This window comes from Prionailurus viverrinus, chromosome B1 (assembly GCF_022837055.1).
Source record: "Prionailurus viverrinus isolate Anna chromosome B1, UM_Priviv_1.0, whole genome shotgun sequence".
Lineage (NCBI taxonomy): Eukaryota > Metazoa > Chordata > Mammalia > Carnivora > Felidae > Prionailurus > Prionailurus viverrinus.
In genome coordinates, this window is record NC_062564.1 from 162,162,268 (window position 1) to 162,306,446 (window position 144,179).

General features: G+C 42.5%; 2 pseudogenes; one reads left to right on the top strand and one right to left on the bottom strand.

Moving 5' to 3' along the window:
• The first annotated feature begins 3,903 nt into the window (after positions 1-3,903).
• Positions 3,904-4,004, top strand: LOC125165047 (uncharacterized; annotated as a pseudogene).
• A 5,457-nt stretch (positions 4,005-9,461) lies between these two features.
• Positions 9,462-84,574, bottom strand: LOC125164892 (mitochondrial-processing peptidase subunit beta-like; annotated as a pseudogene).
• Positions 84,575-144,179: the final 59,605 nt, after the last annotated feature.

A 144,179-nucleotide genomic window follows, 5' to 3' on the forward strand; every position in this document is an offset into this window, starting at 1 on the left:
TCATTCAAGAAATATTTCTTTTTTTTTTTTAATTTTTTTAAGTGTTAATTCATTTTTGAGAGAGAGAGAGACACAGAGTGTGAGTAGGGGAGGGTCAGAGAAAGAGGGAGACACAGAATCTGAAGCAGGCTCCAGGCTCTGAGCTGTCAGCACAGAGCCCAACACACGAGCCCACAAATGGTGAGATCAGACCTGAGCCAAAGTCGGATGCCCAACCAACCCAGCCATCCAGGCGCCCCCAAGAAAAATTTCTTAAGCATCTATTGTGTGTCAAACTTTTGGGATCTAGACAACCTGGAACAAAGGACCGTAGAGTCCAAAGGTTGGAGACCATCTGATCATTTTTAGTTTGGAAGTGACATTGGAGTTGTTCTGGTAGAGTGAGCAGGAGTTTACCGGTGAAGGTTAGGGAAGATGTTCAGATTGAAGGAAAATGTCCTGAAAGAGTGTGGTGTTTGGGAGAACCGAGGAGAAGTTTATTGTGGCAGGAGGTGAGTAGGAGGCAGAGAAGACAGGGATGGATGTGAAGACCTTTATCTGCCAGGCTAAGGAGTTTGGGTTTTATTCTGTAGGTAATTTGCCAAGAGAACCTTATGAACCTAGGGATATGGCCATAAGGAATATGATTGTCATATATAGGGTGAGTTGAGCAGGAAGAAGGTTGGAGCTCACAGCTGGACAAGCAGATGCCTACATCAGGCTTTTGTGTGCGGTGCCCAAACTGCACAACAGTCTAATGGCCTGTGACATCATGGTTTCGCTGTGGTGCCTGTGGCCCAAGCGGTGTCACTGCCAGGGAAAAAATGAAGAATTCTTTCAGTTCTCCTGAAACTTTGAAACTCTTCAAAGTTTGATCTGTGAAGGAACTCATAATTTTCCTGCTGAGTGCTCCTTATGTTAGAGGAGGTTGGCTATCTATTTATGACCTGATAGGATCAAGAAACATCCAAGAGAATCTCTTTCCCCAGACCCCTTACACTGTCATTGTTGCCAGAAAGGCTAAAATTGCAGAGTCCTTCCTTATGACTCACCAGGCTCTCGTCCAGCCCTGGGCAAGGGGGCAGGGGAAATCAGAGGGGAGGGAGGGCAAAGAAGAGGGATGATGTGCTCTCTGTGGCACAGTGGGGATATGGAGGCAGTGGGGGGTGGGGGGGGTGCTGAAAGAAGGAAATTAGAGCTTGAGGAGGTAATATACATTTTTCTTCCTTCCAGTGGGCAAGTTCTGTCTGCTTGAATTCATATGAATCACACTTGAGACCAAGTATATTGGTTATTTTATTACAGACTAAGTGATTCCTGCCTTTGTTCGCATTTTTTCCTGATGGTAACAACAACAGCAACAACAAGTATTGTTTGAGCAGCACTACAGGCTCAGCAATGTGCTAAGAGCTTTGACTATATTTACCTCATTCAATTCTCCCCCAAACCAATGCTGGAGGTGTTCTTAGTACTCACTTATCATGGAAGAGGAAATTAAAGCTTAGGGATGTTACTGAACTTGCTCAGAAACACAGCTGGGGTGTGGCCTACCCGGGTCAACCCGCCTCACTCCACAGTCAGTACTTAAACTACTGTGCTACGTGGCTTTTCCAGCCATGGCTATCTGCTCCTTCTTCCGCCCGTTTCAAATGCTTTTTGTCTTTCAAGGCCCAACTCGAGTTTCTTTCATTTACTTAACTGACATTATTGGGCACCTGCTGTGTGTATTGTGTCCTTGTCCTCCATAGAGCTTCCCCACATGGATTTCTACATTCTTTAAACACCTTTGAGTTTTTAATGTAGAAAGCGAATCCTATTATGAATAGATATGTACTGTTCACTAAATGTTCTCCGTGACTTTGTTTTGTTTTCTTTCACCAAAGATTGTAAACAATCGCCAGGTCAGGATCAAGTCTTCAAGGTCCCTGTTTTTCTCAGCAGCACCCAATCCCGTGCTGGGTGGATGTGGTAGGAAGCCCTGGCTCTTAACCAATCCAGTGGCTGCATTTTAAGGAAAAAGAAATGCATTTGTGTGGATCTGATAAGATCTGAATGTTATCTGGAGAAGAAGATGCCCCTTAAGTGACAATCAGCTATGTTTACCATTGAAATCCATAGCAGCAAGCCAAGATAACTGGCACAGAGTCTGTGGACAGAAGTTCATGAAGATCACTGCTTGACAGGTCAGGGTAAAGGTCCCTTTCTTTCAAAATATGTGAAGGGGCAGGAAACGTGTGCACCAGGTGTTTCGCGTTCATGGCTGCCTGGGAAAGATAATTCTGTCTGCTCGATAAGAACATTGTGCTCTTACACACCAGGTTGTTTTTCTAGCAGCTATTTTCTGCCTATAAAAAAGAGCATCGCTGGCTCTCAACTTCTTTCCGCAAATCCCTTGGGCTATAAACAATAACAAAAGGTATCTTATATTTATACAAAGCTGTCCTCAGAAAAGCTCAAGGACCCAAACGAAGCTTGTTTTCATATATGAGTTCTTATTTAATCCCCAAGGGGGAAAGAAGAAGAGGGTGACAACTGAATCAGGAATGCTGTCATTCCCAGCTAACAAAAGGGAAAAGTGAGTTCTGCACCACGCGCTCACGGTCATGATAAGGACAGGAAGTCCTTCTTCCCCACTTCCTGTCCAGGGTTCTGCAAACTGGGCCACTGCCTTGTCCAAAATCTGAAAGACACTGGAGGGGAAATATTGGGAGAGAAAGCCCAGACACACAAGAAGCGTTGCTGCAGTCTCACTGCCTTTAGTGACTCTGTCTTCCCTGGTCAGGATTTTGCAGCTGCAACAGAGAGTGTCCCTCTTGTCCTTGGTAGAACTCATCCTGGGGAGAAATTTCATCACCCTCATTAGGAGTTATAGCTGTATCACAGTAGAATTAGGAGGTCTGGGTGGTTTGGGGAAGAAGAGCCATCTGAGCAAAGGGCATTCTGTAAATATTTATTGCATGCTTGGATACAGAGATGAGTAAGGCATAAGCCCTGCACTCAGTAAATGCATCGTCTAGGAGGGGAGATAAACACAGGATAAAAAGCTCTAGGAGTGCTGGATGAATACAATAATGGGAAGGCAGTTATTTTGGACTCTGAATTTGAGTCAGGATGCTGTCGGGCAAGGAGGGAGGCATTTTGGTTGGAGCTTGAAGGGGAAGCAGGAATAATTTTAAGGGATATCTTCTATCCTGCATTGAGGTGGTCACTCTGCATTCAAATCAGCTGAGGAGCTTTTAGAACATACCCTACCCTTAACTAATTGGATGAAATGGATCTGAGTGTGGGCTGGACATAAGTCCAGAGCTCCTAGGTGATTTCACTGAGCAATCAGGATAGACAACCAGAGAAAGAGCACCAGCTTTGGACTTAGCTCCGTCGTAGCACCTGGTGATCTTGGGCAAGGGCCCCTGGGGAGCAGAGCAGCGTGGGTCTTTCACAACTTCACTGTTTATTTCCCCCTACTTCTACCCACACCTGTGAAGAAACTCTGCCATGGGAGAGTCCCTCTTTGACAAACTTTCCTTGACAGAAAAACTCTGGATTGGGAATCAGGAAATCTGGGCTCCATCCCAGCTCTGCCACTGAGGTGCTGCGTGGGTGTGCTGAGTCACGTAAGGAAATACAACAAAGACACTTAGAATTACTATTTGCAAGACACTGTGCTAGGTACCCCAGGCATCTCTAGGTCTCAACTTCCCCATCTGTTGAGGTTTCTAGATCAGTATCTCTAGGTCATAAAGTCTACTTAACAGGCCATAACCAGAATTATTTTAAAAGAAAGATATAAAACACAGTAGAAAAACATAGAGTATGGCAAGTATTGGGAAGTAAAATTTCATTTCAGTTATTTATGCATGTGTTTACTGGGTCACGATGTAACATACGTCTCATGTTGTGGGTTGGAAGTTAAAAAGTTTGAGAGTGCTTGCTTCAGCAGCATATATACTAAAGCTGAAATGAGAAGATTAGCATGGCCTCTCCACCAGGATGCCATGCAAATTCACGAAACATTTCCATCTTTCTTTATGTTATGTGATTTTTTTTTCACCACAATTTTTAAAAAATGTTTGAGAGGGGCGCCTGGGTGGCTCAGTCGGTTAAGCATCTGACTTCGGCTCAGGCCATGATCTCGCGGTCCATGAGTGCGAACCTCGCGTCGGGCTCTGTGCTAACAGCTCAGAGCCTGGAGCCTGTGTCGGATTCTGTGCCTCTCTCTCTCTCTCTCTCTCTGACCCTCCCCCATTCATGCTCTGTCTCTCTCTCTACCTCAAAAATAAATAAACATTAAAAAAAAAAGATTTAAAAAAGTGTTTGAGAAATCTGGGGTTAGATGTTCTCTATGGACACCTCCCTTCTACTCGATAGCCCGTGACTACTCTAGCCTACGGAGAACTCTCCTTTCTGTGAGACACCTCCTTTTACTTAGTGTCATGTAGTTCTGGCCTATCATTTCTTTTTTTAAGAGGGAGACAGTGTGGTGTAGTGGTGAAAAGCACCCTGTTGAGTTAGCTAAGTCTATGTTTGAATTGAATCGCTTCACTTATTAGTTGAACGACCTAGAAAATGTACCCAACCTTTCTCTGCCTCGGGTTTCTCGTATGGATGATAACACCGAGGACAGATGATGCTAATAAGATTAAATAAGATGGTGTAGGTGAAACTCTTAGTGCAAATGACCTCGTTCCCAGAAAGTGCTCCAGTGTATGGCAGCGACGATCTGACTTCCTGTCCCACTCAGATTTTAAGGCACGGTCTATAATTTAGCGCCTGACATGTACAAAAGTGTAAATACCGTATGCTTATCTGATTGGAAAAACAAGGATTTCGGCCTCATGGCCATCTCCCTGATGGTGGAGAACAGCAGTTCTCTGTTGGCTGCATTACCATACAGGTCTTGGGAGGAGGGGCAGGGCATTCTGCGTGTTCTCTGCCTATGCCTCCCTTCAGCCTTTTTCTCTGATATGGTCAGCTGGTCCTGGGAAGATAAGCAAAAGCAGGCACATCCTGGCTGTGATTTCTTTCAAGGATCCCAATGGCCATGACATCGCAGTGCCATCAAAATGAACAGATAGATGGAAATTAAGGATCTACTGTACCACAGACGGGGGCATCTCTATGAGAAGGCTTCAGAAAGAAGTACAGGAAAAAGAAATGAGGAAGAGCTGGTGGTCAAAACCCTGAGAAACGAGGTACAAGATTCAGATATTATACCAGAATCAATGGCCCTAATCAAACAGTCAACAAATAAGCAACTCATTAGGTCCTAATTGCCTCAGAAATAGGCTGGGAACCAAGGCTTTGTCTTGTAAATGATTCATTTCAGAAAATGCCCACTAATCAATTACTAGGACTTCTGTGTAATAGTTTCCCCAGATTTATAGGTGGTGAGCCTGTGAATTGGATCATTGATTCTAGGATGAGATAAGCAGTAACACTGGTAACCTAATCTACTTACTCGAAGTAGCTACCAAGAAATTAGGTGCCCTTAGTAGAAGCCAGCTCATTACCGAAGAGTGAAAAGAAACCCATTCATCATGGCAGAACCTCACACCAGCCCAGTCTCCCTGGAGCATTCAGCTATGCTGAGAAGATGTTGATGGAGAAGAGAGGATAATGACCCATAAATAGATATATGGGAACGGAGCAGGGGGTGATGAGGGGGATTGAGGGAAGCCTTATGAGATCACGCAGGAAAAAAATGGGCCTTAAAATCACAAGTATGTTAAAGTACAGTATTACAAGGACTATATAAATAGTATTGCAAAGAATAGGACTGTTGAAAGTAGCCCTCGATGCTAGTGTGGTTTTTATCTGGAAGAAAACTTCGATTGGAAACTAGCGAAAAAGAAAAGAAAATGTATGTGAATAATGTAGCCCCACCTAAAAATATGTTACAAACACAATGGTTTTTCAGGAAAGAAAAGGCAAGGATGCCTGGAAATAGCTGCATCTAATCAGCCCCCATCCCAAGCAATCAACTGAAGTCCAGGAAATTCCATATGTAACCAGAAGAATAGACATCCTGGAGCATTTTGCCACAGTTAAGATTAGCGGAAACAGACCCCCATCAGCACTAGTAACAAAAAAGAACTAAAGGTGAAGAAACTGCTGCAGATCCCTGTGCCTCCCTTCTGGGAAGGCAGTGGCCTCGAGGTGGCAGGGATGGGACAGAGGCCAGTCCTCGGGGCTGCACCAACAGCCCTTTGCTCTGAGACCACCCCTTCAACAGCAGTGCACATGGCTGTGGTTCTCCAGGGAAAATAAGAAAAAGTGGCGAGGGCTCAGCTTATCTTCCTGATTTATTCTAACAGTCCTTAAAAATGTTTGTTAACACAGCAATGACTTATGATAAGCACTTTCGGGGTCTTGTTTAAGAAATCATTCTCTCCCCAAAGGTCACAAAGGCCATTCTGCCATTTTTTCTTCTAAACGATTTCAAGTTTTCCCTTTCACAACGAATTCTTCCTTCTCTATGGGGATGAAAGACAAAAAGCACAAACTAAAAAGGAAAAGATGAATAAGTTTCACTTCATTAAAATTAATAACTTTTGCTTACTGGAAACATCATAAAGACAGTAAAAAGATCAACCACAAACTCTGAGAAAATCTTGACACCACATCTGACAAAGAAATAGGATCCAGAATATATAATGCATGCCTGCAACCTATTAAAAAAAAAGTCCAGAAAACATGATGTAATTCACAAAAATAAATATAGATGACAATTCAAGATACTAAAAGATTCTCTACATTGTTAGTAATCGGGGAAATACAAACTAAGATCATAGTGAGATATCATTTTAAATCCACTAGATGGACAAAAAATTATGAAGTCTGATAATACCAAATGTTGGCGTGGATGTGGAAAACCAGAATCTTGTATACTACTAGTGGGACGGTAAAATAGCACAGTTTCATTGGAAAATAACTTAGCATGTGTAGCACAGGTAATGATGACATTTCTGTGGCCCAGCAGTCCCACTCCTGGGTGTGTACCCTCAAGAAACTCTTGCAAGTGTGCATCGGAGACATGTATAAGACGGTTCATAAAAGCACTGTCCATATTTTCAAAAATAAGCAGAACTGAGCAAATATTGTTTGGGGAAAACTACATTGCAGTCAACTGTTTTTAAAAAACAAGGGTATGATAGGGGCTCCTGGGGGGCTCAGTTTGTTAAACGTCTGATTCTGGATTTTGGCTCAGGTCATGATCTCACAGTTCATAGGATCGAGCCTTGTGCTGTCTCTGGGCTAACAGTGCAGAGCCTCCTTGAGATTCTCTCCCTCTCCCTCTCTGTCCCTCTCCATTTACACTCTCTTGCGTGCTCTCTCAAAATAAACATTTAAAAAAGAAATAAAAACAGGGTATGATAAAGACAAAATTCAGGAAAGTGGTTATGTTTGAGGAGAAGGCAGGAGAATGGATATTGGGGAGGAGGGCACAACTAATTTCAATTATATTGTCAATGTTGGGATCTTATGTTTGCCGGTGGGCTTATGTATATTGCACATATTCCATTGCAGGCACAGAATATTACATAATAAATTGCTTTTAATTTGTAAAAAACAAACAAACAAACATGGGTAAACAAAGAACAAAAGTTTCTACTGGCTCAGGGCCAGGAAAAATGAGATCTTGGTAACATCAGTCTCACTAAAATACGGGAGGAAGGTCATTTGGGAAGTGATGGATTGCTCTGTGTCAGGGAGGGTCTGCCTAATGTGTGTGCCCCTGGAGGTCCTCCCAGAACATGGGCAGCTGGCCTTGTGACTAGGGCCTGTGCCCAGGCTTACACCCTATTATTCAGGTTGGCAAGTGGCCTGGGTGGACAAGTGGTGATCAGTTATGGAAAAGACTTGCCACTTAGCAGATGAGTGTTGTATGTGGTGAGATCTATTTTAGATAATTTTTCATGCAGAAAACTGAGGGCTGTTCTGGGTGGAGCAAGCCCTTTTGATCCACTAGTGGGTATACTCTGCTTTTCACCTTGACTGCATAAATTTGACATTGAACTAAGGCTGTGTTTTTCAATAGTTATCATTTTGAATTGTTATTCTAAAGACTCAATACTTGGGGCTTGGTGCTCTTGGACTTCGCAACCCCAGAACTACTCATATAGCTGCAACCCTTTTTTGTTGCTATTTGTATCTTTAACATATTTGAGTCTTACCCACTCCCTTAAAAGGATTATAAAGTGGCAGGATTTTCTAAATCCGTATTTTGTTCTTCCTTGATGTCAAAACTTGGCAAAACAAGTGCTTAATAGGTTTTTTATTTTGAAAAAAATTAAAAATGCACAGGAAGTTGCAAAAATAGTACACAGAAATCTCAGATACCCTTTACTCAGTGATTATACCTTACATAACTATGGAACAATGTCAAAACTAGGAAACTGACATTGCTGCAATGTGTGTATACAGTCGAATGTCATTTTATCATGAGTGTAGATTCATGTAACCACCATCAGAGTCAAGACACAGAACTGTGGCGTCATCGTAAAGATCTCCCTTTATAGTCATACCCAGTCCCTCCCCACCATCCCTAACCCCCGGCAGCAGCTAATCTGCTTTGTATTTTCATAATTTTGGCATTTTTAGGTTATATAAATGGAATCGTTTGGTATATCACCTTTTGAGATTGGCTTTTTTTCACTCAGCAAAGTGACCTTGACCATAGAGTTAAGTCATGCTTTTTAATTGACTCTGCCAGCCTCTGTCTTTTATTTGGTGTATTCAGACCACTTATATTTAATGTTATTATTGATATGTTAGGGTTTAAGTTATGTTTTTATTTTAAATTTTATGTTTTTATTCTATTTTCTTTCTGTTGTTCAGATTGTAATTGTTCTATCTCTAAGCACTAATTCTTTCGTCTGTCCTCTCTATTCTGTCGTTGACCCCATCCAATGAGTTTTATTTTATTTTATTTTATTTTATTTTATTTTATTTTATTTTATTTTGAGAGAGAGCTAGCAAGAGCATGAGTCGGGGAAGGGTACAGAGAGAGAGAAGCTCAAGCAAGCTCCATGCTCAGCATGGAGCCTGACACAGGGCTCGACCCCATGACCCTGAGACCATGACCTGAGCCGAGATCAAGAGTTGGACACTCAACTAACTGAGCCACCCAGGCTCCCCATCCAATGAGTTTTTTAATATAGATTATTATTTTCTTTAGTTCTAAATTTCTATTTGATTCTTCTTTATATTTTTTATTTCTTTACTGCAACTTCATATTTTTCATTTTTTCAGGTACGTTTGTAATTGCTTTTTGAAGCATTTTTGTGATAACTGCTCTAAAATCTTTGTCAGATAATGTCAACATTTATGTAATTTCTGTGTTGGCATCTGCTGTTTGTATTTTCTCTTCAAGTTGTGATTTCCCTGCTTTTTTCCCTCCCTGGTTTTTAGTATACTAAGTAGTTATTTTTTAAATTTTATCTTGGATATTTTGAATATTATGTTATCAGATGCAATATTATTTAAATCTTCTCTTTTAGCAGGCTGCCTCTGATATAGCGCTGGTAGAGGAAAGTGGACACTGTCCCACTGCTATCTGGTGGGAAGAAGACCAGGTTTTCCTCTTGACCTCTGTGGACACCGAGAAGCATGGTCTCTCATTACTGCTGGGTAAAGGTAGGAGATCAGACTCCTTACCAGGCCTCCAAGTTGGCTGGGAGCCGAAGGGGCACCTTGATATTGTTCCACTTGGCCTTTGATAATGGTGGTGGGACCACAGTTTTTTCCAAGGTGTTTCCCTAGAGTACAGTAGTTATCGTCTAAACATTTACTATCTTGTTAGGTTGTCCCTTTCCTGCTCCTTTGTAGAGAGAATAGACTTTGGGAGGACATTTTTTGTCGGTGCCCACTAGCACTTCCTGGTTGTCAGCTTCTCCACCATCCACCATAAACAGGAAAAAGAAAACCCTGGAAATTTACCCCTGTGTCATTCCTTGGGTCATGAGGTCCTTAGACAGTCTGCCTTTTCTCTAAAGTTCAAGTCTTCTTATATTTCTTTTATATATAATGTTCAGTGGTTTTAACTCTATTTAGTGGGAACAATAGGGAGAAGTGTGTCTACTCCATTTTGTCCTGGAACTAGAAACAGTGAATAGGTTTTAGTTGAATGGATTGGTGAATCTCTGCCTTCTTTGCTATTTCCCAATGTTCGTAGAATGAGAAAAAGCATACTAGAATACATACTAGCTTGGAAGAAGCAGAGGGTCATGTTTATAGACATGGTAAGGAAGTTGATAGAAAGTCCCTTTTTTCATCCAGAGATAAGAAGGTCACATGCTATTTTTTTGTTTGTTTCTCTCTTTAAACCATCACGCTGCAAAAGCAAAACAACAACAACAAAAAAAGGATCACAGCAGCTGGATCTATGTTGAGAAGTCCTATATCATTATAGTTCCTGATTCCCTGTATGTAATTGGCATAGTACACAAACAGCACAGGCACTTGTGCTAGTCACTAGGGATACAGCAGTAAGCATAACTTGGTATTTGACATGTGGTGTGGTCTTCATTTATCATAATGGATACTCAATGGGCTTTTTCAATCTGGAAACTTCTTTCTTTAGTTCTAGAAACTTTCTTATTTTATTTATTTCATAATTGATTTCCCTCTATTTTCTCTGTTTTCTTTTTTGGAACTTCTATTTGTGGGATATTGAACGTACTCTTTTGATTTTCTATTTCTTACCCTTTTAATTCTCTTTGGTTTTCAAATCTTTTCTTATCGTCTCTCTCATATTTTATAACTTTGTGTCTTTTGAAATATTTTTCTCAATTTTATTTTCAGATGTTTCATTAATTTTTCATTTCTGCTCTCTTACTTTTAATTTCTAAGATTTATTTCCTTATACTATCTTATACAAAGATAGTGTTACACTATCTTTGTCTGGTTTGGGTATCAGATTATAATAGTTTCATGAAATGATGTGAGTAGTTTTTCTTTCTTTCTTGTTCTCTGAGTCTGTGCAAGATGGCCATTATCTGTTCTTTGAATGTTTGTAGAATGCTCAAGTAAAATGTTCAAGGACTAATTTTTACTTTGTGAAGAGATTTAAAATTATTGATTTTATTTCTTTAATAAATGTAGGATTACTTAAGTTATCTATATCTTCTGGAGTTATTTTCTTTTTTTCCTTTAAATTTGTTCTTGTTATCTATGTTTTCAAATTTACTTGTTATTGATATTCACTGTTAACCTGCCAATCTATTTTGCATTAGCAATTACATTCACTTAGTTATTTTAAACATCGTTAATTAAGTCTTTTTTTTTCTCTTCTCAGTTTAGTCAGAGGTTTGTTGATTCGTTAGTGTTTTGAAAGAGTCAACTTTTGCTTTGATAATATTCTCTTTTTTATTTAATTAACTTAAGCTTGTACAGTTACTACGTCTTGCTTTCCACTTTACATATTTTATGTTTTTCTATTACCATGTTCCTAGGTTATGTGCTTAGCTAGTTAACTTTTCAGTCTTTCTATTTTAGAAAAGCATTTAAGTTTCTAAATTTCCCTTTAAGTTTTGCTGTGACTATCTCACACAAGTTTCATTATCTTGTCATTATAAGTATTTAACATTTTTCCTTATAATGTTTTTGACTAAAGTTATTTAGGAGAATGTTTTTAAATTTCAAAACCAAAAGAGGTTTGTGTTCTTAGTTTGTGACATAATTATATTTTATTCAGATAACTGTTTTATATAAATTCTGATTCCTTGAAATTTGTTGAGATTTATTTTATGGTCTTCCACATGGCCAATTTTCATATGTATTCTGTGTATATTTGAAAACAATGTAAATTTTCCAAAATTTATATGTATTGTTCTATAGATGTCCATTAGATCAAGATTGTTAATGATATTGCTCAAGTTCATATTTTTACTGGTTCTTTTGTCTATCTGGTCTCCCACTTACAGAGAAAGATATATTAAAATTTCTCATTGGGCTGATAGGTTTGTTAATTTAATAGTTACTACACCTTGCTAATAAATTTAATTTTTAAAAAAAATTATGTAGTAACTCTTTGTCTTTAATATTGTTTTGTGCCTCAACGTTGATTTTATCTGATGTTGACTTAGCTTTTATTTAATATTTTCATGATAATGTTCTTCCATTCTTTTACTTTGAACCTTTTTGTGTCCCTAATTTTTATTTTTTAAAAACGTTTATTTATTTATTTTGAGAGAGAAAGTGCATGCAAGTAGGGGAGAGACAGAGAGAGAAGATCCCAAGCAGGCTCTGATGCAGAGCTTGATCTCACAAACCATGAGATCATGACCTGAGCCAAAGTCAAGAGTCGGATGCTTAACTGACTGAGCCACCCAGGTGCTCCTGAGTCCCTAACTTTTAGTTGGGTGTCTTGTAAATAGCATATAGGTGGATTTGTTTCTTTATCCAGTCTGACAGTCTTTGACTTTTAATTAAAGAATTTATGCATTTACCTTTATTGTGATTACTGGTATATTTGAATTTATTTTGCCACTTATATTGGGTTTTCTCTTTACCTGTTTATATGTCCTTTCTTTTTTATCATGTTATTTTGGATTTAGTTTTTTTTTCCTCATTTAATTTTCCCTTAAATAATTGGAAATTATATCTCTATTTTTATTTTTAAATGATTCCCTAGAAATTATAGAATGGATTTTAATTTAGCAAGTCTAAATTTCATTCATTCATCTATTCCTTTCTCACATGATATAAACAACCTAAAATGCTTTAATTTGGATTAACCTTTCCCAACTTAAGAGTATTTACTATAATTATCCAATACTTTACTTCTTCTAGTCATTAACCTCTCAAATTTCAATGTTGTTTTAGATTTACCCACTTATTTAACATTTTCTTGTCTCAGCATTTCTTCTTGCATCTCAGACTTCCCTGGGGCTCATTATTCTTTCTTGTGTACATCTCCTAGAAATTCCTTTTGAAAAGGTCTTTCAATTTTTATTTTCTGAAAATGTCTTGATTTTATTCTTGTTATTGATGGACAATTTCTATGGTAATATCATTCTTGATGGTTATTTCCTTTCTGCTTAAAAAATTCCATTATGTTCAGATTTTTCACTGTACCTGTTTGGAAATCAGATGTCAATCTAACTTGTTCCTTTGCCAGCTGCTTTTAAGATTTTCTTTCTTTTTCTTTCTTTTTCAGTTTCTTTTATTCTTTTTCCTTCCTTTTCCTCCATCTCTCTCTCTTCTCTTTCCTTTCCTTTCTTTCCTTTCCCTTCCCTTCCTTCCTTCCTTCCTTCCTTCCTTCTTTGATGCTCTGTAGTATAATTACAATGTAAATATAAGTTTATTTTTATATAAGAAATATAAGAAACTTTTATTTCTTTTTATTCATTTTGCATGGGATTCATTGATTCACCTGAGGTTTTCTGTCTTTTGTAAATTCATAAAAATTCTTAGTCAACATCTCTTTGAGTACTGCCTTCTTCTACATTTTCTCTATTATTTATTTCTTGTACTTTGATTCAATAATGTTAGATATCTTAATTATAGTCTCCATGTCTTCTTTATTGAATATACATGTCCATTTTAATTTTTTTCTTTAAAGTTTAATAGCCTAAAAATTTCAGATTTATGTTAGTCTTATAAGTAAATGTATTCAAATATTTTTGATTAAGAGCATTTTAATCACAAACCAGCATATGTTACTGCAAATCCAGTTAAAATCTTGCACAATGGAACCAACGGCAGCAATAGTTGGGCTCTTACCCTAAATGTATTTGGTGCACACTTCTTGAACTTTCTCAGCATCTGCAGCATTGAGTCCAGATTTTCTTTTGGTATACCTTTGCATTGGGTCCAACTTCAAGCTCAGGGATGGGAATTCTTCCATTATAGCATAACATTTACCTACCAATATCTTTACAAATTGGACTTGAACATTAGATTTGCAACAACATGTTTGTTTTTAGAATAATTTTGGCTTGTGCAATTTTACTTTCAGCGATATGTATACACAGTCACATCTAATTCTTTTTGAACAATACGTAACATGTCTGTAACAATGGCTGATTCACAACTCACATAGATGCCCCACAATCCTATATCTGTGTAGGAAGTATGGAAAGACTGGAAGCTATGGCAGAATTTGCCATGACAGATGAACTTGGCTGGCTGGCCAGAGAAATTTATTCCTTCTCTGCAATGGCAATTCTTAGTTGCCAATCAGCGTATTTACAACTATGAAAGAGATTGTATCTGGATGTGCCCAACCAACAGCTTCAGAAACAGCTCTTGCAAGATGTGCCAAAGCCAATCTTATTGTTCCTCATTCAATTCTTACTTCCTATGAATTTGCAAGTAGGCAGACTTTGTATTTCTCCTTTGTGTGTAGACAAAAAGTCACCAAAATGAGACTTTGCTAACTCAAGCTGTTCATCATAGGAAAATCCTCCAGTTACAGCAAGGACTATTCTTGGCCCTTTATAATATGTGGTTACATAGTTCACTAAGTCTTTATGATTTTTAGGTTTGATATTTTCCATTGGTCCCCAAATTGCCCATCCAAGTGCAGTATTTTGATAAGTTGTGACATGTAGATAATAAAAAAACCAAGTTCTTATAAATTTGCTTTCACGTCCTTCCATACTTACATTCAATCTCTGTTTCTCTGAATGTACTTTTTTTTTTATTATATCAACAAGAATGTCTAAGGCTCTTGGCAAATCTTTTTTTTTTTTTTAATTTTTTTTTCCAACATTTATTTATTTTTGGGACAGAGAGAGACAGAGCATGAACAGGCGAGGGGCAGAGAGAGAGGGAGACACAGAATCGGAAACAGGCTCCAGGCTCTGAGCCATCAGCTCAGAGCCTGACGCGGGGCTCGAACTCACGGATGGCGAGATCGTGACCTGGCTGAAGTCGGACGCTTAACCGACTGCGCCACCCAGGCGCCCCTCTTGGCAAATCTTTAAATAATTTTTTGGCAAAGATGTGGTCTACTTTCTGGAGGTATAGGTATTGAAATGAACACCCATGTTTTCATTTGAAGTTCCAGATCTAATTTAGGTCTCTTTTGGGTGCCCTTTAAATCCGTATGTTCTAGAGAATAATATATTCCATTATTCATCTTATTTTCATTTAAGTTTCCAAGATCAATCAGTCAGAACCCAGCTGTAGATGTCAAGAACCTAGAGCCTTCAGAGGGAAGTGAGTCCATTTCCAAACATGTTATTCATGTGTTGGAAACATCTAAAACAACTTGTGTAGTGGCCTGTGTATTTCACAATCTGTTCTTTTCAAATTATAATGACTGCCCAATGGCACCTCTGATCAGGAGCTTCTCAGTGAAACACCAGAGCCATGGGCAACAGCAGTGTTCAGATGTCCACTGTTACCCTCCCCTCTCCATGGTTTAACTTCCAGTTAATTTTTTTTTTCAATTTTGCTTTCCCTCTTCTGCTCATTGAGTAACTCTCCAATTCTTTCTTCCAGTTCATTAATTCTCTCTTCCATTGTATCTAATGCTATATTTGTCTACTGAGTTTTTCATTTCATTTATTATGTGTTTTTTTTTTTCATGTGGAAGTTCTATTTGGTTCTTTTATCAAAGCTATCTGATCATATTTCATAGTTTTCATACCTTGTTATACTTCAAATATTATTTTTAAAAAATAAGTGTATCAAACTTATTTATTTTCTATTTCTTAATTGATAATTCCAGCATCAGTCATTTTTTGTAGCTATATCCTGTCGTTCGTTATTTCTACTTATTCTCATTTAAATGACTTGTTTCCTCTTGTATTTTATATTTTTATATTTCAACGCATTTATAATTACCTGGGGAAAATACTTGAGGCTTCAGTTTAAGGTGTGTGTATATACCTGGGAAAGCATTAGTAATCTTGAATTACTTTAAATTAAATTTTAAGTTAGGTATTTGGGGACCACATATGTAGTGTGAATTCTAGATTCTCATTCTAAACCCTCATGAGAACCATTTGTGAATAGGAATTTTAGACTCTACACAGAATCAAGATTGAGACGAAAATACTTCTTTACTATTTTCCTTTGTGGGAAAGACTTTCTTCTTTTGGTTTACCCTTGCATTAAAAATGTCACCTTCTGGGTCCTGGCCTATTTAGGGATTTTTTTTCCTCTCTTCACCCTGTTGAGAGCCTAGGGATTGCATCTTTACTCCTGCTTGGTTTATATTAAAATAAAGACTCTAGGCCACCAGGAATAAGTAAATGTCTTCAGGGTCCCATTGCTTCCAGTGGTTACCTCTGAAAACTTGTGCTTTCTTGTATTTTTAGCTTCGATGATTTCCATTATTTTTCCTGACAGCTCATTTAAGCATTTTACATTTTTTATCCAGCATTTTTAGGCATTGTAAACCAGGGGGATTCTTCATGATATTTATTCCCTAATACTGTGGGAAGTGGAAGTTTGGACAGTATTCTTAAATACTCTAATTCACAAAGTTTCTATTACAAAGTAAGCTGAATTGAGGAATTGATAAAGTTCTTCTCCTGCCTCAATAAAAAATCTTCTGAACACATCAGACACAAATACCTTAGCTTTTGGGGCCAAGTTATCATTGTACCTTATTATAGCAAGGTTGCTACTGTCCCAGTGCAACCCTGGACAACTTGTGCCATAGAAGACAGACTAAATATAGAGAGAATGATAGGGAACAGTGTCTGGTTCGTGGATAAGCACCCAGCCTAAGTTACTTATTTGGAGCTTCAAAAACCTAATGAAGTGGGTAGCACTGCTTTCATTTATAAATAGGAAAACTAAATCTCAATGATGTTAAGTAACTCATCAGAAGGACACAGAAGGAGCTTGGAACGTTCTGAAAGATCATCCAGGAATATCTTCTTAGAGCAGGCCTTCAGGGGATCCTGTAAGTCAAGAATTTACTCATTGATCAATACATCCATCCACCCATTTGTGAATTCGTTCAGTAAGCCTTTCCTGAGAATTTTCCTTGGGCACGACACTGTGCTAGGTACTGACATACAAAAATGAATAAGACGAAAAGCTTACGTTCTCATATGGGAAGACATATAAATAATTATAATATATTGCGGTGAGTTAATTGATAGGGATTACGAGAACATTGGGAGGGGCATCACCACTGAGAGCAGCTCATGTAGAGCTTTGGGGTAGGAAAAGGGAAAGTGGTTGCTGGTTGAAATGGGTGGTAAGATAGAGGTAGGAACATCAATAACAAGTAAAGGTGGAACAGTCTTTTAGGAGCTGGCTGCTAATTTTTCTCTAAAAAAGGGAGGGAAATAATAACTTAAAACTACTGCCTTTGAAAAAGATTTATTCTTTTTTGAAAAAAAATTTTTAATGTTTATTTATTTTTGACAGAGAGAGAGAGAGACAGAGCATGAGTGGGGGAGGGGCAGAGGGAGAGGGAGACACAGAATCCAAAGCAGGCTCCAGGCTCTGAGGTGTCAGCACAGAGCCCGACGCGGGGCTCGAACCCATAGACCGTGAGATCATGACCTGAAGTCGAACGCTCAACCAACTGAGCCACCCAGGCACCCCGAAAAAGATTTATTCTTTACAGTTACCAGTACAAAAGCTGTTGCAGTTCAAGTTTAGCCACTTACTAGATGGAACAAATCAGTAATGGTTTGGTTATCCACTTGTGATCTTTTCTGGAATTGAAACATCACACCGAGGAAAGACTTGTCTGGTACAACTGCTTATAATTGCACTTTCCTCTTGATTGTTCAAGCCCTTCTATCAGGAGTTCTAATCCAATTTTCTCATACCCCATCTCCCTACTGGCCAACAAAGTTTCCATGCTGGGTCTTGCAAAATTAAGCTATAAGCTTTTCTTCCACCAAAGGTTCAAATCTGAGCACGGATGTCAGAGTTAATCCAGTTACCCTGGCATTCTTAAACCCTTAGAAAAGTAGATTTGTCTTGCTGTCTTTTTAATGGTGTGGAGTTTTCCTCTACTCAGCAATTTTCTTCACTTTCTTCATTATACCTAATTGGGTTTATCTTTGTCTGAACCAACATGATGGACAGACCTTTTGGCAAGTGGACTGTGTTTATTTCTAGGGCTTAAAGTGTGGGTCATAGACATTGCTAGAGACTAAATATCCACTGGGAATCCTTATCCCACTCTAGTTGTTTGTTCTGAAAACAAAACTGTCATCAATGACCCTGGAAAACAGAACCTGGAGTTTTAAGGATGTTGTAGAAGTTACATGATATTACAGCTAAACCGAGTATGCCCAGTGGTGTTAATTGGGGTCAACTTCCAACACGCTTTTGAGGTCTGATTGCTACCACTACAGCCTAAGTCTCTTAAAGGCTGCATACTTATCAGTAGTCTAACCCAATCCCTGGTCTTTTAGATAAGTCACTTACCATTATAGTTGAACATAGAATTTGATATTGTGGTCTTCCCTCCCTAAACTTTTGCTGAATGATCGCTAATGAGAGCTTTATATCCATAATGCTTGGCAATACAGTTTGGACAGGACAGAAAGACATGTATCAAATCCTCACTCTAACACTTTTTAAAGATATGGCCTTGGGCAAATGACTCAACCTTCAATAACTTCTTCATGGGCAAAACTGGACAATAGTGTTCACCTCAAAGGTTTCTTGTGAGGACTAAGTGAAACGTATATAAAGCACCTAGCATGGGGCATGGCTTAGAGTAAGTGCTCAATAAGTAAAGTAAGGCATGTCATTCTGATTTCCTTACTAACAAGGGCATCATGTCTGAGGTTTTACCAAGAATAGGTTGTTAACTGATTGCCAAGAAGAGAGAGACTACATATTTAGGTTTAAGTTTTTATGGAGAGTAAGAATGACAAGTCCACCTGGAAGCTGGTAGACTGATTCCCTCCACTCACCTCTGCCCAGTCTTTGGCAAACACTATGCAATATCGCAAAAAATATCAAATAAAGGGGAAGACCTTCAGAAGGTGAGAGAAGTTGAAATTATGCCATTGTTTTGCAGCCCTGGTCCTGTCTGTTGCTGCAGCCCAGGTCCATCATCCCCCATTGTGAACAGGTCTCTGTCGCCTGTAGTGCCTCTTCGCTTCTCACTCCAGCATTCTTGAGATCGCTTTGTCTCGTGTGCCTGAAGTTGGGTCCTACACTCAAGGAGCTCTGCTGGGGGTGGTGCCGAAGAGTGACGATAAGAAGAGCCCAGCCACATTTGTGTGCCGATGCCTAGGAACAATGTGAGCCTAGGAACGACGGCCACGAGACAGCACCTCTGTCCTCAAATTGCTCACCACGGTTCACTACATGAGACAGACCAGCACACGGGCAGTGCCACACAGCTTTTATGTAAGATTCTAGGAGCCACAGCCTACCCTCTGGGGAGGCCAGAGATAGGAACGTCCATGCTCAGAGATAAAGGTGTGAATAAGGAGTCGACCAAAGGGGCTGACACGTGTGCCCATGTGTGCACGTGCCCCTGTGTGTTCAGTGGGATATAAAGCGGGGGTGGGAAGGTGAGGAAGAGACGAGAGAAGGAGCATTTGGAAAATGCTTCTGGTGTGGAGATACATGTTATGCAGTGGTACTCGGAGGTGAGAAGAGCAAGGGATGTTTGAGGAACTCTTTGCCCAAGTGCTTGGTGCCTCACCTCTCTGGTGGCTTGTGAGGGGGTTCTGTTGCCTATTGGAGATTCCCTGGTGACCTGCCCGGCAGCAGTGTGGAGGATCCCTCTTCTCTGAAGACCCACTGTGAGAGCTAAGTCCTTTTTTCACTTCATCTCCTTGGTATTTGTTTCTTCTCTTCTCTCCTCCATCCCCCTTTACTTCCCGAAATGTTTCTACTGCAGTTCTGTGCTATGTCGAGGAGTTTGCTGCCACGTGGGGCTCTAAGGAAACCGCAGATCAGGTCTGATCTCACCATTTGTGGGCTCGTGTGTTGGGCTCTGTGCCAACAGCTCAGAGCCTGGAGCCTGTTTCAGAAACTGTGTCTCCCTCTCTCTCTGCCCCTCCCCTGCTCGTGCTCGGTCTCTCTCTGTCTCAAAAATAAATAAACATTAAAAAAATAATGATATAAAAGAAGGGTTTTTTTAGGGTGCCTGGGGGGCTGACTGTTTAAGCGTCTGACTCTTTATTTCGGCTCAGGTCATGATCTCACAGTTTGCCAGTTCGAGCCCTGCCAAGCCTGCTTGGCATTCTTTCTCTCCCTCTCTCTCTGCCCTCTGCTACTTGTGGGTGCGCACGCTCTCTCTTCCCTCTCAAAATAAATAAATAAACATTTCTTTAAAGAAGGTTTTTCTTTAAGCTTCTGTGTTCAGAAAAGAAACCAGTGTTTTTTTTCCCCATATCCCAGTTCTGTCTCTCAACTTCTGACTAAAACTGTTTTACAGTGACCTGAATCCTGGCTAAGAAAAGCATCCATAATCCACCATTCACAGAAATATCTCTGCAACAATGTCAATCTCCCTCCTTATTTCATTTTCTCTTTCTCTTTCTCTTCCCAACCTCTCTCCCCTCTGTCTCCTTCTCTCTAGCTCTCCGTCTCTCTCCCCTTCTCTTCTCCCTCCCAACACATGCATAAGTTCGCTTTAACTGTCTCTCTCCTCAACTTTCAAAGCTTTTACAATGACCATTGTATGTCTTTCTAAAAGTGTAACCAATATGTATTGAGATTCTAATATGCTATGTACTATATATACATATGTATTCATATATATAAACTCATTTAATCCTTGAAAAAATCATAAGAAGTAAATGTGATTATGTCTACTTTTTTAATGAGAAAATTAAAGATCAGGGGTATAAAATAATTTGGCTAAGATCACCAGCTAGTATCTAGCTGAGAATTCATTCAAGTCTGATTCAAAAGCCCAAATCAAGTCTGACTCAACAAGAACACAATATTCTATTGTATTTTATAAATTATTTTTTTCTGATTATGAAATGTTTATGTAGAAAAACTCAAAGATACAGAAAAACAAAGATATACTACATCCTAACTTAGTATTAACATTTTATGGTTTGTGTTTGACTTTATCTTACACAGTCTTAAATATATATATTTACAAAATTAGACATATAAGTGTGTGTATATATTTTCCCAGCTTGAGATATATATAATAATACACACACGTATAATCTTGTGTAAGATTAGGATATATAATGTGATAACTTGATACACATATATATTGCAAAGTGATTACCAAAACAACGTAAGTTAGCACATCTATCACCTCACATAATTATCGTTTTTTGTACAAAAGTTTTGGTGAAAATATTTAAGTTCTACCTTCTTATTAAGTATACAAAGTCTGTTGTTAATATACTAGTCGTTAGACCCCCAGAACTTATTCATCTTATAACTGGAAGTTTGTACCCTATGACCAACGTCTTTCCATTTACCCCAATCCTCAGCTCCTGGCAGCTACCATTCTATTTTCTATTTCTTTTTTTTTTTTAAGTTTATCTATTCATTTTTTTTTTTTTTTTTTTTATTTTTGGGACAGAGAGAGACAGAGCATGAACGGGGGAGGGGCAGAGAGAGAGGGAGACAGAGAATCGGAAACAGGCTCCAGGCTCCGAGCCATCAGCCCAGAGCCCGACGCGGGGCTCGAACTCACGGACCGCGGACCGCGAGATCGTGACCTGGCTGAAGTCGGACGCTTAACCGACTGCGCCACCCAGGCGCCCCTTATCTATTCATTTTGAGAGAAGAGAGAAAGAGGGTGCACACATGAGCAGGGGAGGGGCAGAGAGAGAGGGAGAGAGAGAGAATCCCAAGCAGGCCCCAAGCTGCCAGCATGGAGCCGGACAGCGGGCTCAATCTCATGAAATTGTGAGTTTATGACCTGAACTGAAATCAAGAATTGGACCCTTAAGCGACTGGTGCCCCTCTACTTTCTGTTTGAGTTTGGCTTTTTAATTCCACATGTAAATGATATCATAAAATATTGTCTTTCTCTAACTTATTTTACTGAGCAGAATATGTATGTATAGATTATACACATATATACATAATTTCCTACAGATTAATTTCAAGCTAAATTTCACCTATTCACACTCTTATCTGAAGTATATAAAATCATCCCATTGAACCTCTTCTAACAATAACCTCTTAAGAAATGTTTGTCAGTTGTTTGTTGATAAACGATTACATCACTGTTTAGATTCGTAATTCTTGGATTCCTAGTAAACTGAATATTTTTCAAATGTTTATCGATCATTTATATTTCTTAATTTCCTTTTCTTTTAGAGCAGGGGTTGGCAAACTACAGTCCATGGGCCAAATCTTGTCCTCGGTCTGTTTTCGTAAGCAGAATTTTATTGGGACACAGCCACACCCCTTTCACATATGTATTGTCTGTGGCTGCTTTTGTGCCTTTTTGCAGAGTTGAGTAATTGTCACAGAAACAGTATGGTCTGAAAAACCTAAAGAAAAATTTCCATCTGGACCTTTACAAAAAAGTTTGTTCACCCCTGCTCTAGATAATAGACTCCTGTACTGTTAATCTCCTGTTCCCTTGATCTTGGATTTTCAATACTTTTCTCCTATGTCTTGAGTTGATTTTTTTCATGCTGCTCATCCTCAGTAAGACAAATGTCTCCAGACTATGTGTTTGCCTATTAGCAGGATGCAGGGATTTCCTTTGATTGTCCTTGCTGAACACCAGCCTTCTGGTTGAGTCCTTTCGCAGGTCTACAAAAAAGTGATTGTACATTTTAGGCCTAATTCCCAGTGTCCAGATGGTGCTCATATAACCTGGCTCTGGGATTCTAAGAGAAGATTTCCTATCTCCATCCACAGTTTGTTTCACTTATGTAAACCATTTATGAAATTTCTATTACTTCTGAAAGGCATTAGAATATAGTTTTTAGAATCACGGATTCTGGAATCATATTGTCTGGTGAAAGTATTAGGTCTACCACTTACTAACCGTGAATTTGGATAAATTGCTTTTACTTGTCAGTGTCCCATCATCTGTAAAAATCATGGGGATTGTGCTATTACCTTTCATATAAGGCTTGTAAGTAAAAGAGTGCTCAGTGGGATATCCATGGGCTCTTCAACATTTCCCAGCCTCCCTTGCTATTATTGGGGTCATGTGACTAGTTATGGCTAATGGCCTGGGAGTGGAAAGGTCACGTGTTATTTCAAGACTGCAGCAGGCGAGAGCTAGTTTGCCTTCTGCGTCCTTCTCCTTCTCTACCACAGTGCCCTTGAGTGGTATCTCTAGATGGAGGGATCCTGAATCCTTGAGTTCCCAGATGAAGGAGAGTCTCTGCTTACCCAAATCAAACTTTGAGGGAGCAAGAAATAAAGTTTGCTGTGCCAAAGATGGAGATTTTGGAGTTATTTATTTTATTTTTGCCACAACACAGCTTATGCTATTCTGACTAATGAAGGGTTGTTCTAAACACTAATTACTATATAAAAAGCACTTGAATGAATGTCTAGCATATTAAGTGCTATAAAATGTTTTCCTTCTTACCCCTCTTCTTTTTATTAAAAAGACCATAATTCTTATCATGGACTCTTTTGCTTTCCACTAACATCTTTATTCCTCTACTTACTGCTCTACTTATAAAGAACCACCTGCACAAGGATGCATTTAACATACACACACACACACACACACACACACACATTGAGTTGTCTTAGAGGTTAGTAGTCTACAAGTCCGTCTAGAATATGACTTAAAGTAAGTTTTAAGTAAGTCTTTTTTTCTTTTTTAATTTTTTTTTTAACATTCATTTATTTTTGAGACAGGGAGAGACAGCATGAACGGGGGAGGGTCAGAGAGAGAGGGAGACACAGAATCGGAAACAGGCTCCAGGCTCTGAGCTGTCATCACAGAGCCCGACGCGGGACTCGAACTCACGGACCGCGAGAACATGACCTGAGCCGAAGTCGGACGCTTAACCGACTGAGCCACCCAGGCGCCCCAAGTAAGTCTTAAATATGACTCTGTGTCTGTGTGTAAGAGAAAGGAATGTGAGTGTCTTGCTACCTTCTCTCAGGTTGCTAGGATTTCTCTGTTTCATGTGGGAATGCACAGGCAGACTACCATTTTGTTTTCCCAATACACTTCCATTCATCTTACGGTTAGTAGAAATTTCTCTCAGATGCTGCAGTAGGCTGTTTTTATCTCTCAGTGTTAATTATTTTCATCTTTTTCTGAGTCTTCATTGAGTCTTTATCAAACCATCAATCATGTTTCTGACCTCCACTGGTATTCTTTCACTCATGCCTCTTACACAGATTACATTCAGTCCATACATTCTTCATAAAGTTATTTTCATTCCAAAGCTGTTTGCTTTGATTACTCTTTCATTAGTTGGAACATGGAACACAGGAGAACAGATACGATTAAGAAAGTTGTTGAAGTTCAGTATTTTCTATCCCCTATATTGTTGCTCATTTCAAATAGCAAGCCATCCTTTGTTTCTTCTTGGACATATCAGGTATGCACAATCTAACTTTCTTGTTCTTGGAAAATGTGACCCTATTATTCACTGTCTACATCTGAACTCCAGCGTGTATCATCTCTCCATGCTGTTCTGGAGTCAGTAGATTTAAGGAAGTAGAAATGGGCCAACGATTTAATTCTGGGTGGAAAAATGAGCAGAGGGAAAATCATGAAAGTCTTTAAATGCCAAAGTAAGGACTTTGCATGAAGTAAGAAATCTAGAAACCTAGACGACAGTAAAGAGGAGGAAAATGAGGAGGCCCAGAACAAGGTGAGTAGAAATGTAGGTGTCGCCTCACCCATGAGCACTTGGTTTACCCATTCACCCCTCAGGGAATAGAGAGGAATGACAGGACAGTTGTGAGGAAGGTAGAACTGATAATACTTGGTATCTGGTTGGAAAAACCACTGGGCAATTCTAGGTTTCTGGCTTGAGTCACTCTGAGTGCTGCTGTTATTGATCCATCAAAATTCAGCCCACGAGAGGCAAAGAAGATCTTTGGGGAAGACAGTTTCTCTTTCCGATGTGTTGTGTTTGAGATGTCTCTAGGACATCCTGTTGGGATGTCTGAAAGGTGTTTGGAGCTCAGAGAAGGTAGTCAGAGGAGGGAGGAGTGGAGAAGTAGCTCAGAAACCTGCAGTGTAGGCAAGACAGCTGAGAGACAGCAGTGCTGCTGATGGAGCCCTGAGGCTGCTGGGACCTGAGGAATAGCAGTGGTATTACTAAAGGATAGCGTTAGTCTGCGGTGCCCATGACACCCTGGGGATTCCTGGAGATTCTAAAGGGGGAGAGAATCTTAATGGAGAAGAAGTAGATGTTCAGCTGAGGTTGATATGCCCTGATGTTCAGCTGATGGGGCTCTGGAGCCAGCAAAAGCTGACATATCAAAGTGATCTCATTAGTACCTACATGCGGAATGGCTTACCCCCGGAACATTCGTTCCCCCAGGGATCATCTTCCTATTCAGTAACAGAAAAGGCCTCATGTTCTCTTCAAAGCACTATGCTGGTCTTCTTCCTCTTTCATCCACACAGGCTATTGCCCCATATGGAGGCAGCATGTTATGAAAAAAACAGGGACTCTAGAAACGTTCAATTTAGATCTAAATTGTGGGGAGAAACTTACTAACTAGGTAAAACTGGTAAAACTGCTTCGCTTCTCTGAGCCTCCATTTCCTCAATAACCTCACATATTGTTGAGAAGATTAGAAGATAATATAAAAACATTTGACACAGCTGGCTTTCTTTCTTTATTTTAATTGACTGGTACTGTTATGATTTTGATGTCAGGTTGTCATCCAGGGACCTTTTTCCCCCCCACAAAAGAGCACCAATGTACCACCTTCTGGCAAAGTTTCCAGTGCTTTTCACTGGGGTCCAAGAACCTTACCTTCATTTTAATGAGTGTTGGTTTTAGCTTCTTTTCAGGTGTATATCTGACAGGCTCTGACTAATTAAACAGGATCCTCTTTCACTTTGATGAAGTTCCAGGAAAACATTTAACAAAACAGATGGATTCCTTCCCCCTTTTATGTGGACCTTGGAAACTGCATTCAAATCCTCTGATAGTTCAGTTTTGTCTGATGCAACTTCGTTTTTCTGAGCACCACGGACAGTGATCACTGCTGCCTCTGTTTCTCTTTCGGATCATGAAGGTCTTGTCTATCTCATTCATCTCTTTGAGACTTGCGATTTCAAATTCCTCTTTTATTTATCCCTGTGCTGATTGATTGAACTTTACATCCTCTCAATAGTTCTTGGTTTGGGGACTTCTGTGGATTCCTCTAATCTTTTGTAAATGGTATAGCCATTTTGTTGATAAAAGGTAGGGCTCTGTCCACCAAAACACTTGTGGTCATGGTTTGGTTGGCCTCGTTGAGAAAACCAGTCTTCTAAACGTTCTCAGATGAATTTCAGTGGTTCTCATATTCTCTATTCAGGTTCTTCAAGCTGGATTCTTAAATTATGTGGCTCCTTCCCTTTGTCATTGTTAGTCTAGGACCAAGGGCATTGAGTACACTTGGGAAGGCTGACTCACAATCCCTGACCTCGGACCTCAGAGATACGATAAAGGTGAAACTTAAGTATTGGAGGATTTCCAAAGCAATAGGGAAGAACCGTTATCTTTGGCCAGTCTTGTCGATTTTCCAGGAAAATGAGCCATTACCACAACCTGTCTCATTCATGCCACTGTTTGATAGCTCTCTGTCCCTTTCAAGAGTGAAATACTTAGTATTTTATATCCTAAAGTGACCTGTGTCAGACTATAGGGTACTTTGTTTTATCTTAACTACCTTTAGAAAAATGACTGAAGGTACTATCCTCCTGGGCATCTTTCCTTCCAAGTCCTACTGCTCTAAATTACTTTAAAATTAATAATCGGTGGAAAATTATTTTACAATTTCTGCAAACAGCACGATAGCCTACTGAAAGGCTTTTAACACAATCATGGCCTCCTTTTTTTTTTTTTTTTTTATCTCTGGAGTTGCCCCTCTGTTTTCTGAAGTTACTTTAAGGATCATTTTTCAGAAGGAAAACAACATGGCCTATAAACCACGTCCAAGCCTGTTTATCCAGAGCTGAGAGCGAGGACACTATTCAGTGTGAAAAAAGGAATTAATTTCATGGGTATTAAGCAGTAAGTTCCAGGATTCACCTTCTGGGACCAAGTATCTCAGGCCACTGTTGTACAAGAGGCTATTGACACAGTGCCGCCGGAGAAGACAAGAGGTTGGATTGAATACTGCTGGATTTGTTTCTTGAATAAATATTTAGAAAGATGCACCCTTCACTTTTCATCTTTTCACCTGTACACCTGATTAAACATCTATAAACGTGACTGCAGAGTTGAATGATCACCACAATGAGGACCAGATGCATTGTACCTCCTGGTGGAGAGAAGAGGGGTGGGAGAATAGCATGGGGGATGACAAGGAAAAGAAGACAAATGGGGCAGCTAGAGATGTGCCTCAGGAGAAGCCTGGGGAGATTATTCTGGAACCTCCTCAGTCTCTGAACTAGACCAGGCAGGTTCGGGGTAAGCCAAGAACTCATAAACACCACTGGTGAGTTAATCATTTATTTGAATACGGAAACTATGCACAGGCGGCAGGGTTAAAGGTTAACGGGCAGGGTTTCAAAAACAATTTCATTAAGTAGACAGTAGTGGACTACAACTAATATCTTGTGTTCCCACGTTAAAGCAAGAAATGGATTCAAACAAATGAATGCATCCTGGATTCAAAATTATAAAAAAGCTATCACTGAGAAATCGAGGAAAGCTGAAATCTTAAAATAGAAATAAAAGCACCATATAGTATGAAATCAGTTCAACTCAATGTCATACTTGCATCGTGACTGTACATGGTGTATGCATGGAAAAAAAAATCAATGAAATTGTTTATAGTACCAAGAATTCCCTACAATGCAATTAATTCACCTGTACCTTCAAACTGGAAAGAGCAGGAAAAAAATGACAGCTTCATTACTTACTGAAATTAAGGTATATGTTTTAAGGAACTGGAAGTAAATCCAGCTGTTACGTTTCACCCCAACCCCCAAAAATCAAGTGGACTGAAAATGGATTGCTAACCACCACAACCACCACAACAATAGCAAACACTCAGTAGAGACCCTATTCCAAGGTTTGTTTTTTTTTTTTTTTTACATATTTGTGCATTTAATCTTCAAGCTAATCTTCAAGCTTCAAGCTTCTCACATAACACTCCGTAAGATAGGTAATTATTATGCTCATTTTACAAAGAAAGAACGGAGGCACAGAGAGGTTCTTTTACTTGCCCAGGGTCATACAACCAGTTAGTGGCACGATCTGAATTTGAATCAAAGCACTTACGCTCTAGACTGCTGTGGACCCTTACTTCACTCCCTCACCACGGTACTGTGAAACGAGCTGAAGTGAGCTTAGGAAAAAAAAATACCGTAAAATTACTAGATAAGGAGCATTTCCTTCCATCTGGAGTATTCAAGGAAGACTATAAAGCAGGCACCATGTGAGTTGAATAAATGAGTTGGATGTCAGCAGGTAGAGAAGGAATGAGGTCATGAAGGATGGGGTGGGACTGCATGGATGGATGGAAAAGAAGGAGGGTGTTTCAGATGAGAGAAAAGGAGGAGAAACAATAGAGGAAGACAATTTGGGGAAATGGTGAATATACCAGTTTGGCTGCGAAGACAAATGTAGTGCTGACACAGGAGATAACCTTGGAAAAGCACAGCCGGTAGAGGGATGAATTTGATCCCTAAGGCAGTGGGGAAGCTATCGAGAACTTTTGAACTGGTAAATGACAGGAATAAAAAACCTTCCTGGCTTCCTCTAGATCAAGAATGGGCCTGGAGACTTGGAAACCAATCCTGCCCCCGAACGGAATTTAATTAAAAGTCAAGCCCAAATATACAGCACGGTTTCAAGGGTCTCAAATCTTCATGGTACAGTGATGTTATTTTATTTACTTTCCTTTTTCATGTAAAAGCATTGTGGTAGGTCCTAAGAAGATATTAATGATAAAAACAAACAAAAGTAGCTCTGTCCTCAGGGTACTAACAATCTAGTGGGAGAAGACATAATGCACAAGACAAAATAAGTAAAAATAATGTATGAATGTTAGATAGTGATAGATAGATAGATAGTGAGAGAAAGGGAGAAAAAAAAAAAAACCAAGAAGGGAAGGGGGACAAGAACAGTGAAGGTGTTGAATTTTGGACAGGGTTTCCAGAGCAGACCTCTCTAAGAAGATGACTTTTGTTTTTGGTTTTTAAATTTTTTTATGGTTTATTTTTTGAGAAGCAGAGAGACAGAGGGGGAGCAGGGGAGGGGCAGAGAGACAGGGTGACACAGAATCTGAAGCAGGCTCAGAGCCTGACGTGGGACTCAAACTCACGAATTGTGAGATCATGACCTGAACCCAAGTCAGATGCTTAACTTCCTGAGCCACCCAGATGCCCCAAAAGATGACTTTTGAGTAAAGACTTAAAGAGATTAAGGAGAAAGCTGTGTGGAAGAAGAGCTTTGTAGGAAGAGGGAAGTACAAGTGCAAAGGTGGTTGAGTGGCTTGAGTACAGGGTATAACAAGGGTGAGATTAACAACGATATAGTAAGCAAGATAACTTAGAGGCAGATAACGTAGGTAGACCTACACGTAATAAGAACTTAGGTTTTCCTCTGAGGACACTTTGTTTTTTAAGCAGAGGATTGACATTATCTGAAAAGGTTTCAAGGAGAAGAAAGTTATCAACTTGGTCCTGTTGCTACCGCAAGTCAGATAACTGAGAAACAAGCACTGGAGGTAGGAACACGGAGGCCATTGTGACCTTGAAGAGCAGCAAAGGTCAGAAGGAGAGAATGTAGCTGAGTGCGTTTGAGAGGCTGGACCAGTCCATTTTAGTAATTCCATTTTCTTGGCTTGACATCTTCTTAGGTGGGTACCTGGTGGAGAAAAGGTTCTTAAAAAAATAAATAAATAAAATGCTTTCATGGAGTTCTGCCTTTGCATGACTTTTATCATGTGTTCATTTGTGGATTCAAGGGTTTTCTTGCCAGTAAACTCATAAACTCATATCGATGGAGCCTGCCTTTGGGCAAAAGCATGGGAATGCAGAGAAATGGGAGATCTGACTCCAGGGGTCACTACAGTGACCTCTCCCCTCATGCTGGAATCATGCGTCACCGTGGCGTGCATATGGCTTAGGTTGCCTCACCTCCAACCAATAGTGGGCAGGTGACTTAGGCTTGGTCAATCAGAATGCTACATTTCCTCTGTCACCGTGATTGGTTCAAGGGCCAGCAGCCGCCATCATGCCAAAAGCTCCACCTTCTAGCTACTGAATCCAATAGTATGCTTGGCTTGGGGTGGACGGGGCATGGGGCGCAGAGGAGGGAGGGGCTAGAAAGGAGAGAAATCTTTAGCTCCCCCTAGCGGTCCCAAACTGTCAATGTGCATAAGACAGGAGGCTGTGTGCCTTCCGAGGGCAAATGGCAGGTTCCATCAGCAAGCGGGCAGTTGTGACTGTGGGGAGATCCCTGGCAGAAGGGCAAGTCACACAGGGAACCTCCCTTTCCGACTTGGCCCCCAACAGCTGACTCAGTACTTTATGGGAGCGACCTCAAGAGCTGCTTGGCTGTTTTGCATTATCAGCATCCATTACAAAGCCACATGATAAATGATGGCCTGTTTCCTCACTTCTGTTTTTGAGGGCACCACAAAAGTACATCACACTCAACGGTCATGCTGGCCCAGAGTTCCCCCTGCCCCTACCTTCCCACCCCCACAACGAGTAAGATTCCCTCCAGTGCATGATTGATCACAGGAATGGCAGGACTCCAGCTGAAGCTGGAGAGGGAGGAAGGATGGGCAGTGGGATTAAAGTAGATGGAAAAGTTAAAAGAGTGAAAATTTTTATTTTTGCAATGTGCCCCTCTGCTAACCATTATTTCAAAGCTTCCTGAATGGAAACGAATCAGGAAACAGCAGTGGGACTAATAAAACCTTACAGGGAACAGCTGGGGATAGCATCGGTGATCATTAATAATACCACTATTGTGTGGGGCCTTTGGTCATACATAAGCTTGACTAATATCCTTTTTTCCCCCAAAATGGCCTCAAGTTTATTTTTTTGCACAATAAAAGTGTAATTCAAAAAGTTAAGTGACTTACCCAAGATCACCACCACAGTGGATCAAGACAGAGCAAAAAGTTGAAATTATGTTCTTGTAATTTAGTTTCTTTACCCCTGCAAACTGGATGTGTTTAACTTTCCTGGTTGTGCCCTTGTGTTACCCCCCTCAGCCCCAGGGGGGATCCAGCTCATTTTCAGTGTCAGCTAACATGGCTAACAATGTTACTTTTGACAGAAAGCCAGAAAATGAATGTCCTAGAACAAATCCCCATTGCTTTCTCTGGTGATTGACCTCATTGACCTAGCCTGAATATTGCCTTACGCAAAAGCACTTCAGACCTAAAGACTTCTTTCTCTTTGATTTTCCATTCTTTCTCTTTGTCCTCCTGGTCCTCAATTTTTTAAAAAATTCACATTGATCTTAGCTTCTCTTTCTGATCATTTTCTCATTCATTCATCCATCAAATGAAGTCATAGGTAGCAATCCTTATTGAGCACTTACTATGGGCCAGGTGTTGTGTTAAATTCTGGAAGGACGGGGGCCCATTCTAGTTTAGGGACGAGGAAATCTTTCCCCAAGGAAGGGCTGACTCAGCTGGCACTTGAGTCATGAGTAGGCTTTAGCCAGGTGAAGACGGGGCTCAAAGAGTCTTCTGGGGTAGAAGGTACACATACCTGGAGACAGTAGAAAGCAGGGCCCCTCAGGGAAGTGTCAAGATATTCAGTTAGAAGAGGAGGACTCTGAAAGAGAAACTATAGAGTCATAAAGACTGTTAAGGATTGTGAACTTTCTTCCAAGAATGATGGATAGCTGGGAGAGTTTTAAATACACATAGTTCTAGTTCCATCTCTCTCTCCCTCTCTCTCTCATCCTTGAACTGGAATGGCTATGGGAGAAAATCAAATGCTTTTTGATAAATACCTGAGTTCCCAGGCCCTGGCCACTCTCATGCCTCTTTAACCATGGGTATGAATTCCCCCCCCCCCCCACCCCCAGGACCTCAGGTTACAGTAAATTAATCTGCCTTCATAGAAAGAGGAGGGGGCAGTCTTAAGAGCTACTGATCATCCGATGGCTAGATCTAGTTTCAAGAGTGGCCCTGAGCAGAAAATGATTAAGAGAACTCCAGGGACCAAGGCAATGCAGAGAAACGGATTAGGGAATAAGCACAGCCAGGAAGAAACAACTCAGTCCTCAAATTCTGTGATCCAAGGCCAAATTCCACGAGTGCTTCAGAAGACACCAAGCAGGACTTGTAACTGCATGAGGAATCAAAACCCTGAGACTGGGGCTCCTTGTCTCCTGCTTATTTGTTTTGGGTGTGCCCTTTAGATTCTAGTTCTTACTCTCCACTCAGGGAGTGGAATCTTGGAACAGGCTCATTTTTTTTTTTTAAACTTCTTACTCCTCCTTTTCACCCATGCACACCCCAGTTCCAAAGAACTGCCCCTGTTAAAACCATCTTCATTATTGTTCCTACTGCTTCAAAATCATCCTTTCTGCTGCCCATGGAGAATAACTGTCTTGTCTGAGGCCTCCCTGACAATAGAAGAGAGGGAATTCAAGTTTCAGGGTGACTAATCACAATGGTTCGGCCTCAGGACCTTTGCTTGGGCTGTTGTGTCAGCCTGGACCCTTCTTGAGAGATCTACCTAGCCACTTGCCTTTGTTTGTATATTACCTTCTTACCAAGGCCCACTTTACCTAATTTAAAAGCACCCGCCTGCCAATCCTTCTTGCCCTACCTCCCTTGTCCTTTTTTTGCTATACATCTGTCTTATAATATGCTATGTCATTTACTGATTTCCTATACTTATTGTTTATTGTCTGTTTTATCTAACTACAGCATAAGCTCACTGAGGGCACAGATATGCCCCAAGTGTGTAGAGCAGTGCCTGGCATGTAGGAGGTACTCATTAAATACTCACTGAGTGGAGGAATGCTATCTCGACCCGATGATTTTTTCCATTGCTTCTTTCACACCATGTTGGCCGTGGATGCAGATTTCAAGGGGAATGGTGTTATGCCCAGGTACCATCTGTACTCCAGGCTCCTCTGAATGATTCTCAACATTCAGTGAATTCTCTGTAGACACAGCAGTGAAACAAAGGATAAGGACTTGATCTCTGATAGGCATTGAGAACCAAGGAGAAAAAGTTTGATGCCAATAGCCAAATTTATAAACAAATGCTTTTAAAATGGGGAAGGGGGATTTCTGAACCCTGGAGAACTGTCCCTTGGTATGAATCCTCATGAAGTCAGGGGGTGGCAGGCCAGCAAACATTGACCACACTCCAATCAACAAGGTCAGTGAAGAATTTACAAGCAGGAAGTCATCTATTTTTAATATTGCAATTGCTTTCCTGTTTTCCTTTATTCGGTATGTTACCGCAGGAGCCCAGTTCCAAGAGTTTTGTTTGAATGCTTTCCTCTCCAATTTTTCTTTTTTAAATTTGGATGCAGCCTGATATTTCCCGAGAGCAAATGCTCTCCCATTATTTAAAGAAAACCAGGAGGCTGGGTCATCTGTCAGGCTGAACAATGCTAGACTGATGCAAAGGGTGAGGGTCACAAAGGTGGTGATCCTAAGTGGTCAGGCCGAAAGTGAGCTCTTCTGGGGAACAGTGTGAAAGGTTGCACACGAAGCAGGGAAGGGTGGGATGTGGACAGGGTGAGCCAGCCCAGAGAAGCAGGAGACTCCTTGCTGAGCTGGCAGGACTTGAAGTGAGTCCCCAGTTGTCCAGCTCCCGCCCAGCCTACCTCACCACACCCCGTGGTGCTGAAGGGAGACATTCCTTACACACCCAAAGCAGTCCAAGCCCCTCCTGGATGTATGTTTCTGGCCAATTATCTGTTATTCAGCTGACATTTTGTAGACTTTGTATTTTTCAAGCCCCCAAATTGCAACGTTTCACAATTGTTTGATTGTAACTCAGCAATCGACCTTTGTTTGCTTTATCCTTTGGTTAGCCCTTCGCAGAGCCATGATTGGGGAACAGAAGCAAAAGCAGTCAAGAGATTTCCTGAACACAGATTCTTCACTATAATTCATTTAATGGTGAGCTACATCTTGGCCCTGATAATGCAATTCCCTGGGTCCCCAAATCCTGAGGCTTGTCCTCCCCTCTGTGTGGATGAAGGGCTTGGGGTCGGATTGATGGACTCTTGGTCCTTCCTGGCATCTACTCCCTGGTCTTCAGCAGGCCTCCCGGGCCCTGGGCTAGGCAGCATCTCAGCGCTGCCACATCGATCCCAAGAAAGGCACTTCCGTCTCTGAGAAGCAGCCCTGGACTTCCTGCTCTGACCTTGCAGATGTTTCCGTAACTTCTCCTAGAAATCTTGATGGTCCGGTGTCCCTGTGAGTCCTAGATTCTTGCCCCAACCTCTTTCTATGTCCCTTGTTTGGTGTCTCTGAGTCATATTCAGATGTCCAGATTGGGTTCCTTTTTGCCGATAGCTGGCTCTACCTAATTTTTCTGCTGGTGACTTCAGCAGACTTAAAAAAGAAATGGTTTCATAGAACTGAAGGACTTTAAACTCACTCATCTGTCACAAAGAGAAGGATCAACATTGCAACTCAAATAGGAATGACCCAGAATTTTTCACATTCAGAATGATTGCAGACATTAACCCACTGATCCCAATGGAGCTGAGCAATGAGCAATGCTAACCCCATATTAGAAAAGCGAACCTGTCAAGGTTGAATCACTTCTTGTTGCTCGGGTCAGTGCAGAAGCCCAGCAAAGACCCATTAGTACCACCTTCAGAACAGGAGTCCCATTCTGTGAAAACAAAGCATTCCACCTGATAAGAGTCAAGTGTCAATAGACACTCAGTGCTATTACCGCAAGCATCTACATACTTTGAAAAACTTGTGTTATTTGAGCTAGAATTGGCTTATTAATAACCCGTACCTTGTCCAAGAAACAGTATAGGAAAGATACACAATAAAATACAAGTTTAAAATTGAATAGCAGGGCCAGAGAAATGTAAATTAGAACAAGTTCAAAACGAAGATGAGAGAACTAAAAAGATCTTACAGAGTTACGACAATTGAGCAATACATTTGCTTCGGTGTCCTGATGGCCAAAGCAAAGAAGGAAAGATGGTCATTTGCAAAGATATTATTATCCACTAGGAAAAAATGCTCTTTCCTCAAGAAGCAAAGCATTTTGCTTTTAGTTCTGAAGATGTTTCATGGGAGGCTTCAGAAAATGAAGTACAACTTTCATAAAGTTATCGATTTAGGATGTATCCATGAAATGAAACCTTGGGTAGCTGTAGAATCTCTCAGACTAGTTTACCGTGGTGTTGATCTATTTTAGGGGATCCATTGCCCGTGTTCAGGCAGAGCTGAGGTTTACACATTTTGTTAAATGTATCTAAAGGTGTCATGTGTGCAACATGCTCTGGGAATATAAGATTTAAAAGAGAGAGCGAGAGGGGCGCCTGGGTGGCTCAGTCGGTTGGGTGGCCAACTTCGGCTCAGGTCATGATCTCGCGGTCCATGAGTTCGAGCCCCGCGTCAGGCTCTGTGCTGACAGCTCAGAGCCTGGAGCCTGTTTCAGATTCTGTGTCTCCCTCTCTCTGACCCTCCCCCGTTCATGCTTTGTCTCTCTCTGTCCCAAAAATAAATAAACGTTAAAAAAATTAAAAAAAAAATAAAAAAAAAATAAAAGAGAGAGAGAGAGAGATGTGGTCTTTGACCCCTGCATCCATAGCCCAGTGAGGGGGGGCACATAAACACATGAATAATTCTCATACAAAGGAGCTTGTTGTCTTAGTGGGTTTGGGTTGTTAAACAGAATGCCATAGGCTGGGTGGCTTATACAACAGACATTTATGTCTCACAGTCCTGAAGGTTGGTAAGTCCATGAACAGGATAGTGACAGATCCAGTGTCTGGTGAGGACCTTCTTTCTGGTTTGCAGAGGGCCATCTTCTCGTTGTATCCTCACATGGCGGAGAGCAGAGAGAGGGAGCAAACTCTCCTGTCTCTTCTTATATAAGGGCACTAATCTCGCTCATGAGGACTCCAACCTCCCAGTCACCTCCCAAAGCTCAACTCTCCCCAATACCATCACATTCAGGGTTAGGATTTCAACATCTGACTTCTGGTGCACACAAGCATTCAGTCCATAACATAGGTCTTTAGTGTTTAGTGTTACGTTTAGTGTTGTCATAAAGTGTGAACAATAGAGCTTTGGGGTAAATTCATTTTCATAAGAAATTTTTGATACACTTATGATATAACTATGTTATGAGGCTGGACTCAGACATTTCTGAAACCACTCTAGAATAATAGCAGCTACAGACTCCAGAGTTTCCTCTCACTGACTTGGTGAGAAAGGTGCCAATCCCTAAACTAACCTCGCCAGCCAACGGTGCAGTCCTCTTGGATCTCTGGAAGCAACTTGGGCCACATGCCCACCCTGGTAGCCTGGGCTGACACCAGGGAGGTGCAGTTGTCCAAGGAAAGGTGTGGTTCGGTTGCCAAAGTAAAGGCTGCTGGGAAGCTCAGAGCCTCAAATGTCCACTACCTGCTGTTCCCTTCTTCAAACATGTCGCATGTTTACTAGCCAGGACAATTTAGTTTCTTCTGAGATACCTATGACCCAGATTCAGTGGTTTATTTAAACCTGAATTTGGGGGAGACACAATGGACATATGTCATTTACTTTTCTTCTTACTCAGAGAGAAACAGCTAACTATAAGGAAGCAACCGTTCTGCTTCCTTTTCTGGGTAAAGCAGCTTAATTTATAAAATGTTGGGCTTACCACCCTATCACCTCGCTGCGTTACCAGGGGAGCTCAGTGGAAACCCTCCGGCTTTTGTGCAATTCCTTAAATCCTGTTCCCCTATTAGCCACCAGACCCCACTTGGGTCACTTAACCCCAGAAGAGCAAGACTGAAAAACAAATACACACAGAAAGAACCCGCTGTGAAAAATTAATCAGCTCTTGATGTGAATTATGGTGTAAGACCAAGGAAGACTCTCAAGTATGTCCTGGTAGGGTGGGGGGGCGGGGCGACCCTCTCCACCCAGGGGGACTTGGGAGCTGAATCTTTGATATACATTCTTATTCTTCTCCCTGACGTGGCTTGGATGCTCGCTCTCATTCCATTTCTTACTGCAGGTATAGGACAGGTGGCTGGACAAAACTTGTCCAAGGAGATTCAGCTCTCCATTCAGACCACACAGTGGTCCAGAATATTAGTACCAGTAGGGAATGTATGAGCAGGGGCATGGGTAATGTGAAATAAAAGATACTGGTCAGGGGCGCCTGGGTGGCGCAGTCGGTTAAGCGTCCGGCTTCAGCCAGGTCACGATCTCGCGGTCCATGAGTTCGAGCCCCGCGTCAGGCTCTGGGCTGATGGCTCGGAGCCTGGAGCCTGCTTCCGATTCTGTGTCTCCCTCTCTCTCTGCCCCTCCCCCGTTCATGCTCTGTCTCTCTCTGTCCCAAAAATAAATAAAAACATTGAAAAAAAATTAAAAAAAAAAAAAAAGATACTGGTCAAACATCATTTCTTTCCAAAGCCAGTTTTTTATGCTGCGTATGTAATAAGTGATCATGGCAGTGCCTACTTGAGATGCGTTAGCCATCACACATTTATACAGAACAGACTTAACTTGCCTAATTCCGCAGAACTAGAAATCATTTTTCCCGCATCTCCCAAACGTTGTTGGAAGATTTCCCCTGAGGCATCCCTTTTGAACCTCAAATTCAGTATGCTGCTAAGACTTCTGTATGGCCCAAACCTCAGAAGTATCTTTATTATCTTCATTTCCTTTTCTCTATCAAATTACGCATCAGTCTGTTTGTTTATCTTCCTCTCAGTAAATATCCACTGAGCTCCTTCTCTTCAGCTGGCACGGGGCAGGGCTCCGGGTGTGTGAGGAGGGGAAATGGCAGACATATCCCTGCCTCCTGGAGGCCACTGTCTGATAGAGGAGACAGACGTCACTTAAATCATCACAGGCACAAATAAGGGGTCCTAACCAATACAGGTGCTGGGAGAAGTAAGCTCAGTTGTTGTTTCTTACAGAATGACCCCGGAATCTAGTCCTTATTTCCCTTCCCCATGGCCACGTTTATCCTCCCGCAGCTAAGCTCTCTGCCTCAGCCCCCCTTCTCTCTCCCTCTCAGCAAAATCTGAAGACTCATCCTTGCCAACACCCCTGGGTTTTTTTTTTTTTTTTTTTTTTGCTTGGCTGCCTCGGTCTCTGAATGGCCTTTCCTATCTGACCCAACCCCCCATTGTGATCTATCCCAATTCTAGCACCCAATAGAAGTGTGACAATTCTTCTAGTCTGTCCCATTGTCTCCAGCCAGAACTGATGTCCTACCGCTCCCCACGAGTGGCACTCCTTGTCCACGTCATTTTGGTGGCATATCTTACATACAGTGGTCATTTGTATGCATCTTTTCTCCCGTCGGTTTGTAAGTGCCCAGAGGTCAAGGACACGATGTGGTGGTCACACGCTATTGTTTTAGATATACCAGGATCTGAAGTCCCTTCCTCTATTTTGAGAATTCAGTCTTTGTTGAAGACCTATCCCACCTTCTACTGTAGAAGTTCGCAGACACTCACGTCCCCAGCTTTCCTTGTAGTTAGGATGTGTACATGTGACATATTATTCCAAACAGATGCCCCAAATGAGGCGTTGAATGGACAGCTAATGATAGGAGAGATTCTCTTTGCCAGAGGTGGCAGTCCAGCAGGACTGAGTCCCCAGGGTAGCAGTGGTCATGCTGTTGGTGGCATCTTCCACTGCCCGTGATGGTGAAGTCCGTGTGACAATTTCCTCACTGGATTCGGTCTGTGATGTGACTTTAGGCTTTGTCCCTGTTGGCATAACCACATCTCCCCAAGATTCTGTGAGCTACTTAATAATCTTATGAATCCCTTTCTCTTTTCAAGCCAGAGTCTGTTTTAGCCTCCAAAGATACTAACACAGAGACTCAATCATTGCAGGAAATTTGTAAGTATGTGCTGCATAAATAAATGAATGAATCAGTTATTGCTAGCTCTAGTAACCTGAGAATGTGTTTCTTCATCCATAAACAGGCCACTAATTCCTACTCCAAATGGATGTTGTAAGGATCGAATGAGATAATGTATGCAGAGCAGCCGGTACTTAGTACATAAGCAGTAAAGAGTAGTTATTATCGGTAGATATATGAATCTGATGATGGTGATAATAATAAATCAGTGAATAGCTCCTTGCTTGCTCAGGAGGAGAGAGTTTGAGTAGATTCTCCCTGTGGGATGCACGGCCTATACTTCTAACCTTGCTTCGTTTGTGGCATATTTAGACGCTGGTAGCTTTTGTGTTCCATGAAATGTGCAAGTTGTATGTATGGACTTGTCACCTGGCTGGACCGGTGAGTATAACTCTCTGTGAACAACTCACCTGAGAGTGAGAGTACATTAAAGCAGGCGATTCTTCTGACAACATTTCACCACCTTGAGAGCCTCAGAAAAAGCCAGCTGTTTGGTGCAGGAGTCTAACATCGGGAAAACCAAGTTTAAAGAATGAACCCTTGGCACCAAATCTTGAGCGAAAACAAAAGGCTTTTCAAAGAACCAGAGCGCCCCTTGCAGGACAGCAGAGAAACTTGAGGGAGGAAAGAATGGCCAGAAAGGCGACCGTGTAAACCACAAGGAAGAGAGAGCCGGCTCAAGCACACGGCAAGTTCAGAACAGCTTCCAGCTGACCAGGCAGGGAGGAAGCACAAGCAGATGGCAACCTGGCTCTAAAACCAGTTGCTGAAAACAAAAAAAAAATCTTAAAATGGTGTGACGGTGCAAAGACCATTGGTCCAACGTCCTTGATGGCTCTACCAAATACAGGATTATAACACATTCTCATACCCAGGGCGAGCAGTTTTGAGATTTTGTTCACACGGATTTTTTTTTTAAGTTTACTTATTTATTTTTAGAGAGATAGAGAAAGTACGAGCAGGGGAGGGGCAGAAAGAGAAGGAGAGAGAGAATCCCAGGCAGGTTCCATGCTGTCAGTATGGAGCCGGTCGCAGGGCTTGAACTCATAAACCATGAGATCATAACGTGAGTGGAGACCAAGAGCCGCGTCTTTCAGGTGCCCCATGTTCACACGGAGTTTCTTTTACATCAGGTTTGGCTTTTAAAACATATTGCATTAAGGGGCTCCTGGGTGGCTCAGTCTGTTGAGCATCCAACTTCAGCTCAGGTCATGATCTCACAGCTCATGGGTTCGAGCCCCGAGACGAGCTTTGTACTGATAGCTCAGAGCCTGGAGCCTGTTTTGGATGCTGTGTCTCCCTCTCTCTCTCTCTGCCCCTACCCTGCTCACACTCTGTCTCTCTCTGTCTCTCAAAAATAAAAAAAATATTGCATTAAAATATCATGTATCTTGATTGCTGAAGTGCGGGGGAGGGGGGGAGGACTTCAATTTTGTTCCTCGCTCCCCTCACTTTGGTCCCGGTCTTGCTCACACCAACTGAAGGGCAAACATTCACACGTGTGACCACATTCACTCCTCACACAGCCGGAGACGTAGGGATCACTCACTTCATTTTACAGACTGAGCCGCAGAAAGATGAAGCATCTTGCCAAACCCTTAAATTGAAAAATTAAACCTGTTCAAGTCGACTTTGAACACACGCGGCATTCTTTCCACCAACACATAGCTGCAGTCCAGGACAATAATGTGAAAGACAGCAGAAGGAATCCAGTTATAATGGATTGCAATACAGGAATAAAATTCACTCTAAGGAGTAGGCTAATTGAAATTGAGATTTCAGGATGCTCAAAGCAGTATGCCCCGGGGGGGTGAGGGTGGGGGTACAAGCCATTGTTTTCCAAGGGGGACTTGACCCACACCTCTCTAAAGTTCTGCCGAATCACAGCTTCCTTGATATTCTTCACTCTGAGCCACCACCTTTCTTAACACGTTCTTAAAGCCGTCAGCTGGATGCGGCATGGCATGCGAGTCAGTTCAGGGTCTTGAAACCCTGCTTGTGCTCTCCTAGCCCATCATAGCAACCTGCTTTAAGTATTCATTTCTTCCTTAGTTAAAACCAGGAATTGGTTTCCCTTGGATACACACCACCAAAGCCATTTTTAATTAAATTTCGGAGACACTTGGCAGGACGAAGGAGAAAACATTTGACTAGGTTGGCAGTCTTCATGGGAATGATATCCGCAAATTCGGCAGAAAAATTGTTTTCATTATTTCATAATTACAGTTAACCCTCGAACAACACGGGTTTGAACTGCGCGAGTCCACTTATTTGCAGATTCTTTTCGATAAATACAGTACTGTAAATGTATTTTCCCTTCCTTATTTTTTTTCATAACATTTTCTTTTCTCTAGCTTGCTTTGCTGTAGGAATACAGTGTATAACATATATAACATACAAAACATGTTGATTGACTGTTATCAGTGAGTCGTCCAGTCTATATGTAGATTTAAAAAAATTTTTTTTACATTTTATTTATTTTTGATAGGCAGAGAGAGACAGAGCACAAGTGGGGGAGGGGCAGAGAGAGACGGAGACACAGAATCTGAAGCAGGCTCCAGGCTCTGAGCTGTCAGCACAGAGCCCGACGCGGGGCTCGAACTCACAAACCAGGAGATCGTGACCTGGGCCAAAGTCACACGCTTAACCGACTGAGCCACCCAGGAGCCCCTATATGTAGATTTTTGACTGCAATGGAGGGGGTCAGCACCCCAAACCCTTTTATGGTTCAAGTGTCAACTGTATAGTTTATTCTCGTTTGCATATTCATCTACAGAGAGCTCTCTGAAGCATAGGCAACAACCTGCAAAAACCCTAGTCAGTTGGATTTGACTAGACGTGGAAACATCCCTAAGGAGCCCATGCAGCTTAGACTTCAGCACTAAAGGTATCCAGGAAAGACAAAGTTCCCTTTCTAGGGCTTTCTTTGCAGTTTAAAAAGTGCAGCATTTTATTAAGGAGAGTAGTGGATAAATATGCCATGGAAGGCCCCAGAAAAAGGACTTACCAACTCCTTCATGTGTGTGCTCTCAGTCTGGGTTTCAGTGATACTAAGAGATTTCAGAATTATATGTGGATTCTACGTGTATAGTCCAATTTTTAGTGCCGACAGCACTGCCATTTCAATTAAGTGAATGAGTAAGATAATATTTTTTTCAAGAGAAATGGTGGTGATAGTGATATTCTCTTCAGGTAGCTCTGGGGAAGACACTGTTATTAAATGCTCTTCAAAAATATAGTTAAATGTTCCCAAAAGAAAGGTTTGTATACATTAGATGACCCCAGTGAACTGTTCATTATTTATTTATGAAACAAATACTGATTGAGATTCAGGCAGTGTTCCGAGAGCTGGGGACAGAGCAGTGATGAAGGCAGGCAAAATCCTTGCCTTCTGGAAGCTTGCATTCTTAGGGCGAGACAAACTATAAGAGAACATACAATATAGTAATGTAAGTTCAAGTACTAATAAAAAACAATAAATCAGGGCCAGGGGATAGAGACTGATGCGGTGGTAGGGGCTGGCTATTGCAGATACGATAACCAGGCAAGATGTTTCCAAGAAGGTGACATTTGAACAAATACCTGAATGATGTGAGTGAGTGAGCCATGTGAGAATCTTCAGGGAGAGTCTCCTAGACAGAAGGACCATCTAGAATGTGAATCCCATTAAAGTAGAAACTTTGTTTTGTTCACTATATCCCCAGATAGAGTGCCTGATACATATCAGGCATTTCATACATCCTTGTTGAATTTTTGCTAGTGCAACGGCCTCAATGTGGGAACCATTAAAAAAGAGCAACACAGCCAGTGTGGTTGGAACTGAGGGAACAAGGAAGGCTTAAGTGGTGATGTCACTTTTCCTGATGTCATTACTTGCAGAGCCATCTGTTAGTCTCAAAGGTGCCTGGCTTGGATAGATAAATTACATGGTCAAGTTCCCACCACGCTCGTTATGGAGTTTGGACATAATTGTGATGGGAAGGCAGTGGAAGAGTTTGAAGAGGGGAGCAGTGTTATTTCCTTTGTTAAAAAAGATATTTTTACCACACACCTATTAGAATGGCCAAAATCCAGAACACTGACAACACCAAATGTCGGTGAGGATATGCAGAGCAACAGGAACTCTCATGCGTTGCTGGTAGAATACAAAATGGTTCAGCCTCCTTGGAAAGATCGTTTGGCGCTTTCGTAGAAATTAAATATACTCTTACCATACAGTTCAGCAATTGCACTTCTTTGTATTTCCCTAAAGGAAGTGAAAATTAATATCCACACAGAAACCTGCACACAAATGTTTACAGGAACTTTATTCATAATTGCCAAAACTTGGAAGCAAGCAAAATGTCTTTCAGAAGGTGAATGGATAAACTGTGGTATATCCAGACAATGGACTATTATTTAACACTAAAAAGAAATGTGTTTTCAAGCCATGAAATGTATATTGCTCAGTGTAAATGTATATTGAAATCTGAGAAGGCTACATACTGTATTGTTCTAACTCTATGACATTCTGGAAGAGGCAAAGCTATAGAGACAGTAAAAGGATCAGTGGTTTTCAGAGGTTGTTGTGGAGTGGGGGAAATAGGGGATCGCAGGGGATTTTTGGATCAGTGAAAATACCCTGTGTGAGGGGTGCCTGGGTGGCTCAGTCAGTTAAGCACTTGATTCTTGATTTCAGCTCAGGTCGTGGTCTTAAGGTTCATGAGATTGAACCCTGAGTTGGGCTCTGTGCTGACAGCCAGGGGCCTGTTTGGGATTCTCTCTCTCTCTCTCTCTCTCTCTCTCTGCCCCTCCCCAGAGACACTCTCTGTCTCTCTCTCTCAAAATAAATAAATAAACTTAAATTAAAAAAAAAGAAAATACCTTGTGTGATACTATAATGATGGATACGTGTCATTATACATTTGTTCAAACCCACAGAATATACAATGCCAAGAATGACTTATAATGTAAACTGTGGACTTTGGGTGATTATGATGGGTGTGTGTAGGTTCATCAGTTGCAACAAATGTATTACTCTGGTTGGGGAACACTGAGGATGAGGGAAGCTGTGCATATGTGGAGAGAGGAGATACATGGGAATTCTGTACTTTTTGCTCAGTTTTCCTGTGAAGCTAAAGCTGCTCCAAATTTTTTTTTTTTTTGAAGAATATCGGTGAGGCCAATCTAACTATATTATTATTATTAATAATAGTACTAATAATCATAATAATTTACATTATGACAATGATAATATACCATTAAGAAACTCTTACCTCCAAAAAAGCAAGGATGATTCAATATCAGAAAATCAATTAATGTAACTCACCACACCAATAGACTAAAGGAGAAAAGCTATATGATTATGGTAATAGAATCAGGAAAAGTACTGACAAAATTCAGTAACTATCTATGATTAAAAATTAAAACTCTTGGGGCACCTGGGTGGCTCAGCCGATTGAGCGTCCAACTTCGGCTCAGGGGCGATCTCACGGTTCGTGGGTTCAAGCCCCGCGCTGGGCTCTCTGCTATCAGCGCGGAGTTTGTTTCTGATCCTCTCTCCCTCTCTCTCTGCACCTCCCCCACTCATGCTCTCTCTCTCTCTCAAGAATAAATAAACATGTAAAATTAAATTAAGAAATATTCTTAGAAAATCAGATGTGGAAGGAAACATCCTTATTTTGTAAAGGTCATCTGCCAAATACCTACAGCAAACATTATATGTTTGCTGGAGAAATTCTAGAATTCCATCTAAGACTGGGAACAAGATAGAATACTCACCATCACTGCCACTGCTTATGTTCCTTTTGGAGCTCCTGGGCAAGTGCACTGCAAGAAAGTAAACGAAATAAGAGACAAAGGATTTGAAGGACAGAGAAATAATTGTGATTTTCCACGGGTAAAATAATCTGTTTAGTAAAGGAAAAGAATTATCAACCAACTATTAGAACAAGTAAGTTCAGCCAGGTGGCCAGATACTTCTTAAAACAAGCAGTAGCATTGCTCTATCAGTGACAACTATCTACTAAATATGTTTTTAAAAAATAGGGGCGCCTGGGTGGCGCAGTCGGTTAAGCGTCCGACTTCAGCCAGGTCACGATCTCGCGGTCCGTGAGTTCGAGCCCCGCGTCAGGCTCTGGGCTGATGGCTCAGAGCCTGGAGCCTGTTTCCGATTCTGTGTCTCCCTCTCTCTCTGCCCTTCCCCCGTTCATGCTCTGTCTCTCTCTGTCCCAAAAATAAATAAACGTTGAAAAAAAAATTTTTTTTTAAAATAGGTTACTCTTCACAATGAAAACAAAAGCTATAAAGTTCCTGGGGACTAATTTATCAAAGAACATGCAATGATCTCTCTGGTATATGATGATGTAGTGTTCAGTTTATGAATATTCATCAAGATGTAAAAGTAAAATTTAGTGCACTCTTCTATATGGAGGTTATGTATAAATGAATAAGTATAAAAAATAATAGCTAGGAACATTCTGAAGAGAAAACAAATAAGATAACAAGAGGGAACTAGACGTAGCAGAAAGTTAGAAGTATTTTAAAACAACAGTTACTGAAACAATTCGATTAAGAAATGACTACTTAAGATCTCAGAGAAGAAAATATGCAACTCTATTAAGAGATATAGATTAGATATGAATACATGAAAAATTATTCCATGCTCTTGGATGGGATGACTTCATATAATAAAGATGACAGTTGGAGCGCCTGGGTGGCTCAGTCGGTTAAGCATCTGACTTCGGCTCAGGTCATGATCTCACGGTCCGTGGGTTCGAGCCCCGCGTCAGGCTCTGTGCTGATGGCTCAGAGCCTGGAGCCTGTTTCAGATCCTGTGTCTCCCTCTCTCTCTGACCCTCCCCCATTCATGCTCTGTCTCTCTCTGTCTCAAAAATAAATAAACCTTAAAAAAAATTAAAAAAAAATAAAGATGACAGTTCTTTCAGTGGAATCTATAAATTCAGTGCTATCCCAATTGAAATTCCAGCTAGATTTTCTTTTTAGAAACTCAACACGTGTATGTAAGGCTGCTTCTTTAGGAACGAAGTCAACTTAGAAAAAGAAGACCAAAGGGTAGGGGAACAGGGACTCGCTCTATCACAGAGTAACAGTAATAAACATAGTACAGTTCTGATCAAAGAAAAATAGTTCAATGAAACACAACCGGGAACTCAAAGTGAAAACTATTCCTGCCTACCACCACGTACGTAAGTGGTCTCTAGCTGGATTAAGACCTACTATATGAAGAGTAAAGGCATAAAGTTAATAGAGGGTAGGTAGGAGAATATTCTTGTGACTCAGAGATGGGGATGAAGTTCTAAAACAAGATCCTCAAAGGGCAAACCCTGAGGCTAAAATGGATTTGATTATATCACAAATAAGCTTTTCTGTTCGGTGAAAATAATCCCGAGAGAACAGATGGGGAATTATTATCAAGTAGAAATATAACCACAGGAAAAGAACAACTTGACTCATAAAAAGAGAAAACTTACCATGGTGCCAAGCCAGTGATGGGCTGCCCAGACTCACTGAGGTTTACAAGGAATGCAAAGTAAAACAAAAATTATGACTTTACACGTATGAGATTAGCACAAATTACAAAGCTGGAGCTCAGGCCACGTGTCGTGGAGAGGTCGGGGTGTAAAGATCGTCATGCCCTCCTGATGGGCCTGGGGACTGCGAAATATGGTGCCCCGTGCTGGAAAGCCAATGTCCTATTTGGTCAGATTATGAGTATGCCGATATTATGACCAGCCATCCTGCTGTGGAGTCGAGGGGTTTGCTGTTGGGAAGGGTATCTGGGTGCCTGTCCCAGAGAAAGTCTGACGTAAATCTCTAAGGGGACCTATGTGAAGATGTTCATTGTTTTTCAGGGAGGCGGAGGCAATGTGGGGTCCCCCACTGAGAGAATAGAGAGGTACTTCTACTATCGGGGAATTTATAAAGCAGTTGTACAAGACTTGACGGATGTGTAGCGACACGAAGACGACTTGAAGCCAGAACGCTGGGTGGAAAAGTGAGAAACAGAATGAGGCGTATGGCTAGCCTCTAGGCAGTTGTTTGTCGAAGAAATAACTGAAAGAGGGGCATTAGAGGCCGATCTATCCATAGAAGAGTCCAGCAGAAGGCGAGTGTAGAGACGTAGTGGGGCAACGTTTGGAAATCCTATTTAAGTAGGTGCCAGAAGCAGAGCAGCTCCTGCGTGATCTGAGATAGAGACGTGTGCAAAGTTGATCCGTGGGATCTGGGAAAAGTGTCAAGAGATACGGGAAAGACACCTCAGGGCCAACTCCGCGGATGCTGTGCAGCAGAGAAAGCACTTCTTCATCATGGCGGCTGCGGAGGGGCCCAAACTGGCCAGATACACTGAGGCTGAAAGGTATATTATAGAAACAATAACTCCAAGTGAATTTAAAATGTAAAGTTGGGTGCACAGGGGCACAGTTGAGCGAAGTAATTAGGTGTAAAAAGAATTAATAAGGTTGTATATGTACTGAAACACTTCCCTAAAGGACCTGAAAGTCTTGTAAAGGCTCCAGATAATGCATCAAAACAATTCTCTGATATACAAATCCTTAGAGTCAATCACTGTATATTTTGATTATGCTATAAACAAAACCACGCCTGGATATTCCTTTCGAGCCTCCTTTTAGAGTCGTATATCTATCACTTTTGTACCAGAAGCAGAGGCTTTAACATTTCTTCTTAACTCAGATCCCTTTATCTAGGCCAGGCAGCCCTGAAATAATTTATTTTAATTATTCATGTAGTTGGTCTTAAGGACCAGTAAGTACTCCGCATATCACCATGGAAACCAGTGCAAGTGCTGTCAGATTTTATCAATCTTTTCTATCTAAAATCCTCCTGCTGATTTGACCGTTAAAGACTGGAGACCAGGCAGTGGCCGGAATGAGCTCCAAATATAACCCAGTGATCTTGAGACCCTCGAAATGCCACCCGGGAAAGCAATGCGATCAAGGTGAACCGTTTCTCCTTCAAGGATGCCTAGACACATCGGAAATGGATCCTGTAAACACACTTTTCCTCTTTCCGTGATGGGGGGAGAATTTCTGGTCCACACCTAAACTTTCCTAGTCTATCTGGAGCTCTGTCTTCAGAGCGATTTCATTTTATGGCACACTACACATAGGGAGCCGATCAGTGCCTTGGACAGAGACCCTGGCAATGCTCAGGGTGGGGAGGGCTACGTGTTTTTAAAGTAATTCAATAGTAAAAGACATTCACTTATGCAACTTGTATTTTTTACTTATTTATTTTTATTTTAGAGAAAGAGAGAGCAAGCAGGGGAGAGGAGCAGCGAGAGAGAATCTTAAGCAGGTTCCGCGCTCAGCGCAAAGCCAGATTCGGAACTGAATCCTACCACCCAGGGATCGTGAGCTGGGCTGAAATCAAGAGTCGGATGCTCAACTCACTGAGCCACCCAGGCGGTCTCACCTACTCGACCTTTTGGAAGAAAAAAACCACACCATTCATCCCAAGCTGGCTTAAAAAAATAATAAAGTGCTGAATTTTACAGAAGATGATAAAAATTAACCCACATGCAACCACAAGGATTGTGGACCCCATCATCCTTAGTATGGTCCTTCCCTTTGGCAGGGGACTTCCAGCCTTCTCCCCGCCTCGTCCTTTCTTGCTGGATGACACCCACTCACAGGAGGGACTCAGCAAGTATTTGTTGAATACATGAACGAAGAACACCTAGCTATTCCTCTCTTAAACAGGTTGTTGCCACAGTAGTTCTCAGACTTGTAGATTTCTCAGACCAGTAACAATTCCAAAAATATGTTTCAGGGCCCCCACGGTCCCAACTTAGAGTGAGGATGAACTACAAACCAATAAAATAACATAAACAGCTCTGTGATGACCACGTCATAGAAGTAAGACTTTATTTTTTTATATAGAAAGACAGGAAAGATCTAAGAATAAAAGCACATTATTTAAATTCAGTGTATTTAGCTTTTTTGTTTTGTCTTTTAAGAGAGAGAGAGCACAAGTAGGGGAGGGGCAGAGGGAAAGAGAGAAAGAGAATCCCAAGCAGGCCCCGTGCTCACTGCAAAGCCCCAGGGGGGGCTCCGTTCCACGACCCTGGGATCACAACCTGAGCCAGAATCAAGAGTTGGACATTCAACTGACTGAGCAACCAGGAGCCCTATAAAGTATTTAGTCTTTAAAAAAACTTTTTGCAATGTCCTCCTTGATCCCTTTTCATCACAGTCAAGTGAAAACCTTGTCACAGATCAGGACTGGTTCTGACACCAATGTCTGGAAACCATATAGAATTGACCTGCTTGCCGAAAATATCATCAGGAATAAAACATGTTCTCCTTTTTTATTTTCTGCCTGGTGTCTTGCATTTATTCTCTGCCCGGTTGGCTTCTTGTTTGCAGCATTAAACAAATGTCCCATCCCTTTTACATGCAACGAGATCTACACTCCTCTCCCCTATAATTTACCTGTTTGCCTAAAATACTTGCAGCTGTAATTATCTCCTTCTTTGTTCTTCTTTTCCTTGTGCTATCAGATTCTTGCTGCTTTATGAGAATGGCTTTAAGAGGTTAGGTCTCCCCCTTATCTTTGTCATCTTTGAGACTTACTGCTAACATCTGGTGTTCTCATAATTTGTTTAATTCAAGGAGCTTAACGTGCTTTGCATAGTATCCCCTAATCCTCTCATATAGCATTTTTCTCCTTAGCAGAGTGGGAGGAAGGCATTCTGTATCACCCAGCCTCGGTGATTTGAGTGTCGAAGTTTTTCTAACCACTTTTCCCAAGTTGCAAGCTTCTCCCCAGAGACTATGAAGTTGAGTGATTGGTCAGAGTTGCCTGAAGGACCTTTAAATATGAACTCTTGGGCTTTATTATACAGAGACATTGCTACCTTTACAGAACAGCTGGGCTGAAAGGGCCTGGGAGAATTTTTCCCCGCTAGGGGTCCACCTCGGTACGCAAGGAAAATGTGACCACAGGAAAACATTTACTGTTAGTATAAAGTACATTTATTGTTCATTGTAGGGAAAGGATACCAGAAAGCTATTATTTCTTCCTATAAAATCAGTTTCATAATGGCTGTACTCAGAGTGTGTTTTGTTTTGTTTTGTTTTTCCTGGAAAGAGTGAACCTTCCGTGGCTGGCTCTTTCCCTGAGATGTGACAGCAAACTATGCTAAGAACGCCACCTAGCGTTTAACTTTGAAGTTAACCGCTATGTGGGAAGAGACCACTAATTTTTTGTTTTGCCCGTCGGCTGAGAGTTTGTTTTGTGTGCTCAGCTGCGTTGATTTTTCCTTTTGATCCTCGCCTTGAAACTGAATTTGCTCATGACCTGGGATTTTGCTTACCCATATTGTGTATGCTTTTATTGTCCAGGTGGGTGCATGAACACATGATTTGCTTTCATTGGTTTCAATTGAGGATTTATTTATTTATTTATTTTTTAATTTTTTTTTCCAACGTTTATTTATTTTTGGGACAGAGAGAGACAGAGCATGAACGGGGGAGGGGCAGAGAGAGAGGGAGACACAGAATCGGAAACAGGCTCCAGCCTCTGAGCCATCAGCCCAGAGCCTGACGCGGGGCTCGAACTCCCGGACCGCGAGATCGTGACCTGGCTGAAGTCGGACGCTTAACCGACTGCGCCACCCAGGCGCCCCGAGGATTGATTGATTTTAAAGTGTGGGTAAAATGCTTCTGATGGCTGATCCTTCAGGACTCATTTACTTCGCCACTTCCAAGAAGCCTTCCACGATCTTTCCTCCAATTCTATTCTCTGCTGGGTGGTCGCACCGTCTTTGCCTTTTTAGGATGGTGCGGGTATATCACAGCTCTTGTCATTCAGGATTACAATGGGCTACTCACCTGTTTCTCATCCAGTAGATGCAAGTTCCTCTAGGACAAAAACTGGGTCTCATAGTACGTTGTATACCCTGAACCTAGCACATGGGGACGTTCGATCAATATTTGCCCAATGAAATGAATAAATGAGTTAAAACAGTTTTCTAAATAAAATGAAAGGGCAAGCCTAATCTTTTTCCTTGAAACTCTCAGCTTTCTTCTGTGCTCAGTAAAATATCCTGTCTTGAAATGGCTGTGTTTAGCAAAACTAACCACCCTATGTAAGATCTGACAGCATAATAAAAATCCTGATTTGAAGGCAAAACCTTGAATTGAAGGCGAATGCAATTCTGATGACAATTAGGATACGTTTGCCTTCCAAAGTGAGATTCCTGGCTTGCTCTAGTAACATTTAAAGGTGGGACATGACTTTCCCCCTTATACCAAGGTCCTGATCAGCCCTGACTTGTTTAAAAATGTGCATTTGTTCGTTTGAAGCAGGGATCAGAGCCTGAATGAGAAGAGAGTAGAAGAAATGGGGGAGGCTGGCACAGGAGGAGATCTCTAAGCAATGTCCAGGTCTCCTTCGTGGAGACCCGCTGCTGATCCGGTATGAGTTCCTACATCATTCTCCCAAATTAAAAAATTCAATCCTCCTGTTTCTTAGGAGAGATGCTCCTGTGCTAAGCTTAAGGGAGTTAATCCCATGTGTGATACTGGGTAAAATGTCCTGATCCTGAGGAGCAAGGGTCCTGGGGCCTCCAATCTACGATTTGGGGTACACAGTTGAGTAAAACCACATACTCGGATTCATTAATGGAAGACTATATCTCCCCATCCTTCTTGCAAGGGAGAGGTAGTTTAGAATATGAGATTTTGAGTCATATTCCCTGGGGCTCAAAACCTGGATCTCTTGTATATTTGCTCTATGATTTGATAAATCGTTTAAATTGCGAAGCCTGTTCCTTCATCTGTCAGATGGGGTGTATACACACAGTACCAACTCATAGGGTAGCTGTAAGGATTAGGTGAGGTTTACTGCCTATCACATGCTTAGCAGAATGTCTGGCCTATGAGTAAGTGCTTAATACAAATGTGAATCCCGACAAGGACCTGCCATGGGCAGTTCTGTTCCCAAATCCTCCACCGTGTACCCAGCCCTCCTGTGGCCTGGACACAAGACAGCCAGTTGATCCCTCAGGATCTGTTGACATGTGGCTACTAGGAAAATGGCTCCCAAAGGACTACTCTCCTGGCTCTTGCTCTGCCAGACGGCACCACCACTGCGCATGTCATGGGCTCTCAAGCCTCTGCCTAGCTGTTCTGTTTGCCTCAGGCAAAGCCTCTCTTCATCTCCACCCCTGGTTTCTTATTCTTCAAGAGCCCAAGTCACGTGACGCTTCCTTTCTGTAGCCTTATGTTGGCACCCAAGAATGACAGGCAAGTCCCTCCCAGAATACACTCGGCACGCTTTATCCAAGTTAAGAAGGTAACAAGGCTTTTCTCTGCCTCCGCTGCCAGTCTGTGACCATGTCTCTTCTTTATCTCCCAGTACTTATTTTGCGCTTGGCATTTAGTAGGCCACCAGCAAGTGTTTCGAAGAACAGAGTGTCCAGTGTTGTGAACATTTATTACACCTCGATGGAATTTGAGGGCCTCCTTCCACCTCTCAGCCTCCACTGCTCCGTTTTAGTCAAATCCCTAAGAAGAACAATGCAAAGGGAATGGAGTGCAGGGAGCAATGGCCTTTCAACATAGTCTAAGAATGTAAGTGAGCAGCAGAGAGGTGTTAACTGGTAAGTCATCAGTCCAAATGGCCCTGGAAGAGAGACATGAGGGAAGTTCTCCGGAGACACGCCACACAGCCAATACGGAGCTGTGGTTGGGATGAGTTTAGCCAAGTACTTTGTCCTCTGACACAGACAGCTCTCTCTTTCTCTCAAAGAGTGGTCCACAGGGAGGCATGCTCCGGATTTTAGATGCTTGGAGCTTTGAAACAACTACTGGTAATTTTTACCTTTCAAGCCCCCTGCCACTATTGTGTTAAAAGAGTCAAAGAGGACACATGAAGTTCAAAGGAATGTCAAGATGGGACAGAGCTATAGCACACACACCGCCATCGCAAAGAATGTATCCTTGGAGCTGCGGAGGTCAATCTGGGAGTAGGTTGACTCCAGTGGAGAAGTCAGCCATTTCATTTAAGAATAGATTTACCTATGGGTGCCTAGGAGTCTGGGGGGAGGTCCTAATTGAGATCTTTTTCTGCTCTGGAGGTTACACACCATGGAGATGGTCTCCCAATAGGAGAAGCCTCTCCTTTTCTAGTGCCAAATTCAAATAAGAGATAATTTTTGGCGTAAGACTCGCCAGTACCAGAGGTAATAGATACTGACTGGGTGGGGTCCTAAACCGTCAGGGGATGTAAGGTAGAGGTCAAGGCCAAACTTCCACTGGGGAGTACAATAAAGAGAGGCCATTGCCTCACTTCTCTCCCTCTGGGGGATGAGAGGGTGAGCATGAATGATACCCATCCCTAAAGTCCAGAGAAGGCAACCCCCCAAATTACTTACCGAATTGTGGGTTCTGTAAAGAGGGAAAATGCTCCTTGCCCTGGTTAGCGGCCACCCAGATGTACTTCATCTGACCTGAGCAGGGCAAAGCCAGATGGGGAAGAAGGGTCAAAGAACACCATTTTGGGTGCTGGTTTCTGAGAGTCCCAAAATGTGTACTGAGTTTGTACCCTTGATTAGGACTGCAGGTAGTAGGTGAGCTTGGGGGGGGGGGGGGGGGCACAGGCTTGCCAGGAACTGCCAGAGGGACCACCAAAGAGGCTTGTTCTATCAAGGGACTGGGAATGGGGGGCCAGCATTTGTGGATCAGAAGCTGATGTTGTCAAATGTCTCTCTTTTTTAAAATGCTTATTTATCTGTTTTTGAGAAAGAGAGAGACAGCGTGCACAAGCAGGGGAGGGGCAGAGAGAAAGGGAGAGAGGGAATCCCAAGGAGGCTCTGCGCTGTCAGCACAGAGTTCAGGGTTCAAACTCATGAACCCGCGAACTGTGAGGTCATGACCTGAGCCAAAATCAAGAGTCAATGCTTAACCGACTGGGGCACCCAGGTGCCCCAATATTGCAAATTTAAAATACACAGGATTGAGTCTTGGTAGCCAGAATGACACTGTTTTAATTACCAAAAGTAAATAAAAAGTTTACAGAATTGGATGGAGATGCCTGAAAGGGAGTCACCACCCAATGGGAAGTGGGGCCTTGACAGAGGACAATGAGAACAGCTAACTGGGAGAAACCTCACTTTTCACTTAGATGCTAATGAGTTAGACTCCTCGCTCTGCTGGCTGTATGTGTATCTGTGTACGTATGCATATATGTGTGTATATAGTTGTACTCTACTTTTTAAAAAAAATTATTTAAGGCCACCAACTTTAAAGGATGAGTGTATGTAAACTCTGAGCATCTGTGACCAGTACCCTGACCAATCTTGAGTTAAGAACTTCCTTAGAAGGGCGCCTGGGTGGCTCAGTCGGTTAAGCGGCCGACTTCGGCTCAGGTCATGATCTCGCGGTCTGTGAGTTCGAGCCCCGCGTCGGGCTCTGTGCTGACAGCTCAGAGCCTGGAGCCTGTTTCAGATTCTGTGTCTCCCTCTCTCTGACCCTCCCCCGTTCATGCTCTCTCTCTGTCTCAAAAATAAATAAACGTTAAAAAAAAATTAAAAAAAAAAAAGAACTTCCTTAGAGAGTGAACGTCATCCATTAAATTTGAACATTAGCCAGCTCATTGCTTTAGCCAAAGGGGCATAACAAACATCTCATTGATAAGAGTAACGACAGGGGTGTGGTGACAACCTAAGTGTTAATCGTTTTCTTTGTAAGTAGGCTACTGTTAATGAATTCGTATTTTGTACCAGTAATGAAATGTCCACAGAAACCCTTCCCAGATGTGGCCTTTCTGGCCCTCTCCTAGATGTGATCACTGACTTCAGGGTGGTTTGGGGAGGTGTCGGCTTCCCCTGCGTGATGCCTCATTAGGTTGGCAGTAGCATCACAGGTCCTCTGGAGCCTCCCCTTGAAGCTAATGGAAGAAACCAATATAGAGGAGGTAACTTAAATTCTTTTTATAATTTTGAAATAAATTTAAATTTCTAGAGAGAAAATAATACAGACTATTCCCATATACCCTTCCCCTAGCTTCCTCTAAAGTTAACCTCTAACATCCATAGCACATTTTGTCAAACCTAAGAAATTAACATGGGTACAATCCTATTGACTAAATTAAGACTTTACCCAGTGTCTCTGCTATTGCCCCTTTCTATTCCAGGATTCAATCCAGGCTCCCAAACTGCATTCTGTTGCTTTGTTCCCATAGTCTTGTGGGACAGAACTTCTAAGATGAGGAATCGTTTCCCAAGTCCAGCTTCCCGGCTGCTGGACTTGTCACCCAAAGTAAAGGGCAGAGGCCAAGATGGCGCAGAGCACACCCCTTTCCCTTTCTTGGAGGGTCATCAGTCAGCTGGAAGTTCCCAGCACCACCCATCCGAGTTTCCTGCACCCTTCACCATCTTATGAAGTCAGCAAAGACAGATCGGTGTGGTTCTCACAGCTTTATTTGGAATTACCTGGCTAGAGTAGCTAAGTGCCAAGATTCTACCTCTGTTAGGTCCAGCATACTCCCAAGCACCCGAGAAACAATATGGCGGCAGCTGGCTTTCCCGTTTGGTCATGCCATCTCCCTTTCCTTTCCCATCTCTTTCCTCCCGGCTCCTGCTCCCCTGGGTAGGCATTTACCTCCCTGCTTTTAAATCTACTTCCCTTTTTTTCCCCTGTATGTTCTGCATTCAAGGAGCTAGTCCCTGAGAGCTACGTGTCCCAGGCTCCCTTGCCAACTGGAATAGGATTAGGTTCGGCCAAAGGGAGATACTGTCAGATTGGGGAGCAGTGGGAAGGGAGATTTCCCCTCCTTCCTCTCCGTCAGGGTGAGGGGCAGTTCTAGGAGTGACCAGGCAGCCCCACATGGGCCCTTCTCCTGCTGGGGCCCCTGGGACTGACTCTGGCAATGCTCCATCTACCCTTGATCCCTCCAGAAGGCAGGGGTGTAGCTACTCTCTGCTGTTACTAATCCCTGGGTTGCTTCAATGCCCCTGTATGGATTTTTACCTTTTCTTTCTTTCTTTCATTTTTAAAATTATTTATTTATTTATTGAGAGAGAGAGAGAGAGAGAGAGAGAGAGAGAGGGAACATGAGCAGGGGAGGGACAGAGAGAGAGGGAGACAGTCTGAAGTGGGCTCCAGGCTGTGAGCTGTCAGCACAGAGCCCTACGCGGGGCTCGAACTCACCAACTGTGCTATCATGACCTGAAGTCAGACGTTTAACCTACTGAGCCATCCAGGCACCCCCCCCCCCCTTTTATGTTTTCCAGTGCCTATGTAACTAGTTTTTGATAGTAAATTCCCTCTATGGAACTACCTGGAATAGGTTCTGTTTTCCTGACCAGGCTCTAATTGGTACATACACTCCAGTCATGGCTTCCCCATGCCTCCTAGGGGCTAACAGGAGGACTCAGGGGATTCCCAGCAGACTTAGTCTCACTTGAACTGCTCAAGGGATTTGTCATTGCAGGTGGCAAAGGGGATCTAGGCTCACTGACATAAATGTGGATAGAAAGTTCTATTTTATTCCTCTTAGACTTTTGTCAACAACCCTTAATGCGATGTGGAGACAAACATTGGTCTGTATCAGATTAAACCAAGAAGTTATTTCATTCAAGTATTTTTGAGCTACAAAAATGGCAATTTCACATGGCTCTCCTTAAGAGAAAATGAAGCAGGTGGAAAAGACAAGTAAATGTGTCCACGATGACTTACAGACAATAATAAAGCTAATATTCACAGTAAAACCTCAGATTGCGAGTAACTTGTTCCGCAAGTGTTCCGCAAGATGCGCAAACATCTCTAATAAATTGAAACTTGATAAATGAGTGATGTCTTGCAATACGAGTAGTACGTGATGCCGAATGTCACGTGATCACAACTGAGCCAATGGGTTCTTCTCTCTCTCCCTGTGGGATTGTGGGTGATCGTCTCCCATGCTTGGATGCTTGGTCACAGGCCACAGTGTTTGGCAGAAATCGGTGATGTTTCAGAACATTGGAAGGTGCCCACAATTGGCACTAGTATATTTTTTGTCACTTCAAAGCACCTATGGACGGTCCTTTCCTTTTCCATTCAAGAGTAAGCTTAGGAATGCTTTGCTTCCTTCTAGGTCAGGCTGTCTGCAGATAGACTCTTTTCCTCTGCTGCCTTAGTGTCAGTTACCTTAGACACAGTATATGACAAGAGTTTCTTAATACTGTGCTGCAGTCAACATCTGTGTGAGCACATACAATGGCCCCCATGCAGAAAAAGATTCCGTTGAGCCAATAGAGAGCAGTGATTCCGTCACTGATAGTGAAAGTTGTCCTACATAATAACCCTCCCCTCTCTTGTCTCGCTCACACCAGCCATGAAGGTTTTCAAAGGTAAGTGTAGGCTAATTTACTTCTTAAAATATTTTGTATTTTCTTTATTATTTTGTATTATATTACAGTATTGTAATTATTTTTATATGAATATTTTTGAGTGGTGGAATGAATCATCTGAGTTTCCATGATTTCTTATGGGGAAATTCGCTTTGATATACACGTGCTTTGGATTACAAGCTTGTTTCTGGCACGAATTATGCTCGCAAACCAAGGTTTAACTGTACTGCTTGTTTACCATGGACAAGGCATCGTAGGGCTCTTTAAGCAGTAGTAATGTTGGCAAACTCATCCGTGACTCCTGTTCTAAGTATTTTATGTATCACTTAATCTTCAAAACAACCAAGCAAGGTCAGTAGATTTTATCCCGTTTTATGGATTAGGCACAGTGAGGTTGAGTAACTTGCCCAAGGTCACAGAGTAAGTGGCAGATTCAGGTTTGGAAGCCACGTAGCTTGACCTTGAAGCATGTGCCCTCAACCACTACACTATATACATTGTCTTGAAGTAGATGCTGTAATATTCATTTTACAGATGAGGAAGCTGAGAAACAGAGAGGTTGGGTAACTTGCCCTAAGTCATACAGCTAGGAATGTGCTCAGATGGCATCTGAACCCAACACCATCCAATCGCCATCCTTAAATGCTTTCTCCCTTCCACAGCCCCTCCCTCCGGGTTGTCCTGTGAAGTCTCTACACGGCCCTCCACTGGTTATCTTGTCTTTGCCGACAAAAAATATCAACGTGCGTGTTTCCACACATTCCACCTGCTCGATCCGCTTGCACATCCTCTTGGTGCATTCATTGAGTCTCCCTTGCTGTGACCCTGGGGGACCTTATTTGAGTGTGTAACCAGTTCAGAAAGAAATGATTGTGGTTTGCGTTAAGACCCCTGCCATCTAAGGGATCTAAGTGTCTCTTTCAACTGATCACACTAGACGGGCTTACATCTATTCTCACGCCCTCTACGTACACCTCAAAAAATTGGGTAGTTAATAATGACCTCGTTTACATGGTTTGTAAGTGTGTTTATGCTATACAGGCACACTTTGGAGATATTACAGGTTCGGTTCCAGACCACCGTGCTAAAGCGAGTGTCGCAATAAAGAAGGTCAAATGAATTTTTTGGTTGTCCGGTGCATATAAAAGTTATGTTTACACCGTACTGTACTCTATTAAGTGCGCAGTAGCATTATGTCTAAAAAGTACATTGTTGGGGTAGAGGGCGCCTGGATGGTTTAGGGGGTTAAGCATCTGACGTCGGGCTTGGGTCATGTCATGATCTCTCACGGTTGGTGAGTTTGAGCCCCGTGTAGGGTCTGTGCTGACAGCTCAGAGCCTGGAGCCCGTTTCAGATTCTGTGTCTCCCTCTCTCTCTGCCCCTCCCCTCCTCTTGCTCTCTCTCTCTCTCTCTCAAAAAAAAAAATAAATAAACATTAAAAAACGTACATTGTTAAAAATTACTTCATTAAAACATTTAACAACGCTTTATTGCTAAAAATACTAACTACTCTCTGAGCTTTCAGTGGGTCATAATCACGGATCACAGATCACTACAACAAATGTAATCATAATGAACAAGTTTGAAATATTGTGAGAATTACCAAAATGTGACTCAGAGACATGAAGTCAGCAAGTGCTCTTGGAAAAATTGTGCCAACAGACTTGCTCGATGCAGGGTTGTCACAAACCTTCCATTTGTAAAAAACACAATGAAGCGAAGCGCAATAAAATGAGATATGCCTGTATTTGTATAGTGCCAAGAAGCACGGGCATAACTTCTCTGGACAGTATACTTCTTGTCTGTTTTCCTGCAGTACCAGGCAGGGTCTCTCAGGGATCTGTGTCCAAAGATCCTGTGGCCTTGGTAGGAGGTTAATACCGTCTATGCTGAACTGCAAGGGGTTGTAGTATTCAAGTTAGCCACAAGAGGGCTCTATTTCTTTATCCCACAGATCCATTGCAATAACCGCTTTTGGGGCCACAGATGTGAAATGCTATTCTGGACACAGTAATTAAACCACATTTAGTGCAATTTACCAAAAATAAGCAAAATGGTTTGTTTGGTGGAATAATAAATTCTGTCATTTCTTTAACCTCCAAATACAAAGAGGGAAACCTTTTAACAAAATGAACTTGTTTTCCAGCAAGCATTCAGAGAAATTTCTCCCATTCCTATTTGGATGGTGGCATTTGACAAGTAGCCATTCCATATTAAATTTTCTTAAACTATCTCTCTCCTTTTTTTTTTTTTAATTTTTTGAAACTATGCGTCCGAATGGATCTTTCTGAAGAACTGATAGTAAGTGAAATGTCAAATCATCTTGAGTGTCCTTCTAATGATGGGTGTCGGTTGGGGTCCAGTCAGGAAAACAAAAACCACGGTTGTGGCGAGCAGAGAACGATGTATGGAAGTGTTGAATCGCTATGTGGGACACCGGAAACTCATGTGAGTCCACTATCCTTCAGGAAGAACAAAATTTTAAACCCACACTTGATGTATCAACAGAGGGAGTTTAATATGGGGAATTGATTACACAGGTGAGAGGGGGTAAAGGAACAGAAAGCGACCATTGAAGTCATCAACGCTACCACTGCTGGAAGTAGCAACTACTCTCGGGGCCGAGGAAACAAAGACAAACAGGTGGTCTTCCTAATAGGTAGACACTCTGGGGAAGGACCTTTGTACTACTGCCGGCAACGCTGAAAGTCAATGTCAGGGTGAAGGGTCCTTGTGAGGCAAAGCTAAGAGGAGCTGCGGGTCCGGGCCCTAGCTCGTCTCTGGCCTTTTGACGTTGCTCTAGTGCCACCTACCGGCCGGTCGTAACCGAGAGTCAACTGTCAAAAGGGCTGTAGACATCACTGAGCGGAAAATAGAAAGGTATAGCTTCTGAGCACAGTTCACTCCCTTGGCTACTCAGCTACTCAACACACTTTCTCAATATATCTGAAATTCCATATAAAATAATAACTTTTCGCCGTGGCTGTGGATGCTACCAATTTCCATTACCTTTTACTATTGCACGTGGAGGTACTTAACGTGCAGAGCCCCCTGGGTTCCAGAAAGACTTCTCGTATAGTAGAAATCCGACATCCCTTAGTTATCAGGTTTCGCCAGTACCAGTGTAGAAACCCCTCCTCTACCTGCTAGTTCGGCAGGGCGAGGAGCGCCCCCTGGCTGATTGGCAGTCGCAACTCCCAAATCAGTGGAGCAGATTTCAGAGCCAGAGAGCAAACGTTCTGTGAGTGGATATTTGGTGTAATTGTGACAGAAGCCACTCTCACTCCACCTTTGATTCCTGGGCCCAGGTCACATTTTTTTTCCCCCCTGCAAATTGAGTTCTTTGGTCAGAAGCAATGCTATGTGGAATTCTATGCATGTGAATAAGGCACTATGTAAATGTGGTGGTGGGAAGCTTTGTTAAGCATGGGTTTTGTAACAGCCAATACTCATCTTGGCAGAGAAAAATCCATTGGATGACAGTGTCGTAAAAATCTAGATCTGCCCTCTGTCCTGCCCTTCCCCCTCTTCCAGATTTTCTTCTTTGTTTGAAGGTGGCATGTTCTATCTATTTGAGGACAGATATTGTACAGGCTAAGAGACTCACTGATGGTGAGTTAGGTTTTCACCATGTCTACATTTCCACCTGTGTCTCTGTCCGGAAGAAAACGACAAAGGACAACAGGGAAGAGGCCCTACATGCACTTAGAGGCAAATGTTCACCTGAAGTCAGCTTGACCTCAACATCACTACTGAATTCCCTAAGCAGTATCATTTCATGAGGAATAGCTATTCTGCACCTACACACATTCAATTATCATTTACATTTATGCTTACTTTGAGGAGGAAGTATGTAAATGCATTGCTTCTACTCAAAAGGACCAAGCACTTAAGCAGATTTCCCTCTATTCGTTTCACGTTGTGATGGCAGCATCGTTCATGTTTACTTTTCAAGATGGTGATGCCTTGAATGGGTTGTACCACTACCAGATCCAACACTAACCCTGCCTCGTGTTTTTACAAGCATTTAAAGAGCTGTGAGCTCACTCCATCATTGAATGTTTTCACGCTGAACTGACAAGGACTAATTCTCAAGGGAAGGTGGATCTACAAGGCACAGTCCCCAAGCATCAATCCAATTCCAGATGGTCACTCAGTTTCCTGCAGAACAAAGACTCGCCTCCTCTCCCTCTACTTTGGTTGATTGACTTTTTCACATTTCAACAGCTTGTGTTGTGGCCAAATTCTCATCACCTTTATTGGCTATGGACAGAAGAAAGTTGAATATTCTTTTGACATACATACTCATGGGGCATCTGGTTGGCTCAGTTGGTTAAGGGTCTCACTTCTGCTCAGGTCATGATCTCAGGGTTTGTGAGTTCGAGCCCTATGTCGGGTTCTCTGCTGTCAGAGCAGAGCCTGCTTGGGGTCCTCTGTCCCCCTCTCTCTCTGCCCCTCCCCCACTCATTCTCTCTTTTTCTCTCTCTCCCTCTCACAATAAATAAAATTTAAAAAAACATACATCCTCGTGAATTTTTTTCAACAAAAATGTAATGAGGACCTCCTTTATGCTCAGAATTGAGTTAGACACTGAGTGTACTTCTGTTATGGGTATTCTTCCAGGTCAGGCCAGTGTCAGTGGCCCCATAGGATGACAGTAACTGGAACAAAAAGTTCCCTAGTTCCTCTGCTCCTGGGAATCCCAGTCACATCCTAATCCCTCTTTCCGGTTCGTAGTGTTCTGTGGGGTGCGTCAACATGCTTGCAGACAGTAGTCTTTCTCTCCCTGTCCTCTCTAGGGTTACAGACCTTGCCTGGCTGAGGATTCCCCCCCTGTGACCTCACTCCTGGGGAATATGTAAGCTATGCGCTGGTAAACACCAAGTGTTGAGACCAGAACACCCGGGTCTGTTGTCAGATTCGAAGGTAAAGGCAATGCCAGAAACAGGAAACCACACTAATGAGCTCAGGAGCCCTGAGTCCAAGATCTTTGCCTTCACAGGGCCTGGAGGCAGGGCTGCCACCCAGAATGCCTCACATCATGCACGGCCAGGTCCCATGTGCTCCCTTCACAGAAATCACAGCGTGATGGGTCCTTCCTCAAGGTGTGTATTGCCCAACCTGCACAACTGAACAAGCTATGCTCTGAGGCTTGTTTTTGTTTGTTTGGTTTGCTTTTGTCTTGGGCACTGACGACACCGTGGTCCAGGGAGGGCATTACTTACAGGTTGGGATGGAGCAGACACACCGGCCTCTTCCTTGTGTCTCCATTGTCTGCTCCATCAGAGGACCTCTCCTCTTCCCATGTCAACGGTCTTACCCCCTCTCAGAACCACCTCTGTGCTTAACCCTTGATCTCATACAGAATCTCGTGATCACTGCATTGTATTTCTATCAGACTTATTAAAAGGTACCTCTTCCTGGAAGAAGGTGGTCTATTTCCCCCGTTGTAGAACATCCCATTGTCCTGACGTAGCCTACTTCACCTCAGCCCTCGACAATCGCCTTTCCTTGGTGAGTGCTGTTTTCATCTGCTGCACATCTAAAATATTCAGAATCACTCCTGTTCCCAGGGCCTTCAGAATCATATCAGCACTCAGCTTCTAATTATGCATCTTTCCGGTGGGGATAGTTGACTCTTCGTGCCAACAGATTCCCCTGGTCCTTTATTCAGGTCCTAGAGTGGTCGTTAAGCTTGCTCACAATTATGTCATCCTTTCAGGCACTTGGTAGGGTCCACTTACCCACCTTCTTGGTCCACTTACCCAGCCCCCCCCCCCCCCCCCCCCCCCCCGGCATAGGGCTGGTTTGGTCAATGAAATGTGAGCGGATATGACGCTTCTGGGAAGAGAGTTCAGGAGTCAGGGCATGACGCATCACTCCCCTTTCTCCTCATGAGGTGACCAAGTAGGCACGTGTCATGGTGGAGCCGGCATTATCTCCACCCCCGAATGATTATAATGAGTACGGCCTGCCTGAAAACCCTTGTTGGAAATGCGACATCAGCAAGAAATAAGCTTGAGATGTGTTAAGAAACTGAAATTTTGAGTTTGTTTGTTATTGCAGCCCAAACTTACCTATCCTGGCTGACATAAGGTCTTCGAATGTTTGGAATTGCAACGAATACACACTGTCAGGCCTCTGTGCTCCACACTCTACGAAACTAAGACAGTAGTCCAGAAAACAGCTGAAGTTAAGGCGACAGTAATTATCATTTCCTAAAATCGATGCTAAGATTCACCATCATGACTTCTGCCATCTTGAAGGAGGCCAACAGGCACATCTTGGGTTCCTTGATTGCCACAGTGAGGTGTCTGCGGTTGAGGAGAAAACAAGGTAAGTAGAACACCAGATTGCAGAGAGGGCTGTTTAAAGAACAGCTAACCCCTTACCAAGGGGTGTTAGCGGTTTATCTGAGCCAGAACAGTAGGAATTTGGCTCGCTGTCTGGAATGATAAGAGCAAACACCATTCCTGAGTGCAGGAACATAACAACAGAGCCAAAGCTGGAGGGAGTGACTGTGCTCAGGGACCCTTGTTTGTCACTGGTCTGCATTGCTCCCAAACTTCACTTTCTGCTGGTCCCCAGACAGGGGATACGGTAATCTCAGCCCAGTTGTGTTTGAGATTCATGACTAAAACTAATGGAATGTGTTTGGTTAAAATTGTTAAGTTGGCAAGTTTGATTTCTATTCTTAGCCTCTGAATGTAACCCCCCTCCCCCACACCGAAGCTCCTTCTGGTAAAATTGGCCACCAAACAACTTGTCTTGAACTGCTGTCAGCTGATAAGTACTTCCACAAACAGCATTTTGAATCTCTTCACTGTGTGCATCATGTGAGAGGCACTGGGGACAGAGAGAGGCTCGGGAAATGTCACTGACTTACAGCCTAGGGCTGGGTTGGGGAATCACAGCCCAAGGGCCAAGTGCAGCCTGCAGCAGGTTTTGGAAATGAATGTTCCTGGGATGCAGCCATGCCCATCTGCTTACACAGTGTTTGGGGCTATATCTGCAGAGGTGAATAGTTGCAATAAGGGCTGTATGGTCCACATGGCCTAAAGTAGCTACTATCGGACCCTTTGCAGAAAGTTTGCCAACGCCCGTCTAGCAGATTATTTGTCTTTCTAGGGAAGTTTGCGTTTTATTAGCATTCCATAAAGGCCAACTCTGAGACTCAAGGGGACGATGTTAACGGAAGAAGTTCAGGCAATAGGGAGCTTTTTTTTTTTGAGAGAGAGAGAGAGAGAGAGGGAGAGAAGGAGAGCATGCTCTCACAAGCTGGGGAGGAGCAGAGAGAGAGGAAGAGACAGAATCCCACGCGGGATCCATGCTGTCAGCACAGAGCCTAACGCGGGGCTCCAACTCATGAGATCACGACCTGGGTAGAAATCAAGAGTCAGAGGCTTAACTGATTGAACCACCCAGATGCCCCAATAGGGAGCTATTGTGAAGGATCAAGTCTTGTCTAACTGCTGTCAAATCATACCCTATAGGCAGCTGTCTTCTCTGTTAATCCAAGTTAGTAGACTGCCTCTTCTAAAGCCCTTCCTAAAGCCACAAGTACTGGGAGGGAGAGGCAGTTCTCCTGGCTGGAGCTGGTCCCCATGGAGCTGACCTAGGGCACACCTGCCATGTGGTTCCAGGAGCGCCCTTGAAGTCAGAGTAGCCAGCCCAGCTCTGCGCACAGACAGGAGCCCAACTTTGACCTCTTTACTCCTCTGGGTTTTCTGATGACAACAGAGTGAATTTTTTTGCAAACCCCAGAGAGAGGCTTCACTACTCTCTTTCTCTCCATAGGCACCAATAAAGGGGTTTGAAGGGGGAGCTTCAAAAGATTCGATCGAAGGGAAATTGGAAAAGCTGAATCAGGCTCAAGGCAGGAAGCCTCTGTGCTGTGCTATATTCACCCCCCACCCCACCCGCGAGAGGATGGTCTTGCGCCCACTGAAATGCCCAGCCTCTCTCATTGGTAGAGAAGAACCCTGCCCATGGTACCAGGGGACAAGCACGTTTCTCTGCCAGAAGGACTAGACTCTTCTAAGAAACTTGAGGACTTGGCCATACCCTCAAATAGGGGCTAGGCTGAAAGCTCCGCCCACTGAAGGTGGCCACTCAGTTGAAAGCACCTCCATGGGGAGCGGGTGGGCTCAGCACCGGGACCCACCTCCTCCCAAGGCTGCAAATGACGCATAGGGCTGGAGTGGGGCGGAGGAGGGAACTTTCCCAGTCAGTGATGCTAACCTCAGCGGAGAGGAAAGAAAATCCTACAGGGCCTCAGAGCCCTTCTTCCTCCCCTGGCGTTGTCATGGAAACTTAGTCATCTGCGCACACATGGGTGGAGCGTCTGCGGGGCATGGCAGTGTCCCAGCAGAAGCTACCAGAGATGCAAAGTTGTCTAGGATGCGATTGCATTGACCTCAGAACCACGAAGCAGAGACAGCGGGGAGTCTACAAGAAGAAGGAAATCCCGGAGTTTGGGGAACGACGCATCTAGGTTTAAATCTCAACTCCACCCCTTACTAGCTCTATGACTTTGGTTATATTCATTCATTATCCGGCGGACATTAAATGGAGGCCTACTATGCACCAGGTATCCTGCTAAGTGCCAAGGGTACAGAGTTGCCCAATCTCGAGGAGGCAGCCATTTTCCCTCCCATAGAACTTGCACGTTCTTTTCTTAAAATTAAAAAAAAAAAGATGTTTATTTTTGAGAGAGAGAGAGCAAGCAGGGGAGGGGCAGAGATGGGATGGGGGGACAGAGGATGCAAAGCGGGCTTCACGCCAACAGCAATGAGCCCAACGGGAGGCTCGGACTCACGAATTGCAACACCGTCACCTGAGCCAAAATCGGACGGTCCACCAGCCACCCAGGTTCCTTGAACTTACACATTCTAATGGAGGAAGACAGACAATAAGCATACAAACAAACAAAAACCATGCTTCCAGAGACTGGTAGAGGCTATGAAAAACAAGAGTAATATGGAAGAGTGACTCAGAGCAGTAGTTCTTTAAGAATGAGTAGTCAAGGGAGGCTTCTTGGAGGAGGTGGCTTTTGAACTGAGACCTAGGGAAGGAGGCAGCCAGATGACCATCTGGAGGAAGAGGATCCTAGGAAGAGGGAAGTATTTGTGTAAAGGTTTGCTAGCTTGAGTCTCTTTCAGTTTGTCTGTAAATGTGAAATAGTTTACATAATGGGACTGTTGTAAAGGCTCAATGATATAAGCTCTCTTTAGTACTTAGCTCAAAGCCTAGCATCCATAAATGCTCTTTAAATTACTAAGTACATAAAAGCACAAAGGCGCAGTTCTGATAGGCACGGGCTGAGCTGTGAAGGGCTAGCATTTGCCCCAGGCCGCGCAGAATGGGAAAGGTTTTGGCAAACAGGTAATAGATGAGATCTTTCAGCTGGTGTGGTTCCTACTTTCCTAGGAGCTTCTCTCTCAGATCCTGAGCACACACTTCATTATAATAACTTGAATAGGTTTTTTTCCTCTAATCTGTAAATTACATCACGGGGGACTTCTCGGTTTTTTTTCAACAGGGTGACTTCAGTGACACAGTGGCACAAGGACACAATGCGTGCCAAACATTTGAAATAGTCTTTTGTACGTGAACGAATGCATGAAGGGAAGGACCTTGAGGTAGTAAGTCTTTGGGGCCTGGAAATATACCAGCAAAGAATGAATCTAGAATCCCAAAAGATGGCCCTCCTGATGAGAGAATTCTCCCTGCCTGGCTACCTTGAACTAGGACATCAGCTTTTCTCCTGCCTTCCGGCTCCACCAAAACCTCAGCTCTTCCTGAGCTTTTGGCCCACCAGCTTCCTGCTGGAACTACACCATCATGTCTCAAGTCTTCGGATTAGACTAGGACTACTTCATCAGCCATCCTGGGGCTCCAACTTGCTGACTCACTTTGCAGATCTTGGGACTTGCCAGTCTCCATAATCCTGTGAGCCAATGCCTTATAAGAAATCTATCTATCTGTATATCCTTCAGGATTGGTTTCCCTGGAGAACCCCGACTAACATACAGGCCCATCCCAAGGGAACCATTTTAATTTAATCACCTCTTTAAAGGCCCTATCTTCAAAGGCAGCCACATTCCGAGGTATTAGGGATTAGGGCATCAACACCGTATGGGGGAGGAGGGACACAATCAACCCGTAACCGTGAACAGATAATCCTGTCTTTGTTCAAGCCACTGTTACTGCAGTGAGAACATATTTAACTGCTCACACCAGGTGTGGATTCACATACCACGTGTGATGGTCCACAAGGTGCCTTGCTGTATTTCCATAGTAGCATGTGACAATGTCTTCTATCTTGGGTGAGTTGTTTAGTGGTTAGAATGTGGGCTTGGGAGAAAGCAGGTCTCAGAAGGGTGTCAGTTTGATGACTGACTTTTGGGGCATCTGCTGACCATGGTTCAATTTGTCCATTTCCAGCTAACACTAAAATGACACCATGCATCCTTGATGTGAAAATCATTCCAAACAGAGTCATCATCTGAGCTTTGGGGTGAGGGAGGGGAGGCTCGGCAACCATGAAGAGGTAGCTCTCAGCCAAACTTACTGAAATGTCCCGATGTGTGCCTTCCAGCCAATGTCAGCTGCTAATCTGTATGAATTAATGCAGTACTAATTGGGCCGTATTCAGCAAGCACTAATTTCTTTCACTACATCAAATCAAGCCTCACGATTGTTTCGAAATAAACACGTCCTCCCTCGAATGCTGAATTCCAGCACCGGCAGCTGGGACCTGAATGGACTTGGGAAGGTCCAAAGAGGAGGCTGGATGGCCCAGTGGCGGGACTCATTCCTGAGCGGGTAAGACCCAACAGAGCCCAACCACATTTTAAAGGATCAGAGGAAGCCGAGCTTGGATTCTGGCCAGTGTCCAAGGAGAGTTCACTCAGGAGTATCCTTCAGGGTTTCTGCCCTCTTTAGAAGCCTCCAGCTCGACGGCATGCAGAGAATGCCTGGCTGTTACCATCTCCATGCTGCTCCCCATGTCTTGCTGAGGGGGGCCCCACAGTGTCACTGGAGCAAGAGACCCTGAGAGAGACTACTTCCAAGATTCTCAGGTCCGACTGCAAGTAAACCTCAGAGGAAGTGTCTAACAGACTCTTACAAGAGAGAAAACAGGAAAACCGAAGAGAGGGAGAGCCTTCAAGCCAGTGAGCGGGGGATGCTTTCCTTTGCTCTGTCTGCAGGAGGGCAAGAAGGAGAGAGAAGAAGAAGGTCAAGAAAGATGATTAGGAAGCAGGGCGAGGATTGGTGAGTTATGCTGGACAGAGGCACGTTGCTTCTCCGCGTAAGATATATCACGATCGATTGGTGGGACCTTCAGATGTTCACTTTATTCGCTGGGCAGTGCTTTTAGTAAAATCATGAAGGTCAACATCACAAGCCTTCATGTCTTCTGTCTCCCCCACGCCCTCTGGTATTAAGGAGCACTTCCTCCATGTCAGGTGCTGCTCTTGACCCTGGGATCAAAGTTCCTGTCTTCCCTCCGTCCTTCCTATCCCTCTCCCCTCTCCCCCCTCTCTCTCTCCTCCCTCCCTCTCTCCCTCTCCTCCACTCCCCACTCTTCTCCCCCTCCTCCATGTTTGCTGCCTCGCACCCCCACTCCTGATGAGCAGCTTATCTACCCACAAGCTTAGAATGTCAGCGCCTATAAAGCTTCTTTAGATTTCTCTCCTCTTCCCTTCTGTCCTTATCCTGTCAGTCAGGATGAAAGAAATTAAGTTGTGTAAGTCTCTACATTTCTCTGTGATCCCAGCTTTCAGGCCTTAGAGCCGCCTGCAAGCTGCCACATCACCTGGGTCTGGGTTCAGGCACGAAAAGCTCTAGGGGTTCTGGGAAAGAGGTGCCACTGGACTCCCAAAGCTCCTATCTTCCAGGTCAGAACTGAAAAGCTGTGAACAGAAAGGAAGCTGTGAATCAAAGCTCCAAGGAAATTGCTTATAGCAATGGTGGCAATGAACCAGAACCCAGTACATGATGAGATTCCAGAGTCGCCTTCCCGTTTCTAGAGCAGCGCTGCTGTCTGTGGTGTGCAGGCCACACTGCACATTGTGCCTGGCTGAGGGGGCAGCTATCCAAGGTGCCAACCTGCATGCTCTTGGGCAGAGCTGTGTCTTGTCCCCTTGTTATGTACTTGTTGTGCTGTTGGCTCTGGGGCTGCGCCTACTTAGAGGGGACACAGCTCTTTGAAATTCGCATAGAGGCCCCGGCGAATGCCAGTGCTGGTCAGGCGTATCAATGACAGGGTAACAAATGGTTGGACTTTTGAAAGTAGGCATTTTTTTTAAAAAAACATTACTCTTTAGGGTGTATTTTAGAATCATTGTAAGTTTAATGTCATCTCTTATGCCTTTCACACGTGAAGAGTATATGATAATAATGATAGATATATTTATTAGATAATATGAATAAATATAATAACTCCCATTTATGTGAACTTTCTAGGTGGCTGGGACTGTACTGGGTGCCTCTACATTTTGTTCACAATTCTTCCTTCCCTGCCTGCCTTTGCTGTGGTTCACTGTGGGTGGAATATTCTTCCTCCTCCACTGACTTTGGCCTTTGTGGTATTTTGGGCAATAGAACTGGGCAGAAGGAACAATGTGCCAGTTACTTATAGCTGGGGCTCTAAGAGACCTGGTGAGGTTCTGCCATTCTTCTTGAGGCTCCATCCGCCACCATGAAGGGAACATGCCCCCAGGTAATTTTTGCTCTTTGACCTGCAACCAAGACGTGTGGAACACACCCTGAACCTGACCCAAAGCTTCGAGTCCAGCCAAGTTCAGATAAACACAGCTGAGTGCCGCCAAATCACAGCAGACAGACCCATGAACATGAACTAGATGTACATTGTTTCAAGTCATGGAGCACTGGGGATGGTTTGTTATGTGGCACCATCACAGTGGTAGCGGATGCCTACGATGGCTGATGTTTTTCACTTTTTTTTTAATCAAATTCTTATTTCTTAATTTTTTAAAACTGTTTATTTCTGAGACAGGGAGAGACAGAGCATGAGGGGGGGAGGGGCAGAGAGAGAGGGAGACACAGCATCCGAAGCAGGCTCCAGGCTCTGAGCTGTCAGCACAGAGCCCGACACGAGGCTTGAACTCACGGACCGCGAGATCATGACCTGAGCCGAACTTGGACGCTCAACCGACGGAGCCACCCAGGCGCCCCTTAACAAATTCTTATAACCATTCTGTAAGGTACATGTTTCTCTTTTACATAAAAGAAAACCAACGTTCTGTGGGGTTAAATAACTTATTTAATTTAATAACTATCATTAACATATTAGCCAGTACTAACATCCAGGTCTGTCTGATTCTAAGTCTTTCATATTGTGTCCAGAATATTGATGCTCTGCTGCCTCTAGAGATCCTCAACTAGCAAAAATGACACAACTACATAAGTTTGTGTTCTACTTACAAAGGCAGTAGAACCAGGGGATTTGAGTTTTGCAAGATTGCATTCAAAGTGTCTTTCTGCTCCACTGTCAGTGCCACACAACCTTCTTTTGAACAGAATTCGTCTTTCCCTCCTCTTCTACGCACCCCAGACTTCCTGTTGTTTAACTCTTTAGGAGTTTTAAGGTTCTAAATGTGATTTCTATTTCTCCAGGCTGAGATGGCCTGAGGCTGAGGTAGAGTGTAACCTGGCATCTTATTTGTTGTCAGTATGATAAGCCAGAAGCAGATGCAGATCACTGAACTGAAGGATGACTTCTCTCTCCTGACAGCACTTTAGGCACAAAAAAAAAAAAAAAAAACAAAAAACAAAAGACAGAGCCCTTTGATGTGTTGTTAAGTGAAAAAAGCAAAGTGTAGAACAATGTGTGTTGTACATAATCAGTTGTGTTTTTGAGACGTATATGCACGTATAGAATGTTTATAATCTACGTAGCATCTCTCCAGAATACTCTGGAAACTGGTAATAATGCTTACCTCTGATATGGGAACTCAGGGCTTGGTGGGGGGCAGGGGTACAAGAGAGAATTATTTTTCACTGGATGTTCCTTTAAAGCTTTCTAAATCAGTGAGCATGTTCATATCCCTACTCAAAATAATGAATAAATTTTTTAAAGAAGAAAGCACGCTTTCTTCAGTCTATCTGCACTTTGCACGGCGGTCAGGTTCTGTCTCTTAGGTTTCCGATCCCTTGACTTTTTGAAGAGACTTGGAAGGAGGAGCTGGCCCACGAGGAAGAGGCCCTTTCTGGCATGTTGTCTTCCCTGTATAGTTGAGGTGATGCGGTATAAACATCTTCGAAGTCTCCAGAGACAACAGAGACAAACTGAAGGGGCATAAACTAGAGCCCATTGGCTTCCACAAGTGAAAGTGATGAGCTGTTATTTTTTAAAAACAAGACCCCCCCCACTCCCACCCCCCCAAAAATGTCCTCTGATTTAGCTCTGAGTTACCTTTACGAACATTCCAGAAGTCAAAGTCCTTAGATTTCCACCTGAAAGCCAAGGATGTTTTTCTCTTAAATTCTAATCATAACACCAGAGTTCATTAATTGTTTCAACAAACAGACATCTATGTCCATTCATTTAAAAAAAAAAAAGGTAAATAAATCAACTTTCAAATCATGTCCTTCTGCAAACACCAGCTGCACCGGAAAAGGAAGACAGCCTGCTTAGCAGGCTCTCAGTGCAGGGCTGGGCTGGAGCTGTCCGCATACATGCCCAGAGCCTGTTAATGTGTCCTACAGCCCACAGGAAAGAACCTCAGCGGAAAGCAAGAAGGCAGAACAATTGTGTGAACTTACCTCCCCTTCTCACTCTCCAAACATCTGGCTCCCGCATGTGTCACTTCTTTGGTTCAAGCCTGCTCTGGGGTTATTGATAGGGAAAATCTCCAGCTGGGTTAGGAGCAGGGGGGTATGGAGCGACTACTTCTCCATTAAAGAACAATTAGCACAGACTCAGGTTCTGTCACAAAATAGTGGAGCAGGTTGGTTATAAGCCATGTTTCTGAAATTGCCCGTCTATGTCTCTGCCAACTCTTTATGGAGTGACTAAAACAAAAGCTGGAAGCTGAGAGACAGTAGGGAAAGCCCTTATGATTAGGGCTATAGAAAAAACAAAACACGCAAGACGCCATCTTGCTATTGGCTAGCCGTGGGGAAAATCTCTGCTGTTTAACATAATGCATTTATAAACACAGATGTCAGGGACGAAACCAGTTTATTTTTGTAGTTCCGCATCTTACGTTTCCCTAGTTGATTCCTTTTCTTATCTTCGACGTCACAAAGGCCAAACAGGATTCAAGTGATGCATTTGGATGGCTTGCTTCCCAGAATTGTGTCTTTAGTCATTAATGGGACAGACACTTAATTCCACCTGTAGACCTGGCAGTTTTGTGATGGTCACAAGTGTCCCCATTGTCGTGCTCCCTGTCTCGTTTCACTGGGGTATTTTGAATCACAACTTCCCGAGCTTATTTTGATGGCAGCTAAAAAATCAGTTTGGTAGTAGTATTGACTGGAAATTGTTCCGCTATTAGGTTTTTGTGTCTGTCAAATTTTAACTATCTGCCTAACTTACCAGTATTGAGAGCCACTTACATTTGGTTCGGCTACAAACTTAAGTTGCAAGCAGAGTGTGTTGACTGACTGCAGACTGCATGCATAGCTTGCAGAGGACTTCTCTTTTACACCTCTCTTATCGGCACCTGCCCCGGAGGCTGGGTGGCTGGGTGAGTGGGTGAGCACAGAAAGTCTCGGGGGAGGAGAGTGCCCCTGAGTCAGCACCACCAAAGGGAAATCCAACAGGGCTCAGTGCAAAGTCTTATATTTGGGGTGGAAAAAAGAAATCAACCACCAATAGATTGGGGGTCTGAATCAGCAGCCACATACACGAAAGAGATTTGATAGTTTAGTTAACTGCGAGCTTACATTTTTTTTTTAATTAAACATGTAGGACTTACAGTGCACTAACAAGCACTGCTCTAAATATTTTACAAACGCCAACTCTTTTCACTCTGACAGCAACTTTATGAGGCAAGTATGATCATTATACCCAGTTGTCAAAGGGAGAACTAAGGCATGAAGAGAATCCATCACTTGTGTATGGTTACGTAGCTGGAAAGCGCCAGAACTGTCATTCAGATTCATATAGTCTGGCTCTCGACACCATGCTCTTAATGCTGGTGTAAGACCCTTGGATAGAGAATAAGGGTATGTGTGGGGTTATGTTGCAGGAAGATGCACAAAGGTTCAACATCGAACGGAACCTTCTACTCCCAATGCTATGCAATGCTACAGATTCATTTTCTGGAAATATTAAGGAAAGAACAATATAATGATCTTCCTAGCCTATTGATATTTCCCTAACCCCATGCTCTTAATGCTGTACCTTGGTGTAAGCCAGGGGTGGGTGTAACTGTAGAAAACAAATTTAGAGTAGTTCTTGTTAATGTTGTCACTGCCTGAAGCTCATTAAATGAAAATCATGAAGATCAAAGCCTCTCCTAAAAGAAAAATAGATGTCCAGAGTCTGTTAATTGTTTCAAATGGCAGTGCACAGAGTGAAATTCTAGAATCTTAAAAATAATTAATATTATCCTTTAAGTGCGAGATGATGATTTTACACCCATAATTTTGTGATCATTTTGGTGGAACCTATGAACTAGAAATATCAGTGTGATGTTTCAGGTCAAATTAACCTTCTGGGTCTTGAGTCTCATTTGTCCAATGTGTAGAATGAGCTCAATAATTTCCTAATCCCTTCACCTTTTAAAAATTCTAATATTCCCCCAAATGATCTTTCAGTCATGAGTTCGTTTATTCAGTCACGGAACTGGCATTTTTCTGAGGATTTACTTTTTTACAAGGCAGCCTGCTGTCATTGTGGAGAATGGTCTGATGGGAAGGGGAGCCCAGGGAGTGATAATGCAAGCCTGTGGAAGCTTTTGGACAGTGCATCAGTTCATGTTCTTAGTTGCAGACAACATTATCACTCTACTTGCTTTGTATAAGGAGAGATTTCATAGGGGGATATTAAACACTCACAGAATCTTTGGAAGAGCTAATAATTTCCAGACTGATGCTCTTGGAATAATGCCTAAAGCCACTCTAGAGAACTGGCCGGACACGGGTGAAGCCTTGCACTGATGCTAGAAACAGCTGGATGTCTTCAACTATCAGCAACAGCAAAATGGGTGTTCCATGCCCCTATTGTTTCCAAAACTCACTTCCAAATCAAATCCTGTCATGGGTACATAGGATTAGAAGAAACTGAATAATGGTGGTGTTTTGTGGGGGGAAGGGGTTATGTGGGGAAAACAAACTTTGGGAGCACTCTATTTGGGATAGGCAGGACCCATAGTTTGGAGAACTATCAAAATGTAGAAAGAATGTTCAAGAGGCTTTTGGCAGCCACAGATAACAAAGGTCTACTACAGATATTTCTCTCGATTCAGCATTGTAAAGGCCTCTTATTTAAGAAGAGTGCTGAGTGGGGCACCTGGATGGCTCAGTTTTTAAGCCCCCAACTTTTGGTTTTAGCTCAGTTCACGATCTCACATTTCGTGAGGTCTAGCCTTGCATCAGGCTGTGCGCTGACAACAGTGAGCCTGCTTGGGATTCTCGCTCTCTGCCCCTCCCTGCTCCCTCAATAAATAAACTCAAAAAAAAAAAAACAAAAAAAGAAAGAAAAGAAAAGAATGGTGTTGAGTTATGTTTGTTTGAGATACTTAAAACTGAAACTTAATCCCTATAATGATGGTAGTGGTGGTGATGATGATGGTGGTGAATTCATTAAGAATTTTAAGATATTTTAGCCACTGTTTTACATATTATGGTGGAAATATTATTTGATGCTTGGGTGGAGTAGACCCCTCTTTAGCTCCCAAGGTAACCAATGATCAAAGCTTAAGTCAATCAGCATATTCCATTCCCTGGCCAAGTAATAAGTTCAAGGATCGGCATTTGACCATCTTCAGACCAATGAGTGTCAGGCTTAGGACTGTCATTTGATTGTTGGACTGGAACATAGAAGAATGGGGGCTCTGCTTCTTGGCTACCATCTTACCACCACGTGGAGACTTGAACAAAGCCAGAAAAGGAGAGTTGAGCTGGAAATGGAGAAAGATCAAGTTCTGATGACGGCATTTGAGCCCTCGGATCAAGCTACTGCTATAATTGGCATGCCTCCCGAATTTTCATGTAAATCAACAAATTCCCCTTTCTCCTTAAGCCACACTAAGTCATGTTTTCTGTGACTTCTTTCCAAAGTTGTCTTTATTTCCACACATACATTAGCTCTTTTGATCCCCCCAAATACCCCATAAGATTAATAACAGGATCACATTTCATAGATGAGGACACTAAGGCTCAAGAAGATAAGTAGCTTGCCCAAAGTAATGAAACTTGTCCATATGACTTCAAAGCATAGATCCTTAACCTCTTATGTTATGGAAGGGCATTGGAGGGTTGGGTGGGTGATAGCACCGTGATTTAAAGTTTGGAAAGAAGACCATATGGGGTGATAGTAAGCAGCTCTGGATGACAGGGAAACACTTTCCATTTCTTTTGTATTCCTTGCAATGTCTAGATGCATGGTCTGCTCAGGCTGGCTTTCAGAGTACACTGCTTGCTTGTTGAGCAAAACAGCAAAGGAGGGAACTGAATGCCTCCAGTCTGGGAAGATAAAGAGACAGATCAGCAATTTCCACCTGTACGAAGGGATGTCACATAAATGACAAGGACAGTGAGTCTATATGACCCTTGGATAGAGAACAAGGGTATGTGTGGGGTTGTCTATGTTGCAGGAAGATGAACAAAGGTTCAACATTGAACAGAACCTTCTACTCCCAATGCTATGCAATGCTACAGATTCATTTTCTGGAAATATTAAGGGAAGAACAATATAATGATCTTCCTAGCTTATTGATATTTCCCTAACCCCAGAAGCACTTTCATGTTTTCACTGTGTGCGTCATTCCTTCTGCTAGAAAAGCACCTCCCACTCCTTGTTTGTCTAGGAAACTCTTACTCATCCTTCAAGATTTAGCCCAGATGCCACCTCCTCAGGGAAGCTCTCACTGAACTGCTACCTTTGGCTCAATTCCTGCTCCCTCTATCTCCCCACAGCATCTCATGCTTATGTGCATCAATATTAGCCCTTAACATACTTTGTTTCAACAATTTGTCCTACTTTTCTGAATATACATCAAGGGGCATGTTTTATTTCTCCTGATATTCCTTGCTCCTTGCACAATGCCTGCAGCTCTGGGTGATGTGGCAAATCTTGCTAAGAAAGCCCTTCCTCAGTCTCTTTATCTGACGCTATTCTTATTTGTCTTTTAGGATGCTGCTTAGAAATCACCTCCTTGGGAAGCCTTCTTTAACCCCCCCTAAAGCTGAGTTACAACTTTTCTCCTGTGTGGTCCCCAAAGCAACCAGAGCAGACACAATGATTAAGAGAGTGGGTGTCAGTGTCTGATTGCCTGAACTTGAATCTCAGCTCTGCCATTTGGCAACAGGATCTTAGCTCTGCTCTGCGGCAGTTTGCTCATCTGCAAAACAGGAATAATAATAATAATTATTATTATTATTATTAATAATAATAATAATTATTATTATATTACCTCGTAGAGTTGTTGCAAGTTTCAAATAAGGCTGATAGGAAGGGTGAAATCTGTACAAGTTTCCCTGTACATGGCTGCAGTGGAACCACAAGTATTAACTGAGGAGTGACCGTGTGGAAGACACTGCTCTGGCCACATCAGCAGGGAATGAAACAGACAAAGATTCCTGTATCATGGTGTTTACCTTCTAGTGTAAGAAAGTAATCAGTATAGAGATGGTATGATATGCAATGAACAATCAGTAAGCCTTGTGGTGTATTAGACAATGATCACTACCATGGAGGAAAATAAAGTGAAAAGGGGCAAGGCACGTGGGGGAACACGTATACTTTGCAAGATAACAAGTGATTAAAGACCTGAAGGAATTGAGTGAGAGAGCCATGTATACATATGGGAACATACAAGGGAAATGCAAGGGCAAAGACCCTGAGACAAGAGCATTTTGAGTGTTCAGGGACCAGCAAAGAGGACAGAGTGGCAAACATGGATTGAGTGAGGGTGGTACAATGGGACAGTTCCCTATGTTTGCCAACAAACCACTATAAAATTTAATAGCTTAGAAAAAAAATCATCTTTTTGTTTATGTACCTTCAGTCTGAGCAGGGCATGGTGAGGATGGCCCATTGCTGTTCCATGTGGCATCAGCTGGGGAGACTCAGTGAGGGGCTGGGCACCATTTTCAGGATGGCTCACTCACATGCTTGGCAAGTAAGTGCTGGCTGTCAGCTTAGAATTCAGCAGGGACTATTGGTTGGGGGCCTCAGTTCTTCTCCATTTGGGATATTCCACAAGCTGCTGGATTCCTGCACACATGGTGGCTGGGTTCAAAGAGCAAATGTTCCAAAAGGCATAAAATGGAAGCTGCCATAACCTATTGGTCTGGCAGTCATAGAGGCCAGATTTAATGGCAGGAGACAGAGTCCCCTGGCTTCTCATCAGGAGGAATATTAAAGACTTTGAGAGCCATGTATAAAAACTGCCACAGAAGAAGAGAAAATGAGGTTAGAGGGGACAACCTGATCATCCAGGGCCTTACAGGCCATTGTCATGGATTTGGCGTACCCTCAGGAGGAATGACGAGCTACTGGAGGATAAAGGTATGAGCTATTTTGACTAGTGTTTACCAGGGCCACCCTGCTAAGGTAGATTAAGAACAGACTGAAGGTGGACAAGATAAACCAGTTAGGAATTTGCAAGTGTCCAGGCAAGAGATAATGGTGGTTCATACCAGCATAATAGCAACACAGAGGATAAGAAGTGGTCAGATCCCAAACGTATGTTGAAGGAGGAGCCAACAGGATTTCTTGATGGAGTGGATATGCAATATGAGAGAATGAGAGGAATTGAGGATGACAAAAGAGTTTTTGTCCTGAGTAATTGGAAGAATGGGGTTGCCATTATTTGATGTGAAGGCTGAGGAGAAGCAGATTTGGTAGCTAAGAGCAGGAACTTGCTTTTTGACATACGAAGTTAGACATCCAAGCAAAGATGTTGAGTAGGTAGACAGATCTATGAGCCTGGAGCTCAGGGGACTTATCCCAGGGACGGAGATACAAATTTGGGAGATTTCAGCATAGAGATGGCATTGAAACCATGAGACTGGATGAGGCCACCAAAGACTTGAGTGTGGATGGAAAAGGGGAAAAAGTCCAGTATTATGAGGTCTCAGTCAGGGGAGGAAGAGGAACAAGAAAGGATGCTGGGAAAGAGCAGCAAATGAGTAGGGAAAAAACCCCAGGAGAATGTAATATACTGTAAGGCAGATTGAAGGAGTGTTTCAAGGAGAAGGAAATAGTCACCTTGGCCAATTTGATGATAGGGCAACTATGACACGGGCTGAGAATTGACAATCAGACTTCGTAAAGTAGAGAAACTATTAAGATAGGATAAAAGCCTTGAGGGGGTTCAAGAGAATGGAGAGAGGGGTGGTTGGAGAATGTGTAGACAGAAACATTTTTCAAGAAGTTTTGTGATAAAGGGAAAAGAAAAATGAGGGGCCAGATGGAGGGGAAAACGGGATCGAGAGGTTTTATATGGGAGAATAATAATGTTTATATGCTGGTGGGTAAAGCTATTAGAGAGAAAAAATAAGAATCCAGAAAAGAAAAGGAAGAAGTGCTGTAGCTATGACCTTGGGTTAACAAGCGAGATGAGATCTAGTGTACAATTGGAAGGGTTGGCCTTGTCTGGGATTGTGGACTGTTCATCCACAGCAACCAGAGAGTAGAAAGATATATGCACCTAGATGCAAGCAGGCTGGTCATTGTGGTGGTGGAGGTTCTCTTCTGGTTGCTTTTATTTGCTCAGTGACATAGGAAGTAGGGTCATCAGATGAGAATAAGGACAAAGTAGGAGGTTTAAGGAAAGAGTGATCAATGAAAGTGGTCACTTGATATTAGCAATCATGAATTTAAAATGAGATCATTCAATCATTGAGATCATTGACTATGATCAATGTGATTATTGACTGTGAATAACGAGATCCTTGACCGCGGTCTTCTCTGGCCACAGTCAATGGGTGCAGGCACAGAGTAGTCAGAGAACTGGATTTAACCAGGGTTGGGGTTTTTTCAGGTTAGTAAAATGAAATAGGAGAGGGGCACCTGAGTGACTCAGTCAGTTAAGTGTCCAACTTTGGCTCAGGTCATGATTTCATGGTTAGTGGGTTTGAGCCCCCCAATGGGTTCTGTGCTGACAGCTCAGAGCCTGGAGCCTGTTTCAGATTGATTCTGTGTCTCCCTCTCTCTGCCCCTCCCCAACCCATGCTATCTCTCTCTCTCTGAAGAAATGAATAAACATTAAAAATTAAAAAAAAAAATTAAATAGGAGAGAGACGCAAGGAATTGAGTATCTACATAAGGAAGCGACTACAGTAATTGACCATGGAATTCAGGCTGGGTTAAGAGGGAAGTAAGGACATGGCAGAGGTGGGGAACAGTGAAAATGTGGTAGGATCACTGTATTTGAGATCCCTGTGGATTGAAGGATTTTGGGGGGAGTCCAATAAAGACAGGAAGTGATATGATAGTAGGAGAGTGGTATACCTGAATTGAGAAAATGGAGAATTTCCATTATTGGAGCGATAAACTCTACGGTATGATCACGGGAGTGATGATACCATGGGAGATAAAGTAGATAGAGGCCCATACCATGGAAGGAGAAGAGGTTAAGAAACTGAGAAACTAAGATAGAGGAAGGTCCATCTCCCTCAGTGTTGAACCCACAAATTGTTATGCCCAGAGCAGTGCTGGAAAGGGTGACTGTGAGCCAGGCTCTGAAGTCTTCAGGGAATGAAGGGTGTGACCTGGGGTTAGTTCATGGACACGACAAGGAGGGGTAGTGAGTGATGTGATCTAAGGACATAAGATTTAAAATCTTTTTTTTCAACGTTTATTTATTTTTTGGGACAGAGAGAGACAGAGCATGAACGGGGGAGGGGCAGAGAGAGAGGGAGACACAGAATCGGAAACAGGCTCCAGGCTCTGAGCCATCAGCCCAGAGCCCGACGCGGGGCTCGAACTCACGGACCGCGAGATCGTGACCTGGCTGAAGTCGGACGCCCAACCGACTGCGCCACCCAGGCGCCCCAGGACATAAGATTTAAAGCCAGGGGGGCAGAGAAGTTTGTGATCAGGAAAAGAGGAGGAGAATGGTCTAGAAACAGCAGCAAGAGGGCAAAAGGACACTGCAGAAAGACCAAGGGCAGTACCCCATTTCCTCTCATCTTACGCTCAATATACAGAAGATCTAAGTGTAGCTTTAAACCTGTTAGGGAACTGAGAAGTCTGAGAGATGGGTGTAAGAGAGAGGCCTGGGTCAGTGTGAAGAGGCTGCAGGACACAGGGACTGCTTTATTGGAGTCCGTGTCAAGGCATGACACCCAAAAAAGACGGAGGGGGTACCTGTGCCTCATATCCAGTGACAAGCTGGGATCAAGAACACCTCAGTAGAGGCCAGTAAGTATAAAGACAACTACCTGTAAACCAGAAGCTCCTCCTTTCTCCATAAGGCTATGCCATCTTGTACAAGAGGGAATTGGGGCAAGAGATAAGCCATAAAAGATCTTGGAGAAATTCCTACGTGCAGAAGTGCTCAGAGCAGTACTAGCTCTGTATCTTCCTAGCCCAGATCGAGGGCTTTGTTTCCTTGTTTCATCTGTTGGTAAAATGGCAATAATAGTTATAATTTTAAAGGTGACTTTAATCTCTACTTATTCTCTTCCCAATCCCCGTCCCCACCCCAGAGACCTGGGAAATCACCCACAAAGTTTTCAGGCCACAGGTGACTTTAAAAATACTCATTTTAAACATAATTAAAACAACACGTGTTTATTGTAGAAAACTTAGAAATTAAAAATAGATATAAAGAAGAAAATGGAAGTCCTACATTATCGCTCTGTCTAGAGATAACTACCCTCAATATTCAGGTGTGTATATTTCTGTACACACATTGTAAAAAATGGGATCATATATGTAGCTATATAACTCTTTTCAATCAAATGATACAAAATTGGCAGTTTCCCTGCTAAATAATATTCTTACACATCAATTCAATGACTGCATAGGATTTCAGTTAGTATATGTAATAATTGCTCATCCAATCTGTGTTATAGACAATTTAAGTTGTTTCCAATTTTCACCGTATAATAACAGCAGAATGAATGCCATTTTAGCTATACCTTTGTGCAAAACCATGATTGTTTATTTGCTATGAATAAGATCTTATAATTGGGTCAATTATACCTTAAAAGGGGTCAAAGGATGTGCAACATTTTAAGGATTTTAGTGCACATTACCAAGCTGTCCTGCAGAAATATTTATCAGTTTACTTTCCTCCCAGCAGGATATGACAATGCCTGTTTTCTGACACCATCTCTCTTCCCGTTATCATTTAAAAAGTCTTTGTCTTGGATGACTTCTTGAGATTTCTTTTGATCCTTGATTTGTGTTTCCATGATAAAAATGAGACTGCTTCCATTTGACTTGTCATCTCACGTAAGTGGACTGATCAGTCTCTGGCAAGAAGGTTTGGGCCACCATTTTTAAGCTACCGGGAGACCTGGACCCCTTATTGAGGATGAAGGCCAAAATGGTTGCAAGTCAAAAAGTACTGGCCTGGGGGCCATTTGTCTTGTCCTAGGGAGTTAACTCATATCTCTCAGCTCAAGACACCTCATCTGTCTTCCGTCTCGCTCTTAGTGTCTATGATCCATCGTCTTCCTGTTTCAGGCAACATTCTTGCCAACTCATCCTCAGTATCCGTGGACAGGAAGGTCAATCCAAAGTCAAGCGTGTTTGGACAAAATTCTCCTGCCTCCTTATCCTTTCCTTGCAAACATACATCCTTAATCGAAATTTGAGTTCTCTCTTTGCTTTTGTTCAGACCGATACAGATCTTTCAATTCAACTCAAATAATATTTATCGAGCAGCTCCACGGTTCATAGTGACACAGTAGGCCTAATAGAAACCCAAACCCGCTCTTCTTTCCTCGTGACGTCTTTTTCTTGTCTTCCTCTGTAGTAAAATCTCACTCACCCACCGAAGTTTCCTCTTTGATCACCTCTCTAGACGATTCAAAATATCATGGCTGTCGTCATCTTCCTGCAGTATGATTCACTGGCTGTTTCTGCGGCTGATGCGTTGACTATGTAAACAAGAGCTGCTGATAACATGGGTGACAGGTTCCTCCTCTGACAGTCCCAGTCATATCAGATGCATTGTTCTGTGAGCTCACCTTTTAGAACAATGGCTTGTAGTTTGAAAAAATAATAAAAAATAAAAAAGACTAAGAAGAACGGGTGACACCTGAATGAATGAGGCAATGTGGGGGAACTTTCTGGTTTACACAGCATTTTCAGGGGCTCCAAAAGTTGAGTCACGTTTTCTCTTTCACTTAGAGCTCATTGGAGACTCTTGTTAACGGGACTACAATGAGTTTCAGCAGAGGGGCGAAGACGTTTTGGCTTTCAAGCAGGTTTTTAGCCTTTTCGCTAGGGATCGGGGAACAAAAGTCTGAGTCCCAATAACGGAAAACTGAATCTGTTGCTTGATGCGGCATTGGGACACAGTTTGTGGGAAAATAACCTGTATTTTTATACGCTGTTTATCCACATAGGCATGCATATGTGAATACGCAGACACATGCACAGATACATGCTCAAATAATGCCACAGTATTTTTGACAGAAACATATGGAATATATATATATATAATGTGTGTACGCACACATTTTATATATATATATATATATATATATATGTTTGTGAGTTTTTTTTAAAGTGTGAGTTGCATCTGCAAAAGTTGCGTAATCTCGTCCTAGAAAGAGGAGCTTGCGTGGAGCACGGAGATTTTGGAGTAACTCTCTTCTCTCCTTATTTGAAGCACAAGCCAGTGATTGTCATTCACACTGAGCAGAGGTGTCTGTGCCAAAGGGTGACAGAATAGATAAGTAATCCCCAATGTCAGCTGTTGGGTGTGATACCACAGAGATGTACGCCCTCTGTGCCTGCCAGGCCCCTCTCTCTCTGTTCTGGAAAGTAGAATCCAATGATAAATGTCAATACACTTACGTTGCCACATGGAAGTGAGCTGTAGCTGTCTGGATCACAAACAGAAGCAGCAAATCTCAAGATGTGGGTGCCAGATGGCACTTAGGAGTTGGGCACGTGGGATGGCTACTGAGGGAGGTTTCATTAGCCGAGACAAGTGGCCTGGCACCGCTGAGTGGCACCTTGCCCCCACTGGGGGTTCCCTCCGGAGACCGTCATCCAGTTTGCTTTTAGACGTGCATGAAACGCATCTCCCACCCTCCCACCCTGCCATTTAAGGGACTTACTGGGATGTGGTTGGAGGCGCCTTGGCTAAGACGGGTCACTGGAATCTGTAAAAGGAAGGAGGGTGGTGTGGGAGCGAAGCCTTGTCATAGAGAAACCGTCCCACCAACAAGGCAGAAGGGACTTTTGTAACAAGTGGTGACACTTCTTTCACAGCGTGTTCAGGCACGAGCGGCAGGTGAGGCGTTACCTGAATCACCTTACCACTTGACCGCAAGCAGGTTTTTGGGAAAGTGTGTGGCGTCCCACAGCCAAACAGTCTCATTTTCTTCTTACCATGAGGGTGGGAGGGGGATCCCGTCACAATATGAAGAACTTCTATTGGCATTTCTGAGCTTTACAGTTTATTAAGCATGCCCATGTGTACTCATTTCTCTTCCCACCCTCACTGCTGCCATCCCTGCATTGTGGATGCAGAAATGGGGACTCGGGGAGGCAGCGACCTGCTTCCAGTCACACAGCTAGTGAGTGCCCTGTTCTTGCGGTGGAGCTTGGACTTGACCTTTTGGCCGCAACTACCACTCACTGGTGCCCACTGTCTTGGTCTGCCAACGTCTCGGACTAGGGGCTCGTAAACAGAAATTTATTACTCATAGTTCTGGAGTCTGGAAGTCTGAGATCAGGGTCAGGCGAAGGCTATCTTTGGGGTTTCAGACCATTTGCTGTGTCTCACATAGTGGAAGGTGGCAGGGGCCAGGTAGCTCTGTAGGGTCTCTTTTATAAAGTCACTAATCCCACGCATGACGCCTCCATCACCCCCACCCCCCACCCCCCACCGAAGACCTCACCTCCCAGTGCCATCACACTGGGGGGTAAGATTTCAACGTATGAGTTTGGGACAGACACCAACATTCAGACCGTAGTACCTGCTGTGTACACATATTATTTGGACCCTTTTAACAAGTCTGTAGAGTAGGCCTCATTGTTGTTATATACAGATGACCAAATCAAGGCATATTTGAACCCCTGTCTGTCTTGACTCCCAAACCTGCATCTTCCCATTCTAATAATTACAATAGCTAACAGTTGATGAGAACTTACTCTTTTCCAGCCACCGTCCTAAGTGCTTGATTTATATTAACTCATTTAATGTTTCTCACAAGACCACGAGGTAGGTATTACTAACATTCCCATTTTACAGATGGAGAAACTGAGGAATAAAAAGGGTAACTTGCTGAAGACCACATAGCTGGAGGTGGGTGGAACCAGGGTTTGAATTCAAGCAATTTAACTCCAGCAGCCACAATTTTTAACACCACTATGTCTGCTGTAGCACTATGCTAGATGCATACATCCGGTCAGTGGGTGTGATTTAAGCAGGCTTTTGGATAAACCCATTTCTTTATGATTTTGGTGCCATTGCGCACTCTGTACAGAGTCCATACCAACTCCTGTATCAGTTTCAGAACTACCCCAACCCTCTGGGGTCTATTTTGGATCAGAAAGGACTAGGCTTTTGCTACTAAAAATGTCCTTGCTGACTAGCAGCCTCGGCATCTACTTGGGAGCTTCTTAGAAATGCAGAGTCTGAGCACCAGAGCTACTGAGCCAGAGCACGCCCCATTAGCAAGATCCCCAGGTGACTCAGGCATGTGCAAGTTTTAAAGCACTGTTCTAAGTGGGAACTAAAGCCTTTAAGGGCATAGTTCTGAATCTCCACCACATTCTGGGAGCCCTAGGAAGCTTTAAAAAGTACTGATGCCTGGATCCCTCCTCCCGAGATCCTGACTCACTTGCAGCCTGGACATTAGGAATTGTAAAAGTTCTCCAGATGATTCTAGAATACAGCCAATGTGGAGAGCCACTGCTCTGGGGATGCCTTGTGGTCCTCAGGAGTACCTCAGGGATCACCCACTTCCCCTTACCCAGACACCTGAATCTGCCCCTGGGTTTGGGGATCAGAGAAATCATCAAAAGGCTGTTCGTCTCATAGATTCTGATCGTTATTATCATCAGTAGAGCAGTAATCGTAATAGAACTGGCACTGTTCAGACTAGACTGGCCTGGAAAGCTCTCCCTGATCCCACCTTAATAATTTTGTCTCCTTTTCTTTCAATCACACATGAAATAACTTACCCTGAATGAAGAAGAGAAAGGTTGAGACATGATGCTAATTACCCTGACCCTCCATGTTTGGAAGATTTGTCATCCAATCATGAGGCCCAAGTGTTATTCCCACCGACCCGATGCAAATCCTGTGTGGCAGAGGATTTGAGGGTCGAACAAGAGCTGAGGTTTGAAGTAGACCCCCACCGTGTCCTTGAGGCAATTATGTCCAATCCACTGCGCAAGAACCTCTGACTGCCCATGACACTGATCTCGTAGTAGAGCCATGGGTTGTAATAAAAATGCAGAAACTTCCTCTCTAGGACAAGGAACTTCCTTATAGTCTTATTTTCACACTAGAAAGTAAGTTCCAAGAGGTCAGGGACTTTGTGACACTTGGTAGTACCCAACACATAGTAGGTACTTTGTAAGCATTTGCTGAATGAACCACTGGAGGAGATGACAACCCTCAGTGCTATTTACTGAATGTTCTCTGGGTTCCAGACACTTCATTAACATTATCTTGCTCTGTCCTCTGACAATCTTAAGAGAGAAATTCTTACTTGTTCATTTGTTTTTAATTGTGCCCTGAAGTTGAATAACTTACCCATTGGTTGTTATGTTCTAAAGTGGCAAAACCTGGATTGATTCATTCAGTATATATTTATTGAGTCCCAGACACTGTTCTACGTAGTTGAACTACATCAGTGAACAGAACAGAAAAGATTAATTTCCCTTTGTAAATTCAAGGGAGAGGGCCATACAATAGATAACATAATAAGTAAATTATATAAAATGTTAGAAGGTGTTAAGAGCTATGGCAAAAAAAAAAAAAAATTAAAGAAATAAAGATCAGGTAAGGGATTAGGAGTAAGAGAAGGCTAAGTCAGTGGCGAATACTATTGATGTGCTACCTTGGCTGGGCTATAGCACCCAGTTATACAATCAAACACGAATCTAGGTATGAAGGTATTTTGTAGGTGTGGTTAACATATGCAATCAACTGACTTTAAGGTGATCACAATTGATAACGTGGGTGGGTCTCACCCAACGAGTTGAAGGCCTTAAGAGCAGAAACTGAAGTTTCCAGAGTAGAAGAAATTCTGCCTCAAGACTGCAGTCTTAGCTCCTGCCTGAGTTTCCAGCCCATTCGCCTGCACTGCAAATTTTGGACGCAAGACCAGAAAGCAACACCATCTCCTGCTTGGGCTTCCAGCCCGCTGGCCAACCCTATGAATTTTGGATGTGCCAGCCTCCCGATTCCTTAAAATAAATCCCTGGAGAACCCTGACTGATACAGATTTTGGTAGCAAAAGTGGGGTGGTGCTGTAATAAATGCCTAAAACTGTAGATGTGTCTTTGGAATTGGGTTATGGCAGAGGCGAGGAGAATTTTAAGATACGGGATAGAAAAAGCCCAGATTGTCTTGATGATTGGTAGGGATATAGACATTAAAGACAATTCTGGTGAAGACTCAGAGAGAAGTGGGGAGAATTACAGAGAAAGCTTCTATTGTCTTGGAGAATACATGTGCCGTCAGGAACAGAAAGTTGCCACGGATGTGAATGTTAAAGGCACTTCTGGCGAGGTCTCAGCTGGACATGAGGAACGCGTTATTGGATGTTAGAGGAAAAGTGTTTCTTGTCACAAAGTGGCAGGAAACTCGGCTCAATTTCAGGAGCCCCAAGTACTTAGGGCTAGCACATTATTCTAATGTAAAATAAGATCGCACGCAAGCAAGGCCGGTTGGTTCTGCACAACTGATGCTTTCGTCCCTGCAACTGATAATTCATGACGAGGGGTGACTGGGTGGTTCTGTTGGCTGAGCATCGGACTTGGGCTTAGGTCATGAGCTTCTGGTTTGTGAGTTCGGGCCCCCTCATCAGCCTCACTGCTAACAGCACAGAGCCCGCTTCAGATCCTCTGTCCCCCTCTCTCTCTGCCCCTCCCCTGCCTCCCCTCTCTCTCTCAAAAATAAATAAACATTAAAAAAATAGTAATTCGTGAAGAAAGTGGAAAAGAGAGGTAGAATGGGATAGTGGTGAAACACTATGATGGTTTTATGTTAACTCGATCGGGTCACAAGGTGACCAAATATTTGGTCCAACATTATTCTGGGTGTATCTGTGAGGGTGTTTGGGGATGAGATTAACATTTAAATCAGTAGACTGAATAAAGCAGATTGCTCTCCTTAATGTGACGGGCCAGAATAGAACAAAAAAGCTGCCCCTCCCTCAGGTAAGAGAATTTTCCCTGCTGACTGCATTTGAACTGGAACATTTCGGGGGTTTTTTCCTGCTTTGGACTTAAACCCAAACACTGGCTCTTCCTGGGTCTCAAGTCTGCCAGCCTTTGGAAGGGAGCTATACCACCGGTTCTCCTTGTTCTCTGGCCCTCAGACTTGGACTAAACCACTGGCTCCTGGGCTGAAACTCAACTGTGGGTCTTAACTTGTTAACTCACCCTGCAAAACTTGGGCCATGCCTGCCTCCTTAATTGTGCGAGCCAATTCCCTGTGATAATGCTCTTAACACACACATATGCATGCACACACACCTTCTATTGGTCCTGTTTCTCTAAAGAGCCCTGAGTTAAGACAACTGGCCCTTCAGCACAGATAGCTTGTGGACTCTCTTAGTTTAGCGCGTCTCCAGTTTCAGTGCACAAAGGAACCCTGTTAAATACGCAGATTCTGACCCAGCAGGTCTGGGGTGGGGGTGGAGATTCTTCATTTCTGACAAGCTCCTGGGTGACTGTTGATGTTGCTCGTCCTTAGGTCACTCTGAGTGGCAAGGCCCTAGGTAACTTCTATTACCACATATTTATTAATTAGTGTCCTACCTTTTTACAAAATAGAATTGGGGAGCATGAGAAAATTAAGGTGACCTCTGAGGTCTTCTAAACCTGTCACTTCTGTGGGACTTTTACATACTTTGTGCAATTTTTTTTAAAAGAGCTTTTTTTTTTTTTTTTTTTTTTTAAATTTTTTTTTTCCAACGTTTTTATTTATTTTTGGGACAGAGAGAGACAGAGCATGAACGGGGGAGGGGCAGAGAGAGAGGGAGACACAGAATCGGAAACAGGCTCCAGGCTCTGAGCCATCAGCCCAGAGCCTGACTCGGGGCTCGAACTCACGGACCGCGAGATCGTGACCTGGCTGAAGTCGGACGCTTAACCGACTGCGCCACCCAGGCGCCCCTAAAAGAGCTTTAATACCGTAATTTAGGTATGGTCACCATACACATTGTTTTCCATTTTTATCAAGAAGTTTGAGGCTAGATAACTCTACTTGCATCACTAAGTACTCCTCTTTGGGATTATAGGAATGTGGTTTTTTAAAAATATTTTCATTTATTTTTGAGAGACAGAGAGAGACAGAGCGTGAGTCGGGGAGGGGCAGAGATAGAAGGAGACAGAATCTGAAGCAGGCTCTGGGCTCTGAGCTGTCAGCCTAGAGCCCAATGCAGGGCTGGAACCCACCAACTGTGAGATCATGACCTTAGCCGAAGTTGGACGCCTAACCCACTGAGCCACCCAGGTGCCCTTATAGGAATGCGTTTTCATATAGTTTGATTCAGACCAACAATTTTTTAGGGAGACAAATTATCCAGACCAGACGAGCTATCACTCCAATTAAGGTATCTGTCCTTTCAAAGTCAGGGGGTTTCATTTGGCCAAAGGGGCCACATGCTAGACCCCCGGACAGCTAGTAGCCTTGACCTTACTTAAAGCAGAGAATACAAAGGGAAGTGCAGACAAAATGTGACCAATAAAATGCTTTATTTTATTTTATTTTTTTAATTTATTTTTGGGACAGAGAGAGACAGAGCATGAACAGGGGAGGGGCAGAGAGAGAGGGAGACACAGAATCGGGAACAGGTTCCAGGCTCTGAGCCATCAGCCCAGAGCCTGACGTGGGGCTCGAACTCACGGACCGCGAGATGGTGACCTGGCTGAAGTCGGACGCTTCACCGACTGCGCCACCCAGGCGCCCCTAAAATGCTTTAAAGTGTATGTGTATGGGGTGAGAGTGGAGGGAGGGTGTCCCTTTTCCTGGAGGTTCTAATTATGGAATTTGCAATAAAAAAGACCAGAACCTGGCCTTCATCACATGATGGAGCAGGAGGTGGGAACGGTATTGCTGGAGCTTGAGCAGAGGAAGAGACGCAGCTGTAGCCACGGGAGCTGACCACTGCCAATATCAGAGCAGAGAGGGTGAGGGTGTGGAGAGAATAAACACCCCTGCCTCTCTTCTACCTTCCAGTCTTGGTGCCTCCTATTGGCCAAACCAACCGGCAGCCAGATGGCAAGCGATCCTGAGTCTTCCCATCTGGACACCAGTCTCCTGGGACACGGGACCAGGCTGGGAATGGTGGAGAATAGGTTCAGAGAGGCTCATGGAGACCCGCACAGATCCCACGTTCTATAACCTGATCTCCTCACTCTTGGGTTTCTCATAGAACTTTTTATACACACACACACACACACACACACACACACACACACATTTGAAACTCCTGCCAGTCACTTACACACCACATTGTTTTGGGATCAAATAATACAGGACGAGTCACACGAGTTGTTACATTTGAGTTGGTTCAATCCAAGATAACTTTGTGGAGATAGTGCTTTGAGGTGAGCTCATATACAGCTGAGAGATATGAGTTGGAAGAAAAGAGAGTTGCGACAGAGATAGTACTGTGAGTAGTTTTTTAGGTGTGAAGGGGATGCTAGGAAATAGAGGCCAAACAAGTCGGAAGGGGGCTTCAGGTCCTGATTTGAATGGTATGGGGAGAGCAATGGTTCTTGAATATGGGAGTGACATATGGAGAGATAGAAGACTAATAACCATTACCATAGTAGTAATAATAACTGTGCCCCTCCCCTGCTCATATTCTGTCTCTTTTCTCTCAAAAAGTGAATAAACATTAAAAAAAAAAGTTTAGGGGCTCCTGGGTGGCTCAGTCGGCGAAGCATCCGACTTCAGCTCAGGTCATGATCTCACGGTCGGTGGGTTCGAGCCCCGCATCGGGCTCCGTGCTAATAGCTCGGAGCCTGGAGCCTGCTTCGGATTCTGCGTCTCCCCCTTCTTTCTCTGCCCCTCCTCCACTCGCACTCTGTCTCTGTCTCTTGAAAATAACGAAATGTTTAAAAAAAATTTTTTTTTTTAATTTAAATGTGTTTATATTAGAGAAGTTGAATTCTGCAGTGTCTGGGCAGACGAACCCATTTGTGGTCTGCAGGTGAGAGCAGCACAGGTGTTCCCACAGTGAGAAGTTGGCATCTCCCCTCGCCTTTGTTCTGCAGGTGGTGGGGGCGGTGGCCCACGGGTGGATGCAGACATCGAAGACTTTGATTACTTCCTCAAGTTGAGCACGTCCCCAAACTGGTCTCATTTCTCTTCTGCAACAACAATCCACTCTTCCAGAAGTATTCTGGCTCTCAAGAGGTATTTGGAAATGTGTGTGTGTGGGGGGGGGGGGCACTTTTTGGATGTCACAACGGCTAGGAATTGCTACTGGAATTTAGTGGACTGGGGCCAAAGATGCCAAACATTTTAAAATGCACAAGAGAGTCCCACACAGAAAGGTTTGTCCTGTCCAAAATGCCACCAGCACCTCTATTAAGAAACACTATATGAATGTCAGCATTGGATACCCAATTGCCCAAGAGAGAAACCTGGAAGTCGTCCAAGATCCCTTCTATTCTCTTCCCGTTCCCTCACCCTGCTAACTGGTCACTGAGTCCTATTAATTATACCTCCTAAATATTTCTCAGATCAACATCCTTCTCTTCAGTCCCACTGCCCTGTCCTGGCCTCCAAGTCCTCCTCTTGTCTCCAAACTAGGCCGCAAGCCCTAGCTGTCAGGAGCCCTGCCTGCCAGACGTGCACCGGGCACCCAGAAGATGCCTAAATAGGTGTTGAATGAGTGAATTTCAACTCTCTCTACTGCTTTCTCTTCCTTAGTCAGAGTGAGCATTCTAAAATGCATGCCTCGTCAGGCTACCCTTATTTTTAAATCCTTCATTTGCTTCCTTCCATCTTCAGGATACAAATCAAAACCTTGTTATAGAATGCAGGCCTCTTGCCCTACCTTCCAGCACTATCTCCTGCCATCCTCCCATAAGAACCTTTGCTCCTGCCTTTTCAACCTAGCCTCTTTTGACTTTATATATTCTGTTCTCTGTGCCAGAAGTCCCCTTCTTCCCCTTCTTTGAATTAATTTATAATTTCAGACCGAGTCAAAGTGTGCGTTCCTCTAGGAAGCCTTCCCTGGTTGCTCCTCCCACCAATGGCTAGACTTGGACCCCGTACGGTCCCTCCACAGTGCCTCCATCACACGCCTCCATCACACTGCACAGATACTGCTGTTTCTCGTGTCCTTCACCCCCACTAAGCTGTGGGAGCCTTGCAGCCTCCAGGCAGCCTCTGTGAAATTCGTTTCTCTCTATCTTCTGTGTCTTGCACAGTCCTTGACTCATAATCACTCTGTTGGTGCTTCTTGCATCCGTGAAGAAACCAGCCAAGGCCGTAGTCAGGAAGTGGCAAAGCCGACCCCCATCAGAGCTCCAGGCTCCCATGCACTGCGCTGTCTCTCATGGGACTCAGAAACAAGAAGTTGGCTACTGGATTGATGCATCAATTGTGGAATAAAGGACTATTAGTAAAGACGTAAAACAATGAGTAGAGTCCATCAACTTTCAAAAAATATCTAGTGAGCGCCGTTCCCCAGGAACAGGAATAAGAAATATTCTGATGAAATAGCGCAAGAGATCTAAGGGATAGATTTTGTGGGGCTGCGGTGGATGCACGTAGGGGACTCCCAGGGTCACCTGGGTACCATCCTAAGACCAGGCGCTCCGGGGAGAGGTGGCCTGGCCTCAGGAATTCGGGTGAGGCTAGAGTGAGTGTTGACCACCATCAGAAACAGCCTCGGGGACTCCTGGCACAGCCAGCTCACCATTCCCTTTCTCTCCTCACTCTGCGGGGCATGGAGATGAGCTATCAAAGGAAACATGTCTGGAAGGCTTAGCCAAGTTTCCTTCCAACTCGGTCATCAGCCAGAAAAAAAAAAAAAAGGAGCCGGAGTTCCAGGAGGAAATCTTGTATCAGAACTTGTTTATCAACAGCACCACCTGGCACATCTTTAGCCACTGGTTTCTGTTGAAAGGGGAAAAGGGAGCTGAGTAAATAGCAGCTTGTCATTTCAAACACCTGGATGGGAGCGGCGGGCAGGGGAAGTCAGCCAGCTAGGGGCTCAGAGGTCATAAAAAAATCTAAGACCTGGAGTGTTGATAGCATCTGCGTTATGGAAGCTCATGGTTCCACGGGACTCCTTCAAGGGCAAGCAGACAGGAAGCAGGAGCACAGAAGCCGAGATGCAGAGAATAGTCTGGCTGGCAAACATCATGGGTCTTCCTGCCTCTTGCTCTGGATCGCCACAGGTGACCTCAGTGGCTTAAAAAACCACCTCGGGGTTTTGACAGGTGCCGGGAAATAGCAGCGTGATGACCGATGGTGGGAACACGAAGTCCAGTCCTGGTTAGGAACTGAATTTAGGAAAAGGGATGGATCGGCTTGCAGGCAGTGACCAGCAGCACTGGCTAACAAAGCTTCACGGAAATGTGCAAATCAAGAGTTAATGAAAGCCAGCCAGATCAGCAAAATGCCATATTCCTATGTTACCATTCATTTTGATTTCCACACTCAAGTTTTACTGGGACAATGGGACACACAATAAAATGAATTTCAGCGGAGAAAATAAGCTTCATTAGTTACTAAATATGTTGCTTTTGGAACGTCTGTGTGTCTACAATCTTTTTTCTGAAAGTTTAATGATCTCAGATGGGTTTGTTTCCTCGAATCTGGACACACAAAATGGTATTTCAATTGTTGAGTGCAAGATAAACTAAGGGAAAATAGCCCTCTTTACTATTACATTACTTTACATTAACATAAAAATGTTTTAAAATTAAAATCAATTAAAATTAAAATTCATTTATGCCTTATCATTTGTCTCAGAGGCTCTGGAGATTGGAACTCACATCTGATGCCCACGTTTGACTTAGCTTGACCTTTGGAATCCACTCCTGCAGGCTTTCTCTTTGTGCATTCCCCTTACCACGGGCTAAAAACTCCTCTGAGCGTCAAAATTAAGTCCAAAGCAAATCACACTGCAAAGCCTTTTCCTAGGGCCTGAGAAAAGAATTCTTAATAGAGCAAAATTACAAGAGGGAGGATAGTTACTGGTTAAGTGCATATTGAGTTGGATCTTTAAAAGTCAGGAAAAAATGAGGGCCAATCACTGTTTGATGACCGAATTTCATTGTGTTGTCAGTAGTAAGCAAATAGTCTTAAGCAGTCTTAAGCGGAAGCTCAATTAAAAAGACAAACCTTGGAACAGGCTTTGTGGAAGGCCAAAAGATTTAGATTTTGCCAGTCCAGGAAGGAAGGGATTCCAAAGATAAAGGGCATCCATCGAAAACATTTTGTTTCCAACTCCTGGGAGCCCTGCATCAGGAAATGAATAGGGATGTGCTGCCCCCCCCCCCCCCACACACACACACGCACGCGCACGCGCACACACACACACACACACAGAGGAAGAAGGGAGAGAGAGAGAAGGAAAGAGAGAACATCTCTAAGACAACCATTAACACAAGCCCCTAGAATCAAGGTATGTTGGTTTCTAACACCTCCAGAGAACGTTTACATCCATCAAATGCTCTACATTAAAGGGTTGAGAAGCGAATATTTCCCTTGCACTTTGTTTTATAATCTTCTTTTTCTACTTTTCATTTAAAATTAATTTCAGACTCTGTTACAGGTGACTGTCCCCGGTGTGAAGGCAAGGACATTTCATTGCCAGGGAAATGCAAATTCTTAGGTTAAGAGCCCTGGGCTGTGAAGCTGTTTCTTGGCACCTCAGTTCTATTTGAGCAGGTTTGATGATGTGGTCCGAGGAGTGCCTGGTGGTGAGCATGACTAAGGCCTGGCTCTTGCATCTGGACCATTACTCTGGTGTTGGAGAAGGAGACAGACTTGCTCATGTGTCTAGACTTCCTTTGGGAGCGCCTGCGTGTACCATCCAGGAGGTGAATGTTGGAGCACTTGAATAAAGCTGTTTATTCAGGAACCACAGAACGAAGCAGCAGCGGTGGCAGTGGTGAAAGGCCTTCATTCGAAAGCCAGAAACAGGGAATTATGTCTGAGACAACGTATGCAGGAATCGAGCTAGAAGTTTCTCCAACGCAGCCTACTGGTGGGTTTGAATTCCATGTATTGATTTGCTGCGTGGCTCTGGCGAGGTACTCAGCCTTTTTCTCTTGATTCTTATTAACTGCAAAATGGAAAGAAATACTAGTGACTTCCTTATAGGGTTACCTAAGGATTAACTGAGATATGTATGCAGGTGGGTATAATTCACAGCCAGGGTGAAGGTCATCTACAGATAGCCAGAACTTCACCATGAACACTTAACCTTATACATTCTCCAGGCTACATCATAACACCTGCTCATAAAGTAATTGTTGTGGTGGCGTGACCTCGGGCAAGCTACTTGACCTTTCTGTTCCCCGGGTCTGTTCTTCTGTAAAACCTTATAGGATTGTCGTAAGGATTCAATATATGTGAGGAGCTGAAAACAGTGCCCGGCACATAGTAACTGGTATGCGAGTGCCTGTTAAATGCACAAGACTACGTCTGCAACATCTAAGAGTCTAATGCACGTGAGCTATCAGTGTAAACACGGTCACCTTCAAGGAGAAGGGGGTGCTATCTGAGCTCTTGACCATCCTGAGAACTTGGGAAGTCGGTCGGGGAACACCGGTGAGAGAAAGTGCCTGCGTGCACATGCTGGAGAGGGGGTGGGGAGAACAACGCTAACACGTCTCTTTCATGATAATCTATTACCATGCATAATGACCCCCTTCTTGGTGTGGGAGAAGAATGAAATCTAGGCCCAAGGCAATATTAATTAATATTACTTATGGCCATGTCTTCATTATGATTAAACAATTAATTTTTCTAGCACCATTGTAAAGAATCGGGGATTCACATTGCAGAATTACTGGACCTTTGAATATGATGGTGGCATTTATGTAATGTTTCATCAGCTTTGATCCTTAAAATGTTTCCCTTTTTATTTGGTTTTAATGGAGCTCCTGCTGCTGATCGGGAAGCATTTAATGTGAGGTTGCCTTAGACAAAATTGAGTCACCCAAGCATGCCTTTTGAAATACAAAGTTTTAAAAATAATTTTTTTTTAATGTTTATTTTTGAGAGACAGTGCGTGAGCAGGGGAGGAGAAGAGAGAGAGGGAGACACAGAATCTGAAGCAGGCTCCAGGCTCTGAGCTGGCAGCGCAGAGCCCGACACGGGGCTTGAACCCATGAAATGTGAGATCATGACCTGAGCTGAAGTTGGACACTTAACCGACTGAGCCACCCAGGTGCCCCTGAAGTTATTATTTTTTTTAACGATGAAGAAACTATTGGCCTAAACCAGGGTAGAATGGCAGTAGAAATAACCTCTCTTTTCCTTGACTTCATCACCATATCTGGAAGGCCATGAGTCAGGGGAGCATAACCCAGAAGGAGAGAGAAGGAAGGTGGTAGGATTCTTCCCCTATCTGTAGGTAGCTTAAGCCGTTCATTCCGGGTTTCTATTATTGGATTTGGCCCTTTCCCTTTATAACACTCTATAAGCGTCTCCAGATTCAACTTTCCTTCTCCAGGTGTGGTCAAGCAGGTCTGTCCCATGGGCTTCTAGGCAGCCGTCCCCAAGCCCAGCATGGGCTGCAGGAGGGCTCTGAAGCCTTGCCTGGGCTCTGCAGAGCAGTGCGCCGGGATGCATGAACGATGCCTTTCACGGGTGGAGGGGATGGTGTCAGGGGTGAGATTTACACATTTTATTTTGACATCCCTGTTCTAATTCTTCTGTTTAAGAGGCAGGATTGCGCAGTTTCCAGCCGTGCCGTTTTGGGTGTATTTTTCAAACTCTCTCTAAGTCTCAATCCTCATCTCTGAAATGGAGAAACTAATAGTCACAGCAATAATAATTAATGCATACCAGGCCTGTTTGTAAGAGCTTTACATAGATTAATTCATTTAATCCTCATAGCAACTTAGGAGGTTGGGCTATTGTTACCCCTTTCTGCAAATGAAACTGAGGTTCCAAATAAGGGTCCCTGCTAGGAAGGGGCTCAGGTCTCCTCTTTCAGGAATATGGCTTCTTCCACGTGGACATGAAAGCACTGGGTCCATGTCACCGTTTTGCTCTTACTTCCTGATTATAAGGGCTTCTAGAAAGCACAGGAGTATGCAAAGGAAACAAACAGGAAATGGGTTACTGGATTCTGCTACAGTCTTCAGCTGTCATATTTTGTTTGATTCTCATGTCTCTTTGAAAGAGGATATTAACACTTAGGTGAAGGCCACAGACAAATCTCTTCAAGCCATATTTCCTGTCTACATAACCCCAGACTGTTCGCGCAGTTATTGTTAGAGTTCCTCCTAAGGGTGTGACATACGCAGGGATCTTAGTTTTTCCTGGGGACTTTCGTACTTTATCGGAAGATAGCACAGCCAGCATGAGGACTCTTCCTACCAGCCTGTACATTTGGTTTCTCAAGCTCAGTGGTTCTCCAAGAGGAGTCACTGGATTATAGCATCAGCAGCACTTGGGAACTTGCTAAACATGCAAGTTCTCTGGCCCTACCCCAGGCCTCCTGAGTCAGAGACCCTTAGGATCGGCCCAAGAATCCACGTGGTAAGAAGTCCTCCAGGTGATTCTGATGTACATTCAAGTTTGAAGATCATGGCCCTATTTGAACCTCTTCTAGAAGGGAAAGTTGAAGGAAGTTGAGGTAACTAACTAAGGAAATATGTTTGCCTGCCATGAAAGGTTTGAAAGAGATGTATGTAGAAGATGGGTTGTTCAGTGCTGCTGTAAAGGGTTTTCGATAAACTGAAGAAAACGTTTTATAGAAGATTCATTCTAATTTGAATGTCTATGGAGACATTTCTGCTTATTAGAGAGAGTCAAGCTGAGAGACCTAAGGCCTATCCATGCCCACAGAGAAGGGCAGGAGAAATTCTAGTGGGCAGATAAAATTGGAGGTATAGGGGGCCACTAAATACAATTTTTCCCTTCTGAGTTTGGAACCAACTTTTACTGAGAAACAAGAAAGAGGAGTCAGATAAAGGGAGATCAAGCTTCATTACTGGTAAATGTAATTCTCCATTGGAATGAAGAATATGTATGTTCCAGATATTTTTTTCTGTTGAATAAGCCACCCCAAAACAGTGACTTAAAATAATCCCCATCACTTATTTGCTCATGATATGGGAACTGGCTGGACTCTGCTTGATGAGTTTCAGTCGGGTACCTCATGCTGTTGGAGTCAGAGGGTGGCAGGGAGTAGGAACATTCATTCGCATGTCTGGCTCCTTGTGCTGGAAAGACTCCAACAGCTGGGGCTCTAACAGCATCTCTCCCCTGCTCCCATATACTCTCACCATATGGTGACCTCAGGGTACCTGGACTTCTTTCATGGGGACTGAAGAGTCCCAAAATGATTATTCCTAGAGAAACCAACAAGAACCACATGGCTTTCATAACAACCTTAAAAATCACACTGGTCCCTTTCTGCAGCATTTTGTTTATTAAGGCAGGTCAGAAAGCCCCACCCAAGTCTTAAAGATGGTGACATAGACTCCACCTCTTGATGGGAAAAATGTCAAATAATTTGCAGACATGTTTGGAAACCGCCAGAGTGTTCCATCACCCGGTTTCTAACACCTTCTCCCCTGAACTGAATGAACTCGGTTTCCAGCCATAGCGTTCCCCTAGCAGGGACAAAGTCTGCCACAAGAAGCTTGCTAAATGCCACTGGCTAAATGCCAGCAGGCAGGCTGGGCTACACTAGAGAGGATGCTCAGTTTCGTTCTCAAATTCGCCAATCAGGTAAATTGTTCCTGAGTTGGGAGAGGGCGATGGGAAAGGCCAGCAATGTTACACTGGAACAAGTCCCACGTGGAAACGTGCGGCCACGGAATGGGGGTTACCTCCTTCTAGGCAGTTGGATTGGAAAGGACTCCTTTCATTTTTAAGCTTTTGAGAAGTTATGAATTTTGAAACGTAAACATCATTTATATACTCAGTTGCAGAGTAACTTAACAACTTTGACGTCTTTGCTTATTTTCTCTTTCCAGCAAATGGCCTTTGAAAACATTTTAAAGCTTTACTGAGATATAATTCACACACCATACATTTCGCCCATGTAAAGAACATAGTAGAATGGTTTTTTAGGATATTCACTGATATGAGCAACCATCACCACAGTTAATTTTAGAGCATACCATCACCTTTAAGAAATCCTGTACACTTTAGTAATTACCTCCCTGTCCTTCCATTCCCTCTGGCCCCAAGCAATTGCTAGTTACTTTCTGTATTTTTAGACTTGGACAGTTCATCTAAATGGAATCACGTGCTATGCGGTCTTTTGTGTCAGGCTTCTTTCATTTGGCATAATATTTTCAGGGTTCATCTATATTGGAGCATGTGTCAATGCTCCGTTCCTTATAACGGCTGGATAATATTCCATTCTATGGATAGCAAACCACATTTGTTTATGATGTTAAATACCCATCAGTTGATGGGTATTTGGAGTGTTTCCACCTTTTGGTGGAACGTTTGTGGACAAGTTTATACAGACATATGTTTTCGTTTCTCTTACATATATGCCGCCGAGTGGAATTTCTGGGTCTTGTGGTAACTCTGTGTTTAACCATTTGAGGAAATATCCAACTGTTTTCCAAAGTGGCCGCACCATTTTACATTCCCACTAGCAGTGTAGGAAGGTTCTGGTTTCTCCACATTTTCATCAACACTTGTTATTATCTGACTTTAATTTTAGCAATCCTAGTGACTGTGAAGTGGTATCTCATTGTAGCTTCATTTGCATTTCCCTGATGACTAATTATGTCAAACATCTTCATATGTGTTTTGCCATTTGTATATCTGTCCTATTTGGAGAAATGTTTATTCATTTCACTTTCCCCTTCTTAAATTGGGTTATCTATCCTCTTCTTGAATTGTATGAGATCTTTATATATAGATACATGTCCCTTATTAGATATTTGATTTTCAAATATTTTTCCCCATTCTGTGGGTTGCCTTTTCTTGGCAATATTCTTTGAAGCACAAAATTTTTAAATTTTTTTTTTCAACGTTTATTTATTTTTGGGACAGAGAGAGACACAGCATGAATGGGGGAGGGGCAGAGAGAGAGGGAGACACAGAATCAGAAACAGGCTCCAGGCTCTGAGCCATCAGCCCAGAGCCTGACGCGGGGCTCGAACTCGCGGACCGCGAGATCGTGACCTGGCTGAAGTCGGCCGCTTAACCAACTGCGCCACCCAGGCGCCCCCAAAATTTTTAAATTTTGATGAAGTCTAACTTATTTGTTTTTTCCTTTGGTGCTCAGCGTTCAGTGTCACATCTAAGAATCCATTGCCAAATCTGAGGTCATGAAGACTTACCCCAATATTTTCTTCTAAGGGTTTTGTATTTTAGTTCTTATATTAAATTGCATTTTAAATTAATTTTGTTGCATTTTAATTAATTTGCATTTTAAATTAATTTTGTACGTGATGTGAGATAAGTTTCCAACTTCATTTTTTTTTTTTTTTTGCATATAGATATTTAGTTTTTCCAGAACCATTTGTTGAAAAAAGTATTCTTTTCCCATTAGATGGTCTTGGGACCCTTGCAAAAATGTGTTGACTGTAGACACGTGATTTATTTTGGGGCTTGCAGTTCTATTCCATTGATCTATATGTACATCTTTGTGCCAATATCACACTGTCTTGATTACCAATGTTTTGTAGTAAGTTTTGAAATTGGGAAATGTGAGCCTTCTATCTTTGTTCTTCTTTTTCAAAATTGTTTTGGTTATTCTCAGTCCCTTGCAATTCCATGTGAAGTTGAGAATCAGCTTACTAATTTCCGAAATGAAGTCAGCTGGGATTCTGATAACAATCATGTTGAATCTGTAGATCAGATTCTTAACAATGTTAAGTTTTCCAATCCATGAACATGGGATGTTTTCCATTTATTTAGATCTTCTTGTTTTCCTTTCAAAAATACTTTGTAGTTTTTAGAGTGTAAATTTTGCAATTATTTTGTCAAATTTTTTCTTAAATATTTTATTCTTTTTGATGCTGTTGTTTAAAAAATTGCTTTCTTAATGTCATTTCTGGATTGTTAGTTAAAAATATATAAAAATATAATTGATTTTTTGGTAGATTGATCTTGTATTCTACAAACTGCTGAATTCACTTATTAGGTCTAATAGTTTTACTGAATTCTTTAAGATTTTCTATATACGACATGATGCCATCTGTGAATAGAGATTATTTTATTTCTTCTTTTTAAAGTTAGATTTATTTATTTATTTGTTTGTTTGTTTATTTATTTATTTTTGCCTAACTTCCCTGGCTAGAACCTCTAGGACACTTGAATAGAGGTGGTGAGAGTGGACATCCTTGCCTTTTCCCAATCTTAGGGGAAAAGCATTCAGTCCCAAGTTTAAGGGAAAGCATCATTCACCATTAAGTATCATGTTAGTTGTGGATATTTTGTAGATGCCCTTTACCAGGTTGAGGAAGTTCCTTCCTATTCCTAGACATTTTGTGTTTTTATCATGAACAAGTGTTGGATTTTACCAGATGTTGTTTATGCTTATTGAGAGAATCATGTGTATTTTGTTTTTTATTCTATCAATAATGAAAAAGGCAGGCAAGAAGAAGGGATGAATTCCTTCTTTCTGTTTTTTGTTCTATTCATCCCCAATGGATTGGATGATACCTACCCACATTGGGGAGGGCAATCTTTACTTTGTCCAGGAATTTAAATGCTAATCTCATCCTGAAGCATCCTTACAGACACACAGAGGAGTAATGTTTATCTGGGCACCCCATGGCACAGTCAATTTGACACATAAAAATAATCATAATAGAAGAGTTCCTTCCTGTTTTGTTTTTTGGAAGTTTGTAAAGAATTGGTAGTCAATATTTTTTAATGTTTGGAGAATTCAGCAGTGAAGCCATCTGGGCCTGGGATTTCCTTTATGGGTAGTTTTTTTAAATTATTATTATTATTATTATTAATTCAATCTCTTTACTTGTTATCAGTCTATTCAGATTATCTGTTTCTTTTAGGTCAGCTTCAGTAGTTTATGTCTTTCTGGGAATTTGTCCATTTCATCTGAGTTATCTAATTACTGGCATACAGTTACTTATAGTATTCCTTTATAATTATTTTTATTTTATAAGGTTGATAGTAATATTCCCTCGTTCCTTTCTGATTCTAGTTATTTGAATCTTCTCTCTTTTTTCTTGGTAAACCTAAGCTAAAAGTTCATCAATTTTGTTGATCTTTTCAAACAATCAGCTTTCGGTTTCATTGGCTGTTCTCTATTTTTCTGTTCTCTATTTCACTGATTTTCATCATAATCATTATTATTTCCTTCCCCCAAGGGGGTTTCCATTATTACTGTCTCCCCGAAGGGACATTGGTAGCCCACATTTATAGTGAAAACACAAGACAATCAGTTTTATCACAGTATTATCTTTTCCCCACTCCTGCTTTTCCTCCTATAGCGTCCATTTTGTTACCGCATTGCAATCACCCAAGCGGCAACCTGGAGCCTTTATTTATTCTTTTTTGTTCTCTTGCCTTACATTCAATTGGTCATTGAATCCCTGTAAGGCCTACTTCAGAAATGTCTCTCAAATCTGTCTACTTCTCTCTGCTTCCACTCTTTTCCACTAAAATTTATTCCCCACAGTTTTCTGGCTAATCTGATAGAGCTCAGACCCACCCCTAACATTTGCAGGGCCCGAAGAGTTAAAATGGAGGTTTCCAGCCCATTGCTGCCTCCTACTGCAAAGGGTCTCACATACATATATCGAGACATTCCAGCTTCCACGTCCAAGGTCTTTCTCACATTCCTAATGAACAACCACCTCTGAGACCTAGAGAATTGACCTGTGGAAGTCTGAACACTTTCCGAACCCTAAAAGCAGGCTTGGGATGCTTTGAAGAGGGAATTTCAGTTCCTGAGCACCCAGACTGGTTTAGAAGTGGGAGAGAGTACAGGGTCTCGGTGGACCCATCCCTGTGGCCCTGTGTCCTCCTTAGAAGAGGGTCTCATAAGGGGTAGGTTCCAGTGGAGGACCTCACGTCTCAGTGTAAGGGTGGCGCAATACCACTCCTCTGCATAAAATTCTCAAGTCGTATCCTGTAACCCACTGAATTGTGTCTAAACTCCTCAACTTAGTATGCAAGGCCTAGCACAACCTGATTTCAGCCTATTTTTGCATCATTTCTCATTTCCCCATGAACTTGTCACCTCTTGTTATGGTTTTACCTAAACCTCCAGGCAGAATTAATTGCTTTCTCATGCTTTGATGATCCTCTGCCTTACTATTCAATGTACTTCCATTAAAGCATGTATAACATTGCATTATTATTACTTGCTTGCATACCCGCCTTTCCTATCAGCTAGTAAGCTCCTTAAAGTAGGTCTTGGTCTTTCAGCTGCCCTGTAGCCAATCTTTATTCAGGGAACAGCATCTTGTTCTTTTTAGGAAAATATTCCTCCCTCTCTCCCCTGACATACCCCTCTACTCTAATATGAGATTCAAATGGTAGCTGATGTACAAACTCATCAAATTATACACATTCAATATGTGTAGTTCTTTGTGTATCAGTTATACCTTAATAAAGCTGATGTTTCAAAGAAGCGAAGCTGGCCTCTCGCCTGTGGCCACAGTGAATGACTGGTAGCATGTGACCCACGCTAAGCCAATCAAGTTCTTCCCCAGGATTTTTAAGCCTGCAACTGTGTGGAGGAGACTTGTCTTCTTGGCTAGTGAATTTGGGAAGGTAGAACCTCAAGTTCCTGGAGTTCCTGGTTGTTATTGTGTCAGCGTCATGGGGAGACTTGCCAAAACAGAAAGGGAGCTGAGATAAGAGATGGGAAGAAAGTATCTTGAAAGCACTGAAGACCCTGCTTCCTGTTATTCTGGCCACTATTGCGGTTTGAATATGTGAGTCAATGAATTCTCTTTTTGGTCTCAGTTAATTCAAGTTTGATTTTTTGTGATGTGCAACCCACAGAGTCCCATAAGGTTTTCCTCTGGTGTGGAGGCCAGGGTTTGCTCACTTACGTATGACCAAGTCTAGTATAGACCCTGGCCCAAAGTAGGCACTCAAGATATTTATTCATGGCTGTAAAGTGAAACATAAATTGGCTGAATTAATTTATTGAGAACCATGCTTGTCAGTGTAAAATGAAAAGAGAGCATCCAGTGTTACTTAGGTGTTTTGGGAGAATAAGAACCTGATGGTTTGTATGACTAAATGTGGGGGAAAAGAGTGAAAAAGTAAAACAATTCCAGAAAAAGAATAAATCTGCTGCCAACTTGGCAAAGTGAACTATAGGAAGCCAGAAATATTTATTTCCCTTCCCTCTTCTCCAATAGTTTTCAAACGAAAACTTCTTTCTATAAAATATAACACTTCCTTTTATAAAATAATGTAATTGTGCTTTTGCTTATTAAAAATGGAAACTAGAGAGTGTGACTTCCCTGCCTGAGCCTTGTTGTATCTCGCCATCACAGGTGGGCTTTAGAAGGCAGGGGAAGGGAGGAGGAAAGTGAGGCTTGGAACAGGGATGGCTTTTACCACAAATGGACTTACTCATTCCCAAATAAGAAGAATGGGATCTTCATTGTACCTCCCCTTGGGCATTCAGTACAGTGAAGGCTGGCTCTAGTAGTGGCAGAAAAATGTAACCATATCTTCACCAAGCAGGACTGGCTGGTTCAGGACCATGTGTTTTGCCAACTCAAATGGTTGTGCCAATAATAAGGTCATGAAGAGTTCGAACCAAGGGTCATTTATTCCTGAAGCTGAATGGAAGCTCAGAGTTCATCTGTTCTCAACCACCATCTGCTGTCTCATCTTCTCCATATTGCCCTTGAATTAATCTCTAGTTCCTTCTTGGTCCCACTCATGAAGAGACCCAGGTCTCCAAATAGCCAATTCCATCCATGGACGGTAGAAAATTCTTACGATAGTAGGCTAAAAGCTATCTTATGACACTGCTTGCCAGTGATTCAAATGCTCTTGCTTAAGTTCTTGGAAAATAAATCTAGCCCTCTTCAGTCCTTTCAGATACTTGAGGCAGCTACCACATATGTCTAGGAAAAACATTCCAAGGTCCTTCAGCAGTCCCTCACAGGACAGTAGGGCTTTAATCCCTTTTAGGGTAGGCACTGAATCATATGGCAATTAGATGCAAAGAGCATGTGGCCACATAGAGCCAAGTCGCAATCCTTGCTCCACGACACCCCTCACGTCTGCCGTGTGACTTGTGTACATTACTTAACCTTTATTGACTTCAGGTTTATCATTTCTAAAAGAAAGATATAATCTCTCTGAACTTTAGTTATTTTATCTGTAAAATGAAGACAGTAATAGCCACATGATGAGTTGTCTTGAAGATTATGTGAGGTAATCTGTATAAAATGGCTAACACAATGCCCGGAACACTCAAATTACATAATTGTTGTTGTGGCTATTATTATTATATTATTGTATTTTAATACCATATATATTAGTCATTTTTGGCTGCCCTAACAAACATAACATGGACCAGGTGGCTTAAATAATATTTTTCTCACAGTTCTGGAGGCCAGAAGTCTGGGATCAGGATGTCAGCAAGGTAGGTTTAATTTGGGGGTTGCTTCCCTTGGGTTGTAGGTAGACACAATCTATCTTGTGCACACATGGAAAAACAGAGGAAGAGAGAAAAAGAAAGAGCAAGCTACCAGGTTTCTCTTCTTAAAAGGACACTAATCCCATCCGACTAGGGCCGTATCCTTATGAGCTCATTTAACCTTACTTACCTTCTAAAGACCCTAATTCCACATACAGTCGCACTGTGGGGTTAGAGTTTCAATATACAAATTTGGGGAGGACACAATTCAGTTCCTAGCATACAATATTATGCAATACTTCCAAAATTTAAAAGAAAAGTACACCTGCCAGAAAAGGGGTCAGCGTCTATAAAGGCTCTCAGGGGAAACACTGACTATAATCCAGTGTGGCTGAGGTAGAGAATACAGGGGAAAGATAAACTTGAAAAGCAAGAAAGTGTATGACTGTAATGGGACCAGGACCAGTGGCCAGTGGTTCACTTGTTAGGGAGTTTGCATTTTTGTCCTAAGGGCAATGGGAAGACTTTGAAGGGTTTTATTTTATCTTATTTTATCTTATCTTATCTTATCTTATCTTATTTATTTATTTTTGAGAGACAGAGAGAGACATGGCACGAGCGGGGAAGGGGCAGAGAGAGAGGGAGACACAGAATCTGAAGCAGGCTCCAGGCTCCCAGCTGTCAGCACAGAGCCCGACGCGGGGCTCGAACCCACGAGCTATGAGATCATGACCTGAGCCGAAGTCCGATGCTCAGCTGACTGAGCCACCCAGGCGCCCCAGACTTTGAAGGGTTTTAAATGGAAACATGACCTAATACGACTTGGGCTTTACTGGGATCATTCTGCCTGCTGTGCAGAAAAGAGATTGAAGGGGAGAAACCTAACATGTACACATGAAAGAGTTGTCCTCGGTGTGGTAGGAAGAGAAGAGAAGTATTAAGAATCTGGGCACAAATCCTAAGGATGGAATTTGAACTCAAGCCTTAATGGCTATTATTCAGCCTTTCTAATAGCTAGTAGCACCCCACCCCCTGCCTTTCACCCCCTCCCACGGCTTTTCTCCAATCTCCAATTTTCTCTGATGGTTGTGGAAGAGTGAATTTTGGGTGCTGTTACTAATTAGCATAGTGTAAGATAAGCAGCAATTTGGTTGGAACATTTTAATAATAGTTATTTTCTCTTTTGCCTGTATTTAAAAGTTCTAATCTAATGAATAAATTATCTTCAGAGATCTAAGTTATTTCTAGTTTTGTTGTTCCATCTGATATGTTAATTTCGTCAACAGATTGATTTTAATAATGGAAGAGGAAACTCAAAAAAACACACACACACAAAACACCACCAGAAAACCTTCCACCTTGAAGTCTAAACGAACTTGTATGTTAATACCCCAAGGAAGTTTGGTAAAGAGGTTTTTGCACAGAAGGGTTGGGACGATGAACTTCACAGAGCAGTTTTCATACCCAAAGATATGAATCAGAGTCACCTGAACTTCTGTTGAGCAATTTTTTTTTTTTTTAAACCACTCAGATGAGATTGCGTTACCTCTGAATAAACAGCCGGAAGGTGTAGCACAAATAGCAGTGAACAGAAACTCTAAGACTGAGTCCTAGTTTTGGCTTTGTATTAACTGACGGTATGATGCAGCACAAGTCAATGACTTTCTGGATCTCAATTATTAATAGGAAAACAAGGGAAGGGAACTAGATAGTTTCTAAAGCCTTTACAAACATGGGTTTATTATGTCAGATTCTTCTCAAGAGATGTGGGAGTGAACAAAACAGATAAGATCCCTGATCCTATTTGATCACTCATTACTATTACAGAACGCAATTTGTAAAACAGACCTATTAATTGACAAATAGGATACATTCGGATGGAGTAAGTGTTTAAGAAAATGAAATAGGTTAATGGTATATAGAGAGATGTGTATTCTTGGGATTAACTACTTATACAGGATGGGTATCGGGAAAACTTCTCTGATTGTTTTTTTTTTTTAATTTTTTTAAGTTTATTTATTTTGACGGGGGAGAGGTGGAGAGAGAGGTGGGGAGAGAGGGAGACAGAGAGAGAGAATCCCAAGCAGGCTTCGCATTGTCAGAATCCTATGCGGGGTTGTCTCATGAACCATGAGATTATGATCTCAGCTAAAACCGAGTTAGCCCCTTAACCAGCTGAGCCACCCAGGGGCTGCTCATAAGGTTTCTTCTTTTCTGAGGCCTGAATGACGAGAAAGAGTTATCCATACAAAGATATAAGGTAAGAGCATTTTAGGCAACAAGAGTAGCTAGCAGAACAAGGTCCCAAATAATGACTATTCTAGGGATGAGGCATCAATGTGGCTTAAGCATAGTAAATGGAGAGGAAAGTGATTTGAAATGATGTCTGCATAGTGGGCTGCGGCCAGATCCTATAAGGTATGGTTGGCTATAGAAGGGAGTTGGATTTTATCCTAGTAGTCAGGACCGTTTTGACCCACTGGATGGTTTTAGGCAAGAGAGTATGTGGTCTGTTTTTGTCTTGGTTTGATTTTAGAGATGATTCAAGGTGCTGGGTGGAGATGGGCTGTGCTAATGGGTAAGAATGAAGTGAGAACACTATGAGCCAGCTGCAGGAATCCAGCTGAGAGACGATGGTGCGGTGGAGGTTGTGGGACGGAGTTGGGACATGTCACAGAGTTTGAGCAAAGAGTGCTTGCTCAGGAGTGGACGTTTATGACTTTTTGATCTATTGGTCTCTAGAAGTTTCCATTATTCTATGCTCCCATCTGAGTTCGCCTCTCTCCCCTCCTACATGTAGGAGATGGTTGAGTGGGGCGAGGAAAGTGGTTTGTGGTTGTGAGACCAATTTGAATTAGCTGCAAAGAGATCACAGACTGACCCTGCATCTGCGAGCCTGATGCTTCATCTCAACGAGTCAATGGAATGTCCAATGGGAGAAATATCTTTAAAGGTAGATAAAAGTTGAGAGCAGCTGGTGGTATTGAGACCAACCTGAACCCTCTGACAAGGCAAAGACTCCTTTCTGCTTTCTTTCCCTTTCAAACGTTCCCAAGAATTGGGTACATTCAATTCAGCTGTAGTGGGGGGCAGCTGTTTCAAAGGGAACTAAATCCAAGTTCCACGACGTTTTGCACACATGCAGATCTTGGCATTCAAACGATTCATGAGTGCAGTTAATAAGTGGCAGTATTATTTTGGAATATTTGGTGCATTCTATTTTTAAGAAATGCAGGCTACCTAACGTTTGACTACTTCTACTCAGTCTTCATTTTTATTACAGTCATGTCACTGTAGTGCGGGCTACTTATACCTACAACATAATTATATTCTTTATCAGGCTAAATAGTAAGATAGAATTCTCTTCTTACCATGGCCCAACTAAGGGGATGTGTCCACTTTTGAAGAACTAAGATTTCAAGCCCTAGAAGATCCTAAAAATGCCATGTTCATTTTAAACCTGCTAAGAATGTTGTTGGTATCTTTGGGATCTGGCTTTGTCAACGATTTTCTTGCACAAGTGATCCTGCCTAGAATGTCTGGGAGACCTGGAGATTGAATACATTCATTCAGCAGATGTTTGAGCCCCTTCCTCAATGCAAGGTACTGTGCTGGACACCGGGGGAATCACAAAACATAACGACATCTCCGTCCTCCATCGAACTAACTGTCCACTTTGAAAGGTTGTGCGGAAAAGATTAAATAGCAGTGCAAGAACTAAAAACACTGTAATAATATAAGACATCCCACAACCAGAGGATAAGATCCAATGACAAATGATGGGTTATAACTGTGCTTCTCAAACTGTTACATGCATACACATCTCTTAGGCATGTTACTGAAATGCACATTCTTTTTTTTTAAATGCACATTCTGATTCAATACATCTGGGGAGGGGTGGGAATGAGCTTCTTGCTGGTGTCAATGCTGATGGCTCGTGACTAAGTTTTGAGCAGCCAGGGATTAGATCTGAGATCCCAAAACTGTACGATGAGTTTGGGGAATTCATGGCGAATTCACAGGGGCACTACGGGTTATTTTTTTGATTAAAAAAAAAAATGATAATGTTCATCATCTGCCGTGTGAGCTGCTAGCAGTTCATAGTTTTGACATTAGGTCATCTACATTGTTTTAATCTTATAGCTTTGCAAATCTGGATTCTTGGCAGTTAGTGTGATAAATATCTAAGCCCTGTACAAAAAAAAACACACAAAATATGTGGATCAGGCAAGGAGGGTGGTGGGGTCCAATCTGATTTCTAAGTTTGAGAAGTTGTGCAGTGCCCGATAGCCACATACATCCATTAGGAAGTAATTACAGTTATAGAAGAATAAAACTGTAAATAGCAGTTTTCTTTTAATTTACAGGCACTGTTTTATTCACAGCTGCTAAATTGCTAGGACACGATTTATTAAGTTGTTTGGCTAGAACTACTAAATGATGAAGAGTATTAGGTATTTCTTCCGGCCAAGGGACCTAACGAAAAAAAAATTGAGAGATACTTAAGATGTTGTGAACAAAGAAAGTTTGGAAATCTCTGGGTTAGATAATAGGTACTGTGCATTCAGAGGGGTTTGGAGTGGTCAGCAAAGAACACATGGAGGTTGTAGGACCTGAGTCAGGTCTGCAAGTAAAACAATATGATTGCACTCTCCAGATTAAGAAATGCATGAACATACGCTTGGGTTCACATATTGATTCTAACCCTCCACTTCCCTGTTTTCTTTGGTGCCTCTTTGGATGCACATAGATTTCTACTCAAGATTCCCTTTGTGGGACGCCTGGGTGGCTCAGTCAGTTAGGAGTCTGATTCTAAATTTCAGCTCGGGTCATGATCTCATGGTTTGTGAGATCAAGCCCCAGGTCGGGCTCTGTGCTGACAGTGCACAGCCTGCTTGGGATTCTTTCTCTCTCTCTCTCTCAAACTAAATAAATAAGCATTTTTTTTTTAAAGGCTCCCTTTGTGTAGGGCAGTACTGTCGGCCAATAACCCTGTATCAGATTTACCTCCAATGTCTCACAACACGTGCTCTAATCTGGAGAGCGGTACTGGTCTACGAGTTTTGTACCAGTGTAGTCCTTCCTTGGTGAATAATGCCAATGCCACCTGACAGTCTTCTGAATGTCTGCCAACCATGATACATTTCTGTGATTCAAATTTTTCAAAGAATCGTCATTTTCATTTTCATTGTCCTGGCAGCATTAGTAGTTATTAAGTAGATTTATTTTTTATTGTCCTCTTTTATTGGTTTTATTGTAGGAAAAAGCCTGTTTTTTTTTTTTTCCTCCACAGAATAAATTTATCTATGTCTAAACAGTACTCAACATGAACATGTTAATAAAGTTTGTGGTTGGTTTCACTAGTCCTTTTACTCCCTGACCCAAATGGTGTTGAGTTCAGAGCAATAGGCAGTGGGGGGCTGGTACAAAACAGGGGTGAGGTAGAACAGTAAGTGTTACTTAGTGTGGATTGGAAGAAGGAACGACCAGGGAAGCTGGTGGCAGAACTCTAGTGTGAGGTGACTGTGGCAGCAGAAAGAAAAAGAAAGACATGGCTACGATAGTTACTAAAGGGACTTTAGTGCCTGGTTGTACCTGAAGTGAGGCAGAAGGAGGAGGCAGAGATCATGCCGAGTGTCCCGGAGGTCTGGGTGACCGGGATAATGATGGAGGAATATTGGAAAGCCAAAGAGAAGAACCCATTTTGGAGGGAAGACGTAAGTTTGGTTTTTGACATAGATTTTAGGCGATGGCAGAACTATGCCATTGCAGTTAGGGCTGGAGATAGGAAGGCAGGGAGCAGAGGTTTGGTCAGGTAAGGGGTAAGAATGGACACATTTTCTGAGGAAGGATGGGGGTACAAGGCCAGTCACGGTTGACTCTTGGGAAGTATCTAATCTGACAGGACAGCTGGATAAAACAGAGCCAACGAATTAAACAAAGAAGGGAGAGTCAGAATGCTTGGAAGCTGGAAGAAGAAGGCTGTGGAGAGAGGAATAAAAAGTTCCATCTACTGGGGGCGCCTGGGTGGCTCAGTCGGTTAAGCGGCCGACTTTGGCTCAGGTCATGATCTCGCGGTCCGTGAGTTCGAGCCCCACGTCAGGCTCTGTGCTGACAGCTCAGAACCTGGAGCCTGTTTCAGATTCTGTGTCTCCCTCTCTCTGACCCTCCCCTGTTCATGCTCTGTCTCTTTCTGTCTCAAAAATAAAATAAACATTAAAAAAAATTAAAAAAAAAAAAGTCCCATCTACTGAGTGCCTCACAGATGTGAAGACCGATCTTAGTTTCCCACATGTTGTTACATGGAATGCCCACAATAAATTCTGAGGTGCGTATCACCATCTTCATTTTCCAGGTGAGGAAATCGATGGACAGAGACACTATGCAACCTGGCTACGGTCATTCAATTAGTAAGTGGAAGGATTTGCATCCAAGTTCTTAGTTGGAACCCTTCCTCTTCCCCTAGACCTTTCAAAAATGAAAGTGAAGATGTGACCCGTTAGAGCAAAGGGTTGTAATCTTTTGGTCCTTACAGGCTCCCTGCATAAGCTTCAGGAAGTTTATGAATTCCTAAAGTTATGTGGAAATCCTTGTTGTAAGAAATTAACTGGTTTTTTTGTTTTGATGAAGTGGTCTATACCTTTCACCAGATTTCCAAAGAGATTTTGAATTCTCCCCCGGATTCTCACTGTTTTATAGAGCAGTGAATTGTCAGGAGCTGTGGACTAAACAGGTAGTGAGGAAGACAGAAATAGTATGTGAGATATTCAAGAAATTTGGCTCTGAAAGAAGAAGAATGCTATGGTAGTTCAAAGAGGCAGAAGAGGCGAGTACTATACATGTTTTTATTATTGGGGAGCTATGAGTCTGTTTGGCAACAGAGGAGAAGGATCCAGTGAAGAGACAGTGATGACTCGGGGTGGGAGGGGGCAGGTGCTAACTGAGGAGGAAATTCACCAGAGACGGGGAAAGAGGCTGGCATTCTGTCCTAGGGATGTTGGTGGGCTTTGTACCTCCTGCTAATCATTGCTGCCATTCCATTAGCTGGCTCAATGATATTATAGGAACATTTTCTTTCAGAAATACAGTCTGGAAAAAAGGAGTGTGGGAGAAAGAAATGAAGAACAAGAGAAAGAGAAAGAAGGAGGAAGGGAGGGATATGGGAGGAAGGGAGAGAGGGAGGGAGAAAGGAGGCAAGAAGGAAGAAGAAAAGGAAGGAAGCCTATAGTCTTTCTCTAACAAAGAAGTGAGGAGAAGGGGAGGGAAAATTGGGGCTGGAAAGGACATATTCCTAAGCCTGTCTTTATTCTCAAGGGTCAAGACCAATTCCATGACAATGTCTACCTCATGCATCAAGAGGAGGTGGAGACTCCCAAGGACAAAACCCACACTAAGCCCTCAGTGATGCTCTAAATGAAGAGCCCACTCTGTCTTCCAAGGACAGTCATTTTTGAACTTAGAAGGAGGGGGAGGGGATCCAGCTAGGCTGTTTTTATTACAAAATTCTTCATCTCTTTTTATCTCCTGGGTTTCAGATGCATTTAATTATCCTCACCAAATGCCATATTCTGCTCTTAATGAAAATCCTTTTTTAAAACTTCTTGATGCAAACGCAAATTAAATTTGGTGTTTTGTTTCCATGACTGAAAATACAGAGTACCATGGGCTGTGAGCATTGTGTTTTGGAGCTTGCTTTTAAACAAAAATAGGATTTTATTATTCTTATCAATAGATGTTCATGGAATATCAAAAATCAATTTAGTTCACATTTGCAACGTCTGGGAATTATTAAACAATTCACTAAGGAATCCATAGCTACAGAAGTTTCTGGGGTAGAAAATGTATACACACACACACAATTTTCATTAGCGTGAAATGTATATTCAGGTTCTATGATGTGCTAGGCATTATGCCGTCTTTAATTCAAAGGCCCTTAGAATCAAACAAGGAAACAGAAAGGTAAGCAAATTAATAATTATAATGAAAATAACATTTATTAAGCATTTACTCTGTGTCAGGCACTGTTCTAAATGCCTTATAAGTATTACCTATTTAATCCTTACAATAAACTTAAGTTATAGTGATCATTGCACTTACTTTCCAAATGAGGAATCTGGGAGACAGAAGAGTTAAATAGCTCGGCCAAGTTCACACAACTAGTGAGTGATGGCCCACACACTTAACCATAAATGCAGTTATGGAAACAGATGCCCAGGACGGAAGGGGTTGAGAGGAAGGACTAATGGGGGAGGAAGGATGCTTCCTGGTGGAGGTGACCTTCGAGTGGGGTTCTTCAGGATAATGTAGGTGGTGGATTATATAAGCAGAGAAGTCTGAAATAACAGGGTAAGTTCTAGAACTCAGGCAGTTTGGCATTATGGAGTATGTTGCAGGAGAGGTAAGGGTTGGGTGGGAAGTGAGAGTGAAGAGATGATCAGAAGGCAGATCATGAAAGACCTTGAATACTGCCCCAAGCAACTTAGACTCTGTCCTGTGGCTTGTGAAAGACTTCAATAAAGGCGAGTCATGGCCATATCTGTAGTCAAAACAGTGAAGCTGGGTATGTGAGTGTCTTATTCTCTGAATTTCTCTGGATTCTTAGTTTTCTGCTTTGGGGTTTTTTAAAAAATCATACTAAAAGAAGAAAAGGGGGGGGGAAGGAAAACACTGAAGGAATCACAAAGGTTCATTGAAACAATACAAGTTTAGGAAATTTTAGCTTATTGACTTTAACACACCTCCTCTGTGTCCCTTAAATTGATGAGATTAATAAGATTGTTTAATTAATGATTGATAAGATTAATAAAAAATAAATAAGAATAAATAAAAAGAGGGATAGTAAAAATATTCTATAATCAACTTCATCATCCTTCATGCTTTGGGAAAGAAAATGTTTGTTGAGTGTTTATACAATCATTTATACCTTCATTATAGGTTCTGCCCTCAAACTCAATTCAAAGCTGTATTCTGGGTCCAAATTTCAGTCCTGTACATATTGTGTGATCTATATATTTCCTGACCATGTGCCTCCAGGCCCGCTACCTTTCTAGAGACATGCTTTCTTTGAATATACACATTAAATAGTATGTGGCCCCATATGTAGCAAAAACTCACCTTCTCCAAGATTACCAAGGCTTCCCAAGGGGTTTCACAGGCTCTGCGTTCCCTCCTGTTTTGAATTCCAGCTCCCACTGGATTCCTTTCTTTTTCAAAAACATACCTGCTGATTTCGGTTTTTTCCCTCCTCAACAAAAGAGCTAGTTTCTTCTTAAGAAGAATTTTGCCTTCCTTCTGGGCCAAGGTAAACTGCAAACAGCTTTTAAAGTAACAATGTTTTCTTTCCTATTACAATAGCAGCTTACAATATTACATGCATTATAATTCCATAGTACATTATAGCTTTCAAAACATTTTCACAATAGAGCAGGTATGATTGTTCACATGTTCGGGGAGAATGGAGGAGGGAGCTAACATTTATAGACTGGCTTTTATGAGCTAAGGATTGTGCTTCCGGCTTTATGGGTTTTAGCTCATTAGCATGTATAATCTAATTAAGCACATTTCCCCAATTATTCTTCACAACAATTTTGCAAAGTAGGCATTTGTATTAGTATCTATTGCTATGTACAGATTACACCAAAATTTAGCAGCTTAAATTAGCAATATTCAGGATTTCACAGTTCCTGTGAGTCAGGACCCCAGGTATGGCTGAGCTGGGGGCCTCTGGGTCAAGAAACTTTCAAGAGGCTCCAGTTCTGCTGCGGGTCTGGGCTGGAGTCTCATCTGAAGGAAGGGGAAGATCTGATTCCAAGCTCACGCAAATGGCTATTTGCAGGCTTTAGTTCCCAATCCAGCAGACGTCTCCCTCCGTTTATGGCCAAGAGGGCCTCCTCACAAATCAGCTCATAACATGGCAGCTAACTCCCCTCACGGTGATTGAGCAAGAAAGTAGGAAGGGCTCTCAAGTTGGAAGTCATAGTATCTTTGTAACATAAGCTTTGTAACAAAGCTCAGAAGCTTTGAGGATTTCACTCTAGTCTGTTTGTTAAAAATAAACACCGGCTCCAGCCCATATTCAAGGGGGATGGATCATACAAGGGCATGAAGACCAGAGCAAATGATCGAGGGTCCTTGGAGGTTACCTCCCACAGCATATGATCCCCACTTTGCCGTGGGAGAAAAACGGACGGTAGAGAGATTAAGCAACTGGGGCGCCTGGGTGGCTCAGTCAGTGAAGTGTCCGATTTTGGCTCAGGTCATAATCTCACGGTTTGTGGGTTCGAGCCCCACGTCGTGCTCTCTGCTGTCAGCACAGAGACCACTTCGGACCTTCTATCCCCCTCTCTCTCTGCCCCTCCCTCCCCCTTCAGAAATAAATAAACATTTTTTTTTTTTTTTTAAAGAGAGATGAAACAACGAGACTGAGGTCTTACAACTGGCATATGGAAAACTCTGCCAGCAGTGAACTCTGATTTTAAAGTTCCAAGTAGAAAATATACACCTATTGGCTCCAAAAATTCTCTTAAAAAAGAAAAGAGGACAAAGAGCTAAGCCATAAGGAAACAATTCATAGCAGCCATTTATTGAAAACAAAACAGAACAAAACAGAGAGCCCTTCCAGTGACTTCCTGGGGCCAGAAGAGTTCAGCCGCTTTCTTTACTCCCCTGGTTCCCAAATGCTGGTCTACACCTAGGAAACAGTTTTGGCCAGTCTGCAGCAAACCAAAAATAAGAACCATGTAGACGTTTTTTTATAAAGGGAAATATTCCACTGAAAGGGCTTTTTTTTTTTCCCCCTCTTTCTCTCTTATTGTAGTAAGAACGTTTAACATGAGATCTACCTTCTTTTTTTTTTTTTTTTTTTATATTTATTTTTGGGACAGAGAGAGACAGAGCATGAGCGGGGGAGGGGCAGAGAGAGAGGGAGACACAGAATCGGAAACAGGCTCCAGGCTCTGAGCCATCAGCCCAGAGCCTGACGCGGGGCTCGAACTCACGGACCGCGAGATCGTGACCTGGCTGAAGTCGGACGCTTAACCGACTGCGCCACCCAGGCGCCCCGAGATCTACCTTCTTAATACATTTTTAAGTGTGCAGTACAATATTGTTGACTACGGGTATCGTGTTGTACAGCAGAGATCTAGAACTTACTCTTCTTGCCTAACTGACATACTCATGGAACAACTCCCAACTCCCTGTTCCCCCAGACCCCGGCAACCACCATTCTACTTCCTGTTTCTAGGAGTATGACTATCTAGATATCTCAGATAAGTGGAATCATGTAGTATGTGATCTTTTGTGACTGGCTTATCTTCACGTAGCACAATGTCCTCAAGTTTCATCCGTATTGTCGCACGTGGCAAGATGTAGGAAACCCTAAAGTAAAAGGGCTTTCCAAAAAAAGTAAAAGGACTCTCTTTACTCTTATTTTTATTTGGGGATGTTAAAATATACTTTTATAATATGCTGGCAGTAATAGGTTGGCAGTTTTTCTAAGAATGTATTGTTCTCCTTTGACAAAATGAATAATACACAATACTCTGAGGGATGCCTCGATTTTACCTGAAATTTTATTGGTTTCTCAAATTCAAGAATTTTGAGGCTTCTGCTCCACATCATAGTTAAATGACCTTGTCAATGGCCCTGATATTCAGAATGATGACCCTGAGTTTGAGATAAGCTCCTCGAATAATAAAGAAAGTGTCAAGTATGTTTAGAGCATTTAATGAGGCAAGAAAAGTAAGATTTTATTTATACAGAGTAAAATAAAATTGGTTCCCCCCAAACTTTTTAAAAATAAACTTTAAAATATTACAGTACTTTTAGATTTACAGACGCAAAGATGGGACACAGGGTTCTCTGTACCCCTTACCCACCTCCTTAATTGTTAACATATTACACTCTTCTGATTCATTTGTCTCAACTAAAGAACCGGCATTAATATAATACTGTTAACTAAGCTTCACTGTTTACTCAGATTTCACTGGTTTTTCTAAGATGTCACCGTTTGTGAAAGATGTAAGGAATCTGAGTTCTAGATCCTTAGGATGTATCTCCAGACCTCTGCAACAGTGATCTTTCTAAAGCACAAATTTTGTGTCTCCACTTTCAGACCCAGAAAATCATTCAGCGGCTCCCAAAGACTGCAAAATTAATCATTATTCAGTAATTACGTACCAAAATTCAGGGATTGTATTATTCACTGGCGAATCAAAAAGATACACACCATGTGTGTTGGGTCTCAAGGGGCTTAGATCCTTCCATCTTTCTTTTGACTTCTGGATATGTCTTCCTCTGAGAGTGGTTCACTCCATTTCTCATTAAATCAAGTTAGCCACCTGGTTTAGAATCTGTGAGTTTTGCAGCTCTGCTCATTACTTTGAGTAGCACGAAATAGCTCACAACACAAATATACGTATCTTTTGGAGTGGGGCAAATAGGGGGAGAAAGGAAGAGAGAAGCTCTTAATACTGATGCCTGAATATCTTGACAGGGACAGACAGCTGTAGGATATAGGGGGCAGAAAACTGAACAGAGAATCAGAGGGAACACGAAAAGGGAGTGGCCGATTCTACCCAGGAATATTGGATCAGGAACATTTTCTCTGAGGGTACCATTATGCTAAGGCTTTATTTTTCTTTAACAAAATTTATTATTTAGCCATTTTAAGTGTACGTCTCAGTGTCACTAAATACATTCAAGTTGTTGGACAACTATCACTAGTGTCCATCTCCAGAACTTTTCATCATCCCAAACTGAAACTCTGTATCCATTTGACAATAACTGCCCATCTCCCTCCATATATATGTGTATGGATACACATATACATGTGTGTGTATTATATATATATATATACATATATATGTATATATATAATCTTCCAATATATATGTGTGCGTGTGTGTGTGTGTGTGTGTGTATCTTCAAAGCTAATTATTTAATTAAAACCTCAGAACATTAGTGCTTAAAGCCTTTCTGTCTTAACATGTATAAGTATATTATAATCCCAGGTATCTGTTATACAATTACAGGAGACATAATAATTCACTTCTGGAAAGACAAGTACAATTTTATTTACTAAATAAAGTAGTTTGAAAGGATAGACAGAAATATAATTCATTAATATATTATTTGCTCTCTGCTATCATAACAGTTGACATTTAGTCTTGGACCTAATATATATAAAAATTAAAGATATGTATGCTGAGGAATAAAGGTATACTGATATGGTACTTATAATAGAAAATGTTTTTGTTTCTTCTATTTTTCAAAAAATGCTGTCTTTATAATTGGTATTGAAAATGTATCCTCATCACATTAGGTAAAATAAGAATTACTGAGGCTCAATTTTGAATACAGATTGAAAATGGACTTATTCAGAACCTATAAAACCCTCAAATCCATACAGTTCTTAAGTTTAGTAAACTGAAAACACAGGGAAAGAGGTAACTGGCTTGGCCATCAAGATGGAGGTTTGAGTGGGAAAAAAAAAAAGCAATTTTGGAACCCAGGAGACACAGTTATGTTAAAAAGTATGTTTGGGCCATAGTTTTTGACCTCACTAAGCTGAGTCTTTCAGGTAGGTGTGTGCTAACTGGAGGTTGTTGTGAGTTGAATTGCGCTCCCCGAGAGATATGTTCAAATCCTAACTCCCGCTATCGATGAATGTGGTCCTAGAGGGTCTTTGCAGATGAAATCAAGTTAAGATGAACTTAGAGTAGACCCAAAGGCGATGACTGGTGTTCTTATAAGAAGAAGGAAACATGGACACAGAGACACATAGGGAGAATGTCATGTGATCAGAGAGGCAGAGACAGGAGTGATGTGTCTACAAGTCCAAGAAAAACCAAGAATTTCTGGCAACTACCAGAAAGTAGGAAGCAGCAGGGAACAGATCCTCCTCCACGGCCCCCAGAAGGAACCCATCCTGCTGGCAACTTGATTTTGGACTTCTAGGCTCCAGAACTGTTTAAAACCATGCAAGTTTTTGGTAGTTTGTTACTGCAGCCCCAAGAAACTAATACAGATGGAACATGGAGAACATGGAAGAAGAAAAGTAGAAAAAAGACTCAACAAAATAAAGTCATGGGTTGCAAGACAGCCTGGGCAGCTTTTTTTGGAAAGACCCTCAGGAACATTCCATAGGTGGGGCTTTAGACTCCAGAACCTGCCATTAGTGACCTATTACTGCTATCTAGTGTCCTTAGGCAAAGTTCAGCTAGACTTTCTATAGCATGAGCTGCATATCTACAATAAGGGGGAATATTTAAGGTCTGAAAATACGCTATTATATATACTTGCTTGCTTTAGGCATTTCTTGAAAAATTAGGAAGACTTTGTCCTCTTATATTCCAAATATGGTAAAAAGAAAGCTGTAATTGGATATGTGCCCTAGGAAAAGCAATAAAAAGAACCTTCTCTCCGTTCATCTTGCTAGAACACAAGTGCTGACTTGGCTGCAGGCTGGTGGTAAATTCCTCTGTATCTGTCCCTTGCCAAGAAACTCATATAGCGCTGGGACCTAGGATGACTGGGTGGAGTGGAAGGACAATGAGTGGTCCCCAGGGAGAAGCTGAATGCTAGAAATGATAAGCTGCCTTCTAAGGAGAGTGGGTCTGATCAGCTGCCTTGATGAGTGAGATGAATTCAGGAGAGGAGCACACAATATCCTTCTGGGCAGGGTTCAACTCTCCTCCAAATGAATATTGAACAAGTATTTGAAAAGTATTGGTTATGAAGTGGCCTCAGGTTATTCAGTTTTACTGGAGAAAAGTTGGGGGACAGGCAGACACTTGCATGTCTCCATCTGTCCTCATGGAACCCCACCTGGTGTACCTAAAAGAACAGCCATCATAAAATGAGCTTTTCTTATGTGTCAGGCACAAGGCTAAGTAATTTATGAACAAGATTAGTTTTGATCTGCAAGTCAACCCTAGAAAGTAGACATTATTATTACTGTATATGATAGATAGGGAAGCTGAAACTCTGAGGGGCTTAGCAACATACCCAAAGGCACATGACCATATAAGTGATGGGGCTAAAAATGGTAACCAAACTTCAAAGCACCACTGGCTCAGAAGATGACTTAATCAGGAGAGTGATGAAGGACAACATTGGAAAGGAGAAGTGGCATCAGGTTTTGGACAGACTTGGGTGTCCCAGTAAGCACTTTGGACTTTGCAAGTAACAAGAACTAACTGAAAAATTCTATGCAGAGGAATCAGAGTGCCCAGCATTGGACAGGTCTTTCAGAAATATCTGTTGAATGGACACAATCAAGCTGTGGTTTACAAGCTCTGGAGAACAGATTGTGGGAATGCAGGGCTGGAGCAAGAGAGGCCAAATAGGAGGCTGGTGAATAAACAAGGTGAAAAAGAGGTGAAATTTCTTAGCATGCCACAGTGTCCCTAATGAGCTTCTCCCACCCCCCCTTTTTTATTTAAAAAAAAAATCTTGCAGATTTGAGCAAGGGTGTGTGTGGAATGACCCCATGGCCTCCTGTACCCCACCCAACTCATCCCAGAACATTTGAAACCCATATTTCCAGTATCAACAACATGAATCTTGGTTCATGGAGAACTGACAGTCCACCGTGGAGCCAAATGGAACAGAACTCAGATTTATGCCTCATCTTGTATACTTCCTTCTTTTCACTCTATATCTAGTCCTTTCTGTTGGGTAAGTGGCTGAGCTTAACACCCAAGTGTCATGTCTCCGCTTTGTCAGGCAAGCAGTAAACACAGGTGTTTCACATTGCTATTTGGTGGGTTTTCTTTCCTCCCAAACCTCTCCAGCTTGGACTCCAGCTACCTGCATATTGGTAGATCTTGTATACCAGCCCTTCCCAATGCCTTGCATGTCCCAGAGTATGGTATACTTACCCCACATTTATGCCTTTTCACATGCTGTTTCTTCCACCTGGAACTGTATGTCTTTACTCATTTGATTCATGGATTTTCCATTAATCCTTAAAGATCCAGCTCATGTTTCACCTTCTCTCTAGGGCCTTTTCAGGGGTCCTGCTCATTCATCTTCCAAGACCGAGATTGTCTTCCAAGATGCATTGTCTTCTCGGTGCTCATGTTGACGTTTCTTTAATTACACTGGTGTGCATAGAGCCTTCACACCAGGTTATATCATGTCATCAGGGTCCACAGGCCTGTTCGTGCATTCAACAAACATTCATTGAAAACCTACTATGTGCTAGGCAATGGGTGCTGCAGTAATTTAATACTTGTGATATGGGAGCTCTCACTTCTAGAAATCCGTATGGTTTCATTGCATGTTTGTTTCACTATTCTACAATGTTTTTTATAAGTATTAAAAGCTCTCTTACATAGCCTTTTTTGGGTTTGTGGACAGTGGAACCAAAGCAATGTCAGGAGCATAGAAATGAAATCGTTGGTCCGTGTAAAGTGGCCCAAAATGGCTCCATTATTCTGCTTTCATGCACTGTAGCTAAATACAAATTTCCCGTAAAGCATCTTTATTTGTTCAATCAGCTTGTTTCTGATTATAAAAGCAATATGGTGAGTATGAGTTAATGAACAAATACAAAAACACGTTAAAAAAACTAAAGCCATCTATAACGAAAACTGTCATAAACTGGGTGGCTTATAAGCAACAAACATTTATTTCTCATAATTCTGGAGGCAAGGAAATGCAAGATCACGACGCTGGCAAATTCAGTGTTTGGTGAAGTCCACTTCCTCCTAGCACCTTCTGTGTGTTTGCCTCTTTGCCTACATCGGGCTCTGCGCTGACAGTGCGGAGCTTGCCTGTGATTCTTTCTCTCTCTCTCTGTCTCTCTCTCTCTGCCCCTCCCCTACTTGCTCTCTCTCTTTCTCTCAAAATAAATAAATCAACTTTTTCAAAAAGTATATAAAATTACAATAAATTATATTTAAAAATGAATACACAAACCCATCACTCTCTAGATAGTTTTCTGCATTTACCCTAAGGTTACTTACATCCCTGGTGTTTGTGTGATGGAAATCCTGGAGAAAGGTATGCCACTCTACATCCCTTCCCACCTCCATGTGCACTGACTTCACAGTGTTGGCTTGAAATTGGCCACCATGGGAGGATGTACTCCTTGAAAATCGGCGGATATTTTAAGTAGGCTCTTTTTTCTCCCTGAAGAACAGATTGTTAAAATTTACCAGGAAGCAACCGTTGGTCACAACGACTGGGGCCACTCATCTTCTACCCCTCCCACCCTCACCATGTTTTAGTAGCACTGTCCCTCCCCTTGTGCCATCTGGTTGAGGGCTGATGACAGCTTCTCCTCACAGCTAACACCTGGATTCTTGTTGGTTCTCCTCTTCTGACCACATCTCTCAGAATAGTCCCTTCATTAAACTCACTTCAGTTAAACTCGTTTGAGTGCATCATCTATTTTGTACTGGATACCTGACTGATGTCAAGGAGCCATGGCCAGAGACTGGTAGCATTTCCCAAAGTGCCACTGATAGAAGACGAATACCATGAAGTGGGGACACTTTTTTAAGTTTAAAAAGATTCATTGGTCCAATAAGTTTAAGGAAGAAAGGGTCTGACCAAATTAGAACATTTTTTTCTTTACTCAAAGACCTTAATATAGCTAATATTCATTGTGAATAAGACTTTAAACTTTTTGGCCAATTTTTTTTTTTCTAAAATACATCTTCTGGGGGCACCTAGGTGGCTCAGTCAGTTAAGCGTCTGATCTCAGGTCATGATCTCACAGATCTGGTTCGTGGGTTCAAACCCTGCATTGGTCTCTGTGCTGACAGCTCAGAGCCTGGAGCCTGCTTAGAATTCTGGGTCTCCCTGTTTCTCTGCCCCTCCCCTGCTTGTGCTCTCTCTCTCTCTCTCTCTCTCTCTCAAAAATAAATAAACATTAAAAAAATCTAAAATTCATCTTCTGCAAGCACTTTTCCAAGAAACGTTCCCATGGAGTCATTGTAGAAATGCAGTATTTGGACCTACGTTGGAAACTGACCTAAAAGGGAAGATTCTTTAAGAGTCCTTACAGTAAGGTTTTATTTTTTTAAACTAATTGAGCTGATGCTGCCATTTTTATAAATATATGGTAACATCATTTTTAGCCATTGGCACTGTAGAATAAGTCCCATACACCTAAGCACAAAATTTAAATGTCTAAAAGATTATCCCTGTGAGCAATGGAAATCCATTTAAACCCTTTGGGACGGAAAGCATTTTTAAACGTAAGATGGCTCTATGATGTATGTATGATGGCTACTTGAAACATTTGTCAACAGGGGCGCCTGAGGGGCTCTACGGGTTAGGCGACCTACCTCGGCTCAGGTCATGATCTCACGGCTGTGAGTTCGAGCCCCGCGTCGGGCTCTGCGCTGACAGCTCGGAGCCTGGAGCTGCTTCGGATCCTGTGTCCCGCCCCCCTCCCTCTGCCCTTCCCCTGCTCACGCTCTGTGTCTCTCTGTCTCTCAATAATAACTAGACATTAAAAAAAAATTTTTTTTAAAGAAATATTTGCCAACACAGTTTGGAGGTCAGTAGCTGGTGATGTGCCCCCACATTTAACGACTCCAAACCGCTGGTTTTGCGTTTTCACGTGTGTGCTTTAGGTATTTCTTCTTATTTCACTCTGTCAGGTTGTCAGCCATCATAGCTGCTAATTGTCAATGTGTCTAATTCCAGCTTCCCTCCTGCTTCTAATCTTCTCTAACGTGGGACTCCAGACATCCCAGCTGGCTGGAACTGTGTAAGCAGCAGCAGGGGACATTTATTTTCTGTATTCGAGTTTGATAAGGTTACCAGATAAATGGCTTTTGCAGAAGAGATGTAATAGACCAAACTTTAGCCCAAATTTAAGCTAACCCAAAACTCAGTTGAGTTTGTTCAATTGTCATACACATGGATAGCAAATTGTAAACGTAAAACGGTAAATTCCAGTAAATGGCATATGTTTTGTGGAAATTAACCCTTTAGACTGAAGTTTCTATTTTCACAAGATACCTTTCAAAGTACTGACAACTCTTCATTATTTGGTGAAACCAAGTCTATTTTCTTGACAATAATTTTGTGAATTTCATGTCAGACAAATTAATTCTGAAGGGAAAAATAAATGTTCACTTTCTGCCTTTTTTTTTTTTTTTGGACTGGCTTTTCAATCCAGGATTGAAATCATCTCTGTGGGATGACAGCTCAGAGAACCCAAACATCTGAAGGAGAGAGAACACAAAAATCACAAGAGAAACCCCCAGGAGCTCTGAAAAGGCACCCGCCTGAGGCAACACACACTTACATAAGCTTCCATTATGCATGAAGTTACAGAGGATTTTTGCAATGGCTCATGGGAGACCTATTTACATGGATTTTGTTACAGAAGCTAACCACATTTTGAGCCAGGCAGAGTGGTGCCTGATGTTAAATAAATAAATAAACATGTCCTCATGAAAAAACATCTTTACCAGTAAGGAGTGGTCACCCGTGTGACTCATGACCTTGAAGCTGTATCTGGACTTGATGAAGGATAGTCGTTAGTCCAGCTCAAGGGCTGATTACAGTTATCGATTTCTAGAGAGGTGTCATTTTTTGGTTAATGCTGGGAATGTGCAGTGAGGCCTAAGTGCACACACACACACACACACACACACAGAAATGTTTATTTTGTTTTGTCTTACTTTTATATACTATTTATTTCGGAGAAGAATTTTGAAAGAGCTTTCAGTTGGTTGAAGGAGACTGCTTTCTTTTTTAAAAAATTTTATTGAAATGTTTTATTTATTTTTGAGAGAGAGAGAGACAGAGTATGAGCTGGGCAGGGGCAGAGAGAAGGAGGCAGAATCCACAAAGCAGACTCCAGGCTCTGAGCTGTCAGCACAGAGCCCGATGTGGGGCTCGAACCCGTGAACCACGAGATCATGACCTGAGCCGAAGTCAGATGCCTAACCAACTGAGCCACCCAGGCGCCCCAAAGGAGATTGCTTTCTTTTTTTTTTTTTTATTAAAAAAAAAAAATTTTTTTTCAACGTTTATTTATTTTGGGGACAGAGAGAGACAGAGCATGAATGGGCGAGGGGCAGAGAGAGAGGGAGACACAGAATCGGAAACAGGCTCCAGGCTCCGAGCCATCAGCCCAGAGTACGACGCGGGGCTCGAACTCACGGACCGCGAGATGGTGACCTGGCTGAAGTCGGATGCTTAACCGACTGCGCCACCCAGGCGCCCCAGGAGATTGCTTTCTTAAAAGTTGATATTCAGCTTCTGGGTGAAAAGAATCTAATTTAGACTAAATACAAGGAAAATTGAGGTAAGGCTGGTTAAGATGGTTCTAACAATGATGATAATGACCACTGCTATTTATCAAGTTTCCATTATGAGCAGTTTACTAGATACCTTATGTTAATTTATATTCATAATCCTTAGAGAATCCTGTGTTAGCCCCATTTTACAGATAGCCAAACAGTCAAATGAATCAAGTTTCCACATCAGTGAAGGGGCAGAGCTGGGATTCAAACCTCAAACCCCCTGGACTGGTTTGCTCTTTTGCTTAATCAGCTCCTCCAGTCTGTCACATTGTAGGCGTACGGATTCAAGCATTTAACACCTCGGTGCCGGATTACAGCCGAGGTCCCTTACGTGGCTGCCCCGCAGCTGGCCTTCCCACCTATGATCCGATAGCCATAGTGTGGCTGTCTTGTCTCCCTACAGCACAGTTCTTCGTTCAAACCCTACCCTTGGCAGATGGAGCCTGATCTCAGTAGCCTGACAGTCAGAGACATCCAGGACTCGGCTGCAACCACTTTTCTGCTTTTGTTTCCCATCTTTTCCTACCACATTCCTATGCTTTGTCTGTCTTAAAGCATTTGACTTCTCTGTCCACCTGTCCACTTGCCTTCCCTGTCCACGCATCCTATTGATACCGTTTTCTCCGTCTACAGTATCTTCCGTCATGTCTTCATATCTAGATTGTACCTGCCCCGCATGGCCAGGTGGTCGTGCATGACACCTCCTCTGATCCCCCAGCTGGAAAAGATCCTTCCCTCCTTTGAGCTTCTGTGACAATTTGCATATGCATCTTTTATGGGCATTATCGCTGACTACCCAGAGCACTAATTTTTAATGACCAATTCCTGTCTTGGTATACTATGGGGGACCATGCCTGTCATGTTCAGCAAAGAAACCTCATCTTCACGTTCAGCGTATCGTAAGCTCCTAATAAATAGCTACACACATGGATGAAAAGATTTTTTTTACTGCAAACATAGAACTTCTTTTTGTTGAAATGTAACCTACATGCACAAACAAGAGAAAATGATATGCAGAGCAATTAATTATTACAAGTAAATATATCCACGAAACTATGACCCAGGTCAAGAAATTGAACATGAAATGCATCCCTGTAAGTTCTCCTTTTTCCTTCTAATTATTACTTACTTCCTCTTCCTCAAAGTTAGCCACTGCTATGACATCTAATACCACAGATTAGTGTGGCTGCTTTTAAATTTTATGTAATGTACTTGTACATATGTATTCTTTTGAGAGATTTATCCAAATGGTTGCATGTGGCTGTAGTTTGTTTATTTTCATTGCCAAATAGTATTCCACTGTGTAAATATACCTAGGTTTATTTATTCATTCTACTCTTGATGAGCATTTGAGTTGAGATGTTGGGTGTTTTTTTTAATTTTTAATGTTTATTTTTGAGAGAGACAGAGCATGAGTGGAGGAGAGGCAGAGAGAGAGGGAAACACAGAATCCGAAGCAGGCTCCAGGCTCTGAGCTGTCAGCACAGAGCCCGATGCGGGGCTTGAACCCACAAGCCATGAGATCATGACCTGAGCCGAAGTTGGACGCTTAACCGACTGAGCCAGCCAGGCATCCCGAGACATTGAGTCTTGATGGACATTCTGGTTTGGGACTATTACAAGTAATGCTGCTATGAACATTCTTCCATGGTGTTTGCATTTCAGTAATGATTAGGGTATTGAGTTTAACACAAACCAAATTGATTTCAGAATAAACTGTAATATATATGAGTAGTTAAAATATTTCCAATATTGTGTCAGAAAATGAACAGCATTAATGTAACTGAAAGGATTACTGAAAGAGAAATTCAACACCCAATCAAAAAGGTTTTAAATACCAAGGCGTCTGGGAGTTAGCATAAGCCCATGCATGAATGCCTGCAAGGTAATGATGGTAAGAAAGAGAACCTCAGAGCTGTCTGAGATCATGTTCTGTGCAGCAAAAACTATGCCTGCGTGTCATTCAGTACAGACATCAGACTGAAATTCCGCCCAAGGACAAATCATATATTGTTTTAGTTACATCTTAATAACCTTATTAGTGAGAGAGGGATTCCTGCTCAAGGGTCGTGGGGATGGTTGCACACTGGACACATGAGGACCAGTAGGAGTTTATTAAGCACATATACTCACAGCGTGGAGTAGGAGGACCCACATACTCTGCAGGAGCACACAGGGGCTGCACTCAGGAACGGTTAAACAATTAGGGGCTGTGAGATAGGCTTTGTAACATCAAGAGGGTGGGGTGACTCCTGCTTCCCATAGGAGGATGTGATCGGCTTGTTTAAATAATTCTGTAGGCTGGGGCGCCTGGGTGGCTCAGGCGGTTTAGCGTCTGACTTTTTTTTTTTTTTTAACGTTTTTTTTTTTAATTTATTTTTGAGACAGAGAGAGACAGAGCATGAACGGGGGAGGGGCAGAGAGAGCGGGAGACACAGAATGGAAGCAGGCTCCAGGCTCTGAGCCATCAGCCCAGAGCCCGACACAGGGCTCGAACTCACGGACCGCGAGATCGTGACCTGAGCTGAAGTCGGACGCTCAACCGACTGAGCCACCCAGGCGCCCCAGCGTCTGACTTTTGATTTCGGCCCAGGTCATGATCTCACAGGTGTGGGTTCAAGCCCCACATTGAGCTCTGCACTGACAGCTTGGAGCCTACCTGGGGTTCTCTCTCTCTGTCTCTCTCTTTCTCTCTCTGAAAATAAAAAAACTTTAAAAAATATTTAAATAATTCTGTGGCCGAGAGGAAACAACCCACTGCTCAGAGATAAGTGGGAACGGTACCTGATGTCTGGACACGAGAGACTGTCACTGGAGCAGAGAGGGGAAGTAACTTGCACTTAAGCACTCAAAGCCCTCCTTTTTGCTCTAGATGTCAATGCAGTACAGAATATTGGGCCCTAATATTAGGCATTATACCACGTATATGCACGAAGAATGTTGAGGACAGGACGCGAGATGTGATCAAATTCAGCAGCAAAAGCATAGGAGATGCCCCCTCTGGGGGACCCCAGATAAGAGGTTTTCAAAGGTAATTTGAAATTTTTTAAATTTTCAGTGCTTTACATTCTTGCCTTTCAAAGTCTATCTGAATGGTTTCCTCCTCACCTCCCCCCCCTCCCCCCCAAAGAGTCCGGGTAAGTGCTATGAGCAGAAAATATAACTAGTTTCTAAGAATGGAGAACATGTGTGTATGTGTGTGTGTGAATGGAGAACACATGTGTGTGTGTGTGTGTGTGTGTGTGTGAGAGAGACAGAGAGAGACAGAAAATTTAATATATATATTTTAAGTTGATTAGTGTGGATTTGGCATATATCCCATGTCCTCATTATGAGGGCTTTTTCACATGATAATTATAGTGCTATTCTATGTCTTTGCCTTTGATCTGAGACATTGTTAATAAGCTTATTGAGGGCAAAAATAAAATCTTCATGTTTTTCCCAGGACCTCGGAGACTGGTTCTGTCTGAAACATGAATGTCAGTTCAGCGTGTAGGGCAGAGCATAGTGTAGGTAGATGCTTAGCAAATGTTGCAACATATGCTGCCAGTCATTCTAGAACCTTCTAGTGTGGTCCATAGATCAGGTGCATTGGGGCTTGTTAGCAATGCCATCCTTCCTGGGTGTCCCCAGACCTACTGAGTCAGAAGATCCTCAGGTGATTTATATTCTCATTAAAGTTTGAGCAGCATTGATGTAGGAGACCATCCTCTCATGAGGACACCTTCTCGTTGCTGTCAGGACAGCTTCCATCATGATTCAGGATGTTCCCTGAAAACAAGGAAGTGCTGAGGAAGCAGACATGTCTTCCCACCCCATCCACACCACTCTGGTGTAATTGAAAACAAACTGACTATAGTAGTATGACCAAAAAAAAAAAAAAAAAAGAAAGAAAGAAAAAGAAAACGAATTGAAAGACCCAAAGATTTCATCAGCGTATGCACTGAATTTCTTCCTTCAAGCAAAAAAGAAAAGGAAAAAGGCTTGGGAAAAGGCAGCAGGAGAAGGAGGAGACATGAAGAAACCTTTGGTTGCCGCAAGTTAGGATGCAATCCTGCCTTACGATGTCCCCATGCCTGGGATTTGATCCTTGTAAAATGAAGAAATCTTGACAGACTCGCTTCTCGTTTCCACTTCTCTTCTTCAAGTCTTACTTGTATAATGTTTTGTTTTGATTTACATAGTGTCTGGCTCCAAGATGTTTGGTGTCAAACCAGAAACTCGCTGGGAGGACAAAATTAGACAAGGGAAAAGTGAGAAAACAAGAGCTTGGAGGCTTTCCCTCTGGGGTAGGGAGGATATGCTCTGGGAGCTACTCACAGGCCACTTTTCCTTTGGCCCCAAACTTGGTCTCCCAAGGCAAAGTGTACCTCTGACTCATCTTGCTCACGATAAGTTCAGTCCTTACAAAAGTTCCAGATCATAACATGAAGGTCCTAGAAAAAAACCCTCCAGGTCCAGTGCTCCAGCACACCCTCAACTTCAGCTATTTGAGAAATAGTCATATGTATTTTTGGTCATGTCAGCACTACGTCTTTACTATCATTTACCTAATACTTTTCTTTAAATCAACTGGCTTTTAAGCAAATAAACCTAGGAGTGCTTGGGCGGCTCAGTCAGTTAAGCATCCGACTTTGGCTCAAGTCATGATCTCACGGTCCATGAGTTCAAGCCCTGAGTCAGGCTCTGTGCTGACAGCTTGGAACCTAGAGCCTATTTCCGTTTCAGTGTCTCCCCCTCACTCTGTCCCTCCCTCGCTTGCACTCTCTCTCTCTCTCCCAAAAATAAATAAACATTAAGAAAAAATTTAAACAAATAAACCTAAATAATTCCTGCATGTACTTGGAATTATTTATCAAAAAAATTATTTTAAAAGGGCACTTTTAATAGAGCCATGAATAGAAATCCAGAACCACTTGTTCTAAATGAGAAAAATAAATGTAAATGCAGACCTACCATCATTAAATTCCAGCTGGATGGTGGTGCCTCATAAAACCACAGGAGACTGAAGTCTGCTTTGTCTTTGTTCACAAAGTGGGTTGGTCGCTGCCCTCATGGATTTTACATTTCAGTGGGGAACAGAGGCAAGCAAAAACAAACCTAAATGTATAGGGCAGTGGTAAGGGCTATATAGGAGCCCAGGAAACAAGACCTGTGAATCGCCCAGCACTGTGCCCAGCTCAGACAGATGCTCGGTAATATTTCCTACACTGTCCCCAGGCTTTAAATATATCCTGTAATCCCTAAGAAGACTCAGGAATATGGTGTGATCATGCTTATTTTATAGATACTGAAAATGAGGCCCTGAGGAATTAAGTAATTTGTGGACTCCCACTGTTAATAAGGGTCAAAGTTACTACTTGAACCCAGCCTAAAGAACCTTCTATTAGATGCTCAACTTCTCCAAATTACTGTTATTCACAGTCACTTCCACCCCCTGGTCCTCAGAGAGGCCTTAACCATGACTCTGGCTCATGTATTAGAATCATGCTTGAACTCACCCTGTTTATTCTATTATCTTTGTTTTCATTTTTCATCGGAAGCTGTGCTGTTGGGAAATCACGGGGTACTTACTTTAATGTTTCATGGCCTTGAGCATCAGGAAGTTTTTTCTTGTTTTTAATATACATGATAGTAAATTCCAGCTTTACTAACTTATGAGAGCTGTTAATATTACCTTTCAGGTGACACTGCATCTAAATGATACCATTCAAACTGTTCAGTGGGGCAATAAACAGATCTTGTCCTATCTCCGCCTGGAGAATCCTTTGGTCTGGGCCTTGCTTTGGGAAGTTATGAAGAATTTGTATGCAGAGAAAGTCTGCTTCCCCGGGAAGGAGAATTTAGAGTCAAAATCAAGTGGTTCCAAGAAATCCTGGACATTCATTCATTCATTTAATTTAAAAGTTGGCAAACTATGACCCTCAGGCTAAATCCATCCACGTACCTGTTTTTGTAAATAAAGTTTTATTGGAACATAGCCATGCCCTGTTTTTGTATTGTCTACGGCTGCTTTTATGCTACAGTGGTAGAACTGAATTGTCATAACAGACACTTAGGCTCTGCAAAGCTAAAAATATTTATTTTCTGCCTCTTTACAGGAAAAGCTTGCTAATCTCTGATTAAATTAATTGTTCAGCAAACCTGTTTTGAGCACTTACTGTTAGCCACACATAGGGCCAGATAATGATGACACAGGATGCGTCAGAGAGACTTCTTGCCTAGGAAGCTCACAGACAAGTGCAAGCATCTGAGGTTGACTGCGGAAAGGATTTTGTATCCTGTGAAAAAGTTAGGGGAGGCTTGAGAGCCCGGAGGAGCAGGGTCATAGGAGGTGGGGATGTTCACAGACTCTCAAGAATGTTGGGTTTAATATAGATAACGAGAAGCCACTGAAGTATTTTCAGCAGGTTGGTCAGATTTACCTTTTGGGTAGGCGAAGCTTGGTGGCAGTGTGAGGAAACCGTTTCATTTGTTAGGCGAGTTCGTTTTAGATAACTGGTTGCACAGGACATTGTTATTTGGCATCTCCACCCCGCCCCCCACACACACATACCATGTTCTTGGTGATATTGACATAAAGCACAAACACGTAAATAGGATTATATTAAGAAGTTTCATTAACATCAATGACTAGATCATATTTACCTGAAACAAAAGTGTTCGAACCACATACACATGCTGAGAATTCTTAGGTAAATAATCTCAGCCCAAACTGCTCCTCTCACACTTTATGCATTTTATGGACCAGCCCAACCTTGGATGTACACTTGCTTCCTTCCTCCTCATACAGCTGAGTCTTGGAGTTCACCAGGAATCCATCTGAGGATCTCTCAGCTGAAACCCCTTGCCCACCTGTCGGCACAGGCTTTCATTCTCTGCCCTCTGTGCCCTAAAAAGACAGCGGCCATCAGAAGCTGTGGGCTGCCTGCCCACCATCTACCCAAAGCACTCTTATCACTAAAACTGTCAGCTATCACTAGAAGAAAAGGAAGCATATTGATTTCTGCTGGTGCTAACATTCTCATTTGGGGGATTTCTGTATTACCAGAGAGTTACTTACTAACCCCATGGTTCCTGTTTAACTTAGACCACAGTCCAAGTCTGCTGTCTGCCCTCTTGAAGTTATAACCCTTGCCCCAGTCCAAGGCAAGATCAGAAATGAGGAGACCAATTAGGAATCTACTGCAATACCCTGGATGAGAAATCCCGAAGGACCAAACCAAGACAGAGGTCAGATGGAGAGGAGAGGCGGGACTCAGGAAATAAATGAGGTATAGAGCTGGCAGGATTTGGTGGGTAGTTGGACCTAAAGGGTGAGAGACAAGCTTCATGTTTCTAGTTTGAGTGTTGAGAAAGGTGGTACCATTCCAAGAAACAGTAAAATATAGAAATAAAATTAGGTTTTAGGGGAAGATACAAAGTGGAATTTTGAATATGTTCTTTGAGGTATCTATGGGTATCCAAGTGGAGATTCCAATTAGGTACATGTGTCCGAATCTGGTGAGAAGTCATGACTTGGGGTACAAGCGTGGGACTTGTAGTTCACAGGAGGTAGTGAAAATTATGAACCTGAATGAGAAGGCCCACTGGGGATAGGCAGAGGAGAAAGAGCCAGAAAATGAGGACAGTGCTCTGGTGGACCAAAATGTCTATGGAGAACACAGAGGATGAAGTGCTCATGACAGACTGAAGAATGGGTACCAAATGAGGGGACCCAGGATAATTTATAGAAACATTAAATACATTGTACAATACCATGCCTTTTAATGCAAGCTGGTATCTAGAAAATGTAAAAATGGTTTGTAAACTATAGAACATTCTAAAGATATAGGATATTATTACAAGCTTGTAGTTTGATTTTATGCAGTGTTTTATAACTGTATATGTGCATATATATTTGCGGATGTAAATTATATATATATATATATATGTATATATATATATATATATATGATTGGAGATTGAACAAAAGCAGATGGAATTTGGAGGGAAAGTCCTTGAGAGAAAGGAGCCTCAATAGGAGATGCTGAGGAGAGGAGCAAAACTGAACAGCTAGAAGTCTGTGGAAGCTGAACAGAGTCTTAGCTATTGTCCAACACAGGGGCACAGGCTTGGGGGTTTGTATCCCACCAAGTTGGAGGAACTTGGTAAAAGCTTGAGGATTCCCTTTTTTTTCTTCTTCTAAATCTTTTATTCTGAACTAATAATAGATCACAGGAAGTTGCCGAGACCGGTCCCGTGTATACTTCACTCATTTTCTCCCATGGTTGTATCTTCTGTAACTGTATCACGATGTCAAAACCAGAAAATCAACATTACAGAATGTGTGCAGTTCAATGGCATTTTATCACAGGTGGAGATTTATGTAACCACTACTGCAATCAAGACACAAAACCATTCCATCACCACAAAGAGCTCCCTCGCGTTACCCCTTTATAGTCATGCCCCCCACCACTATCTCACTATCTCTAATCTTGACAATAACTAATAAGCTCTCAATCTCTATAATTTTGTTATTTTCAGAATGTCGTATATATGGAACCAGATAGCATATAGCCTTTTGAAACTGGCTTTTTTCCACTCAGCATAATGCTCTTGAGATCTACTGAAATCATTGTGTGTTTCAATAGATCCAATGGCTCCATTTTGTTGCTGAATAGTGTTCCATTAGCCATTCACCTAATGAAAGACAATTTTGCTTGTTTCAAGTTTCCATTTTATTACAAGTATTCAAGTATTATGTTTCATTATAAATAAAGCTGCTATGATCTTTTGTGTACACAGAAAATTTCACTTCTCTGGAATAAATGTTCAGGAGTACAATTACTAAATATGGTTTTCCTTTTGAAATACCATGCCAGCCGTGCTTTGGTAGTAAAATCTGTGTTCCAGGACTAAGTAACAGCCTTAAAACTTAGGAAAAAACTGAATAAGATCACTCTAAAAAAGCTTAACATCTCTCTAACAAAGCTTAAAACCAAGCCTCCCCATGTTCATGGTGAATGGCCAGTAATTGAACCGCCTGGAAGATAAAACAGACAATATGAATAGGCTTATATTTATAAAAGAAATTTAATCAATAATTAATAACCTTTCAGGGGCGCCTGGGGGGCTCAGCTGGTTAGGCGTCCAACTTCAGCTCAGGTCATGATCTCTCGGTTCGTGAGTTCAAGCCCCATGCCGGGCTCTGTGCTGACAGCCCAGAGCCTGGAGCCTGCTTAGGATTCTGTGACTCTCTCTCTCTGTGCCTCCCCTGCTTATGCTCTGTCTGTCTCTCTCTCTCTGTCTCTCAAAAAATAAATAAATGTTAAAATGATTTTTTTGATAAAAAAATAATAACATTCCAAAACGGAAAGCACCAGGCCCAGATGGGTCTACTGGTTTATTCTACCAAACATTTAAAAAAGAAATGATATGAATTCTCTACAACGTCTTTCAGAGGCTATGAGAAGGAATGGTTCCTAGCTCATTCTGTAAGGCCAGCATCACCCTGATATCAAAACAAGACAAAGACATTACAAGAAATGAAAACTGCAGGCAATCTCTCATAAATACAGATGCAAAAAAGAATCTCAAGAAGAGAGCAAATGGAATTCAGTAATGTGTAAAAAAAATTATATACCTCAACCAAGTGGGATTTGTGCCAAATATGCAAGGCTAGTTTAACATTTGAAAATCAATTTATGTAATCTATCATATCGTTAGGCTGAAAAAAGAAAGATCACATGATCATATCATAGATGCAGAAAAAGAATTTGACAAAATCTAATACCCATTTATTATAAAAAAAAAAAACCTCTCCGTAAACTGGGAATAAAGGAGAACTTCTTCGACTTGATAAAGAATATCTACAAAAACTCCACAGCTAACATCATACTTGATGGTGAAGTGTGGTTTATTCAGACAGTAGAATATTATTCAGTGCTACCAGGCCATGAAAAGACCTTAAATGCATGGAGGAGCCTTAAATGCATATTCCTAAATGAAGGAAGACAATCTGAAATGGCTACATACTATATGATTTCAAAAGATGACATTCTGGAAAAGGCAAAACCAGTGAGACAGTAAAACATCTGTGGTTGTCAGGGGTTGAGGAAAGAGAGTGGAGAATGGGAGCTCAGAGGATTTTTTTTTTTAATTTCTTTTTTTTTTTTTCAACGTTTATTTATTTTTGGGACAGAGAGAGACAGAGCATGAACGGGGGAGGGGCAGAGAGAGAGGGAGACACAGAATCGGAAACAGGCTCCAGGCTCTGAGCCATCAGCCCAGAGCCTGACGCGGGGCTCGAACTCACAGACCGCGAGATCGTGACCTGGCTGAAGTCGGACGCTTAACCGACTGCGCCACCCAGGCACCCCCTCTCAGTGAAAATATTCTGTATGATACCCTAATGATGGATGCATGTCATTAGACCTTTGTCCAAAGCCAAAGAATGTATAACACCAAGAGTGAATCTTAACATAAAATATACTTTAGACAACGATGATGTGCCAATGCGGACTCGTCAGTTGTAACAAATGTACCACTCTGGTGGAGGCTATGTGGGGGGGGGGGGCAGGGAATATATGGGAAACCTCTGTACCTTCCCCTGTGAACCTTAAACTGCCCTAAAAAAAATAAAGTCTTAATGAAAAGAATTTTTTTAAAAAGGTAATTGTATGGGTCATGTATAGTGGTTAGAGTGTGGGCTGCCTTGACTTTTGTTCCAGCTCTAATGCTTCCATATTTCATTTTTCCCCATGCTTTTCCATTTGACCTTGGGGCTTTCTATCCCTAGAGAAAACTCTGAGGTTCCCGAGGAATCATGGCATGACTGCTGCAGTATTCCTCAGCCTTTGCATTCTTTCCTTGAACCCTCCAGCTTAGCTCTTTACCTTTTCAAATAAGATGTGTTTTCTGAACACTTTGCTTCTGAAGAGGTTATCACCGGAAAGCCTTCGAGAATTTCTCTGGCGTGTGTGTGTGTGTGTGTGTGTGTGAACATGTTCTTATAAGGTAAGATGATATTAATGAAAAAAGAGAGGCAACTCCTTCTCAGCTGGGCCCAAATCCAAGGCATCTTCCTCACCTAAAACACCGACTATGCAAATGCCGTTTCGCATGCTTAAATCCTTTGCCTTGCTCCAAGCTAATGGTTGATGGTACAAGCAACAAGCTTGGAAATTCAGGTCACAGCCTGACATGCAAACCGTGGGGAATGACATATTCGGTAGAGTATGAATAACATGAAGCCGTCAATGCAGTAGTATCTGCTGGGCTCCTGTTCCTGCGTTTTGGAGATTGTATTATGTGCAGATATCATTACCTCCTGTTATTGTTTGCTTCTTTTCCCGGTGCTTTGTCTAACACTTGGTCTCATAGGATGCCATTCAGAGACTGACAGGTGGCCTCTGGAGTGGAAAGGGCTTCCCATGCAAGTCTAAAGGGCAATGGCTATTCATAATTAGACCTGACAGTTATTAAAGTTTGCCAGTGTGCCTGCCTTTGTGGAGAAGAAGACTAATGGGACCACTAGAGATGGCAAGATATTCTGCTACCTATGGTGAGTTCCACCAATGAGTCTGCAACTTGGCTTTAGAAAGGTTGCAGTGGGAATTCGGGATCCCAGGGCTCCCTGGAAAAGTTGCAGTTCCTGAGTCTAAGCACGTTAGATTGCCAGTAGTTAAGATGGTCATACGGTTCACTTACATAAAACACGTCATGACTTCTCACCGATTTTAGGAAACAAAGGAAAAAAAAGAAAAACCTCCTTCACCTGCCTGCCCCTATGTCATGTGAAATATTTACTAAATATTTCTCCAGCCTCATCTCATAGCACTCTCCACCTTACGATGTAAATTCTATTTCAATCCCTCTTCCCGTCACATTCTGCCTTCCACGGTGCTCTGCCTCTGTTTCTCCCTCTGTCCACAATTCTCTTTTTTTCTCATTAACTCGTACTCACCCACGTCTTAGCTCAAGGGAAGCTCCCTCAGAGAAGCTTCCCTTGATAACTGAATAGGTCAAATCTCTTTTAATATTTGTTTCCAAAGATTAAGATATAGGAAATGAAAATGGTCTTCTTCCTTCTCTAGTTGGGAAACTCCTATTTAGACTTCAAACTCCAGCTCAAATGTCCCCTATGCAATGGGGTCAGTCATTTCCAAATTCCTCTGGTCAGTCTTTGTGTCATGAGCTATTCTTATCTCTTCTATATCCCTTAGAGATTTGTTTGGTTATGTATCTGCTCACAATTCTGTCTGTTCACTCAATTTTTGGCTCTTGAGGGACAAGAACTTTATCTTACTCATCCTTATGTTCCTGGTTCCTATTCATTAACAAATGTTTGTTGAATGAATGAATGATTGTGTGAATAAAGTGAAAAAATGAAGGAAAGCATACAAGAAAACATATAGTCTTTATTTATGAACATGGTGATTGTCATATTCCTGAGTATTCATTTCTTTTTTTTGTTTGTTTAAACCAGATACCTCTGACTATGGATCAAGATATACCATTTGTAGTGGACTTCCTATTTTTTTTTTTTTTTTTACCTATGCTTCCATTTTTTTTTTAAACCATAATTTATAGTTTAAAATGTTCTCTTATTCCCTTACACTCCCATCTGGTAATGACATATCCTTAGCATTTCCCCACCCAAATCTCGATTCTAATCCATGCAACTTTACCTCTCCTGTGTTCCATTCAAAGTAATGGCTAGTCGATACGATCATTTAAGCTCAGTCAATTTGCTAATTGGAAAAGCGCTTCAGAGATAGGTCATCAGGCCCCTCACTCTTCTTCTTTCTGGTGGCCTAATCCAATAGTGACCGAGGCTGTGGCAGTATCAGTCAGGAGGAGTGCATTCAGCTTCAAGTGACTGGAAACTTGACCAGATTGGCATAAACAAGGAAGAGGTTCATTGTTCTCTTATATTAAGAAGTCTGGAGGTAGCTAGTCCAAGTCTGATGCAGGTAATCAAGATTGTCTTCAATTGTCCAGAGTCCTTGTAACCTCATGCTCTACCATTTTTTTTAATGTTTATTTTATTTTTGAAACAGAGAGAGACGAAGCATGAGCGAGGGAAGGGCAGAGAGAGAGGGAGACACAGAATCCAAAGCAGGCTCTAGGCTCCGAGCTATCAGCACAGAGCCTGACGCGGGGCTTGAACTCGTCAACCACGAGATCACGGCCTGAGCTGAAGTAGGACGCTCAACAGACTGAGCCACCCAGGCGCCCCTGCTCTACCATTCTTAATGTCTTTCATCATCTTGATTACAAGGTGGCTCCTCCACTATGAGGCTTTGCATCTTTATTCTAGCCAGGAAGAATGGAAAAGAGTGAAGGGCAAATCAGTCAAGAAACATGCCAGCCAAACTGATCCCTTTATAAGCTTTCTCAAGAGCCAAACATGATGGTTTAAGTCTCATTGGCTGGAACTGTGTCACATGACCACCCTTAGCTGCAAGGGAGGCTGAGAAATCAAATATTTATTTAGGCGTTGTTGATCAAGACAAAATTAGGATCCTTTCAGTAGGGAGGAATAAGAGAGATGGCTATTGGATCAAGACCTAGCGTTATATACCACAGAGCCTTTACTAAGTATCCTAATGAGCCACAGAGCCACCATGTTTGAATCCCTTTCCTGTTGGCATTTTCTCAAATTGTGAGGAAAGGCTTGTTCCTGCCCAGGACCTGGAGATATGTACTGTTCTCTTTGTAAAGCTGTGTCACCTAGCTATCATTTGGGGTCTCCCTGTGCTTATATTAGTCAGGGTTCTCCAGAGAAACAGAATCAATGATAGATAGATGATAGATAAATAGATAGATAGATAGATAGATAGATAGATTCAGATATTATTTATACATCTACATCAAGAGATCTATTTTCTATCTATCTATTTAAAGAGAGATTTTAAGGAATTGCCTCATGTAATTGTGGAAGCTAGGAAGTCTGAAATCCATAGGGCAAGCTGGCAGACTGGAAATTAAATTAAGAGTTGATGTTGCAGTCTTGAGTCCAAAATCTGCAGGGCACAGCATCAGGAGAGAAACTCGGGCAGGGTTTCCATGTTGAAGTCTTTAGGCAGAATTGTTTCTTCCTTGAAAACCTCAGTTTTTGCTCCAGAAGCCTTCAACTAATTGATGATGCTCACCCATATTATGGAGAGTAATCTACTTTACTCAAAGTCTACTTATTATAAATATTAATTACATCTAAAATGTTTTTACAATACTTTCAAGACTGGTTTTTGACCAAATACCCAGCACCATAGCCTAGCCAAGTTGAGACATAAAATTAACCAACATACCCCTCGAGATCTAGTTCAAAACCATAGCCTGAGGAATACAATGCCCTTTTCAAGATGGCTGTACATTCCTTGAGGATTTTGTTTTTAGGGTCACCTCAGACTCCATAGCACATCCTGCTGTGCAGCTTCCATCTGACATCCCAGTTCTGCCCTGAGATTCAAACCTGCTCTCAGTATCCTGTCACAAAACCATCACTTGCATACTGCATTTGTGGATTTTACAGACTGCCCTCAAGATTTGTAGAGTACGGCGCTATCCTTCCACCATTTCCCAAATCCTTCTCCCTTCCCTTGTCAGCACCTCCCTTTTGGACTGATCCCCCACCAAAGACGCAAATTCTCTCTCCCAATTTAGGCAAAATTATTTCCTTTCTTGGATATTGAAAATTACAAATTTTCAGGTGTCTGGGATCTACCTCAAGGCTTTATCAACACAGTTGTCCCAACAAAGACATTTTTCCAATTGGAATTCTGGTGCCATCACTAAGATGATAACACTTTTTTAACCTCTTCACACCCAGGAGTGTGAGACTAATACACGTGGCTCTTGAGAGAGTTCAAGCTTTCCAGAGAAAACAGAGTAATAGAAGCATATAGGGAGAAAGATCCCAAGAAGGCATTACAACACAGAATAGTTGCCATGTTCTCGTGTCAATGAGCCCAAGCTCCTTAGTGTGGCTCACAAGGTCCTCGACTTCCTAGCCACTTTTCTCATGCTGTTTACCCTCGAATTAAACACGTAAACATGTTCCATGTTAAACTACCAGCTATGCATGTCTTTGTCCCTGCTGTTGCTTGTGTCTATAATGTTCTATCTACCTCTCTCTTTCTTTGCCAGTCACCCTGGTGAATTCATCCTTCTGAGAAGCTTTTCCTGACTCCTCCAGGGAGAATGCTCTCCCAAGAGGACCCAGGAACTTTAGTACTCTCCATTCCCTTGTGCCTGCTATAGCATTAGGACCACAGCTCAATAAATACTTGTTGAATTGGATCGAATTCAAATGAATTGGCACACGACGTGTTTCATCCTTAGAGATTTTCTACCCAAAGTCATTATGAAGCCAAGGAAAATTTCATCTCTAGGTCCTATATTTAAAACTACTGTTACATTGTAATGCACTAACCCAGAGCTTTTCACTTTTAATAGGAAAAAGAGATCTTTCATATAGACCCGTGAGAATATATTTGAAGACCCCTTGATATTTCTGAAGACTACATCATAGAGACACTGACTTAAAAAAAAATCAAGTTTTGTTCTATGGAAGAAGACGTACAAATGGGAAATATTACTCCAAAATACAAGTGTTGTCTTTATAACTGGTAAAACTTTTGTCTTAGATTATTCTTAAAATTCAAAGGAAAAATGTCTAGGATTCCTAAATACTATTCAGACCAATTTCGGAAACATGGAGATCATAACTCATGGGGCAGGTTTCATGACAATGTAAGAGTGAGACCTTAAGACAGAGCATCTGGTCTCCATACCAAGACAGTGTTGATATCCATTTCACGGATTCACATTCAGCAAGGCCAAAGGCAAATCTGTGAACTACAGCCCCAGGTGGCTGACAATACCATTAGAACAAGACTCCCAGCTGTCTCCCCTGATCCCCAAAGGTCTTTTTCCCTCTTCTCTTTAGTCCTGCCATTGTCCCTGAGAAGAGCACATAGAAGCCTGGAAGTTTCCTGAAGACCCTCCACATTAAGGCAGGCTGGTCCCACGAGCTTAGTTCATTGTTCACCCAAGCTTCACTCCTTTTCCAAATCCACAAACTGCTGTCTTCCCGAGGTCTTACAAAAACATTTGAAATTTGAAAACTGTTATTTCCTGTGTCAACAGGATGTCACACATGCCAGTCCCCTAAAACCTGCCATCCACCAAAATGTGGCTGGCAGCACCACCTACACTGGAATCACTTTGGGATTTTGTTCAGAATGCAGATTCTTGGGCCCTACCCTTGGCTGTCTCCCACTACTTGCCTCAAGGAGCTCCTTCATTGGCAAGGAGATGCTCTGCAGTCTTTCTACTCACCTGGGTTCACTCCATTAGCTCATCGTGTCCTGTTTGTTTTCACGGGCAGCCTGCAAGCCCTGCCTTCACTGCAGTTCTGGCTCCAGGATCTCCCAGGGATGCAGCAATGGATTATTTCTGTGTGTGCAAACCACTCACCCTGGACATTCAGAGGTGGGTTCTGGCTGATGAGCTTTGAGATCCTAATCTTACCAGAGGGCAGCCTGCCGAGTGAAGCCTGGGGCAGTCCGCTCGGCTGCCAGTGCTCTTTTACTCTCCAGTAGCTTTCTGACTCCGAGGGGCCCTTGGGTTTATACCAAACACAGAAAATGAAGTCCAAACATTTTCCTCTTCACCAACTTCTCCATCTACGGCTGCTTCCAAGGAGCCTCTGTAAGAGGGCCCAGCTCTATGAATTGGTGCCTCAGTCAATTTCCCTGTATCTGTCTGTTCTTGGCCTTCCTGCTCCCATTGCTCAGGCAGATCGCAGATGCCTCCTTTGGGATCTGGAGCTTGCCAGCCCACTTTGGATTTGGTTGTACCTTTTGCCGGAGTCTGTGTTTGCCCAAAATGGTGCCATGGGTTTTTCTCATGCCTGGCAGTTGCAGACCAGCCCCATGTCCTTTTATCCTCTTTCCAGCCCTTACTCCTGGGACTGGAAGAGGAATTTACAGCAACCAATTTGGGTCCTTGGCTGGAAAACTATGTAAAAAAAAAAAAAAAAAAAAAAAGAGTTATATAACCCAAGGATGGAATTTTTATTTTATTTTATTGTTTGCTCGTTGTGTGCCATTAAGATAAAAGGATTCGTTCGTGCAAATGAATGATGTTGATAGATTTCTAAAGAAAGAAACAAAAGGAAGAGCCACATATATTAATTGATATGAACCTATAACAAAGACACTTGAGGACTCACTTCCTTGGCCTTATTGGCTACGTGGTCACTCAGGTTCCCAGAAATTCCAACAATAGCATATGCCTGAGCTTTCAAGGGCAATGGCAGTAACCTCATCTGAAGTGACAGGCTCTCATGTTGCCTTATCTACCATTGATGTTTCCCTAAAGAGAATATTTGAGTGGATTATCCAGAATATTATGCCTCCATGGGGGAGAGTTCAGAGAAAGCTTCAGAGCAGACGGGCTCCCTTGGGCTCAGGTCAGAAATGATTGCCTTCAGCTTACAGACCTTTTCTTGGCCCTATAAATGGGGACGGGTACAGCAGGTTGGTTTCATCTGCACAGCTCATACAACGCATTGAGGTCACCTTCACAGGGAAAATAACCAATAAGGAGGTTTTCCCAGAGGCGGGATATGTAGGCAGCTAACATATGTGGCATCAGGAACTCCTTCTGGGTCCTTCCAGAAGATCCCTCCAAGGAGAAGGGGAGCGCTGGCTAGGAACATGAATGAGATGGACTTAAGGAGGTTCTCTGAGTCCCCACTCTGCTGAGTCCCCACTCTGCACCACTACCCATCACACCATAAATGGAAGTGGCCAGACAATTGGGGTTATCATCTGTGCTAGCATGAGAGAAAATTATAGGCCGAGATGTAGCCATCATCCTGACCTCTACATGCCCTTCACTCTATTCATGACTTTGGGCAGATTACTCCGACCCATCTGAAATAGGTGATGATACACATTCGGTCATTGCAATGAACAAACTGGAGGGTTTGTGTGTATAATCCCCTCTATTTCAGCTCCATAATTTTATGTTGATTTCGCGCTTTTCATGATGCCCCTTGACCAAATGTCACAGGCACCGACCTGCCAGCAGGCAGGGGTTTTGTTTACATGGAACTTTAGGCTGGTATTCCCCAAATGCTCTATACCCACCTCCGTCATCCTTCTCTCAATGAGATAATCCTCCTAGAAGACAAATACCAGCTTCAGCTTTTCTTTGTCAACAAATTTCACCAAAAAGGTCC